Source organism: Adiantum capillus-veneris, chromosome 6, assembly GCF_014529385.1.
Source record: "Adiantum capillus-veneris isolate H3 chromosome 6, ASM1452938v2, whole genome shotgun sequence".
Classification (NCBI taxonomy): domain Eukaryota; kingdom Viridiplantae; phylum Streptophyta; class Polypodiopsida; order Polypodiales; family Pteridaceae; genus Adiantum; species Adiantum capillus-veneris.
The window spans coordinates 52,271,010-52,392,905 of NC_140936.1; the positions used below are offsets into that span (position 1 = coordinate 52,271,010).

Genomic DNA, 121,896 nt, shown 5'->3' on the forward strand with positions numbered 1-121,896 from the left:
CCAACCTGACAACCCAAGTACCGAACTGCAGTCCCTGGAGGAATCCACCTGAAACCCTCTCCTGGCATCCAATCTGGCACAAGAGCACTGCCAACCGAGAAAGCCACTATCTTTCTCCAGTTGATCAGTGCGCCCATTGCACAGCAGAAGGTCTCCAAAGCCTGCTCACATCTGTGTAGATTGGCCTCCTGGCCCTCTAAGTACAAGGCTGAGTCGTCGGCAAACTCAGCGTCCAGAAGCTCATCTCCCCGTATAGGGAGTGCTAAGCCCCTCATACCAACCTGCTGTGACACCAAAAATCTGCTCATCGCCTCCGCATAGAACAGAAAGAGAAAGGGGGCAAGAGGACAACCCTGGCTGACAGATCGTGTGAGCATGAAGCGCTCACCTCTACCTCCTACCAAAAGCACCTGACTGTGAGCCTATCTGTACAAAGCTGACACCCCTCTGATCCAAGCATCTGAGAAACCCATCCTGCGTAGAGTGCCCTCTAGAAAGTCCCAGTCAACTCTGTCATATGCCTTCTCAAAATCGAGAAGAAGAATCACAAGGTCCTCCCCACGGAGCCGTGCCAGGGCAGAAGCCTCCCAGAAAGTGAAGATGTTGTCAAGGATACTGTGTTCCTTGACAAACCTGTCTAAGTCCCATGTATAAGGCTCTCCAAAAGTGGCTGAATCCTCAAACTTAGAGCCTTGGCAAGAATTTTGTAGGCTGAGTTGAGGATGATGATGGGGCGCCACTGTCGAATCTCATCCAAGGAGCCACCCTCCTTTGGAATGAGGTAAATCAAGACCTCACTCATGCTATCCGGCATCACTCCTGTGTGCAAAATGTACTGGAAGGCACTACAAAGATCTGGGCCAAGCAGGTCCCAGTACTCCAAGAAGAAACTGGGAGTCGGCCCATCCTCACCTGGATAGCTACCACGAGGTAGGGCCCTAAGAGCCGTGTGCAGCTCCTCAAGCTGAAGAGACATCTCTAGTCTCTGGCGCATCTCCTCAGTCAGCATCTGTGCCCAAACCTGCTCTCTGCATGCATCCTGTCGCTCTGCTGGGGCTCAGCTGACAGTAACTCACGGTAAAAGTCAGTAGCAACTGCACGCATATCCTCTGGCTCACAAACAACTGACCCATCGGGTCTCCTCAACCGATTGACCTTGGCATGCGAGTGCCGAGGTCCCACTGTCTCAAAAAAAGCACCTGTCACTCTGTCACCCACCTGAGTCCACTGAGATGCCTGTCGGTGAAAGGCGAACTCATGACGCCTCTCCTCTGTGCAAGCAAGCTCCTGTCGAGCCTGCTGTAACTGCTCCTCCAACCATGGACTGTCTGGATGCTGCTCCTGCATCTTCTGTAGTGAAGCAATGCATCGTCTGAAACGCTGCTCCTCGTCTCTCGCTGCAGCCCGTCGAGCCAGAGACTCCTGGAGAAAAAAGTGGCTAAGCTGAGCTAGGCCTAAGGCCACTCTGTCTGCAGGTAGAGCCTGGCTGTCCATGCCCTCTGTCCAAAGAGCCTCTACCCTCTCTCTGAGTGCTGAGTCCAACAAGACACGCTCTTGGATGCGAAGCATCGTGCTCCCACTCCTCTGCATGTCTGCCACTGTGAGGATCACTGGTGCATGGTCCGAGAAGGATGTACCTGCCAGGATGCCCACTGATCCCCCCAAGTCACTGAAGTGTTCACTAGTGTAGAAGCGATCTATCCGCGATAGATTTACTCCACCCACTCTGCGGTCCGACCTAGAGAAGGCAAGACTCTCTGGAGGCCTCACAAAGCCAGAGAGCTGCCATGTATCCGAGACCCTCAAAGTCATACACAACCTCTCCCAAGCTGCTAACTCGACTCCATGCACAGTAGCATGGTTGCCTCCAATCCTGTTAGAAGGGTCCTCCAACATGTTAAAGTCCCCCCCTACACACCAATGGTCAGCCTATGGCAAAGACTCAACAATCTGTGACCAAACTCTGCACGAGCACTCTCCACATTGGGCGCATAGATGTTCAGGAAGCCCACAAGGCCACGTTGAACCTGCATAGTAATCCATTGAGCCCTACCTGGCACAATAATCCCTCTGCCCACAATGGCCTGCTGCAATGAGTCCGCAATAGTCATACATACCTCACCCTGGCTGCCTCCATGTCCAAAAGCAGCTGACCAAAAGGTATCATATCGTCCACGCAAAATCTGACCACATCGTCGAATGCGGCTCTCAGACAGATGGTGCTCCTGTAGCATAAGGATATCAATCTCTCCTCCCACAAGGCAACGCTGAAGCTCCTGACACAATCGGCCCCGCTGTCGCTGAAACTGCCCCACCTAGTCCCTGAATGTTCCACGAGACGATCCTCATGGGAAGCGAGAGAGAACAGATGCTGTCGCAGCAGCAAGACGGGCTATCTTCGAGGCTGGCTTGGATGGGGAGTAATCCGCATCCGAGCGTCCTCTAGATAGGCGAGACTGTAGTGAGTGCCTAGTCCAAGCCCAAGCAGAGCAAGCCGTGCGTAAAGCAACCTCCTCTGTCCAGGAGTCGTCATGAATGTATACATAGCAAGGCAAACACTGCGTATCAACAAAAAATTACACCACAATGTGCCTACATCCTGCTGAGTCTGGGGGTGTCACCGCAAACTTGGCCAGTGGCCACAACATCTGCAGTAAATCTGTAACTCCAAGTTCTCGCATGTGGTGAGAGAACTCGATAACCTATGTATGCAACCTTTCCACCACTGAGTCGAGGGACCACTCTGTCTCGGTCCTACCACAGAGGGGGAAGGAGAAACCAACTGCTGAGTCCAAGGCCTCTGTCCCCCTAGCGGCGAGGAACAAAGCATGGACCCTGAAGCAGGCTGCCTCGTGGTCTGTTGCGGAATCGTCGATAAAATGAGTGAACCCGTAGTCGAAGAAATCCAAGCGACGTCGGAGGTCAATGCTCGTCAGACCACGAGGGATAGTTGTAAGGGAAGATGTATGAATCTGCAGAGGGGGCCGCAAGAAGGGCTGACCCTCTCTTGCTAGGCGACTCGTGGCAAAGGCGCTGCCAAGAGATCTCCTAGCCGCCGGCGAGGGACCAGTCTCCTTAGTCGACTGTGGAACTGGAGCAGGAGGGGGGGGTAGGAAGCTGGAGGGGGCGGGGGGGAGGAAAAGCGGGGTGGGGCGAAAGAGGAAGAGGGGCGAGGTGGGGAGTGGACGGGAGCAGAGGGCGGGGGGGGGGATGAGGAGGAGGAGGGGAACTCTGAAGGGGGGCGGCTGGCGAGGGTGAAGCGGAGGTGGAGGATGGCGTAGGGGGCTCCTCCTGCTCAAGAGGACCAAAGCGGTTCCCCATGGGAACCCACTGCTGCTGAGTAGGCACCTGAAGGCCACTCTAAGTGTCAGGCTGTCGCTGTGGCCCCTAGCGTCGACGACCACGGGCCTGCTGCCACCCCTCCTCCGCTGGAGCCCCAGGCTCGGAGGGTGACTCTGAATCTGTGCGCTATGCCGCTGGCTGTGGCTGCGGCCCACCAGCCTTGGCAAGCTGGGGCTGAGGCTGAGGTGCAGGTCGTGGCCTCCTCCGTGGACAAGCCTTCGCTAGGTGGCCCATCTGTCTGCAAATGAAGCACTGGTTCGGAAGACCCGAGTATTCCACACTCTGTCTAAACCAACCCCCACTCACGCGAGGCAGAAGGATGACCTTCGGGAGCGTGTGGGTATCTCTGACCAAAACTCGAACTGAGGGGATGCCAGCCGCCTTGGCAGCTACTGATGATGCCATACGAGGTGTCTCCAGGACAGTCCCGATGGCGGAGCCAATCCTGGAGAGAAGTGGTAGGTACTCCCTCCGTAAACCTGGAAAGCAGACTGGGATGGGGATGTCTGCCTCCTCTACTAGCACATCCGAAGTCGGGTCAAAACCATGTCGCCACTGTCAAAAGTGGGCGCGTGATGCTCGGATGGCGAGTGGACTCATAGCTATGACCTTGGAAGCCATCTCGGAGGTCTCGAACTCGATCTGGTAGTACCCCCGTCCGAGAATCTAGACATCCAAGATCTTGCCCACCTCTGCGAGAAGGCAAGCCTGGAGAAGGTCACGCAGCTCTCCTCTGTTGGGTCGCGTGCCGAGAACCTTGCAAATGACCGAGGTCACCTACAGACACTCTACCTCTGCGGCTAGGCTCGCTTGCTCTGCCGGTGAAAGAGCAAGTCGAATGGTGGACTCAGCGCTGTCGGGCGAGGGGGCTTCGGAGGAGTCCCTCTGGGGTGGAGCATGAGCCTCCATTAGTGTCTGTTTCTCTGAAGGAGAAGGGCGGACGAGACGGCTAACGCTTGAGAGCTCGGCAAGGAGAAACCAACTGAGAATCCACTGCAAGGAAATTCAAACGAGGCCTTCGGAGAGGGGGGGGGGGGGGGGGGGGGTGAGGATAAGGGGCTGGAGCGGCGAGGGCAGCGGGCAGCGAACAAGAGGGGGGGCAGCGGGCGGGGCTGCACTCTGGCTAGGTTGCATGCAGGCTGGGTGTAAGCTCAGCAGCGCGCGCGGACAGACAGCGCGCACGTAGGGGGCAGGGCGCAACAGGGGTAGCGCGAGGGCGAGGGCGAAGGGGGGGCTATGGCGCGGGGGAGCAGGAGTAGGAGGGGGACGCACAGGAGCAGCAACGAGCAAGCACCGCCAAAGAAAAAAAAGGAAATGGAAGCTTTTTGGAGAAGTTTGAAGTTTTTTTGAAGTTAAGGAGGGGTGTGTCTTGCCATAAAACCCACATGCACATTGAGGGCCAAAGATAGCAATGTGTATATATAGAAGTGTGACACTCACATTGTGTACCAAAAGGGAGAGACAAGGCCTTGGCTATGGTGTTCCCCCGCTCTCATGTCTGGCAATGTGTGAGTGGCCCTCCCCCACACACCACACACACACACACTAGCGCTACCGCTAGTACTTAAGGGAAGGGATGATATCCCTTCCCTTAAGGGGGGAGAGAGAGAGAGAGAGAGAGAGAGAGAGAGAGAGAGAGAGAGATAAGGAAAAACTTGCTACCTCCAAGAGTTTCTATGCACATGCAAGTTACCAAAAAAAAGGGTTGGACAAGTGGTTGATTAAGAAGAGGAACGCTAAAAATAGAAAATATATATATAAATAGCCTTGAGGTTGCCATTATGAGGGCTTTTTTGTGTGCTTGTGAAAGAAGGAGTAGTTTCTTTTGGACAAAGAATGTTGTACAAAGGTATTTTGAGCAAGAGCAAGCTTGGTTTGCCAATTCTCAAGTGTTGCTTCCCCTTTTCCATCTTCTTTTGTACATCTCTATTGCTCTACGATGCCGGTAGGGCGAGTGTGTGTGCCCCCTAAGCTGTTTGTGTCATGCAAAGAGAGAGAGAGAGAGAGAGAGAGAGAGAGAGAGAGAGAGAGATGTTGTGAGTAGTGGAAGTGCTAGAATAGATTGTGTTGTGTTTGTTCATGTATGATCTTGCAAAGGGTGTGTGCATTGGTTTGTGTGCAAGTAGAGGTTTTCTAGTGAAAAATACACTTTTGAAGGTGTTTATGAGAGGATAGGGGTGCTATGGATATTCAACACTATATAGGGGAATTTTTGTGTGTCCTAGGTGTGTTCCCCATTCCCCCTATCCATCTTTTGGTGCCTCTACTAAGGAGCACGCTAATTGCTCTTTGGATGAAGTGAAAGAGCTATTCTGGACAAGGAAAATCGTAGCACAAAGCTATGGGCCAATCTTTACTAGCGAGGAGAATCCAAAGGAGTGGATTGTAGATTTTGAACTGTATATGCTATCACTACATATGCCAAAAAAGGATAGCAAGATGTTTTGTTGGTGATGCATGGCAAGGCTATAGTATGGTTTGATGCATTGCCGGCCCTACGGGCTCGTTTCCTAGAGGAATTTTGCAAATAGGTGTCTTGTCAACATGGATGCAAAAATTAAAGCTCTAAACTAGGACATACATGAATATGGTGTTTTCCTTGATTATTTTGAAGAATGTTGGGTAGAGATGCGACATCAATGCAATTGGCCAATGGTGAATACTTCAAGTTGGACAAGTTCATGGCACGAAGGTGCACGAGAAAGTAGATTTTGAGATCCCAAAGAATTATAATAATATTGTGGCCATTGCATGGGCAAAGAGTAGAAAAATCAAGAAGAAGATAGAGCAAGGTGCATTGGGCTACGAAAAAGGGTGTCTCCTATTTAAATGAGAGTCTAAGGGATGAAGTTCATTAAAGAATTGGGCAAATCAAGGTGTGGCAACCATTTCAAAGCATTGAGTACATATTGTTTAAGATTTGTCAGATCAAATGCAAGAGCTTCATTAAGTGTGATGGATAGAGGGAAATCAAGGGCAAGAGGAAGGACATTATGCTCCAAACTCTCCAGTTCCACCCAAGGAAAGAAGAGGTATGTTTCCATTGTTTGGTAGAGGTAGCGGGCAGGGGCCACTCAATGGTCAAAGGGAGTGACTGGTTGATAATCCTACACTATTTGTCTTTCCAGTTATGAGGAAGTTCATAGAGCTAACAATATTGGATTGAATAAATAGGATGTAGATGTTTTGGCCAACAAGAGGGCACGTGGAAAAAGGTAGATGGAGACAAAACAAGAAACTAGAGTCCGCAAAAATAAAGAGAAGGTAGATGAAGATAGAGAGCAAGCAAATACTAGCAAGAGGAGAAGCATTATAGAATCAAGCAGACGGACTTCCAACTTGGGTGAGGTTATCGTGAATATGATATTGTGAGCGATGTGGTTAGAAGGATAACATTACATTTGGGAAAATTTTGGCATTAAGTCTACGGTTAAGGAGGCAATGGTCTACTAGTATTAGTACTAGGCTTCCATATGGGTCAAAGGAGATGTGCATGTTGTGAAAAATTTGTCCTTTAGGGTAAGAAATCTAGTGGATGTGCTTCCTTACATTGATACCCTTATCAAAAAGAAGATGTAGATACATGCATATATTGATGGTGAAGCCCAAGTATGTGCTATGATAGAAGCTACTATGAGGGATGCAAGAGTTAAAATAGTGGCCAAAAGAAATGTGCAGATGAGGATGGCCAATCATGCCAAGGTGAGGGGTTTAAGCATAGCTCATGATGTGAAGGTAAAGGTGATGGGTATTGAGTGCCTCCTTGACTTTTTTGTGATGAAAGCAGGTGATTGCCTATCCTATTATTTTGGGGAGTCCATGGTTGCTTGCAATAAGAGCCAAGCTAGATTGGGAAAGGGAGGTATTCACATTGCTAGAAAATGAGAATGACAGGGGATATGAACACTAGGGAAATCCATTTCCATTCTATGATAGGAAGTGATGGAAAGCCATTTCCATCCTATGATAAGAAGTGATGGGGGTGATTCAACAACAAGCCATGAGAAAATAGGTTTTATGGCAAGAGATCAACAAGGTACTTGAAGCAGATATTATCTACCCTATGTAAGAGTCTAAGTGGTTTTCTCTAGTTGTCATTACACCAAAAAAATAAAGGAAAGTAGAGATTGTGCATCAATTTTAAACCATTGGATGCTGCTACAACAAAGAATCACTACCCTTTACTATTCCAAGATAAAATTTGGAACGAGGGAGTAGGTCCTGAAAGGTATCTGATCATAGATAGTTTCGCTGGATATTTCCAAACTAGTATTTCCCTTGAAGACTAGATAAAAACCACCTTTTTTTCTCCATGGGGATGCTTTTCTCATGGTAGGATGCCTTTTCTTTTAGTGAATGCTTATGCGACTTTTCAAGATTGGATGAACAAGGTGTTTGGGCCATATTATCAGGGTGTTTATGGATGATATAGATTTCTATAGTTCTAGAGCTAATCATTTCTCAAAGTTGAAGCTGTGTTTTCAAAGAACAGATGAGGAAGGTGGACAATTACATCCAAAGACATGTAAGTTGGCTCAACCACTAGCTCATTTGTTGGATCATGTGGTCTTGAAAAATGGTATAGAGGCTAATTTTGAGAAGGTGAAGGCTCTAGTGTTGATGAAACCTCCAACAAATGCTACATGTTTGGCTTCATTTGTGTGCAAGTTGAAGTATCTGTCCAAGTTCTTGTGAATTCTTTCTAAGTATGTGTATCCTCTTCAATGAAGTGGTACTTCATCTAAATCTAGGGAGGTATATCATGAAGTGGGTAATGAAGTTGTAGGAGTTTGAGTTTGAGTTTGAGTTTGACCACACTCGCAGGTCTTGTCTGTAAGATATACTGATTAACATGGGTGCTAATTTGTCAATGTATCCAAGGGTGGTTTGAGAAGAGGCTAGTGAAGAGACTGATTTGAAAGGGGCTTTTGGGAGAGGGTTTGATAGAGCATACAGGAGAGTGGTGTAGAAAGCAAGAGGAGGAGTGGTGATATGGGATCCATAAGGTAAGGTTATCTTTTCCAAAGACTATGATCTTGAAGATGTTCACACAAACAATGAGGCCACATGCGTGGCTCCATCAGGGTCTGGAGTAGTGTGTGGAGTTTGTCATTTTGAAGCTCATAACACCATATTAAAGAGTTTGAGACTTTGGAGCCAATTTGGGAATCACCAATGTCTTGAAGATTTGTCCATATGGACAAATCTCAAAAGTGTTTTTTAAGACCAAATCCTTCCACAAGATAGTACTTCAAAAGATCTTTCGAGCCATGTTCTCAAAATTTTGGCTAAAATTTGACCATGTGGTTAAACCTTAAGCTCATTCTGAAAGTGGGAATTGGAAAAAAATCCCAAATTTTCTACTATGGTGTTTCATAGTGAAAGGTGATGCACTCTTGGTCATCCAGAAACTCCTGGCATAGTGGCAAGTGAAGAGGTACTTTCTTGAGAATTGGGTTTTCTCCATTCAAAAGCTATTGAAGTTTTTTGAAGCAGTGCAATTTAAGAAAGAGGAAGAAAAATTCAATGGCATACCAATTGTCTAGTAGTCATTTGCTAGTGCATGGTGGGTGAAGATCTGATGGCATGTGGTATTGAGAAGAGTCCTCTATAAAGAGGAGATTGGTATGGTTCTAGAGAAATGTCATGACAAAAGTGGACATCAAGGCAAAGACAAGGTACTTTTTCGTGTTCTCAAATCCAATTTTTGGTGGCTTGCTATAGTACGAGATGTTCACTATTGGTGCAAGACCTACCATGAGTGTCAAACCATGGGAGAGAAAAGGTTGATAATGGAATTACAAGGGGATATCATAGCTTAGAATGCATTTGAAAATTGGGGTTTAAATGCAATAGGTCCACTTCTATTAGCACTTTGCCACAACGGATGTCCATAGCATAACTTTTTGGCACTAATATACTCTTGTCAATACTCAAGGAAGTGACACGGATGGGGCATGGAGACTCTTCAAGGGTGTCAACCTCATGAAGTGAACCCAACAAGTGAAGACGTTGGAAAGGGGTAAGAGGATACACACTTGGAACACCAAACAAAATTCTCTCTATATCCCAAGATAGACACAACACCCCTAACCACTAGATTTCACCTTCAAAAATGACACAAAATCACCTACAAACACATGTCTTGGTACACCAACACACACATACCCTTCTCAAAAAGCTTCAACACATTCCACCCACACAAATCCTCTAATTCCACACTAGAAACACACACCAATATTCCCTCTCTCTCACTTTGCACACCAAGACCTCGGTTTGGGGTTGCACACAACAGCATCAACACCGGCAATACAAAGCAAAGCACAAGAGCAAAAGGAAAGGGGGAGCGGGGAACCACACTTTGTGGGGGCAATGGCGAGATTTTCATTCAACGAAAACAGTTACAAGACTTCCATGTACTATGCAAAGAAATCCTCCCTTTGCTCTCCTTCCCCATGTTCAAAACCAAAATGGCAAAAAGCCCCTTACAATTTTCAAAAACTCCCCTTATATGGAGTTACCCCCTGCAAAAAAAAAGGGGGGGGGGGGGGTTTCTTGGCTTGTGCAACCCTGTATGAGCTCTTTTTTGCATTTTCTATGCACTTCACACACTCGGCACCCTATGTTTAGCATATTTGGTATGGTGTTGACACCTCAGCCAATTTCCATTTTCAACTACATGGGAACCACCTTGTCCAACCTTTGGCACCACCCCACCCAGTTGGACCCATATGAACTGCCCACGATCCCTAGAGGGGTGTCACAGCACCGTGACAACTTCTTGGGTTCACTCTCTCTTCAATAAAATATTGGTTGCTTAGAGGCCCCGCGAGAACCCCCACCGTAGTTGTTGCCATGTTATCACTTCTTGCGGCACCAGCGTGCTACCGAACACCACCTATGCAAAGAGCTCACCCAAGCAAGACGACCCACGCCATAGCCAGGGACCAAGAGAGCTCCCCTCTCTCCATCTCTTTGCTCAATGGGGGCATCAACTGTAGCTATTATACCTTGAGGTCCCAGTTTAGAAATTCTTATATGGGATAAACATGCTACCATGTGGCACTCGCTAGGATGCCTCCTAGGCTTCAAAATTCTTCAAAAAAACTCTCAAAAGACCCTTTTTCTCCTCAAGTTTTGGGGCCTACCATTTCCTGCTTGATGATCCAATCCTTGAGCTGACAAAACCCACCAAAATCCCCCATTACCAAATTTAATATTTGCACACCTTGCCACATTATAAGACTCCGAAGCTTGAGAACCAAGGCCCCAAAGACGGTAAAAAAAACATCTGACACTCTCCTTTGGGCATCTGCAACTAGCTTCTCCTTGCCATATCTTGCTATCCGGGAATCGGATTGATGAGCCGTCAACTCTAGCTAGCTTCACATGCTATATTCTACCTTCTAGAACCTAGTCAAGGCAAAAAATCTACCCGATGGCATGCCTCTCAATGCAATCCAATTGGCCCATAACTTGCCTCCGACAAACTTTCAATTGACCATATCTTGCACATTTGGGATCCGATTCTCAATCCAAAAGGACCGGCATGCTACACAACTCAAGCAATTTACATTTATATGCCAAAACCTGCTATGGCCACCTAACCCATCTACCCTATCCATCGAGAATTTGCAATGCACTCCATTTTTTGACAGCCATAACAAATCGTGGCTTTGTTTAAGGAGCTGCCTAAACCAACTTCTAGAGCACTTCGAATACTACATTTTGGTGCATTCATTCAACACCTTAAACATCTACACCCCATACCCCAATTGGCCCTTTTTGGAGCTCTTTTGGCCCATGAAATCTCATTAGACATACACAGCCACTACCACCTGCTTGCCCAGGACCTTGGTACATGTTCTAACACTCCCATCTGCAGCTGCCAACATCCATAGCACTGCACATCTCATCTTCTAGCATTGACCAACTTTGGTGGTACCATCATTTTCTACCCCCTTGTTGAACATTCATGTCCAATCAAAAACATGCTTATTGAACCTGAAAACTAAAGCACGCTACTAACACTCAAGGAAACTGACAAAAAAGATAACCATATGTACAATATATATACAAATCTACAACTCCACCCTATGTCCTTCTTAAGAGGGTAGCCTAACCCCCCTACATCACAACACGGTTCTCAAATACCTTGCATTGAACACACGCATTCACATGTTGCACCTCCACATTGTGTCGTACCCACGCACACAACCATTCCCACATGTAAAAGGTCCAAGTCCATCGTGCATCACTCCATGCATTGCCTTGCATCCCACTAGCTTGAAACCAAGCTCCAAAATTGTAACATCCTGCACCAAACACTCCTCCATTAGAGGCACCTTGGTCACCATCAGTTCCATACCTATTTTTGTATGTATAACACCTTAAAGTCCACCATCTTCAAGTCTTTCCACATCATTCATCTCATGGAGGTCTACCACCACCTCTTGCTAATCAACCACATTTGCTTGCTCTTCAAGATTCTCCTCATTTGATGGTAGACAAAGCACAAGGCTACCTATAACCTCTATTCTAGCTAAAGCTTTCTCAACAAGTACCTGTGATCCCTCCTTCATGTCAACCATCGGGTCATCACACCCCCAATCAACCTCGTCATCTAGACATACCTGACTAATGGAACCAATATCCCTGGCATCCTTCCTGTAATCCATAGGCATATGGTATGCACCTTTGTCTTACACTTCATCTTCATTCACTTGCACATACTCACTGGTAGGCCTGGATTTCTCCCCTTGGATTTTATCCATCATACATGCTTGCCCTTTGATCTTCTCTTCACACACATCCACTACATCTCCACTCACATGCATAAGGTCAAACTCCTCATACCTCGAGTAGGAAAAATCTATCTCCCAACTCATATCTCTATCCAAAGAGTTGATCTAGCTTGACTCATGCTCTCCCTCTGTCTCAAGATTTGGAATCTTGTCCACCTCTACCACTTGAATCTCATTAGCAAATCTCACCTATTGGCCATGAATTCAACCTTCCACCACTGAATTTGCCAACATATCTCCTTGGTCAACAATTGGAACTTTTTTGCCTAGCATTTTGGGCATATGAACAACCTCGTCTTTTTGTAGCCAGAGCACCCTCGGCTCTTCTTACACATACAGACCCTCTAGCATCAAATGTGTCTTTATTTTCTCCACTTCAAATGTCTTTAACACCATCATGCTTGATCATCCTTGTCTCGCCTGCCGATTCTTCAAGAGCTTTTCTGTAAGAGATTTTTTGTGCGACCTCTTGTAAAGGCCACCGCATCCGCATACAACACATGCCCATCTACTTCCACTTTATCACGAACATCCTCATGCAAGCACTCCATAAACTTGCATAACTTCAAAAAATCAACATTATCGGTTGCCGTTACCTTTATGAGTTGTCCTTAAAGAGCCTTGAACTCCCACTCAAACGTTTGAAAATCCCCATCGAAACTCTGCCTCAAACCATCCATCTTTCGCTTCACCTCATCCAGCTGTGTATTTGGCACAAACCTGCATCGAAAAGCCGTTTCCAAAGCTTCCCAACTTGTCTTTTATTCATCATACAATTCGTCGTACCATAGCTTTTCTCTTCCTCGAACTAGGAGTGGGAAAGCTTGGGCCACTCTCTCTTCTCTCGACAAGCTTCTTTCCAATAGCAACAAACTATAATCCTGTAGCCATACTTCCGCGTCTTCAACCTTAGTGAAAATTGGAAATCCCGACCATGCCATCCTTTGCAGCACCTACATCTTAAAAATTTTCATTGCCACTATTGCCAAGACATTGTCTTCACCTTCAAATAGGAGCATCAGTGCACTCCTCAATGGGGGCACTAGAAGATGAAAAGGGGGAAAGAGATACACACCCAAAACACGTAACAAAAGCCTCTTTATAGCCATGATATACACAACACCACTAACCACTCGATTTCACCTTCAAAAGTGAATCAAAATAACTTGCACACACCCATCTTGGTACACCAACACACACACACTTCAACACATACCACCCACACAAAACCTTTGATTCCACACCGCAAACACACACCAACCTTCCCTCTCTCTCACTTTGCACATCAAGACCTTGGTTCGGGGTTGCACAAAGCCGCACCAACAACGGAAACACCAAGAAAAGCACAAGAGAAAAAAGGAAAGAGGGAGTGGGGAACCACACGCTATGGGAGAAATGGCGAGCTTTTCATTTGAAGAAAACAGTACAAGACCTCCATGTATTGTGCACAGCAATCCTCCCTTTGCTCGCCTCTTCACCACATTCAAAACCAAAATGGTACCTTACAATTTTCAAAATTCCCCCTTATATGGAGGTACCCCCTCCAAAAAAACAAAAAAATGGGGTTTTCTTGGCTCATGCATCCCTCTATGAGCTCTTTTTGGAACTTTTTATGCACTTCACACACTTGGCACCCTATGTTTAGCATATTTGGTATGGTGTTGACAACTCAACCAATTTCTATTTTCAACTACCTAGGAACCACCCTTGGCTAGCCTTCAGCACCACCCCACCCAATTGGACCCATATGAACTGCCTTTGATCCCTAGGGGGGTGTCATGGTGCCATGACAACACCTTGGGTTCCCTCTCTCTTCAATAAAAAGAAAGGCCTTGTGGGAACCCCCACCGTAGTTGCTACCACGTCCTCACTTCCTACGGCAGTAGCGTGTCGCCTATTGCCAAGCACAACCACCAACACCATCAAACACTGCCTACACACAGCACTCACTGCGAGCAAGACTACCCACAACATAGCTAGGGACCAAGAGAGCTCCCCTCTCTCCACCTCTTTGCTCAATGGGGGCATCAACTATAGTTGTCATACCTTGAGGCCCCAACTCAAAAACTTGTATATGGGATAAACATGATGTTAAGTGGCACTTGCTACCATGTCCTCACTTCCTACGGCACCAGTGCAGAGCCTATTTCCAAGCACAACCACTAGCACCATTGAACACTGCCTACGTGTAGCACTCACGTGAGCAAGACTACCCACGCCATAGCTAGGGACCAAGAGAGCTCCCCTCTCTCCACCTCTTTGCTCAACGGGGGCATCAATTGTAGCTATTATACCTTGAGGCCCCATCTCAAAAACTTGTATATGGGATAAACATGATGTCACCTGGCACTCGGTGGGTTGCCATGCCCTCCTAGGTTTCATAATTCTTCAAAAAAACTCTCTAATGTTTTCCCCAAGTTTCTAGTCCTATCATTTCGTGCCTGATGATCCAATCCTCAAGCTGACAAAACCCACCAAAAGCTCCCTTTACCAACTTCAATCTTTGCAGATCTTGCCAAATTTTGAGGCTCCGAAGTCCGCGAACCAAGCCCATAAAAAAGGGAAAAAATATATCTGACACTGTCCTTTGGGCATCTGCAACCAACTTCTCCTCGCCATATCTTGCTATCCGCGAATTGGATTGATGAGCCATCAACTCCATTCAACTCCACATGCTATATTCTACATTCTAGAACCTATTCAAGGCAAAAAATCTACCCAATGGCACACCATCCAATGCAATCTAGTTGGCCCATAACTGGCCCCCGATAAATTTTAATTGACCATATCTTGCACATTTGGGAACCAATTCTCAATTCAAAAGAACCACCATGCTCCGCAACAAGAGGATTTCACATTTACATGTTGAAACCTACTCTGGCCAACTATCCCCATCTGCCCAATCCATCAGGAATCTGCAATGCACTCCATTTATAGACAGCCATAACTTGCAAATTGTGGCTCCGCTTGAGAAGCCATCTGTACCAGCTTCTAAAGCACTTCAAATGCTACATTTGGGAGCATCAATCCAGCACTGTGAACACTTGCACCTTCTACCCCAATTGGCCCTTTTTGGAACTCTTTTGGCCTATGAAATCTCATCAGAGATACAAAGTCGCTACCACTTGCCTACTTAGGACCTTGGTACCTGCTCTAGCACTCCCATTTGCACTTGTCAGCATCCATAGCATTATGCATCACATCTTTCAGCATCGACCAGGTTCGGTACCAACGTCGGATTCTTTAAGAAACTCAAAAAATATGCATGTGTCCTTTCTCATCGCTCTCGATCATCACACCATTTCAATGACTAAACGAACTTGGATAGCCATGAAACTTTAAGGGAATCTTATAGATCTAAGGAGACAAGTCTACAAAGTTTGACAAGGTACAAAAATCATGATCCAACATTTTCCAAGTCATAAAACTTGCAATAGAACCGTTCAATCATGTCGCTCTAAGGTCTAATAACACTCTGTTATAGCCAAAATGTCATGAAACAATGATGTAGGCATTCAAAACTCAAGACAATGCTTGCAAATTCTTTGTTGAGCACTTAGTTCATTTTCTCCAAATGTCACCACATACATGTGTCCTTCTTCCTCATCTTGCCCAATTGCCCATCCAATTCCTATAGGGCTGGTTTCTTCTGCCACGACTATTGGCCTTTACACTCATAGTCTATCTTTCTCAAGGTTGGTGCTGACTGAAGCAACTCCTTTAGCTTTCTCATGGCTTTTACATGTGCATCTCTCCATTTAAACTTTTGATTCTTTCTAAGCAATTGATAAAGAGGATCAGCTACATGTGCATAATGTGGAATCCAAATAACATAAAAGACACATAATCCTAGAAATCTTCTAGTCTCAGTGATGCTATTGCATGTTTCTTTCATTCTTTGGATGGCATCTACCTTTGTCAAACAAGATTTCCTACCATATGGCCCGCACATGTGCCCCACAATGAGCACTTTATTGACACCAAACATAGACTTTTCCCTAACAAAGTAAGCTTCACTTCCTCCAACCTAGACAAAATTTTATCACAATCACTTATGTGATTTGTCACAAACCTGCTACACCCCCTGAGATCCAAAGCTTCATCTTTGTCACCTTCTTCACATCCTTTGATAGGAAAATCATCAATGAAAAGCACTATGATTTGAGGAATAAAGACACATATGACCTTCTTTATCACATTAATCATATGTGCAACCAAGTTGGTTGCCCCCAGCAAGGTACACATTCTTACCAAACCTAAAGGCGTCATCATGGTGTCAATTCCCTGCTTTCAATTGCAAGCTAAAATTGATCATACCCTGAGTAGAGGTCCCCCATTGAGTAGATTTCCCTCCTTGCAAATGCCTTTGCAAACTCATCCACAATTGGACCTGTACGTACATTCCTAATTGTCTTCTTGTTCACTAGCTACATATCTTGGATGAAGCGTAGAGCACCATTCTTCTTTGGAACTGTGAATCACCTATTTGAGTATGGAGCACAAGAAGGCTCCAAAATCCCCATTTTGATATTTTCATTCAATAGCTCTACTAGCTTTGGCAAATGAGCCTTTGGAATAGGAATAGGTCGTAGATTCCAAGGTACATGAGGTATTGTAAAAATTACCATAAGAGCTACAATAGAAGGAAAAAGCCTTACCATGCTTTGGAAGCATTTTGTCTCCTCCTATGTTACAAACTCCTCGCAGCCAATCTGAAACTCCCGAAAAGACTCCTATGTGAAGGTTTGTCCAATCCTATTAGGATTCCTCAAACTTGGTTGCAAAGAAGCTTGCTCAATCTTTTCCTTGTTGTCGGGTGGTAAGGGTGAAGCTACTATTTTCACCTTCTTTGCTACACTCTTGTATTTAGTTTCAACATGGACCTCTAGGACAAGTGTTTGCTTGAAACATTGGTTTTCTTTAAAGGCTTCTATGACTTGATACATTTCGACAGAGCATACTTCCCCAACTTCATTCTCAAGATAGACTCTAGTATAGCATCAAGCTCACCTATAGTATCTACAAAACAATCCAATCTCTTTCATGGCTATTTGTACATTATGTACATATTGCTTCTCACATCTCTTTAAATCTTCAAGTTTTGTAAAATATACTAATCTCCTTGTTACCAAGGAGCCTGTAGAAAAAGTTTCACCCATTTTTGGATCAAGCGAGAACCTTTTTTGTTATGTACCACAGTAATCCCGCTTTACAATGGTACTTGACCAAAACCCATCATTTCCCTACGATCATCAAACTCCTTACTCACCTTTGATAGAGGATGATCTCTGAGGTTTACACAAACTATGAGAAATTGAGCAGCACGTTTACCATCTTTACTCGTATCTTGGCATAAGTTGAGCCATCATCCATTACCTCTGCTTCCATTCAAACTCCATAATGTAGAGTCTCCCAAGGATAAGATGATAGGAATATGTGTCCTGTATACAGAAATGTTGTTCAACCTTTACATCATCTATTGTCACCTTTACACTTGGACATGCTACATACAATTCACCTGATGAATTGTTTGCCACTTTGACCATCCAACCATATTTTGTGTCCACGAGACATTGACATTTGTTGTAGATACTTTTTAACATCATATTTATTTCAGAACCATGGTGAATTAAGGCAAAAAATGGTTCTTCAAGATCACTTACCTTGACCAATGTCTCTGTAGTAGCTCACACCCTATGGATTCTAAACTAGTGGCTCCTAGGAATGCCTTGATCTTCTTCCCGATCATCAGTAAATTTCACTTGTCCTACCTTCCAAGAAGATTGGTAGCATCCTACCATAGCTTTTTCACCTTCTTTATCTTGCACGTGTACTCCTTTTGTCTTTACAGCATTGCCTTCGGCTTGTGGGCAAATAGCCTCTCCAAGTGTTTTCCTCTTTCTCTTGATGATGTGGATAATCTCTTCGATGGAATTCACGCTTGGCTATGCCAAGAACCTCCCCCAAAGTATACTCAACCTTGCTATCCAAAATCCTCTCCTCTAGCACTTCTTCAAGTTTGCACAAGATCAATGTCAGATTGTAGAGCTAGTCCTTTTGGCTTACATTTTGTTGGCTCCTTCTTCTTCCATGTTGTAGATTCCTCCATGGTCACTTTTGGTGAAGGTGTCTCTTGTGTTGGCAGTGCTCATGGAGGTGTTGCATCATTTCTTCCTCCACTTCTTGCATCTCTTTTTGAAGGACCTTCATCACCATTTTCACGCCTTCGCTTTTCCTCTACAATGGCTTCATGGTTTTGACAGTCTGTAATGTTTGCATGCATGGACATTGAGTCCACTGGATCACTCCATCTTGTTTCTAGACGTATGAAATCACTTGCTTCATGAAGAATCTCTTTTGTAAGCTTTCCTTTTTTTAGCTAATTCCATGACATTTGGCTAAATTCTACCATAGTGATCACTCATCTCTTCATCACTAAGATGCTCAATTTTTACTCCATAAGTAGCTACCTCAATTGAAGAGATGGCATGATTAGTTGCCATATCTTCAACTAAGGCTTGCATTCCCCCCTTCCCAAAGTGAGTTCTCAAGGGTAGACCTGTCTCTCTTAAGTGGATTTTACCATCCTTCAAAAATACAACATCTTATGTCAAAGCATCACTAAAACTATCACAATCCCTTCTTACGTGGTTTATACTATCACACCAAATACATCTATGGACAAACCCTTGTTTGGGTAGTTGTCATTGCCTAGGAAGTGGTCGTGATGGTTGGCCTTTTTCTTCAAGATTTGCAAGATTTACCTTCAAGTCGCACATTCCCTTCACAAGCTCATCTAGCATGGACTCATCAAACTTAGGAGCTACAAAAGTAGGCTTTATCATTTTGTCAAAAGTTAAGGAGGAAGGAGTTGTAGTGTTTACTACCATCTTGTCCCTTCTTCTTTGTGGCTTGACAACTTGCAAGGATTTAATATTTACGTAATTAGCACAATTTTTGTGTGATCACAAGGTCTTATTGACACATTTACATAATCACACTTAACATGATCACAAAGAAGCCGCTTAAGAGCAACCTGGAAACCCACAAAAAGGTCGCCAAGAATTTAAGTTTTCCTTGCCGGCCCGCCGGGCTTTTAAGTTTTCCCTGCAGGCCCATTGGGAAAACCAAGAAGCCCGGCAGGGCCACAAAATAATATATATTGGGTCCCGATTGGGCCCCCTGGGTGTTATTCCTTGAGCCATCTTTTGTGGGAGAGAGAGAGAGAGAGAGAGAGAGAGAGAGAGAGAGAGATTGACAATTGACTTCACAGGTACGTTAAGAGGAGAGAGGAAGAGAGGGGGTCGTGTGGGAGCCTGCTCTACGTCGCAGTGCGCGGCAGTATGGCAGAGTACTTGACCATACGACCCGGGTATGTGTTGTATGTGTGTATGCATTGTGTGGTAGCGTGCCTTTTGTCATATTGCATGACAGTCATAAGGTACCTTACCACACAATGGGAGTGTGTGTGTGTGTGTAAGATGTTCTACGGAACAGTGCTTACCACGGGGGCATCACCTCGGTGACGCGCGGAATATGGTGTCCTTGTGGTAAGTATTGGCTCACTGCCTAGGTACTATGTTGGTAAAGCGGCGATTCTAGTATCCTTAAGGTGAGTCAACTTCCCTTCCCCTTTCCAAAAAAAATTTATGAGCATCGGTTGGTAATGCGGCTATATGATGCTCGTATGCAAGCCATTATTTCTCCTTAGATTTGGGCGGCACTCGATCGGGAACACGGCTAACTGAGTGTCGTTTGTTAGAAGCATCTGTTTTTGCATAAATGTGGTGTTCGGGTCATTAACCCAACTGTACGAATGCCATATAATTTGTATGTGCATATGCAATTCATTTTTTTAAGTATTAAGTATATGAAATACTTGGTCGATAACGTGGCCGTGAAGAGTATTTCATATACAAATGTTTGAATTGTTTGATATTGTTGTTTTTAAGTGCTCTTATAGAAATATATACTAGCTAATCATATTCAAAAGAATGCTTTATTCATCAATCATCATTGCTATTTTAAATGCTACATTTACATAAATTCTATGTAAAAAAGTATATGCACACAATTTGCATGTTAAATATCCATTTTTATCTTTTTAAAGAGTAAGGCATTCTTTGCAATTTCCTGGCCCAGTTTGTATTCTTTCAATGTTCTAAATGAGCTAAAATAAAATTGACAATATGTACATCACGATGCATGTATCTTCCAAGAGGCTTTATTTTTCAAGCGCATCGTGATAACGTGCAAAATATAAACTCATATATTTGTTATATCGAAAAAAAATTAATTGTTTTGGGTTTTTAACATATTCTGTTAGATCTGGACAATTTTATTCGGAGTGACTTATTTTTATCGCATTTTACAGGAGTAAACATACCATTTTAAAGTCAAAATGATTATCAACCTAATAAATATTATCTTGCACAATTTTTTGAAGTCCTTAAGTCACTGTATGCTTTGTTTGAACTAGTGTGAGAGTACACGATGAAAAATATAAGTCAAAAATTCACAGTATGCTGAAATGTTTCAACTTTTTACCATGTACTGTTTGATCTGGATGAAGTTCTTATAAACTACTTATTTGCTCTCCATTTTACACGAGTAAACATTGCATTTTAAAGTGAAAATTGTTTCCAATGTTTATTAATATATTCGTGCACATTTCTTAAAGTCTTCAAGTCATGGTTATGGTTTGTCTAAACTAGTGTGAGAGTGTTAGTGCAGTGTGCAGCCATGAATTTGTATTTGATATGTTGTTTTTAATTGTCCAATGCCAGATCAAAAGAAAATTATTATGTGTGCCATTCGAAAAGAATGTATTTTGGAAATATCATCATGTGCAGATGGTTGCATATAGCAGATTAGTGAAAGCAACATTTTCATTAAAGACCTCACTAACGCTATATGGGAGAACACAAAGCATAGGCTGCAAGGTAAAGGCCAATATGAGTTGCTGATTCCAGCAGGGATTCAAGAATTTGACCCCCGCCACAAGGTTAGGACAGTGTTGGGCAATATGAAAGTCTATTGCAATGACTTAAAGGAAGATATCTCTCCCTGCGATATGACAAAATTAGAGCTCTGGGACAAATTATGGGAGGAACAGAAGGTCAAGATGAAGCGGGTGAAAGCTCAGGACCAAGCTTCCTTACACAAGAGATTGAAGATGGCATCAGATTTAAATTCCAATACTCCGGATCAAGCATGTAAGCCACACTATGGAGTGGACTATGAGCGATCTTCTATCTTGCATGAAAATACTTGACCAAAATTCTTCGCTGTTTGCCAGTGAATGGTAGTCACCACTCCTTCTTTGCTACAGACTTTTTCAACTCCTCGAGATTTTCAAGACTCTGTTGGACTAACCACCATGTTATCCACACTTTGCCCATATTTGGCACCTTTTGATCAAGGTTGCGAATCGCGAACATAACGAGCATCATTACATGGTATGCATCCATTACACTCCTCCACCAAGCAGCCTTGTTTATGTTGCCACCACGTAAACATGTAAGGCTTCTACCATCAGGTAATATGACCTCGGAGGGGAATGCTCTGAAGAGTTAGGGGGGTGCAGTGAATGGAGTATTCACATGCACATTCTCTAAGGGCATAGGATCTATGTTGGTCATGAATGGTGAATTTACTTCCCCGCCCCCCTCATTTACATCGTTAGCTCCATGTTCGGAGCGAGTGGCTCTACTAACAGTTTCCTTCAAGCGGCTAAGCACGCTCAGCCCGGACCGTGGGCCCACGGCATGTATGTCTTGGCTTGAGCTATTGGGATTAGGCACTGGGAAACCCTCCATGATGTCGTAGTCAGAGGAAGAGTCACTAGCCGCTATGTTTGGGTCTTGGTTTGTACTACCTTGGGTCCCCGCCGAGGGCCCGGAACCTAAGGTAGGTGGATATTGAGAATTCATGTAAGTCGAAATGCTCTCTAGTTGCTTGGCCTCTAGCACACGATCAGAGCGCAGATGCATGTGCCTTTGGCACCCTACAAGCGTCGGAGAATTAACCTCGAAGGTTAACTGCTTACTTTTTTAGGCGTCCGTTTTCACTCGTTTTTTTTATGTTTTTTAATGATCGTTTCTTTTTTTTTTTGCTCAAGCTGCCATTTATCGAAGGCCGTGCAATTAAAAGTCTCATAGCATACTTATTACGGAGAAGTGATTCCAATGTATAAATGTGTGCAAAATCGAGTTTTAGCAAGAGGTTTCAACATCACTGACATGCACGTTCTGTACAAATCGAGCAGTCTTTGTCGTTTCAAGATAAATTTCACAACTTGATGCATTGTGTCAATTATTTTGGCAAACTATGTGGTTTCTTCACTAGTGTACCAATCCTTCAGCACCAAGTTTAAAATGTGCGTATTACAATCATTGGCAAAAATGTGTGGAAAGCACTTATTTATTAATTTACTAGCATTTTTATAATTCTTTGCGTTGTCCATGACTACTTGAACAACATGTTCACCACCAATTTTTTTAATTACATTAATTAAGACCTTAAAAACATATTTTTCACTTTTAATTGCACCAAAACTATCAATCGCCTTTATGAACGTTTCTCCCCTTGGACAAACCAGCATTTCATTGATCAGTGGTCTTATTTGAACATTTGACCAACTATCACTCACAATTGTACATCCTGAAAGCAAAATATTTCCAAGTTTTATTTTGTCAACATGCTCTTTGGCTTCGATGTAACATTTGTCCAAGAGAACATTTTGTATTGTGTGATAAGAAGGAGCTGAAAATCATGGGCCACACTCACCGATTTTCTTTCAAGCGGTCTTCCAATGATTACTTTCTACCATGACCAGAGCACTTCTAGTGAAAAATATTGATTTGGGAGTTCAGTTTGTGCTTCTTCTAGAGACTACATCCAAAATCTTTGATGCAATGATTTTTGACGCATTTGACCAAGTCCACCTTCATTGTGACGCTTAAAAGGAATGCTGCTTGACATTTCCTCTCCCTGCGCAGGTTGTTCTTCAAGGTTAGTTGGTGTCACCACAGGATCAGCAGAGTTAATATTTGGCTCTGATTGCTCTTGACTTCAATGTGTCTTTAGTTCTTGAGACAAAAGAACTAGAACTGCAATGTGTTATCAAATCTGCAAGATAAGAGATTTACAATGCACACTAGTCCATCCACATATCGATCACCTATGTTGTGAGCAAAGATACACATTGCAATGCACTCTCTGCACGACATAATAAATACAACAATGCTATGAATTTCTCAATGCAATTATTATTATGATGATTATTCTTACGTCCTCTTTGATTTACAAACAATAAGATACATCTCATTTCAAATGCTACAAAGAATAATCAACTTCTACACTGAACGATGTCAATTATTTGCAAATTACACATGAAAGCAATAATATCTATGATTGGTCATGTCATGTACTAATAGTATTTCATAATACATAATGCACTCTTTGTATAAACCAATGCATGAAATAACGCAAAGAAATCTTCAATATAATCACACAATTGAGAACTACTTGTACCCAATCAAGGATTTTAGCCCCCTTATGCAACGAATTCAATAATTAAAAGCTATTTTCACCCAATTAAGGATTATAGCTCTTATATTGTGCAGTGAAAATGTATATCAACTCAAATCTATGATGGTGAAAAATGCAAGACTTCAAGGATATTCATATACCCAATACAATAGTATAGTGACATGCAACCCTTGACTATTGACTTGTCATTTACATATGCTCATCTTCTAAAACCAATTATAGCTCCCATTTGGACCAATAGCTTCATCGCAATGAGCATGACTCTCCAAATTTTCACTTTTTTTGGTTTTGTACCTTTATGTTCAGTAAAGGAATTAAATATTTTTAGAAGTTGTTACCGAATTAAGAATCACGTTTGGTCAAAAAAAACGACCTATGACTCTGTAACCTTAGGTCAATTCACAAGGAGATGACTGTACCTGGCCCTTGGATACACTCCTGAGGGATTTTCTTAGTCAAAGCACTAGGATAAGCACGAGGTTTACTTTACATAACTACGCCCATTGGGGTTCTTTATTTTCTCGACGGGCCCGTCGGGCAATTCATTATGCCCGGTGGGCCCACCGGGAAATAAAGGACCCCGGCAGGCCCCTCAAGGAATATGCTTTTACTTGGCAGGCTAAATGGCTCTATGGGGTTTTTCAAGTCATCATCAAAGTCATGTTCACAATTAACGTGATCACGTGTTTTTCTTGTGTAATTACTAGAGTTATTAACGTAATCACACGATCATGATCACGTCAATGAAATCCCTGTTGACAAGTAGTGAGACAGCATCTTCAACCTCATTCCAATCGGTCTTTAGTCCTTGCTCAGCATCTTTATCTTCAAGAAGAAGATCCAAATACTCTTGAAACTCTTTACCTGCAGCTTGTAAGAAAAGATATATCTTCGTTGCATCTAGTGTGGCCTTTTATGTCCTCGTGAGTTGTGAATAGCGCCGCTCAAATTCTCTAAGTAACTCTGTTATTGAAAGTCTCTCCTTTGGCTTGGCTACCCATTTTAAGAAAGTGCTCTCTCAAAGTCCTCCATGAAATATTCCTCCTTTAAAGCTACCTTGAGTTCTTCCCAATTTCTCCCGTACCCATCTTTGATTTCCCTTACAAGTTCCCTAATTTTTGGAGCAATAACTAGCTCAAAACTTTGAATCATCTCACCTTATGACACGTGATGCAACTCCATCTCCTTCACATACTCACGCAGGTACTTGGTTACATATTTGCCATTGAATTGATCCATTCTGCTGACAACTCCTTGTATGGCTTTGGTTGCTTAAATCGCCCTTCTTTCAGTGGCATGTTGTTGCTGCATGAACATTGCAAATGCTTGAAATATTTGCATTGTTGTTGGGTCAAATTTCATACCATGTTGCTCTTCATGATCACCCATGGCTACCCACAAACTCTCACCCTGGGAGCTTCATGTCGGGTTTACCAAATTATGTCAAGAAGTTTGTGGTTGAATGCATCGGGCCTCTTGCTGTGAGAATTTGTGAGGTAACTTTATAAACTATATGAAGGAGTTATGCCATAGATGCCATGAAGTCTAGAGTTCGGTAGGGAGTGCAATTAAAGAATCCCCACTCTCTCTCTTTCACTCACACACACACAAAGAACGAACATAAAAGAGAAAATCAAAACAACACAAAGATGAAAACATCAAGGTTTTGGTCATATCTTATCATGGGTAAGATGAAAGGGTTAATAGATGAGTTAATGACGTTGAACCTTTGCCGATCAAACAAGCTACCAATTGTTCTTTGGAAATGTAATTTTGTGCTCACTATGATATATATGTTTTGTCTTGCGAATGTGATTGTGTATACAAATCCTCTTGGTTCATAGCAAAATAACTACACTTATATAAAAAAAAAAAGTCTAGAAGGGGTAGTATGATGGGATTCGGTGAAACAAGTATTTCATTAAGCCTTTCTAAGCCAAAGAGGAACACTATACGTTGTTGGAGTGTATTTTACGACTAATCCATACGTTAATTGTAATAGAACGCACGGGGTGGAAGCAAAGACATTCTCATCATGTGAATTATTCATCTAGGATATTTCTAGAATGTACAAAAGATGGATATGAGAGAGGCAAAAAGAAGAAAATTTTCTCTCCCAAGCCCTATTCTTGCCCATATGCAATAAGGATACTACGGGGAGAGATATACCTATAGCAAGGAGAGCCTAGAGTTCGTAGAGAGAATGAGCTTCTAAGAGTGAAAGATATTTGTGAGAGTGTGAAGATATGGCTACACCTTGTGCATTTAGTATAGCTCCCCAAGAATGTTGATCATAGATTTGACAAAGTCTTGTTGCTTGAATGTCTCCTTGAGCACTTATTGCACCGCATTCCAAAACCTGCATGAAGCTCAAAACTCCCAGATGGCACACTGATCGAGGCTATCACCTCGGCACGGAACCGGTCCCCCAGTGAAACTTCATCTACTAATAACTTAACAACCGAAACTTTGATTGACGATCTGAAAAGATCGACACGTTCCACAAAGTGTTTACTTCATCCCCATGCATTCATATCAACTTTCACACTTCATCAATAGCTGCCCAATCCGATATGGCGGATCTACAAACCATCTCGACTTCAAACTACCATAACTTCCTTACCGTAGCTCTAATTGACGAGCCGTAAAGATAGACATGGAGAGCGCATCAAAAACTATAAATTCGTCTTATAAAATCACATTTTACCAGCATCACTTAAAACTCGACTTGCAGGCAGAAACTCCAATTCTAGGCACCGAAACCCACATTTACCATACATCTTCGTCCTCTTGCTGACATAACAGCTGCTAACATTGTTCATAAGTTTGACAAAACCTCAAATATGTATGGAGATTTGAATGTTTCACCGCGTGTCCACAGAGCGACACGAAGTGTGACGTGCGGCAGGGAGCACACGACAAGCTTGAGCTCGGTGCATGCAAGGAATGCAAGGAACTTTGTACGTGCTGAGGGAGGAGGCGGGGTGTTGAGAGCTCTATGTATGTGAGGCGAGTAGAAATTTGATCCTCTCAAGCTGCCACCTTGGCATCCAATGCAGCCACCTTCTTAGCTCAACTCATTTGTGGCCATTCCTCAATAGCTGCCAACTGACAGGGCCACTATGACGAAGAGCTTGCACCAGCTTGGGGGGCTCATACTACTGCTCTCGCTGACAAGCAATGGCTATGTGAAGTGAGCGTTGAGAGTTGGGGCAGGTGCATACTAGACGAGAGAGGCGTGGAGCGGCTGCTATCGCGAAAGGGATGGAGGGGGCCAAAATGGGGACAAAGTCGAAGGCAAGGGGAACATATTTTGCATTTTTTAACCTTGGGAATTTTCATTCAATGAATCTCGTGGATGGGTTTCTTGTGTTGAGAAGGCAATGCCATGGAAACTGACGATGCTTTTGTGTGGGAGCGCACTAAGGCAAGGGAAACAGCGGGAGGACTGCAGAAAGGTGGCAAGGCGGACGAAGCGCCCAAGGACTTTTCCTTTGAGATGGCTTGCAAGGCAAGGCAGCAGAGAGTCATACAGTAAGGACAACTACAACACAGAAGGTCTTGGTTCACAATGGCAATGTGGGTTGTTGGTCGATGCTCCCAAGGGAATTATGTGCAATTGAAGGCGTACAAAGAAGGCAGACGGAAAAGAGCTCTAGAGAGGGTGGGAGACAGGAGGGGATGCCATGAGAGAGACACAAACATGATGTGTGAGTGGTTGCTCCTTTCCCAGGGATCCCATGTCTAGACGAAGGTGCCTAACATAGAGATAGAGATAGAGATGGTGGCCTTTGTATGTAGGTGATTCATAAGAAGTTTTGGACAAATTCCTACATTATGACTTACCTCAACATCGTGAGCTTCGATGAGGGAGGCACTGCATACCTAGCTAGGTATGATTGGGGCCAGGGGACCGTCGGCCCGGTGGGGGGACCGACGGTCCCCTACCCTCAATCGTTCCTAGCTAGGTATGCAGTGCCTCTCGAGCAGAAGCTCATGATGTTGTGCATTGTATGAAAAGATTGTAAAAGACTCCCTTTTCCTACATGAAAAAATTTCTAAATCTTCTCGTGATTGGGGGGGGGGGGGGGGGGGCACGCATGGGTGATATTGACAGCTATTCTCTTTTTTTCCCTTTGCATTTAGACCATTCTGAAAGTAGACCCAGTAGCCAAAATGTGTGCCTCGTGGGCTTTTCTAAGTGCCCAAAAATTTCCCCTTGCGTCAAACCTTTGTGGCTGAATTTGGAAGAGGAAGAGCTCACCTTGATCTCCAAGCCAAAAACAACCCCTTAATGTGCTTCAATTGGAAGGGAGATAATCTGTGGATGTATTTTGTGAGCCATTGGATCCCTCAAGCAAACAGTAGACTTTGCATAATAAACTTTCTTGATCTTACATTATTTGTTGCTACAACATGGACTCCATATTTTCTTTGCTAAAGAGAGAAGATCATATCTGTGATTAGCTCCATATTTTTTGAGTGTGTGTGTGTGTGTGTGTGTGTGTGTGTGTGTGTGTGTGTGTGTGTGTGAGAGAGAGAGAGAGAGAGAGAGAGAGAGAGAGAGAACCAGGTCCTTAGTTCTTTAATTACAAGGTGCCACAACTGTTTTTTTAAGCTTATATTATGTATATAAAATAAGACTTCTATTCTTTGAATTACAAGGTGCCAAAACTTTGCTTTCAAGCTTATAATATATATATATATATATATATATATATATATATATATCACGATGAAGATGCACGAAGGACCTGCTAAGTTAAGGGGGAATGAGATTTATGGAAAGTAAGTTTAAACAAGTGCCTACCACATGAAATTTTTGTTGTGTTTTAATGTAAAATTATAGTATCCATTATACATACATAATCTCAAATGGTTTATATATTAAGAAAGGCCCCAATTAAATAATAAGGTGAAAGATGCACATTGCACATTATCATTTGAAAACAAAATAAATTGAAAGAGAATTAAAATAAAAATATGCATTATATTATTCATTGTACATACACGAGCTAGATTCATAGCCAGCGGCAAAAACCTTGCACTCTTTCTTTCACCTCTCCCTTTATTCACAAGGGACGAAGGCAGCTCTATAAAGTTTGTTATGCAAGATTTTGATGTCTAATGAGCTATAGTGTAGTGATAGTTTTTGAGCACATAGCCATTGAATTCAATTCAATCACGTCGATCCAGGATTTGTGCTGAAAAGTGGATGGTAGAACTACTTTTGGGGGAGGGGGGGTTCTCGCTAATTTTTTGTGGGTCCATAAAAGTGCAATTTTCTTAAATTATACCAATGATCGGTCTCCATGGTGGAGGTACGCTCCTTTTTTAATGTTTTTCGTCGGCTCTTGTGAACTCGACCATAATCACGAATGGTTTATACACATTATCATTAAAAAATAAAATAAAAAGATACATTAAAAAACTAAAACAAAAGAATATATTGATGCCTTCATAAACAAGGTAAGGAGGCTAAATAAAGGGGAGATGTGGGAGAGTAAGTTTAAATACGTGCATACAATCATGGAATTTTTATTGTGTTTTAATATATAATTGTATCATCTATTATACATGTATAATCACAAATGGTTTGTATATTATGAAGGGCTCCACTTAAGCAATGTGAAATGTGCACATTGCACATTAACATTTTGAAACAAAATAAAGTAAGAAAGAAGTAAAACAAAAACAATAAAAGTTAGAAAATATATTTTTGTATTTTTTCATAAGAAAGGAGCTTTAATAAACATGAGAAATAATTTTTAAAAATAGTGAAATAAATCTTTATGAAATCCTTAAATCAAAGGACTCTTTATCAATATTTTACATCATGGGATCAAACTCCTATGAATACACTTTTTGATCCAAAAAGGTAAATGCAACTTCAAAAAATAGCATTTAAACAAGGTAAAGTATTTACGGTGGCCTCAAGAAGGAAATATTTTTTGTTGTAATAAATTGTGTGTATGTGTATGTGTCAGTGTCCAAAAAAAACATGTTTTTGAAAGCATACATAATTTCCTTTGGAGTAGATTCAAAGAGGAAATTTTACAAAATAACCGGAAATTTTTGCAATTTTACTCTATTTGTATAAATTTTCCAAGTGGATTTTCTCCTTCTCCCCCTCCCTTCAAGCGGACATACAAAATTTCCTTTGGAGTAGATTCAAAGAGGAAATTTTACAAAATAATCGGCACTTTTTGCAATTTTACTGGGGTGTGTGTGTGTGTGATTGTGTGTGTGTGTGTGTGTGTGTGTGTGTGTGTGTGTGTGTGTGTGAGAGAGAGAGAGAGAGAGAGAGGGAGGTACTGTTAAAAAAAATCGGGGTCCAATGTATTTTAACAGACTAAAATTGTATAATCCCGGTTAGATTTTGAGTTGACCTTTAAGAAAACCAAGAAATTTACACAAGTTTTAGTGTTATTGCCGGCAAAAGCTTCAAATTTTGACCTCAAAATCAGATGAATTTCAAGTTTACCCTTATTTTCACAGGCTAGGGAGAATCTATTTTTCTAGCCGTGGAGGGAGGGAGAGGGAGAGGATCTTCTTTATACATTTTTAATGCCTCACATCAGCATCAATATAAAGACACCTTTTAAAAACACTCAAATGAAGAAAAAATCATATTGTATCTGATCAGATGGCGATAAAAAAACTAAAGTGCAAAGAAAAGTTATATTACATTTAATGTGATATTGAAACTTTTGATGGTGAGAGATTTGCACGTGTTCTCCACCACTCCTCTATGGCCTTCTGAGACCAAAAACCATGTTTTTTTTTCATTCACAAGACTTTTAAGCCTCCTTGAGACACTTGTCAAGGAATGAAAATTGAACGACCTTCACCCATAGTGCCCTAAAGCCTTTAGCATGGCAATAAGTCTTTTATTTATGATGTCCATTTTATGCATGTAATACATAAAGGCTTTGCTTCAAAGTCCCTCCTTCCTCTATGAATCAAAGGGCAAATTTACCGATGGGAAAACAAAAAATGCTCTCTCCAATTTGCCGTTTTGAAGCTTCTTATTTAAAATCTTTCTTTGTCTTATTTTGCTTTGATTTTTTGCTATTTGCTCTTTAATTACTTCATGTGCTTAACGGCGGTACGTCAAGCTTTTCCCATGGCTACAAACATGAAGCTTTAAACAAATCTTATAATTAATGCATAATAGAGTCTCCAATTTAGTTATTTAATCGAGGATCTTGCAACCCATGCTCTGATGGCACTATTAAAGTAGCCACAAGTTAGATAGATAGATAGAGAGAGAGAGAGAGAGAGAGAGAGACTTAATTGACCAGTAATCACACTTGATTAAACTCAAAACGTCATTATTGGCTAGGCCCTTGATTTGATTTCTTTATTAATTTTGTATGAAATGGCAGCTATGTACAAGATTTTTGAAAAATTTATAGACAACTCTTTTCCCATCTATTTAAGATACTTTATGTATCTAGATTTTATTTAGAAGCTATTTACATGGGGTGTTCTCGCACACGAGGCCTTTTTCTCAAAGCACACAAGTCCCATGCTAGAATCCTACCAAAAGTTATAGACAACTCTTTTCCCATCTTTACAAGATACTTTATATATCTAGATTTTATTTAGAAGCTATTTACAAGGGGTGTTCTCGCACACAATGCCTTTTTAACAAAGCACACAAGTCCCATGCTAGAATCGTACCAAAATTATATGTTTGAGCTCTTCTCGCCTATACAAAATCAATGTAAGTAACAAGAACACATCATAATTACTAACCTAGCTTGAATGTAAGTACTCATCCTATCAAGCCCTCGCTCACACACCAAGTGATTACCATACTAGATACCATATAAAATACAAGTCCTCAAGTAAACAAACTCAAACAAATCCATAGTGCATGCATCCTTCATGGAGGATCATATGACACGCGCACAAATAACTAGTTGCTCCACCACAATGTTGGTAAAAAGAAGGGGGCGGGGAGAAGCGGGGGGTGTAGGCAACAAAGAAATGTATGCCGCCAACAAAACGGAGATAGATGCTTTGGAAACAATAGAGCACCATATAAAAATGGCACAACATCAGTATATTTGTGTAGTGTCAAAAAGAAACATGGAGTAAAATATGTGTTGGAGGAGCTGGAGAATGTTATAAGATACAGTGAAGGCCAAGATGTACCCCTGAACACCATCTATGCAATGTCTTCACCTATGAGGAAATATCATACATGTGATTTATGCTCAAGTCTAGCGTTGTTATTATGCCAATCCCCATCTCTAGCTTTCTCCATAGCTAGAGATAGGCAAAAGAAGGTTGATGGTGATGGATATAACTTGGAAAGGGGCTACAAAGTTCTTCTTAATATTTTCATTATCCGTGGCTAAACATGGTCTCTGATACTCAATCTATGCCATAGACTATTAGCTCATTCACCTTACATAAGAGGCAAAAGTTCTTTGCTTCACATCTTTGCCAAAGGCTATTTATCAGCTTAAATAAATTTCGATCAGTTGGGATTTTGGAGTTTGCATACTCTACATTGATGTAGCCCTACTTATTTTCTACAACTCTATAGAATACACAAGAAACCTAGTGAGTAGGGGTTTGAAGTGAGTTTTTTGGCATGCCCCAAAGGGGTGAGGCCTTAGTGATGCCTCCCCTTTTTGCTAATGAAAAAGGCATTGTTTTTTTTTTGTAAAATTTAAGAAATTAAAGAAAATGAAATCACATGCTCTTATGTTCAGGACTAGTGGCAAGATAAGAGACAGCTCATAGTGCATCGTATGTTGCATTTTTATTGGGTGTGGGATTTCTCTTGATGGTGAGCTAGGGCTATGAGGCACTTATGATCAAGTGCTCATTGCATATTTACTCCTTTGAGATCTAGGGAGCGGCTATCGTGCAGGGCTCATCCTGCTTGCCCATGGAAGCTCAAGTTGAGCTCATGCCCCTAAGACCTTTGCTTTCATCGCTGCAAAGTGCTCCTCCTCCAAGAAATTGTAGATCTTCCTCTGCTTGTAGATCTTTCTCTTTTTGTAGGTCTGCGTGCAAACTTTCAACCTTCCTCTGCTTGTAAACCTACGTGCAAACTCGTTTTTTGAGAAACTGTAGATTTTTTCTTTGCGTTAAGTTTGCAGACCCGTTTTTAGTTTATTGACTCGTCATTTATCCTCTGTTCATTGTAGATGGCGGGAATGAACCTTAGCAGGCGGCTAGACTAGAAGCTTCCAGAGACATTAACTACAGACAATTACCATAATAAATGATACAATGCACAAGCAGTTAGAACCCATCAAAAGCCTATAAATATGGGCCACTACATCATTTTGAGGGAGTTCTTGGTAGACTTTTGGTCTTGGGTTGAGTTCATTCCTGGTATCTTACTTCTTGGAGGTACATGCTCTTGTAATCCAAATACACACTGAGCTTATGTCTCAACACTGTACGTGTTCTTATTTGAATATACAATCCTATTTTTAGTTTCTAGTTCTAGTGTCCATTTCCATTTCTAGTTCCACTGTTCAATGTCATTTTCAGTTTCAGTCTTGTCTTTCAGTTTGTCTTGTCTGATCTAAAGTCTTGACTAATCTGAACTGACTGTAACTACCAACCTAGAATAGCTGACTGAAAGTGTCCAGTTCATTCCATTTTGGCGATCACGGTGGCTTGAGCTAAATTGCTCTTAACAATTGAACTATCTCCCAATCGGTGTTAGAGTCATCACACAGACGACCAGCTACAAGGCTTAGGGAGAATTTGGATCACGTTGGCCCAATTCCAGAAGAGTCAGAGCGAGGCTTTGATACGGAGAGAGAACCTGGGAATGAGACATATGTTCCTCCAGTACCAAGAATAGGTGATGAATCGACGGATTTCAACACTCATCTCATTTAAGGCAAAGAAAGGCAGAGAGAGCAAAACGACACAACCAATCGCATGGATCTCATCGTAGCCAGAAAGGTGTTGAAGAAAGCAAGGGCAACAAGAGAAAAAATTATTCAATGGGAGACAAGCCAGCAAAGAAGAAAAATGAAGACATAGTGACTGAAACCAAAATTGACACTGACTGGGAAGCAGATACGGACCATTACAGTAAACAAAAATCAAAAGATAAGAAGCCAGTTTCTAGAACCAGAGCCAACAATCACGAGCATTCCACTAATCTAAAAATATATTTTCCAATATCCAAACGGGGGGAAATGATGATCTTGATGTTCAAATCCAAGCATTTGAGCAGTACACTGAGCTTAAGAATATTGATGAGGATGAATGGGGGGAGTACTTCCCCCAAACACTCAAGGAGGCAGCAAGGAAATGGTACTACCATTACCCAGCCTGCCAGCTCATGCCATACAATAAGCTCATCAAGGCTTTCAGACTGGAATATTCAGATAATAGGGGGATGAAGACATCCTCTATGAACTAGACAAGATCAAACAAAGCAAGTTGTCAATTAGGAGTTATGTAGAGAAAAATAGGGAACTAAGTAGACAACTACAAGGGCCTCCCTTAGAGAAAATAATGAGAGCCTAGTTTTTGAATGGGTTCATAAGTAAAAATCATAGGGAATAGGAGGTCGCAGCACCAACCAAAAGGTTTAATGATCTGGTGCAGAGGGCACTGAAACTAGAGCAACAAGCCAAGAAGGAGAAAGGGCATAAGAAGAAACATTCCAGTGACAGTGAATTGTCCACTGAAGAATCAAAATCCAGTCCCAGTTACAATTCATCTGAAAGTGAGTTAGATGACAAAAGCAAAGGTAAGAAAAAAGGATTGTGGACTAGGAAACTGGAAGAAATGTCAAAACAAACTGCTGAAATTGCCAAGACGAGACCATTAGTAAAGAAGATGGAGATTTGGTGCTCCAAGTGCAGGTCAAGAGATCATAGGTCTGTTGATGAATGTTCACAGTGTACTTACTATAAAGCCTACGGTCATGTATGGAACAATTGTGGCATCAAAATCCACCATTTTAAGATGGGAAAAGTTCTTTCAATGGTTGCACTGACAAATCCGAAAGCAATCAAGGCAGATGGGGCCAGTGGGTCCAAGGATAATGAAGCTAGTATAAGTATTGGAGGTACTGGTACTGGTAGGGGCAAGTACCGATCAGGGGGCACTGGTAGGATTAGAGGTGGAGGAGATTTTACAAAGCGAAGCCTGAACTGCTAGAACTTTTGCTTTCATAGTGGACTGATTGTGAATGAATCCAAAATAAAGGTTATGCGTGTGAGAATCAACCAAAAGGAGAAACCATGCATTGTGTACAGCAATGAGATACTTGAATTTTTTTAGAGCTTTAAGTACCTTGGCCTTGAGATTTCGGTCAATCACAAGTGGCATGAATGTGCTATACATCATTTGGAAGCTAGAAAGAGAGCATACTGTGCATTTGAGAACATGTGTAATGCGGGAAACATCAAGTGTTGGGTTCTCAAGAAGTACCTTTTTGACACATGGGTGACATCGGTTCTTCTTTATGAAGTTGAAGTGTGGGGCAAGAGCACCTCAAAGTCTACTTAGAAAGAGTTTAAGAATGTCCAAAATCATTTTCTTACAAACTTTCTCCAAGTTAAGACACGAATACCATAAATGCTCCTACTTCTTGAATCAGGATCTCTTCCAATTGAGGTTATGGACATGGAAAGGGTTGTGGAGTACATGATAAAGATGCATCAAAACCCCTCAGATCAACTTCCTACAATTCTCCTACAATTGCATAGCAAGCAAGCAAAAAAATTCAAAGACACATAAAATAATATCTTGAGCATGGGATGGATGCAAGACATAAAGAATTGGTTTGGTAGATGAGATGCATTACCCACTTGCTACATGATGCCTCAATAGACTCCCAAGTGAATGAAGCTTTTCTACAATGCCAATGTATTACGGCTTGGGAGGAATCCGGTGGGTCACGCTTCATACATTACACCATCCATATTGCCCCCAACTACAAAACCATGTTCTTCGTTGAAAGAGGAAAATGTACTCACCCTTACATGCTTGAGCCTATCCCCTTGTCAGTGATACGCATTATCATAGCCATTTGGCTTAGCTCCCACTCCCTTCGATGCAAGACAGGGCGTTGGGGCAATGGAGAAGAGTCAAAACAATTGTGCACATTCTTCTCACTGCAAGTTTGAGAGTTTGAGTCTGAATACTATATCTTGAATGCACTTTTAAAGCATTATCTGCAAATGTCATTGGTGAGAACTTTGTTGTCGAAAGTGGAGAATTTATCATTCATTCCCACAAAAAACTTGGTGGAGACAAAGTGGGCCAGCTAGTTGGCAGGGGAGGGCAATAAAGAGATGTTGAGCTTATATGATGCAGGCGTGTTCAATCTATCCAATTCATTACTTCTAAGATGCTTGCTTTTGTGGAGATGAGGTATCATGGGGCTAGGCCATTTGGAGAAAAGGTGGCTTGTTGTGTCGAGCAAGGATGAGCTCCCACATAAGAAACAATTGCAAGAGAGGTTGAGCAACACGTCGGGGACTCCTCTCTATCAGCAATTAGTTGTTGAAGGCGACAATGTTACAGTATCCAAGAAGCAAAAACAAATGGCTAATGTCCATCGAGAGGAAGAAAATGCATCACACCGGCCTAAGTACCGGAAGCAAAATGTTTCTAGAAATTGCAAAGGTACACGTGTAGCAAGTGTGTTGCCACCCAACAAGGCAACAAATAATTAGAGGATGTAGGATGCACAATAAAGAAGAGTGCAATGAAAGAACCAAATAACGTGCATTATCAACCAAGCATCTCAATTCAGCCTCAAAGAGAATAGACTCAAAATTTTCAATGGAGGCTCAAATTGTGGGGCAAACAATTGTTAAGGTAATTGAACAATTCATGGTTGGTACATCTAATTCTCAGGTTTGAAGCGAGGTGTATGAAGTTCACACTGCAAATAATCCAATGTGTACATGTGGGGACTTTACAAATTACACAACACAAGGCAAACCATACCTGGCTTGCAAACACATTTACTTTCTCTTCCTTCGATACTTTGGATTAGGTATGAATCATAACATGTTTATCCATGAAAGCAAGCTCACAACTAAAGATCTACTGCAAGTTTTCAACTATCGCCATACTATGTAATCGATGTAGTGAATCATGTTATAAGTAGTGGAACATAAGAACTACCGCTCTAACAAATTATAACGTGTAATGCGGCTTTGGATATTTGTAACATTTTGCAATATTTAATTTTGTTAACGTTTTTGCCTTTTGGATGTGTATATAATTTCAAAATGTACGGCATCACCCTCAACATATGTAACATTTAGTAGAGAGAGAGAGAGAGAGAGAGAGAGAGAGAGAGAGAGAGAGAGAGAGAGAGAGAGAGAGCTAGATGAGCGATCTATCCGAGCGAACCTTTTTTTTTTTAATGAGCAAAAAAAAAGGCCCGCTCTAATAGATCACAATGAGAGCTCTTGAAGCGAGATTTCTTGTTGGTTTTACGTGCATGAAATAAATCAATCTAACATGTCTAATGTTTCCTTGCAGATGAAGATGTCACATAGATGGTCTTTCAAGACTACATCTTGGCCTTCAATGTATCTTATAGCATTCTCCTAGTCCTCCAACATTATTTTTCCTTCATGTTGAATTTTGACACTTAGTCTACACAAATATACTTAAGGTAAAACCCCCAATATATGAACACCCCCCAAAACAAGGACAAATATTAAGTACATTGAGCTCCCTACATCAGTACACAATTTGGCTATTGTTAAGAAGGTTAGGTTGAAGTGTTGCAATTCCATTGGTAGAGACAGATGTTCAAATCTGGCATGCGGGCATCCTTTTCTAACCCTAGGGTTATGTCCTCCTACAAGGATGTCATTTTTTTAAACAGCCTGTTGCATTTTCTCAGTCAAGCATCGCACACCGTCAAGCCAATATTGGTTGCGAGCACAGATCATACACTCTTTATTGTGCATGCTTCCACCTCAAATGATGGAGTACATTTGTGAAGGCAATCTAATTTGATCTCAGTGTCCTTAACAGAGGGGGGGAGGGGGGCGAGCATTTTTTGATGAGTGCTTTTTTAGAACACGATGAGCAGATTCCAAAGTATTCTTCTCTCTCTCAACCCTTGATAGTTGAGGATCCGCTCTTTTCTCTCTCTCCCCCCTCTCTCTCTCTCATAAATTTATTTCCTTGGCAAGCACACATACACAAGGAACAAAACACACCCGAATCATTAAACACATACACACTCTTTCAAATATATAACACAACTCGATCAAACATTGTCATCCCTTGAGCAATAAAGCTCTCTCTCCCTCCCTCTGTCTCTTGCAAAGATTCCTTTTTTGAACTCTCTCTCTCTCTCTCTCTCTCTCTCTCTCTCTCTCTCTCTCTCTCTCTCTCTCTCTCTCTCTCTCTCTCTCACACACACACACACACACACACACACACACATACACACACACACACACAAGGATAAGTATACACCCAAGTCATTTAACACCAAAATTAATGTTCACAAATTAATATAAGGATTTTAAAACCAAAATAATCCAAAACAACTTTTTCAGTGGTCCAATACCACTTCTCTCTCCCTCTGTCTCTTGCAAAGCTTCCTTTTTTGAATTCTCTCTCTCTCTCTCTGCTTGTCACACACACACACATACACACATGCACACAAGGACAAGTATACACCCAAATCATTTAACACCAAGATTAATGTTCACAACATGAGAAATTTAAGAATTTTTTAATCTTAATAATCCAAAACAACTTTGCCAGTGGCTCAATACCAAAATAATCCACCAACTTCGTAGTGAAAAAAGGAGTCACAAAATTATCCAATCATTGGGCTTTACTCTAAGTTTGGATATGTATGTTCACAGGTAAGAGCATTGTAGACATCTACCTTACTTAGCACAGGCTGATGTATGAACATGTTTTCATTTTAGCTCAATCCAAGCACTCTCAAGAAAATAAAGTACAAGTGATTGCAAGCCAAATAAGATTTTTTCTTGGCCTCTATGTTGGTGAAATCGAGGCATGTGCAGTAGGGCTCATCCTTGATGTGCACCTCATACACCCCCACATATTTGTTTCCTGTGTGAGAATCCACCTTGAAGACCATGTACATTGTCTAAGATGGATTTGTCTTTAATCACCCTAGCATTTAAACCAAGACCCAAACCAATTTTCTTTGCTTCCTCCTCTAAAATGGAAGTACGAAATTTGACTCTTTTGTCATTTCTTTGTATTGAACCACTACTACCTATTTTTGTTGAAGCGGAAGAGGAATCATCTCCACCTCTAGGAGGAGTTTACATTGTAGTTGCACCCATTTGTTCTTTTCCGAGTATCTCCACTTGAAATCCTCCTTCAAGCAATATCTCAACTTCTGCATCTATAAGATTTGTTCCTAGATCGATCAACCAAGTTGTCGGTGGAGGAGCTGGCCTTGGATCTATGTTATGATCCACCACACAATAATGAATAATATGGTTGGGACAAAACCAAAACCATTGCCTAAGTAGCCCATTTGGATGTTTTCTATACCCCTCAAATGATGGTGCAAGAGCCCCTTTGTTACAAGCCACTATATTTTTTCCACATCTTTTTCCACCATTGGGGGTGCCACTACATGTTAAACAGCGTGATCGAAAGGAGTTCTTTTAATTGCCCACATAGCTTCATTGACCTTGCATTCCAAAACACAAACCTTTGCCTTGTCTTTAGAATTCACACTCCCAAATCTGGCCCTTGAATCCTCCATAGAATGGATCTTCTTGGGCCTTCCACAAGATGCACAATCACATGTTTTTGAATTGTACTATGGTCTATGCATGGAGTCATCCTCAACATCAATCAAAATCAATGGACCTCGCTTCTGGTTTCTTTGCCTCCTTGAAGAGGTGTGTGAGCTTTACATGGATATTTTAGATGTATCCTTATTTACTACTCTTATCACTTGCGATGGACTAGAGGAAACTCTCTCCTTGAGTCTCTCTAATGAAGATTCCTTTCCAATATGTTTACCTTGAGAGTAAGAAATTGCCTTTGTGCTTTGTAGTGTTTCCTTAGTCGTATCTGAAGTACATGCATCATATAATAAGATTTTTGTTTTTGAATTTCTTGCCAGCAAGCCAACTCCCATGCTTATTCTCAGCAAAGTTTGTTCTTGGGGTATTTGCTCCATCACTACTATCATGATGTGCAATATGCACCTCCCACTAGCTCAACCATGAGTCCATTGCGGGGATGTTCTTATCCATGCAATGTCCATTGCGCCAAAGGAGACAAGCCTCTGATGTTGTTGTCTCTCTAGAGGGGGCTAAACGCCACTTTTTGCATACTTCTTTTGAGTTTATGACATTAAGAAACAATGTACTTTGCTGTGTGTGCCACCATGCTTTGTTTTCAATGAAAAAGGCAAGATCGCTCTTGATCTTGTAGAACATTGTCTTTCCTACCATTGAACATAGTGTGAATTGCATTTTCAATTGGCTTGAGCTTCATCGGCCATGAATCCATGGAAGTTTGCTTTCTTGCATCCATGCCCCTCCAAAACTTCATTTATGTACTCCCAAAAAAGGATTTGTGCTTCCATGTTCTCCTCTTTTATCTCACAAGTTGAGATAGTGAGGAGGTCTTGCATGCTATGACGTAAGACATTCATATTAGTATAGATATTAATATTCGTTTCTTAGGATATGTGAAACTTGAAAAATATGTTGCTAAAAAATCAAACCTTGGATCGTATACATGGCATGCCATGTTCACCCAGTCTGCCACTCGCTGAGTGTGATCAAATTGCACCCAAGCGTGTTTAAGGTCTCCAATTCCACTACGTCTCATCCAATTGATCAAATTTAATCCAAAGGTGGGGCCAATCGTAGACATTTTGAGCACAAAGCACCGCTCTGCTCCGCTCCTTGCTCATGAAATTTGCTTCTCTAAAAAAAAATCATACGCCAAAGCTCTCTTTTGTTGGATAATTTCTTGTTGCTGCCACGGACCTACGAAACTTGTATTATAGAATTTAGTTACTTTGAAATAATATGCACAAACAAGAGCAACAAGTAATCATGCTCAGCAATTATCCTCCACTAAGGGGTCCATTGCTTCAGTAACATTTATAAATTATTCCTTACCAAGTACATAGCAAGAGTCTTCTTGCCACACACATTTGTACCTTTCATGCACCTACATGTTATCTACACCTATGACTCGTACAACCATTTCTTTGGTTTCATTAGTGAGTCTTTTGGATGTACCATCCCTCACCTCATGTTGGTGATTCCCTTGATGTAATATCATTCTACTCCCTTGGCATGACATAATATACGAAGCAATCACATGTGCCCAAACAAACGTGCTGTTTTCCACAATAGTGACAAGTAAGCTTGTCTCCATGTCCATCACATAACTCGTCCATACAAGGTAATTTGAGCATACTACCATTGAAATGTGCAGTGTTGGACTCCCAAATCGACTTATGTAGGCGGACCTATCAGCACATTGCAAACTTAGCGTTGGCATTGGTGGCATCTCCCCATGGAATGGATTCTATGTGAAGGTCATTGCCATTGTGTTCACTCTAGCTACAGAGTTCTTATTGTCGGATGTGGCAGTTGCGGTGACATGTCAAGCAGACCACTTGGCACTCATCACCGAGGAGGGTCGCGTGTACGATTTTTTCCCTCTTTGTACCATCTTCATTCGGATGTTTTCATGCGCATATACTATTACAGATGATTTCACTGATTCAATAAGTTCTTAACCATTACTCTACAAGTTTTATGATAGATATTTGTGTGTTTCTGTTTTAAACATAAACCATGTTGCAGGTTGCAACCTTGGTGCTAGCCATGTTCACGTGTAGATTTGATGGGCTTCTAGTTGTTCCATTGTATGATCATCAAGCCGGGGATGTGGCAGCCGACAATGATGGTTTTGATGTTGATAGTGATGATTCAAGAACCATCCGAGAGGCTCCATGGATGCAAGAGGACATTGGAGCACCCTTTCAGCCCAATGTGGAGAAAAGCGAGTTCTTTGCTTCGTAAGTTGAGGAGTGGTCGAAGTCCCTATATATAGTTGTCATTGCATTTTCCATTGATATATGTGTTCTTCAACAGGTGGTTATTCGGCACATGAAAGGTTGGTGACATAGTTTTGGACTATCTTGTTAGATGTTGTGGCTTGCCGATGGAGTGTGAGCATCTATAACGACATTGCATTAGCAATAAGCGAGACCACCTATTGTTTTTGGTTTGTATTTTACCACAGCAACAACGGCTTCCTAGTGGGCTAGGGTCGACTCTTTGTTTGGGTGATGTTTCACGTTCAACACAATCTAGCCACCCACATTGCCTTTACCATGTCCTAAGGAGTCCATGGTGATGTCTTCTCCACCGTTGAGCAAATCACCACTTGTAGTACCAGGTTGGCCATACCACGAATTGCTCTATAGGCCACTATTTCCCTTGTTATCCATGGGGTCCCCACCTGCATGCGCTCCACCAGAACTGCAACCAATAGGAATTTAAAACCCATGTTGTATTGTTTATCTTTTATGTACTCATTTTCTATGTAATGCAGCCTTCAGACTTGATATTTGTTCTTCTCATTATATTTAAATTTTGCAAGGGACCATTCTCTATTTTTTGATTAGTAAGGTTAGTGTTGGTTTGTATGTAATTTAATCGAAGGTGTTTAATCTTGAAGTGAGATTTTAGTGAATGTTTTATATTATTTGAAAAGTAGACGGAGGACATGGTGCAAATGGTCTTGGAAGTAAAGTCACTTAGGGTTCTCTATAAAAAGACAAAAATTCACTAGTATCATTCATTCGCAAGTTTCTCTGTGTCCTCTTTCACGAGCTTCTCTTTCTTGTGTTCACACATTTACCATGCCGAGGGGAAACCGTGGACAATGCAATCAACGTTGGCAAGTCACTCAACATGGGCATGGGCTCTCAGCCTGGTCCACCACTCCATCATGTTGACCCCAACAACAATGTGCACGCTAATCACATTCTTAGCAATGTGTATGCAATGAATAATTTGTGTGCAGCACGAAGTGCACGCAACAACACGGAGCTTTTTTGTGCAGTCGATGATGTCACAAAGTACCTATTCAATGCCATGTATGAGTTTGAATGAAAATGCATAACCAACCAAAGAGGATGTTGAGCAAGTTATCGTTTTTTCCCACAACGTAATAATGCTTTGGGTGGAACATGGATATCGCACTACATAGGAGTGTGCAGCCTTCGAGAGACATGTGGATGCTTGGGTAGAAGTGTGGATGAAATACATTGCTTCGCAAGGACAAGTCAATGGAGCCAACAATGAGCACAATGAAAATGACAATGACAATGACACTAGCGACGATGATAACTAGATGTTCTCATTGTAAGCTAGTGTTAGAACAATAAGCCCATGAATCCATATGAAAATATTGTAACATTTTGTTTCACTCCATATCTATCTTTTTGCAGTTCTTTTTTTTTTTGGCAAAACTCACAGAAGTGAGTGATGTTATATTAAACATAACAAAAAATTACAAGACTAGCTATGCTCACAATCCAAGCCAGGGCATCAACGGGACCTGGTAGATATAATTCAAGCTAACTCTAACTCATCATAACAACATTGATGGCCCAATACCATTCATTGTGGTTCATTCATTTGGTAAATGAACAATCAGTCCTTTGCTTTCTTGCACGATCTCCAAAAAGTAGGCACAAGATAGACACTTCTCAAAGACCCGGTAGTTCTTGGCCTTCCATATATACTTGAAGTAGTAGAATCTAACAATCTACATGCAAACCAATAACACTTGGCTTTTCATCCGCATCCCTCCAAGGATCAGGTCGTTCTTGTAGAGCCCAATCTTCCAAGTCTTTTGAACTTTGCAGGTCATCTTGTCAGCCCACTTATAGCTGGGCACTCCTTAAATAGATACACAAGGTCCTCTCTAGCCACTTTTCATCTTGAACACCTATCTGATCTGATCCCTCCTGTAGAGATCTTCACTCTTGTTAGCATGGGCCCCCAAAGAACTTTCCAAAGAAAGATCTTCATCATCAGAGGCCAATGTGTCTTCCAAATGTTATTGGTTACCACCCTCCATCTTGTTCTGGCCATTGCTTTCCCCATAGCATGTTAAGGGTAAGGAACCAATCTAGCAAGGCCAAGAGCCCCTAGTAGATGTCTTTGGTCTTAGGTTTGAAGAAATGTCTATCCTTGGGCCAACGTTGTCGTGTTGTGACACGTACATAGTGGGAACACATGTTACAAGATCTATCTTGTAACTTTTTAGATACATAATTATATTTTCTATAATGTACATATGCATATGTAAGTATAACAATAAGCTTTCTATCTCATCCTATTATTTTTCTCAAGGGTAACCTATTCTTACTTTACCATCAAAAAATACTATGGGAAAAGCATCAATAACTCCGCCTCTTTAACTTGGGGCAAAAAGCATCGATTCTTTATTTCTACTATCTCATTATCATCTCACACCCTAGTTAGATCCTATATCTAGGGTAAACTATATATATTCTATGTATTTTTCTTATATTTATTTTTAAATAGCTACTAGGAGGGAATCAAATCCTAGTGGGACACTAGGTGGCATGATTTCAAAGATACCCTTATTTTAATGCATTATTGCAAGTATGATTACAAAACTTTGTCAAGGAGCAATGTCATGCTTTCATATGGCATGAGGTGTCCTTTGGAATCAAATGAAAGTCTAGGCTAAAGGGACCATAGGAAGACTTTTGCTGCCAGAAATGGACCCTATTTTGATGATTTTTTTACATAAGGTTCCAATCTGAATTGGGAAACGATTTTAAAATAAAAATCGTAGCTAATGAGCTGAATTTTCTGCCCATATTTTTACTTTTTTATTTGGAGCCACGGTTAAGGAGATATGATCAAAATATTGGACCCCAGTTTCCCCACATCATGTAGGGACAGCTCATTTCCAACTTTTCCAATTTCTGTTCACACTGGCTCCTCTCTTCTTGTGTAAACCCTTGGGGGTTCCCTTCACCTATAAAAGGAGACCTCTTCTTCCTTGAAAAGAACGCAAGTATTCAAGCCATTGATGAGAGGAATTCATGAGGGAGTGAGTAGTAATGCCAAATTGTACTTAGCCATTAACATAAGCCTAAGCCTACACTTTCTCCTAGAGGAAGACTATCCATTCTTGCACGCTATCCTTGGAAGATCAACTCTAATCAAAGAAGGTCGTGGACTTGGCGTATCAATCAAAGTTGAATTCTCCCCTCTTCTTCTCTCTCCATCAATAATGGTGCCGAAGGGTTTGTCAAGTAAGATGTGTTCTACATTGATGTTTTCTTGATTTCTTGTTGTTTTCTTTTTCATCTCTAATTCAATATATATATATATATAATCTCATCTCCTTAACCAAACCTATCTCTCTCACTCTTAGTAATTCATCCTCTCTACAAATTTTAGGTTCTCCTTGCCAACAGGTACATCTCTCCCCGTAGTATCCTTATTGCCTACGGGCAAGAATAGGGCTTGGGATGGAAACTCGCTTCTCTTCTCTTCCCTTAACTTCTCTCATATCTACATTTTACACATACTAGAGTTATCCTAGATGAATAATCCACATGATGATAATTTCTATCGCTTTCACTCTGTATGATCTATTAGAATTAACGTATGGATTAACCGTAAAATACACTTTCAACAACGTATAGTATTTCTCTTTGGCCCAGAAAGGCTCAATCAAAATTCTTCTATCACCGGATCCCATTATAATACCTCTCATAGACTATAACTTTTCTTTTGACGTGAGCGTAGTTATCTTGCTATGAACCAAGAGGATTTATACACACAATTAATCCCAATCACTAGACAAAATATATATATTATGGTAAGCACAAAACTACAATTCCAAAGAACAATTCGTAGCCTATTTGGTCAGCCAAGATTGAATGCCATTAACTCATCTATTAACCCTTTCTTATTACCCATGATACGATATGACCATAGCCTTGATGTTTTCATCTTTGTGTTGTTTTGACACTCTCTTTTGTGTTCTTTCTTTGTGTGTGTAAGTGCAAGAGAGAAAGAGTGGGGCTTCTTTGATTGCACTTCTTTCCAAACCCTAGTCTTCATGGCATCTATGGATTAACTCCTTCATATAGTTTTGGAGTTCTCTCACAAACTCTCACAGCCAAAAGCCCGGTGCTTTCCTGGCAAGACCGCAAATTTCTCGACATATTTTTGGTGAACACGACGTGAAACTGCCAGGGTGAGAGTTTGTGGGTAACCATGGGTGATCATGTTGAGCAACAGGATATGCATTTTGACCCAACAACAATGCAATGTTTCAAGCATTTGCAATGTTCATGCAACAACAACATGCCACTGAAAGAAGGGAGATTTCAGCAACGAAGGCCATACAAGCGGTCATCAACAGAATGGATCAATTCAATGGCAAAGATGTAACCAAGTACTTACACGAGTATGTGAAGGAGATGGAGCTGCAACGCATGTCAGAAGGTGAGATGATTCAAAGCTTTGAGCTAGTTGCTGCTCCAGAAATTAGGGAGCATGTTAGGGCAATTAAAGACGGGCATGGGAGAAATTGGGAAGAACTCAAAGTAGCTTTAAAGAAGGAATATTTCATGGAGGACTCGGAGAGAGTGACTAAAAGGACATTCTTAGAATGGGTAGTCAAGCCAAAGAAAGGACTATCAATAACAGAGCTACTTAGGGAATTTGAGCAGCGCTGTGCACAACTCACCATGACAGAAAGGGCCACACTAGATGCAGAGAAGACAGATCTTTTCTTACAAGCCGCAAGTAAAGAGTTTCAAGAAAATTTGGAGCTTCTTCTTGAAGATAAAGATGCTGAGCAAGGACTAAAGACCGCCGATTGGAATGAGGTTGAAGGTGCTGTCTCACTGCTTGCCAAACGACAAAGAAGAAGGGACAAGATGGTAGTAAACACTACAAGTCCTTCCACCTCAACTCCTGACAAAATGGTAAAGCCTACTTTTATCGCTCCGAAGTTTGATGAGTCCATGCTAGATGAGCTTGTGAAGGGAATGCGTGACTTGAAGGTGAAGCTTGCAAAGCTTGAAGAAAAAGACCAACCGTCAGGGCCACTTTCTAGGCAAAGACAACAGCCCAAAGAAGGGTTTGTTAATAGATGTATTTGGTGTGATAGTACAGACCATGTAAGAAGGGATTGTGATGATTTTAGTGATGCTTTGTCAAAAGATGTTGTCTTTTTTAAGGATGGTAAAATCCACTTAAAAGAGACAGGTCTACCCTTGAGAACTAACTTTGGGAAGGGGGGAATGCAAACCTTAGTTGAAGATATGGCAACTAAGCATGCCACCTCTTTAGTTGAGGCAGCTACTTATGGAGTAAAAATTGATCATTTTTGTGATGAAGAGGTGAGTGACCATCATGGTCAAATTTGGTCAAATGTCATGCAATTAGCTAAAAAGGGAAAGCTTACATACATCTAGAAACAGGATGGAATGATCCAGTGGACTCATTGTCAGTGCATGTCTACATTACAAAATGCCAACAAAATGAGGCAATTGTAGAAGAGAAGTGCAGACGTGAGAATGCTGATGAAGGACCATCAGAAAGAGCTTCTAGAAGTGGGGGAAGAAGCGACTCAAAGCCTTCTCAAACACCCTCAACACAAGGAGCATCTCCACCTGAAGTACTCATGGAGGAGTCTACAACAGGAAAGAAGAAAGAGCCAACAAAAGGTAAGACAAAAGGCCCAACTTATAAACTACAATCTGATATTGAGGTTGCTACAGATTTAAAGAAAGTCTTGGAGGAAAGAATCTTGAATAGCAAGATTGAGTTTACTTTGGGAGAAGTTCTTGGCATTGCAAAGCGTGAATTCCACGAGGAGATCATTGACATCATCAAGAGAAAGAGGCAAACTCTTGCTGAGGTTGATCGTCCACAGGTTGACGGAGAAACCTTGAAGACACAAGGGATGCAGTTGCAAAATAAGGAGGATGATGGAGCTGTGGTAGGATGCTACCAATCTAGTGGGAGAGTGAAGCAAGTGCATTTCTCAAATGATGATGAAGAAGTTGAAGCTATTCCTAGGAGTTACAATTCACGAAGTCACTGGGCAAGGGCTACTACAGAAACTTTGGTCAAGGTAGGTGATCTTGAAGAGCCATTTGTTGCCTTGATTGACCATGGTTCAGAAATAAACATAATGTCAAAGAGTCTCTACAACAAGTGCAAATGGCCGATGGACACAGATCATGGCTGGATGGTAAAAGTGGCAAACAATTCATCCGGTGAATTGTATGCAGCATGTCCAGGTGTGAAGGTGACAATAGGTGATGTAAAGATTGACCAAAACTTCTTTGTACAGGATACATCTTCATATCATCTCATCCTTGGACAACCCTACATTGTGGGAGTTCGAATGGAAACAAAGGTAATGGATGATGGTTCAGCATATGCTAGGATACGTAGCAAAGATGGTAAATGAGCGGTCCAATTTCTCACAGTTTGTGTAAACCATGAAAGAAATCGTGACAACCTCAGAGAACATCCTCTACCAAAGGTAAGCAAAGAGTTTCATGATCATAGAGAAATGATGGGTTTTGGCCAAGTACCATTGTAAAGCGGGATTGCAGTGGTACAGAAAGAAAAAGGGTCTCGCCTGATCCAAAAATAGGTGAAACTTTCTCAACGAGCTCCTTGGTAACAAGGAATGGATCAGTATGTTTTACAAAACTTGAAGATTTGAAGAGATGTGAGAGACAATATGTGCATAATGTACAAATAGGCATGAAAAAGAGTGGGTTGCTAGAACCTACTGAAAATGTTTTGGGTTTGTGTGACAAGTTTCTTTTGTAGATACTATGGGTGAGCTTGATGCTATAATGGGGTCTAGTTTGCATCTTGAAAATGAAGTTGTGGAAGTTTGCTCTATGGAAATGTATCAAGTAATAGAAGCCTTTAAAGAAAGCCAAACAGTTGGCCCAGAAGTCCATGTTGAAACTAAATACAAGAGTGTAGCAAAAAAGGTGAAACCAGTAGCTTCACCCTTACCACCCAACAACAGGGAAAAGATTGAGTAGGCTTCTTTACAACCAAGTTTGAGGAATCCTAAAAATATTGGGCATACCTTCACAAAGGAGTCTTTCCAAGAGTTGCAGATTGGTCGCGAGGAGTTTCTAACACAGGAGGAGACAAAGTGCTTCAAAGAAATGCTTTCAAAGCATGGTAAGGCTTTTGCATTTGAGCCATATGAGATAGGATGTGTTGATCCTTCTATTGTAGCTCCTATGGTAATTTTCACAATACCTCATGTGCGTTGGAATCTCCGGCCTATTCCGGTTCCAAAGGTTCATTTGCCAAAGTTAGTAGAGCTACTGAATGAGAAGATCAAAATGGGAATTTTGGAGCCTCCTTATGCTCCATACTCAAACAGGTGGTTCACGGTTCCAAAGAAGAATGGTTCTCTACGCTTCATCCAAGATATGCAACCAGTGAACAAGGTGACAATTAGAAATGTAGGCACAGGTCTAATTGTCGATGCGTTTGTAGAGGGATTTGCAGGGAGGGCAATCTACTCAATTGGAGATCTCTACTAAGGGTATGATCAATTTCAGCTTGCAATCAAAAGCAGAGACTTGACAACCATAAGGACACCTTTGGGTTTGGTAAGGATGTGTACCTTGCCACAGGGAGCAACCAACTCGGTTGCACATATGATGAATGGGATGAATAAGGTCTTACGTGACTTTATTCCTCAAATCACAATGCCTTTCATTGATGATTTTCCTATCAAAGGATGTGAAGAAAGTGACAAAGATGAAGCTTTGGATCTCAAGGGATGTCGTAGGTTTGTGGTAGATCACATAAATGATTGTGATAAAATTTTGTCTAGGTTGGAAGAAGTCAATCTTACATTGTCAGGGAAAAAGTCTATGTTTGGTGTCAATGAAATGCTCATTGTGGGGCACATGTGCGGGCCATATGGTAGGAAACCTTGTCCAACAAAGGTAGATGCCATCCAAAGAATGAAATAAACGTGCACTAACATCACTGAGGTTAGAAGGTTTCTGGGAGGATGTGTCTTCTATGTTATTTGGATTCCACATTATGCACATGTAGCTGATCCTCTTTATCGATTGCTTAGAAAGAATCAAAAGTTTAAATGGACAGAAGCACATGTAAAATTCATGAAAAAGCTAAAGGAGTTGCTCCAGTCAGTAACGACTTAGAGAAAGGTAGACTATGAGTGTCAAAGGCCAGTAATTGTGACAGTAGACACCAGTCCTACAAGGATTGGATGGGCAACAGGGCAAGATGACAAAGAAGGACACAGGTATGTGGTAAGATTTGGAGCAAAGGTACTAAGTGCTAGCCAAAGAAACTATCCACAAATAAAAAGAGAGCTATGGGGTATGGTTACAACCTTGAAAAGTGGGAAAGAGTACCTAATTGGTGCATGTGTGGTTGTAGAAACAGATTTTCTACCACTTCTTGGGATCATTACAAGCTGCTCAACGCCAGACATTGCTATGTTGCAGTGGATTGCCTACATTAAGTTCTTAAATCCTGAGTTTAAACACATTGCAGAAAAAGACAATACAGTGGCATATATGCTATCAAGGGCAAGGTATGAAGATGAGTCACAAATGATTGACGAAGGAGATGATGTAGGCACAAAGTTCTATTCTATCTCTCATGTCAAAGGTAACAATGTTTGCATGACTAATCTACTTGAATCATTCTTGAAAGATGTTTATGAAGGTGATTGGCTTTCTATTGGAAGCTACTTGAGTACTCTAACAAAACAAGATGATTGGTCTGAACAAGAATTCAAGAGGATACGCAGGAAAGCATATGGGTACTTTTTAAGGGATGGTTACTTGTGGAAACATCCTAAACAAAAGGGTGCCACAACGGGTTATATGTATAAAAGAGACTCAAGTAAAGCTCATGCGAGAGTTTCATGAGAGTCTATGGACTGGACACAGGGGTGTGTGGGCAACCTTCTCCAAGTTGAAAGAAAAATACTGGTGGAAGGGTATGTATAAAGATGTATCTCAGTTTGTAGAGTCATGTGTAACTTGTCAAATGTATTCAAATGTTCGACATCGTGATGGATTGCACCCTACATATCCACTAGCCATGCACTATAAATGGGTTGTGGATCTAGTTACAATGCCTTTAGGACTCTGGAAGATGAGATACTTGGTTCTTGCACGAGAGGACCTAACTAATCAGGTTGAAGGAAGAGCATTAAGAGCTAAAACCACAGAAGCTGTGTGCAAATTCCTTCTTGATGAGGTGATTTGCCATTATGGTTGTGTGGGAAAGATCACTGCAGATAGAGGTGAGCTGGATGCTGAGGAAGCAAGGGAGTTCTTTACCAGATTAGGAATCAAGCTTTCTCTTACCACAGCTTACAACCCTGAAGGCAATGGAAAGAGTGAAAGAGGGCATCCTCCTATCATCAAAGCTTTGGCCAAGGCTTGCGAAGGAAGAGTTGGTGAGTGACCAAAATTGTTACCATATGCTTTATGGGCTGATCGTACAACACATAGCTCAGTAACTGGCTACATGCCTGCGGAGCTAATGTATGGTCAAAAGCCAGTGATGCCGATTGAAGATACAATTCCCACATGGAATGTACTACCTTGGCAAGAGGGGCTTAGCAGGGAAGATCTCCTTGCACTACGTATAAGGCAGCTAGAGAGAAGACCTAGAGACATTGAAGCTGCAAAAGAACGACTCAAAAATGCAAGGTTGGAAAACAAGGGCTACTTTGATAAGCGACATCGACTCAGGAGCAAAGCAATTGACAAAGGTGACTGGGTTTTAGTGTATGATAGTAGCCTTGATAACCAACACATAGTCATGCGTAAGTTCTCAAAAAGATGGTTTGGACCGTATGTTGTAAAGCATGTGCATGAAAATGCTACTTACAGCTTGTCTGAATTAGATGGTACAGAAGTAAAGATTCCCATTGCAGGAAAAAGGATCAAAATGTTTAAGAGAAGAGGTGACAATGATTCAAAAAATGTTGACGAGGAGGAAGAGCAAAACACATGTGAAGATGAATCTTTGGAATCATCCACTAAAGAAGAAAGCAAGGAAGATGTACAAGAGGACTGATCTTACAACAAAGAGAAAATGTGGCACATACCGGAGGATGTGCAGGTTTAGAGGGGGTGGATGTCGTGCTGTGACACGTACATAGTGGGAACACATGCTACAAGTTCTATCTTGTAACTTTTTAGATACATAATTATATTTCCTATAATGTACATATGCATATGTAAGTATAAAAATAAGCTTTCTATCTCATCCTATTATTTTTCTCAAGGGTAACCTATTCTTACTTTACCATCAGAAAATACTATGGGAAAAGCATCAATAGCTCCGCCTCTTTAACTTGGGGCAAAAAGCATTAATTCTTTATTTCTACAATCTCATTATCATCTCACACCCTAGCTAGATCTTATATCTAGGATAAACTCCAATATATATATATATATTCTATGTATTTTTCTTATATTTATTTTTAAATAGCTACTAGGAGGGAATCAAATCCTAGTGGGACACTAGGTGGCATGATTTCAAAGATACCCTTATTTAATGCATTATTGCAAGCATGATTACAAAACTTTGTCAAGGAGCAATGTCATGCTTTCATATGGCATGAGGTGTCCTTTGGAATCAAATGAAAGTCTAGGCTAAAGGGACCATAGGAAGACTTTTGCTGCCAGAAATGGACCCTATTTTGATGATTTTTTTACATAAGGTTCCAATCTGAATGGGGAAACGTTTTTAAAATAAAAATCGTAGCTAATGAGCTGAATTTTCTGCCCATATTTTTACTTTTTTATTTGGAGCCACGGTTAAGGAGATATGATCAAAATATTGGACCCCAGTTTGCCCACATCATGCAAGGACAGCTCATTTCCAACTTTTCCAATTTCTGTTCACACTGGCTCCTCTCTTCTTGTGTAAACCCTTGGGGATTCTCTTCACCTATAAAAGGGGACCTCTTCTTCCTTGAAAAGAACTCAAGCATTCAAGCCATTGATGAGAGGAATTCATGAGGGAGTGAGTAGTAATGCCAAATTGTACTTAGCCATTAACATAAGCCTAAGCCTACACTTTCTCCTAGAGGAAGACTAGCCATTCTTGCATGCTATCCTTGGAAGATCAACTCTAATCAAAGAAGGTCGTGGATTTGGCGTATCAATCAAAGTTGAATTCTCCCCTCTTCTTCTCTCTCCATCAATAATGGTGCCGAAGGGTTTGTCAAGTAAGATGTGTTCTACATTGATGTTTTCTTGATTTCTTGTTGTTTTTTTTTTCATCTCTAATCCAATATATATATATATATATAAAATCTCATCTCCTTAACCAAACCTATCTCTCTCACTCTTAGTAATTCATCCTCTCTACAAATTTTAGGTTCTCCTTGCTAACAGGTACATCTCTCCCCGTAGTATCCTTATTGCCTACAGGCAAGAATAGGGCTTGGGAGGGAAACTCTCTTCTCTTCTCTTCCATTAACTTCTCTCATATCTACATTTTACACATACTAGAGTTATCCTAGATGAATAATCCACATGATGATAATTTCTATCGCTTTCACTCTGTATGATCTATTAGAATTAACGTATGGATTAGCCGTAAAATACACTTTCAACAACGTATAGTGTTTCTCTTTGGCCCAGAAAGGCTCAATGAAATACTTCTATCACCGGATCCCATTATATTACCTCTCATAGACTATAACTTTTCTTTTGACGTAAGCATAGTTATCTTGCTATGAACCAAGAGGATTTATACACACAATTAATCCCAATCACTAAACAAAATATATATATTATGGTAAGCACAAAACTACAATTCCAAAGAACAATTCGTAGCCTATTTGATCAGCCAAGATTGAATGCCATTAACTCATCTATTAACCCTTTCTTATTACCCATGATACGATATGACCATAGCCTTAATGTTTTCATCTTTGTGTTGTTTTGACACTCTCTTTTGTGTTCTTTCTTTGTGTGTGTGAGTGCAAGAGAAAAAGAGTGGGGCTTCTTTGATTGCACTTCTTTCCAAACCCTAGTCTTCATGGCATCTATGGATTAACTCCTTTATATAGTTTTGGAGTTCTCTCACAAACTCTCACAGCCAAAAGCCCGGTGCTTTCCTGGCAAGATCACAAATTTCTCGACAACGTCATGCCTTCCACTCGAGCGTAGAATTGCACACTAGCATACAGTAATAGTCTGCTGACCCTCCAAAATTCTGTTGACCAAAAGTCTTTTGGTCTCGTTCAGGAGAAATTGGGCAACCAGGAGGTCAACGCCTTTCCAACTCCTTTTCATGTTGTCCCAAAGATGGCCTAGATGACTCAGCCCTTTATTGTTGATATTTCTAGCTATCTCTTTCCATAAAGGGTTAAGTTGCAGGCTTCCAACCTTTGAAAGCCAAGGGGACCAATGAGAGGTGGAGTTACGAAAGTAACTTTTCACCTCTGCCCATTCCAAGGTCTCCAAGGCCCTATTACACTTTCATATGATCTTGCTTGTTGTGCCTCCTAGTCTTAAGATGGACCACCGGGGGCCGAGCAACTTGTCATGTATCTCAAATTTTTTCCACTCGCCCCCCTTAGAGGTCAATTTTTCCCTATCAATCAAGTCCTTTGCCATAACTGCCCATACTTGGTCCTACATTGTGATTGACGTCAAGAACTTAGCACAATTGGCCTCAGTATGAACAACAGGGTTGAGAATCTCGATTCCTCCTTACTCCATCAGCCTTGCGACAGTCTCCGAGCTTGCCCACTGCCAAGGCACCGTGTCTTTGGTGCTATTTTCCCATAGGAATATTTTCACCGGGTTGAAGAACTCCTTTAAGGAGCGGGTTGGTGAAGGCAATGTACGGGATCATAAAAGAGTTAATCACTTTAACCGTGCTTGGGAAAGGGAGCAACACATATTCCCATCTTCTCATCTTGCTTCTAATCTTGCACATGACCCTTTAGAATCTTTGCTTATGGGTCACATCGACCCCCATTGGTGCACCAAGGTGACGGAAGACCTTCCCTTTAGACACTATCTCTCCAATCCACATAGATGATCAAAAGAGTCGCTTTCAGATAGCAAGATCAATCTAGATTTTTCAATATTGCATTTGACGCAGAGGCTAGGGCAACATTTGTAGAATTTACAAAGCCCTTTGAATAGTAAGCGGACAGGCTTTGAGAAAGAGTAGGGAATCATTCACAAAGAGCTGGTTCTTTTTTGTCAAGGACAACCCTTGGATCTCCCCTCTCATGGCACTAGCTTCCAACTTGATAACCAACGGATGCAAGCCAATGATAGATAGCAACAACGCAAGTGGGAACCCTTGCTTGATAGATCTTTTGACTTCAAAGGCACCCACAATCTTGAGTCGAGGGTTCCATTACTCAATGCGTGGTTGGCCATTTTTGTAATGGGGGATTTGAGACCGCCCCAAAATTCTATGAAAATCTATGTAAACCCATCCCACCCACCTAGGGGACTTCTCTTTACCTAGAGCCTTCAACGCCTTGAAGCATTCCTCCTCAGTAAAGTCCTTCTCTAGGAGATCGGCTTCGAATTGCAACATTGTTACATTGGCGCTCCTCAGAAGATTAATCCTGGCTTCCTCCACTTCAATAGAACGGACCTCAAGTTGACCTATGATTTGGCATAGGTAATCAAGCATCAACTTAGCCATTTCATCTTGGTCCTTCACTTCATTCCCCTCCCCATCAATAAGAGAGTGAATATGTCTTTGGCCTCTCTCTCTTGACTTTGAAGGATCCAAAAATGCGCTTTTGATTGGTTGCCTCGGGCTGCCTCGGGCTGAGAGTAGGTTTCTCTAGACAATAACTTGGCCTTTTTTATTTCTTCCATCTGAAGGTCGCCCAGGTCGGTTTTAGCTTCAAGCCACCTTATGTGCTCAGCTTTAGACGCAGTCCCTTCACGTTTTTTAGCTGTCAGTTGCTCTACTTCATCTCCCAGCTGCCTCAAGCGCTCCTCGACAAGTCTGCTTCAATCTTGGGCATGTGGTTTTAATCGCTTTTTGTATGCTTTGGGTGAATGAGTCCCAATTTGAAGGGTTATTTAAGAAGGCACCTTTATCGAGCTTGACCATAGCTTTCTTGGTCATGCGCTTGAAAAGGGGGTCTTTGAAAAGATGCACTCTAGAAGGTAGCAACTTCTTAGGCCCTCTAGGATGTTGATCTTCACCTTCGGCTTTTCTCAAATTGATGTACCCTCTCAATCGGAGCAACTGTTTGAGGTTTTTAGCCTTCCACAACACTTAGCGGCCACAACTCCAAATTTACACCGACCTTTCCTCCTTGTTGATGAAGATTGGTTAATTGTGGTTTCAGTAATCTGTTCGACTTTTGTGTGAAGTCAAGCAGGCTTGGAGATTTGGGTGTCAGTGTTTTGGTGACTCCCTTCGTTCTTCATGTTGGCTTGCCCTTCCTGCCTCTGTTTTTGGAGATGGATTTGCCCACCATCTCCTTGAACGAGCCATCTTGCAACAAGTTTGCCTTTAGTGGCCCAGTTTGATATAGGGATTTGTTGCTTCCATGCTGTTGGTCAGTCTGCGGTTGTTGTCTTCATCGTGTGGGTGAGTGAAGCTTGTTCCTTGTTTTTTAAAGTAAGTTTCAGCCTTGCTTTTAAGCATGTGCGGGAGTGTGAGCGCCCTTGCATTCTAAGGGACTTTTATGGTAATAAAAGTCAACTATTGTGTGTGTGTGTGTGTGTGTGTGAGAGAGAGAGAGAGAGAGAGAGAGAGAGAGAGAGAGAGAGAGAGAGAGAGAGAGAGAGAGAGAGGACTTTTAGGGGAGAGAAAGAAAAAGAGAAAAGTAAACCACCTTTAAACACACACCACGTAGGCCTGGTAGAGGTTGGGATTCAAATCTTAGTTGTGAGAGGGTGGGGCATTCTGATTCCCAAGATTCGGGCACATCGCAAGATTGGTTTTCCGCATTCAACTACCATATTGAAGCGACATGCCTTCGCATTGAGGCCATTGATCCCATGACCACATGGCAAATAAAGAGCAGAGTAGCCAAAATGGAAGAGTGAACTTAGGGTGGGTTCAGAGGAGGGCTGCGACAACTCATTAGCTTTCCATTTCCTCTGCTCTTGCTGTTCACAAGGAAGGCGAAAAGGTTCATAGCCAAACCCCCATGCTGAAAGCTCATTGGCACTGATTGCTGTGGGCCATGCTTAGGGCAATTGCTCTCTCCCTCGCGCCCAAAAGTAGGTGGAAGGCCTTTAGCTTTTGGCGGGAGGGAGGGGGGGGGGGGGGTATATCACCCATTTCAATGGTGGGTCTGCAGAGCTTCCATTTCTTCACCTCAATCAATGAATGCCACAAGTTTTGCAAGCCCCTTCCATGCACTCTTTCTTCACCTCGTACGAAACGAGCCTTAGAAGTGACACTACAAGTTTTAGAACTTCTCATCGCTATGAAAAATGAAATTTACACTCGACGAGTGAGAATATAGCTTTTCGCACCTCGTGATGTGATTGTTCCACATTTGAGAAAAAAGAAATCTCATGCGAAAATCATTTTTATCGCCCAACGCCGTGACTGTTCCAAAAAAGGGTGGAAAAGCCAAACTTTTTCATGGAAAAAGGCGCGTTTTTTGTGTGCGAAAAAAAGGCAACATGTTCCGATTTTTCTACTCGAGGGTGTGAAAAAGAGTGGAAAAAGTAGGGTCCGTGCAAATAATAATAGGCCAGCAAAAACGGAAAGAGAAATGTTGGCAGGCCGAAGTCTTTCAGAAAATACTCTTAGTATTTATCTCTTGGACAGAAACTGGAGCAATGGCGATGGCTGCCTCGTCTTTCTGTGGGTATCCAGCATTGAAGGGTTTTAGCGGCGCTCGAGCTTCTGCACCTGCGCGCCCCATCTCGTGTACAATGGCCCCCCCTAACCTTAACTCTACCTCTTCTTCCCCTTCCGTGGCAGTCCACATACAGGATCTCCAGCGACCAGATTCCTTTGGCCGCTTCGGACGCTTTGGTGGAAAGTATGTGCCAGAGACCCTTATGACAGCCCTCCGTGAATTGGAACAAGCCTTCTCCGTGTTGGCTGCAGATGCGGCCTTTCAGGTATAATGGCGTTTGCTCCTGCATTTTATTGGGTGCTTTGCACACCTTCTAGGCAGAATTCTACGTTTGCATTGTGCATCTGCATTTCCATTGGGTGCTTTGTGTGTGTGCGCGCATGCCCGCACACGGGTGCGTGCACGCACAGGGGCATACAAATGGAGAAAATCTGTAGTACTTCTGGATGGAAATCTTTTTGACTCTCTGATGTATCAAACTTTCGCATGCAGGAAGAACTTGCTGGGATCCTTAAAGACTATGTCGGACGAGAGTCTCCGCTATATTTTGCAGAGCGATTAACAGAGCATTATAAGCAAGGTGATGAAGGTGGCCCTCTCATCTATTTGAAAAGAGAGGACCTTAATCATACAGGTGCTCACAAAATCAATAATGCTGTCGGACAAGCTTTGTTGGCAAAGCGCATAGGGAAAAAACGTATCATTGCTGAGACTGGTGCGGGGCAACATGGTGTTGCAACAGCCACAGTTTGTGCTCGATTTGGTCTTCAATGTGTTGTGTATATGGGGGCTCAAGACATGGAAAGGCAAGCACTCAACGTATTTCGAATGAGGTTGCTCGGAGCTGAGGTGATTTTAATTTTCACTTGTATAACATTGGTTGGAAGATACTTTACTCATTGCACTATTTCGAATGAGGTTGCTTGGAGCCGAGGTGATTTTAATTTTCACTTGTATAACATTGGTTGGAACATCCTTTACTCATTGCACTATTTCGAATGAGGTTGCTTGGAGCTGAGGTCATTTTAATTTTCACTTGTATAACATTGGTTGGAAGATTCTTTACTCATTGCACGTCGATGGAGTATTGAGGATTATGTTTGATGTATGTGAAAATGCTTCTGCATAACATGTCATAATGCTCTCTCCTGTTGTTTTACATACTAATACATGTTCATGCACACACGGCTTTGATGCATCGATCCCACTTTGGCTTTTCCCACTTCTCGTGAGAAGTGTAGAAAGCTAGATATAGCCATAGCATGTAACATGGACGTAAGCTGTGTCATGTGTAGTAGGTATAGCTGATGATGGGTCAAGAAGCCTAAGCTCATTATATATCGTGCCTTTGTACTTGATGTTGCATCATGTCTGAAATGTACAATAGTATGAATATATTGGTGGCGTAGCTAGCAATGAAAATTGTGCTATTGTAAAAGATAAAAAAGCATGGTCTGTCCCGATGGGAAAATCATAAAAAAAACCGAGTACCTAGCGTTTTCAAGCATCAGCAACTAGCGTTTTCAGCACATCAGCATTTTTCCACCTACGAACCTCAGATCCATCAACATCCCCTCAGATTATGTTGCTAAATCCATCAACATCCCCTCGGATCATGTTGCTAAATGGACTATTTTCTTATTTCTATGAGTAATTTCTTTTTATTGAAATTAGGATATTCAATTGTGTGCACTTGAACTGTAAGGTTAAGTACTGTAGATCTATTGGAATCATTAAAAGCCATTAGGATCAGGAAAGGACAACTCTGTGTTATATGATGGGTGACATTAAGCCTCACGAAGGGGCTGTATCGTTAGTTCGGTAGGAGAGACTGGAAAACGGATATACCTGATGCGTCACGTGATGGGTGATGGGAGCATCTAAAAGGAAATATTCCTTTGGTCTGTCAAGAAATCCGAACTTGAAAAAAGGAATATGCGTAAAGACGCAAGCACAATAATAAAGATGGGTTTTGAGAAGCTTTTTTCTAAAAAGTGAAATATTTTTAATTGTCTTTTGGGAAAAGCAGATCCTTTATTGCGAGGAATCTGTTTTTGCATTTCATATGTGTCTGAGAACTGCATTCGGGGATGTGTGGAATGTGACTGTATAGCATCAATTTTCAGCTCACTCAATTTTATTGGGTTTTATCTAGGTTCACAATACTGAGCTAGGGGATTTCGGATCCGATGAAACTGTCGCACTTCTCCCCACCCAGGAATCCGATCGACGCGGGGAATGGCTCATTGGATTCCTCTAACCTAGAACTACATGTACGTCATGCCAGATGTCCACCGTAGTGTAATAACATTTGTCGAAACACATATATAATAACATTTATCGAAACACATATACAAACCATTTATGTAAGAGGGAGCCACGTGGCACACAGATCCATGCGCACGTGACATCCCCTCCTCCTCAAGGTGAGGTATGAGTACTGATTTGCATGCCCTCCTTGTATGAGGCTAGCAAATCTGGGTAATCGGTGAAGAACTCCTTATCCATCCATGTGGCTTCATGTGTCCCTCGATCCTTGAACTACAGGAAGTATTGTCTTGTTTGCTTCTTTGTTCTGTGCTTGAATCGGCGCAAAAGGATTTGCTTCGGCTTCATAACTTCGATTTCATCAATTATCTTTGGTTGCTTCTCTTCTGGGACGCTTCTTGGAGGTTCACCTTGAAACAATTTAAGCTAGGAAAGATGGAAAACATTATGCATTGTCCAAGAAGGCGGCAAATGTAATTGCATGGAAATATCATTTATCTTTTTGACGATCGGAAACAACCATACATACGAAAAGAGAGTTTATGACACCTCTTACCATTTGCTTGAAACGTTGCTTCATGATGCTCAAAAACACCCAGGTACCCTCCTTGAATGAGACATCTTGCCGATGCTTATTATCATGCCTAGAATAGGACTCTTGAGCCTTGCTAAGCCGAAGCTTAACACTCTCGAGTATCTCCGCATAGGTTTGACTAACACAATTAGCATCATTAACTTTGGAAATTGACCTAGTCAACAAAGATTGAAAAGGTCGGCCAAATGCCTACGACCAATTACACTAGAAAACGAATCATTGAGGACAACCCGAACTAATGGCAAATATTGCTCCTACTTAAATTGCTTATCATGCACATACGATTTGAGAACATCAAATGCCAATTGGTTGTAAATTTCAGTTTGTCCATCAGGATGTGGATGAAATGCAAAAGAAAAGTTTAACTTAGTGCCAAATTTTTTAAACAAAGCACGCCAAAAATGGGATGTGAACTTAGTATCACGATCTGACACAATAGACTTGGGTAGACCACACAATGCATACCGATGCTTGATGAACAACCGTGCAACATCTTGTGCAGTCACATTGGCCTTGCAAAGAATTAGCATGCAAAATTTGCTAAACCTATAAACGATGGTTAGACATTGCGTGTTCTGTGCAGACGTGGAAGGAGGTAAATTAGTTACAAAATCCATACTTATGTGCTCAAATGGTGCGTCAGGGATAGGCAACGACATGAGTAGCCCTTGTTGCCTACCATGAGGGACTTTAACCTTTTGACACACAACACACTTCGCAACATAATTGTACACATCTTTACGTATCTTTGGCCAATAGAAAAACCGTTCAACTTTTTCCAATGTAGCATTAATATCCCTATGACCACCTATCAAAGCATCATGTGCGTCATGCAAAATGGTTGCTCTGTGAGAAGATATCACACACAAACGGTTCTAGAGAAAAGCCAATCATCACGAAGGACATATTTGCACGGACCTTGTGCATTTAGTGCTTGTAACCAATGCTTTTCAAATTCAGAACCGATGTATTTGTCATCTGAGATCATCAAAACTAACATCTTGAATAGAGAGAAAAGAATGAGATTCTAGAGAGAGAATTTAACCTTTCCTACTCAATGCATCTCTGCACAACAGGGTTAGCTTTGCCAGGGACATACTCAATCATGCCACCAAATTGTTCAAAAAATTGAGACCATCGTGCTTTCCTATCACTCCAATGTGCACTAGGCATAGATTGAAGCCATTTAAGTGCTTGGTGATCTGTGCAAACAACAAACTCATGTCCATAAATGAAATGCTTCTAATGCTTTAATGCATGAAGACAGATAATTTCCTTATCATAGACATAATATTTTTTCTCAACACTATTTACTTACGAGAGAGAAATGCCACTGGATGGTTGTTTTGTTGTAACACTGCGCCCATGGCAATATTACTAGCGTCAGTTCACACCTCAAAAGGCTCATCCCAAGAGGCGAGGGCGAGGCATGACACCTCAGTTTGACTGCTACCTTGAGCGCTTCAAAAGCACTCTTAGCGGCATTGGCCATGACAATGCGCTGACGGTGAGTCTTGACACCCTTTAATTGTCAGAGTGAGCAGCAAAAGGTGGAGAGAGAGAGAGAGAGAGAGAGAGAGAGAGAGAGAGAGGCGATGAACACACAATAGACGGATGGAAAAGGTTGGCAAGCCCCAAAAACTCCAGATGGCAAAAAAAACTGATGTGTACAAGATGGCAAGATATACGAATGGGAGAGTGTATCCCCCCCCTCCTATATATAGGAGAATAGGGAGTAGGTAGGGCAGACCAGAAGCCCCAACGACCATGCATAAAAAACCCATAAATGAGAAAAAAATGGAAAAGGACCAGAATAGGTTCAGCCGGGCAAAGTGCTGAGCAAAACCCTAAATGTGCCGGAAGATCCCTGTCCAGCAAGTGTACGGGTGGTCAACCCACAGCCAAGGGCCAGTGCACGTGATGTGTGTGAAGCTTGTAGGTAGGGTGCGAAGCATCTGGAGATGAAGAATCTAACACCCCCCCCTCAACGACAGATGCGGAGATGCTGAGGAAGAAAATGCAACACGCCTGGCAAATTTGGAGTGTGAAAAGAAGCTCCAGCCAAACAAAAAACGACGAACCATTTAACACTAATGTGATGATGATCGAAGCTAGGTTAGGCTGATCAAGTCGAACAAGGAAGCTGATGGAGAGGCTAACAACATAAAGTCGTTGAAGAGGATATATATGAGGGAAAGATGGAAGACGAGTAGGGAGCTCATCCGTGGAGGTCAGCAGAAGAGAGATAGACGGAAGAGAGAGAACCCCCCTTGAAGCAGAGCACTCTGACACAAAAGGATAGAAGGCCAAGGTGGTAAACCAAGGAAACTCCAAGGACCAAGCCAAAAAGTGATCTCGATCGTAAGAGGGAAGAAGGAGGTGGATGAAACTAGAGAGTGAAGCCATCGGCCTGTGAAGGGCTAGAGATGGTGGTGGCAGACGTTTGTTGAGAAGCCGTCCCATCCTCAAGATCTGAATCCTTCTTGCGGTCCCGCCGTCGTTTATAACATTTTGCTGCAAAATGACCTTTCTTTCCACAATAGGTACAAGTAATGTCAGGGCGAGAAGGTGTACAACCAGGTCCATACTGTCCGGGAGCACTACCACCCCTACTGGATGTAGAGACCAATGCAGTAGAACCCGCAAAGGCGTCTGAGGTTGCTTTGTCCTGAATGCACGAAGCTAGCTGTTGCACAGCGGGTAAGAGCTCCTCCCAAGTGATAGGAGTAGGGCATGTGGAGGTAGTAAGTGACTGGAACAAGGAATCATAAGTGTCGGGAAGCTTGAGCAGCAACCGAGTTGCCATGCCCTCGGAAGAGATCTGGTGTCCACAAGGTGCTAGCTCATCACGGAGCAGAAGCATGCGGGATATGAAGTCCCAGATAGTCGAAAATGACAAGATCTGTAAGTCCATCAAAGTCTTCTCCAGAGCAAGGATCCTTCCAGGTGTGTTCGCCTCGTACATGTTGCAAAGGAAACCCCATACCTCATGTACAATGATGTGAGAGCGTAAAGACATCAACACACTGTCCGCACAGTTGATGAGTAAGAAAGAGTAAACTCTGCGATGGTTCAGATTCCACTGATTCACCATAGCTTGTGTAACCACAGTACTTGATCTGCCAGAAGCAGTACCATGAGAAGAAGTAGATGAGGAGCTAGCACGTGTAGCTACTGAAGAAGTGGTAGCGGTAGCTGATGATGTCGATGTAGGAGCACTAGATGCAGGAGCAAGGCCGGGACACACGGCATTGTGGCATGATCGGTAAGCGAGTCCCAAAGGTCAAACTGCATAAGCATCACCATGATCTTCATCTTCCAGATGACAAAGTTGGAGCCGTCAAGCTTTTCGCCTGGAGGTTAGATGGGCATGGCTGGGAGTGTTGCCATAGATAGACAAAGATCAGCAGAGAAGTCTCGTGTGTAAAATCAGAAGCAAAGGTGAGGATAGGATTGGAAAATCACGCCGGATAGAATGCCAGAAGACCGCGTGTAGGGGGTACGTGACGGGAGAGGCAAGGGAAACCGGAAGGGACGCCGATGAAGCAAAGTCGAGGTGCTGTCCAAACCTGAAATTGCAGTAAAAGGGAGCTCGAAACACTGCGAGAACGCAGGGGTTTGAGCAAAAACGCCAGGTGATGAACACCGGATGCCGAGGTTGGTAGGTGAGGGATGTAAATGCACCAAAACAGGCTGAAAATCTGCAGTGAAGTGATCGGCAAATCGCCGGCAATAGTCACAACTGTTCAGCTTCCAAGTAGGAAGACCAAAGGGCAAGGAGCGGGGCTCCGGCTGTCCAAGATCTGCAAGAAGAAAACGTTGATGTGAAGGTTAAAAAATGTTGGTCTAGTGGTGTCTTGACTGCCACACAAAACGCTAGAAATGTTGGCTGCTGTCCTGCCCAAAAACGCTAGGGATTAGGGCTGAAAAACGCAGATCAGTGGGCTGCCTTCCTGCAAAAACGCTAGATCCACAGGCTGGCTGAAAAACGCAGATGCGAGGTAGTATCTTCTGCAAAAAACACTAGGCCAAGGATGGGGCAAAAAAACACAAGGCAGAGGGAGGAGGGCGCTAGCAAAGGGATGCAGAAGAAGATGGCTGTCCACAAAACGCTAGGGCTGAAGCAAAAAACGCTGGTCCCAAAACAAACGATGATGGAGATGAAGCACTTCTTTGCGATGAAAATCTCCGCAGAGTCCTCCCATGTGTAGGCGATGGTAGATCTAGGCATAGAGCTCTGATACCATGTCAGAGAGAGAGAGAGAGAGAGAGAGAGAGAGAGAGAGAGAGAGAGAGAGGCGATGGACACACAAGAGTTAGATGGAAAAGATGGACACACAAGAGATAGATGGAAAAGGCCGGCAACCCCAATAACTCCAGATGGCAACAAGATGGCTAGATATATGAATGGGAGAGTGCATCCCCCCCCTCCTATATATAGGAGAATAGGGAGTAGGTAGGGCAGACCAAAAGCCCCAAAAACCATGCACAAAAAACCCATAAATGAGAAAAAAATGGAAAAGGACCAAAATACGGCCGGGCAAAGTGCTGAGAAAAACCCTAAATGTGCCTGAAGATCCCTGTCCAACAAGTCTACGGGTGGCCAACCCACAACCAAGGGCCAATGCACGTGATGTGTGTGAAGCCTGTAGGCAGGGTGCGAAGCATCTGGAGATGAAGAATCCAACATTAACAAGTCAGACAATGGTGCGGCAATATGTGCAAAGTGCTTGATGTGAGAACTGTATGCTTGACGCAAATCCAAAAATGAGCGAACATCATATGTTGTTTGAAACCGGCCCGTAGGGCGGTAGGCTTTGGCTTTCCGCCGAAATTCTTTACTTTAGACACACACAGAGAGCACTTTAGAAAGGTAACCTGCGACGGGAATTAACACTTAAGCACACACACGGCTCGTAAGCTAGAATGCTCCGAGTGTACGCCGACAACTTGTAGGCCCCAAAATTGGCGCCCCTTTCAGTATTTCTTTATTCTTTAGGAGGGTAAATTACAAAGAAGAGTCCTGGGAATCCTTTAGTTGTATCCCGCTAGATACCACCTGTTCTGCCAAAATTTCGGGAGCATAACAGCCCCAAAACTTGACCATAACCAATTCCCCTGTTGGAACTCGCCTCTATTGGCAGAAACCCTCTGATTCCTGCCCAAAAACAATAAATTCAGCACGCTGTATTTACTGGTTTTTCATCTGTTTTCAGCCCTAAACAGCCCACGAACTGCCGTCTAACAGTGGGGCACGGTTCCCAATGCTTCGGGCGTCATTGCGGCTGCAAAACAGTCCAAAAACAGCGCGCACACAGCGCTGAAAACGCACCTGTTTGGTGAGGTTATGACCCTCACCGGTGCGTGCTTTGGAGTAGCAATTAGCTACTCCTGTTCCTGCTCAAGGAGGCTCTTGCCTCGGCACAAAAGCATGAAACCACACAGCTGTACATCAGTCAAATGAAGAGCCCTCTTGTGGGCATGTCATAATTGCACATAGGGGGGAGAGAGCAGTGTGTAGTGTGCAGGTCATCACTCCTAGCACCACACTGTACATAGAGAGGAAAGCATGCACTCCATAGCACTTAACCTGTGATAGAAGACTGCAAATGAGCCTCTCAGCTATAAAAATCAGCGCCTATTTGTTTGCAAGAGGAAAGTATTTTGTGCCACGTGGCGCGATTACAAGCATTTTCCTGCTTCGGGGTTGCCGCTTAAAAATCTCCCGACTGGTTGCCCACTTGACTTCCCGGCAAAGTTCTAAAATGTTCCGCTTGTCACTGCGAAGGTAATGACGCAAACACATTTCATGGCCCAAAATAGCAGTTCCCTAATTTTTAGGAGATGCTGCCGTTGGGCTTCCACTAGTCTTCTGAACATCTATCCCCACTGGGACCGCATCCAAAAATGCAATGTGGCCCAACTGCCGGGTATTTTCTTTTGGTGATCCCACCTTGGCTTTATGCCTTTATTGAGTTCACTTCCTAGTATCCACCAACTTGCTAAGTGCGACGGGGGGACCTACATGATCTTGAATTGAGCCTAGACACCCTCTTACTATACGAATTCCAGTGGCGACCCACTTCCCGTCTGCGGGTGAAACTACCGTTTACATTGGCCATACAATGTCCGACCATTTGCAACTTCATAAAGAGGTCTCAAAAATAAAACAAAAATCATTGGAAAGAAACCAACAACTAAGGTTAGCAGTTGCCACGTCCTTGTGACATAGTTAACAGTTGCCACGTCCTTGTGACACACCCCTCTCTTGAAATCGCAAACGTCCTCGTTGCATACCATAAAATACACGCCACTGATGATCTTGTGCTATTAGCACTCTTTTATCATCGCATGTATTCGCAAGAAAGGTCGTAAAAGATAGATACAAATGAGTTAATGAGACCTTCATACTTTTGTCATTTCCATCTATTACATTGAATTCATATGTACATTTGATGTGCTAGCCCTATCCTTACCCCTCCTTTGCACACGTTGGGTTGGGGCATAAGTAGGTTGTAACCCAAAGGCTTCAAGGTAAAGCTGCAATACATTTGGTGACTCTGACAGTTCATGCTCTTCCATCCACTTTGCATCCATAGGCGGATAGTTCTTGAACTTCACCAAATAGCGTCTTGCAATCTGTCCTTTAAGTTTTCTGTCCTTATGTGCCAAAACTTGCTCAGGTACCAAGATCTCCAACTTCTGGTTGATCCTCATCTGGCATACTTTCTGGCACATCACCCAAGAAGGGTCTTAGAAGACTCACGTGAAACGCATTATGAATCTTCCACGCATTAGGCAATTTCAGCCTGTAAGCCACATCGCTAATCTTGTCAAGCACTTGAAAAGGCCCATAGTAACGCATGTTGACCTTAGGAAACAGCCGTTCCTTGCCCTTTATCTTCTTTAACCTTGCCTTTTCGAACCTTAACAGAACCCAATCACCAGGTGATAACAACAAGTCACGATCAACAGCCTTTTTTTGTTTTGCCTGAGTCTTCTCCAAGGCAACTTTAATTTTCTTATACATTTCATCCATGTTCTCAACATATCGATCTGCCTCAAAGATCTTGTCCATTGTATGCAAAATGGGAGGAACTTTTTTGCCGCCTGCAACAATCTCAAAAGGTGCCTTGCCAGTCGACGAATGCACGGTCTTGTTGTACGCATACTCAAGCATGGGCAAATACTGTTCCCACTTGCCCTTATTATCTGACACATAGCATTTCAGCAGAGTCAGGACAATAGAATTAGCTTCTTCTGACTGTCCATTAGTTTGTGGATGAAACGAAGACGAGAACTTGAGCGTAGTGCCCATGTTCTCAAACAATCCTCTCCAAAACAAACTTGTCATGCGAGGATGACGATCATTGACAATCGATTGTGGCATACCATGGTACTTCAACACATTGTACATGAACAAGCTTGCCATCTGATCAGATTTTATCTTCTTCTTGATAGGGATAAAATGGGCCTGCTTATTGAACCTGCAAATAATGGTCCATATACCATCATTCCTTGTTGGCGTTCTTGGAAGATCAAAGATAAAGTCCACAACAATGCTTTCCCATGGCTTATCCGGAACCGGCAGTGGTTGTAACAACCATAGTTACATGGGACGGCGGGTCGGGGTCGGGAACGGGGTCGGGACGGCAAAAGTCAGGAAACGGGGACGGGGGTCGGAACGGCAAAAAAAAAAGAGAGTTTTTTTGGCATTTTTTGACCTACACACATGCCACACACATAGAGCATCACTTTGACCATAAATTTACACTAAATAGACCAAAGAACACGAGTCATATAGGCTGAAATGTGCTAATAAAATATCGATGATCGATGGATACAAAATGAGAAGTGCATGCCACAAGGGCTCAAGAGTCAAAAAGCCTAAAGGACTTAGGACAAGCCTGAGGCCTCAAGGATAACAAAAAGTACAAAGGGCTATGTAGTAGGTAGAGTCGTAGACTCAAGAGTCTAGACTCGAGAGTCGAGTGATCAATGATCATCAAACTCAAGAAGTGCTCGCCTGCTGAATCTCCACATCGTCGTCGTAGTCGAGGTCGTCAGCAACGTATGAGGGCTCCGGCTCCGGAGGCTCGCATTGAGGCTCGAAATCCTCCTCTAGCTCCTCCAAAAGAGTATCGGCCATAGATGGATTCTCTTGTGCCATCTTCCACTCAATGAAAGGATCTGCCTTGTGTGTGACGCTCTTGGCAAGCATGCGCAAGTTAGCGCTCACAAACACCAAATCATTGGCCCTCTGAACGCCAAGGCGATTCCTCTTCTTAGAGGCAATGTGGCTGTACACACTCCATAGTTGCTCCAAGCAACTAGTGGTACATGCTTGGCTAAGGACACGAACAGCCAAGCGCTGCAAATGTGGGCCATCTCCTCCATAGTCCTCCCACCACAAAACCGAGCCAATCTTGTTGCGATCAAGCTGTGAATCTACACATCCATAGGAGCCCTTCTTTTGCCTGTAGTTGAGTAGCTCGTCTCTAATCTTGCGCCTAATGTCACTGCTAGGCTCAAGGCGCTCCAATGCAAGCCGCCATCCTTTGCTCACCTCCTTGTCGGTCTCTTGACGCCTTCCTTGAAACTCAGGGTCAAGCACATAAGCTGCTGCATGAAGTGGAGAGTAGTATCCATTCCACCTCGACTCACACAAGCCATGAATCTCCCCATACTGAACAGGGTCAGGCACAAGCTTCTCAAGTGCCTCTATCATCCGATCCATGGCTTCGTAGACTTTGCCAATGCATGGCTGCAAGCCATCCACCACTCGTAGTAGGTGTAGAATAGGCTTGACCATGGCGTCAAGAGTCTTCACCTCCTCCCACCAAGCGGCGTCGTCGGCCCATTCTCGGCATTTCAATCCTACTGCTGATGTAGACTCCGGCATGGCGTGGAACTCATCACTGAGAAAGAGGCCCCTTAAGGCTCCGCCACATGTAGACAAGCGGCCTAGCATAAGCCAATTGAATGCAAATCTTGTCTCTGAATATTTGAGCAAAGACAAGTGGCTCCTCTTTGAGAATTCATGGCGCACTTTTTGATGGTTGAGCACAAAGGAGACAATTCGAGAGGCGTCACCAATGGTGGGTGAAATCCATGACAAGTTCCCTATGTCCTTGAGGAGGTTATTGAGGCAATGCGCCATGCAAAATGTGACATGGATACTGGGATACATGCCCTCAATGATAGCTCCGGCTGCCCTATTTGACGCCTCTCCATCTGCAACCATACAAAGGACATTCTCCGGTCCGGTGATCTCTATGGTGCTTGTCCACTCCGCAGCAAGCATCTCGGCGGCCTTGCCACTATCGGATGCATCATGTGACTCCACAAAGTACATCTCCTCCCGAGAGTAGTCCACCACCCCGTGGATGGACCGCTTGCAGGTGTCGTTCCATCCATCTACAAGAAGAGAGACGCCATTGGTCTCCCACAAATCCTTTGTTGCTTGGGCCGCTTGCTCCACGGCAAGCTTCTCTTTGTCAAGGAGGGTGGTGCGAAGCCTCTATGATGAAGGTGGCACATAAGAGGAGCCATATTCCCCTATTTTCGTAACCATGGTTCGAAAGTATGGAGACCTATCCACACAAAATAGAGCATGTTGCGTTAGTATGGAGAGTCGAGAAATTATAACCCATTATGAATACAAAATGGAAGATTGCAATGTGCATATGCCAAGGGAAACTCACCGCGAAGCATGGAAGGCAATGTGGTCGTGGAAGAAGAATCGGGCAACCGACCTATCCACCTCTTCCTTCAATTTAGGATTCCAATTTTCGTTGAGAGTGGTTTGGCGATGCGGAAGGGAAGAGGACGGTGTAGATCCATGGCTCTTGAAGGTTCGAGAGATGTCGTCAAGGTTGGCTTCCCTTTGCTCTCGCGGTGTCGCTGTGGCGGAGGGATCAACGGCAACAAAACGGCCCCTCTTGGCCGCTTCCGCAACCTCACACACCGTGAGTTTCTCAAGAAGATCCAACCTCTTCTCGGGAGCTACATGAGGGCAAAACTTCACCTCGTGACCGGGTTCATAAAGAAGATGGGCTCGCACTTTGTTTGAACCACCCGATCTCTTGTATGGACATAGCTTGCACGTCCATGGTCTTGCACCGCCACCTTTGCCACGCGAGCTAAAGTCGACTTCATCCCACCACGACCACGTTTGCACGGCGGGCCTCCTTCGAGAAGAAGCGGCTTGAGAAGTGGAGTTGGCTTGAGATGACATGATGGTGGAGAGACTCGAGAGAGTAGAGCTTAGAAGTTAGAAGGGTTAGAGGAGAGCTTGTGTGGAGAGAGAGTGAAGGAGAGCTTCAAAGTGGGTAGAAGAGGGAGAGGAGAGCTTCAAAGTTCAAACTTGAGCCTTGAGCTTGAGGGAAATGGAATGAGCTTGAGCCTTGAGCTTGAGGGAAATGGAATGAGCATTGAGCATTGAGACTATGAGTATTAAGAGGCCCAAGGGAGCCTTTTATAGCCTCCCAAGGGCCAAGGCTTAAAAAATATGGCAGTTGGGGCTGCACAAAGCCGTTGCAAACGGTCAAAAACGGCCATTTTTTTGAATCCGACCCCGGCCGACCCTTGCCGTCCCCGTCCCCGTCCGGTCCGTCCGACCCCGGTCCGGCCCCGGCTGTCCCCGGTCCGTCCCCCCTGCGACCCGCCCGTTTTCCGTCCGTCCCTCGGTGTTCCCAGTCGTTCCCGGCCCGGTTACAGCCGTCCCCCGGCCCTAGGGCCCGTCCCCCCCGTCCCTTGTAACTATGGTAACAACCCTTGTGCCTTTTGCTTGTCAAACTTGACCTTTTGGCAAATCACGTATGCTCGCACAAAGGCATCCATATCACTCCTTAAGCTAGGCCAATGGAAAAACGTCTCTACCGCTTTAACTGTCACATCAATACCACGATGCCCTGCATACGGTGGGACATGACTCTCTTCCATGGCCGTATGTCGCAATTGCCTATTGACACGACGTCTGCCATGTATCATCATAAATCTATCTCTGAGGAGGTAGTGCTCATGATGTTGCCCCACTTGCAACTGTTCAAAGATCCTTGCAAAATCTTCATCAGTAGCATATTGTTCCTTCATGTCATCTAACTCATGGTGATAAGGAATTGACACTGCTGAAATTTGTGGCTTCCTTGATAGCACATCAGCCACAACATTCTTCTTGCCTTCCACATGCATAATTTGGAAGTGGAACATAGAAAGAATGTTTGCCCATCGCATGTGCTTTTCGGATAACTTTGACTGTGTCAAGAAGTATCGCAGTGTCTGATGGTCTGTTTGGACAAGAAAATCAGTACTTAACATGTAGTGCTTCCAGCTAGAAAGCGCATGAATCACGGCCAAGAGCTCTTTCTCATAGACTTGCATAGTCCTATCTGGCCCTTGCAAAATTCGGCTTTCATAAGCTACTACCTGTCCATCTTGCATTAGCACTGCTCCGATGCTACTGCCACACGTGTCACACTGGACCACAAATGACTTCTCTGATTTGGCAAAACAATAACTGGATCTAAAGTCAACTTTTTTTTTAAGAGACTAAAAGATGAAATCTCTTTTTGGGTCCATCTGTAGTTGACCTCTTTCTTTTGCAAAGCGTGGAGAGGTGATGCTATCTTTGCAAAATTCCTGATAAACCTTCTATAGTAGGAACATAATCTCAAGAAGCTTATGACATCGTGCACAGTCTTCAAGTCTGGCCATGTCTTAATAGGTTCGACCTTTGCGGGAATCATTCTGACACTATTCTTTGAGACTATGTGGCCAAGAAAGTGGATCTCTTCTAGGAAGAATTCACTTTTCTTAGGATTGACAAGGGTACTGCGTAGCTCTTTGAACACAATGGTCAAGTGACGCCTATGCTCCTCTTCATTCTTCGAATAGACTATCATGTCATCGAAGAACTTCCCAACAAACTGTTGATGCGAGTGGAAAATCCAGTCCATCATTCTGTTGAACGTGGTAGGAGCATTTGTTAGCCCAAACGGCATCACTAGAAACTCATAAAGACCAAATGTCGTTCTAAACGCAGTTTTGTGCACATCCTCTGGACTTATATGAATCCAATGGTACCTACTCTTAAGGTCTATCCTGCGGAAAATTGCAGCATCCTCTAAACGATCGAGAATATCATCAATTCTAGGAATAGGAAACCTATTCTTGATGGTATTCTTATTCAACGCACGGTAATCAGTACACATGCGCCATGAGCCATCCTTTTTTTGCACTAGGAGCACTGGGGAGCAAAAGGGTGAAGAACTAGGCTGAATCAGCCCCTTCTCGAATAACTCCTTAACCTGGCCCAGAATCTCTTTCTGCTGCACCGTGGTAACCCTGTAGGGAGGTCTATTTGGTGGGCTACACCCTGGCACCAAATCTATCCAATGATCCTGAGGTCTCTCTGGCGGCAATTGTGACGGTAATGAATCAGAAAAACAGTCACTAAACTCTTGCAAAAATGCTGACCTTTCTTTATCTAACATAGATAAATTTGATCGACAATTATTTGAGACATCACGTGTGCAAAAATCAAGCACATAGAAAGATGATTCTTTATTATAGAAGTGATAGCCGAAGCAGATACAATAGGAACAGACTCCCCTGTGAGCTTTACATCCAAAACATGAGTTTTGCCCCTATGTTGAAGGGTGATCGTCTTGCCGAAGGCATCCAACACGCCGTGTACACTGAACATCCACGGAATTCCAAGTAGCGCATTGCACCCTTCCAATGGCATGATATAAAATTCTTCTATGTCTACATATGAGTGAATATGCAAACGCAGCTTTCCAATAATGGGAGTAACACACTCTGAGTGGCCTGGACATGCCAACCCTGCCTCTGCTGTGTACCCCATCTCTTTAGCTCTGATGCCCAGCTTCATAGCTAACTCTAGTGAGATAAAGTTTGCTTTGGCACCTGGATCAAAGAAGATGAGTGCCGTGTGATCTCTAACTTTACCCCATGCTTTGCATAACTCACTGGCATCTGTACTAGGCCTGTCACCCACCATATCTGGCACCAAACTTGCCGTGGGTTTACGCTTCTTGCCTTTCTGGTCTTCTTTGTCATCTGAGTCAGCTAGTCTTTTCCTTTGTGGACAATTGGTAACAAAGTGACCAGGCTGCTCGCATATAAAGCATTTATTTTCAGCCATTAGGACCTTCTTCTCCTCCAGCGACTTGCGCACAGAAGGCTTCCTTTTCTGTTTCTTTGCCTGTCTCCAGAAGTCTTGGCTGAATCCTTGTCTTTGGTGGGCCTTTCTGACCCCTGTGACGCTCAGGAGCCGTTTTCACAAAGGGCTTCTTCGTTGAATTTTTCTTTTGCTGCCCTCCTTTCTCGTTGCTCGGAAACCCAGTGTCCTCTCCTTTCAACAAGGCAAGACCAGCGTTAGCGACTTCCATGAGCTGGGTGAGGGTAGCCATTCTGTTCTTGGTACAGTCATCGCGAAGCCCTTTAGGCAACCCACAACAATACTTCAATACTTCTCTATCTGCTCTGTTAATGGCACAAATCTGTAGGAGGTCATTGAGAGTAACGCTTTACAAAACCTCCGATTGTACTCCAACAAGCTCTTGCATGTAGCCGAAGTAAGCTCATGCCAACCTGTCATGACGTCGGCTTCAAATTCATTTGACAGCCAAGCAGATGCAAACATATGCTTGAAGTAAACCCAAGTGGCGGGTGCCTGTCCTTGCATTAACAATGTCGTCCACCATGTAAGCGCATTGTCCTTTAAGAAAGTGGCAGCTTTCCTGACCTTCGAGGCCTCTATAAAATTCCCTCCTGCATAAGCTCTATCAAATTGCTGAAGGAAAGTGAGAGCCTTTGCTTTATCCTCGAAGCCACTGAGAGTGCTGAACTTTACAGTTGCACCTCCTTCTTTGTAAGCTTTCGGCTTCTCCAGTGCCCCCAAATTGTCATAAGGAATAGTCTGCAACATGGGCACTATAGTAGGCATCATTGGCACATCTTGGCCATTAACATTTTGCGTTAGAGGTGCGATATATGGCTGCCGTCCAAAAAAACCAGCCATGCCAAAATGACCCTGTGGCACCCCAAACTGGCCCTGGTTGCATTGAAAACCTTGTTGCATGCTGATGCTACCATACATGGGGTTTGGCATCATGCCTTGCATACACCCAAACACTATTCCTGGCATGTACGGCTGACTTCCAGGCGCATAACCAGCCATACTTTGGAACACAGATCCACCCTTGAAATACCCAGGATGTACCGTGGGTGGTGGGAAAACTGGATGCATTGCCTGGTAACCAGTTCCCTGTCCATTCAAGACAGCATGCGGGCTCTGAAAGGGCTGAACTGGCATAGCCTATGGAATAGGCGTTCTAACCACCTGTTCAAGGACGGGAGGAACCTATTTTGGAGCCCTTGACTCAACAACATGCGAGTGTTCCCTATCGTGCTGAGATGCATGAAGTACGTGGGCTTGAGCTTCAACATGCTCTGTATGCGGTGTAGGTTGCCTATTTTGCTATGGCACTGGTGGCGCTTGCAAGAACTCCATAAACCTTGGGTTCTGCACCAATTGCGAAAACACATTCACCGCGGCAACTAACTGAGTCCTGAACGCATCATCCTCGAGTTGCCCAGTCATAAAGCCCTATACTACTGGAGGGACATTCACATTAACAGGAGGTAGAGACTGACGTGGCCGTGAGCTCTCACCAATCTCAAACACCATAGGGGTTTCTTGTCTGTCCTTCGAAGAGGAACCCTCTTCCATAATGCCCTTCCCTTTGTCGGCCATATTGTAATCCCGCGTTCCTGTACTCTGTGTCTTTACCCAAAACAACTGAGGCTCACTTGTTGAGGAAAAAGTGATTGATGTCCCGGCAACGGAACCTTGAAACCGGCCCGTAGGGCGGTAGGCTTTGGCTTTCACTCGAAATTCTTTACTTTAGACACACACAGAGAGCACTTTAGAAAGGTAACCTGCGATGGGAATTAACACTTAAGCACACACACGGCTCGGAAACTAGAATGCTCCGAGCGTACGCCAACAACCCCCCAAAATTGGTGCCCCTTTCGGTATTTCTTTATTCTTTAGGAGGGTAAATTACAAAGTAGAGTCCTGGGAATCCTTTAGTTGTATCCTGCTAGATACCACCTCTTCTCGCAAAATTTCAGGAGCATAACAGCCCCAAAACTTGCCCGAAACCAATTCCCATGTTGGAACTCGCTTCTACTGGCATAAACCCTCTGATTCCTGCCCAAGAACAGGGAATTCAGCATGGTGTATTTACTGGTTTTTCCATCCGTTTTCAGCCCTAAACAGCCCCCGAATTGTCGTCTAACAGTGGGGCACGGTTCTCAATGCTTCTGGCGTCATTGCAGCTGCAAAACAGTTAAAAAACAGCGCGTACAGAGCGCTGAAAATGCACCTATTTGGTGAGGTTATGACCCTCACCGGTGCCTGCTTTGGAGTAGCAATTAGCTACTCCTGTTCCTGCTTAAGGAGACTCTTGCCTCGGCACAAAAGCGTGAAACCACACAGCTGTACATCAGTCAAATGAAGAGCCCTCTTTTGGGGCATGACATAACTGCACGTAGGGGAGAGAGAGGAGAGCAATGTGTAGTGTGCAGGTCATCACTCCTAGCACCACACTGTACATAGAGAGGAAAGCATGCACTCCATAGCACTTAACCTATGACAGAAGACTGCAAATGAGCCTCTCAACTATAAAAATCAGCGCCCATTTTTCTGCAAGAGGAAAATGCATCATTTTGTGCCACTTGGTGCGATTACAAGCATTTTCCTGTTTTGGGGTTGCCGCCTAAAAATCTCCCGACTGGTTGCCCAGTTGACTTCGCGGCAGAGTTCTAAAATGTTCCCCTTGTCATTCCGAAGGTAATGACGCGAACACATTTCATGGCCCAAAATAGCAGTTCCCTAATTTTTAGGAGATGCTTCCGTTCCCACTGGTCTTCTGACCATCTATTCCCATTGGGACCGCATCCAAAAATGCAATGTGGCCCAACTGTCGGGTATTTTCTTTTGGTGATCTCACCTTAGCTTTATGTCTTTATTGAGTTCACTTCCTAGTATCCACCAACTTGCTAAGTGTGACGGGGGGACCTACATAATCTTGAATTGAGCCTAGACACCCTCTTACTATACGAATTTCAGTGTTGACCCACTTCCCGTCTGCGGGTGGAACTACCGTTCACATTGGCCATACAATGTCCGACCATTTGCAACTTCAAAAAGAGGGTCTCAAAAATAAAACAAAAATCATTGGAAAGAAACCAACAACTAAGGTTAGCAGTTGCCACGTCCTTGTGACATAGTTAACAATTGCCACGTCCTTGTACACTATCTCAAGCATAGGTCACTCTCTTAACTCCAACTCTCTTACCTTCGCGGGATCAAGTCGAATGCCCTCGGGGGAGATGATGTAGCCCAAATAGCACATAGTAGTGAGAAAAAATTCCGACTTCTTAGCTGCAATGTAAAGACGATTAGCATCAAATCGAGTCAAAAGTTTCTCCAGATCAATGGCATGTTGCTCCCAAGAGAGGAGAAAATGAGAATGTTATCCAAAAAAATAAACACTCACTTACCGATTAAGTCAATGAAGATAAGCATCATCATAAGATTACACGTACCCGGCGCATTTGTTATACCAAACGGCATAACAATGAACTTGTAGTGTCCGCGTTTGGTCCTTAAGGCGGTCTTGTAGATGTCTCGCTTTGCGATTCTTACCTAGTGGTAGCCACTCTTCAAATTGACTTTTGAAAAGACAATCGCCCCGTTGAGATGCTCCAAAATGTACTCGATGCGAGGCATAGGAAACTTGTTCTTGATCATCATCTTGTTGAGGGCCCTGTAATCCACATATAACCGCAATGAGCCATCTTTCTTATGAACAAAAAGAATTGGAGCAGCGAAAGGACTTACATTGGGACGTATAAAATCCCTATCCAACAACTCACCTAGATGGCGCTCTAGCTCCTCTTCATTAGCCTTGTGCAAACGATATGAAAACTTACTTACAGGTTGTGTGCCGTCGACAAGGTGGATGACATGATCCGCAGGTCGCTTAGGGGGGAGATCATCCTGGTCAAACTTTTCAAACAACCTTTCGACCATTCACATGTCCATAACATTTTATGACTTCATCCTCTTTGAAAATCCCCTCGTGCTTAACTTCTTGCTCTACCCTACTCACAATATTCACTTGAGGGGTAGAGTCAGAAGTTGACGCAGTAGAAGCTTTCTTTTTAGATTCTTTCTTAGGACCAATCTTTTTCATGTGACCTACGACTGGACAATGGAAACACCTATGTTCCTTTGCATGTCTTCTCTACTTAATCGACCACCTAAAACTCCTTGAGCAATCTTTTCATCGGAGGCGAGTTGAGGTTTATCAGATTTTCCTTTACCCTTAAGGATCCTTAGATTTATCGCTCTTAGATTGCGATTGAGATGGAGAATTAGATTGAGAAGATGAACTGAGAGAGTTCTTTTTATGGTTACCATTCCCATTAGAATTCTTGTCCTTAGATGAGTCATGAGAGGAAGAGTTACCATTAACCGAGGCCGTCTTGAGCTTACCCTTGTTGTGCTTCATCTCTTGGAGTTGAGCCAAGGGTATACCATCTTACAATGTCTTTGGATCGCTGGCTTCCATATCAAACTTGATTGAGTAGTCCAATCTAAAGAGAAAGACCTCTAACCTTTCCTCATCCGATTTTCGCAATTGTCCACCTAGTTGCTACACATGGTTAGCATACGACATCACAGGTTTACCTTGTTGAGACAAAGCCCAAAAGTCCTCTTTCAATTGCTTCTGGTATTGTGGAGGTAAGAAGCGAGTCCTTAGATCCTCCTCGAACTCCTCCCAACTAAGCGCGAGAGGGGAACGAGGAGGGACTTGGAATGGGTAGCCATGTGGGCTTCTTGCTTCTTCTCCATCCACCCATCCTTCCAAGTGATGGCATCACCCGTGAGATGCATGGAAGCCAAGAGAACCTTGTTATTATTAGACTTTTTTACAACCGCAAAATAGGATGTATCCATCTTACTGTCATACTTACTAAACGTGATCTTCTCGGGAATTGGTTCATTGGTCTTCCGTGTAGCAATGGTCGCCTCCGCGATGGTCTTGGCAAGCTTGTCATAATCAGCTCTGAAAAAGAGGTATCGGATCGTACCGCCAAAGTGGTGATGAGATCACGCATGGTTTGCCTTTCTTGCCGACGTGCCTGGACTTCAGCCTCATGCTCCCGTCTACGAGCCTCGGCTTCGATCGCCAATCGACGTTCCTCTCGCTTCGCCGCTTCCACAAGCTCTTATCGACGCAACTCCTCTTACTGCATCATCATCTCCATCATCATCCACATCATAGAATCCATGGGATAGGGTGGCAAAGAGGGAGGGGTAGGAGAGGATCCGTAGGTGGAACTTGCTCACCTTCTTGATTGGTGGAGGACTCCATAGCGCTTCGAGTCTTGATTATGCTAGGATTTCTCCTCTTGGTTCGGTTGCAGACTAATCTTCGGGAGACTATCTACCCCCTTGTTGGCCCACCCCGCACGCAACATCCGGTATACAATTGGTTGCTATTTTTCGACGCTCAAGGCGCATGGCTCAACATGCAATGACAGGCCTGCTGTTCCAAGAGTCGGAGGAGTATACACCGAAGGGATGCCAACACAACCAAAAACACAAGAGAGAAAAAAAACTTTTTGGGCACTAGCGGATTAGTGCAAAATCTTCAAAGCTTTGATACCAATGTCAGGTGCATCGGAATTGAAATGGTGAAGATCTAGTTTTACACTTCCATAGAATCTTATTCTTCCTGTTTGGACAAACAGCGAAGTTGAGATCACATATTGTCAAGTTTGGTTCTTTGTTCTTCGTAGGTTTGTAGTAGTATTCATTTTTCGATTTCGTATTTAGCTTATCTGAGGACTTAAGAATGTGTTCCGTTAGAAGTTGTTGTGTGAAGTTTGATTTCTAGGATTAAGTTTTTAAGATGTCTTATCCTTTTTTTGCTTAAAGTTGAGTACTCGTTTTAAGCCAAGTAAGTGCGTCAACTTATTTTACACATGCCTTTTCTAAAAACATTTTTAAGTTAATAATGTTTTGTTTTATTTAGTTTTGTTTCGTAGCAAACAATGTGATTTAGTTTGTTTGTTTGTTTGTTTTTGTTTTGTTTTCTTTTCTTGTGTCCCTTGCTTTTTTAGTTTTATGAGTGCTTTATTCCCTCTAATTCGTGAGTTAAGACTATTCTGAACTTATGAAGGTATATTTTTTAGTCATCTAGCGGACATGCAAATCCTTTTGATTTTCCTCCGAGTGGTGACCAGTTGTTGAGCTTCATGAAGATATATTGGGAGGGTGTGCATATCTTAACAACTACCGATCTTATACTCATGTATCGATGTGATTTTATGTGTGTATTACTTTTATTCCTTGTTTTAAATAAACTTTTTTTATAAGTAATGGGTCTTTTTTGTAATTTTGGTTGTATCTTGATTTATTGTGTAGAGCTTCTTTTCGTCTTGATTTTGGTTTGTTTGAGTGTTATGTCTTTTATTTTTTAATTTGTCTTGATTTATCTATTTGTTGTTTTTTGCTTTTGATTGTGTGTGTGTGTGTGTGTGTGTTTGGTTGTTGTTGTGAGAAAGTTATAAATCTAACTTTGTAGATTGCATGTTTTAATAAATAATGTTTTTCTCTTAAAACTCTTAAAAAATAAAAATAACATCTTAATTTGGGTCCCTTGGATCAAGGGTTTCTTGTGCGGTTTCATGAAATATCTCTTGTGAGAGGAGAGGTTGAGTAGTGATTCTAGCAAGGAATCACGGGCACTCGATTGCACGCTATTGTCGATGATCTTTTGAGTGTAGCAAGCAGCCTTATTTAAGGACCTCACTGCTTGGTAGCAACCCTGCTATACAAATGAGGGGTGTGGCTAGCACCAATCTAGCCTTAGGATCTTTAGCCTTGAGGCGGACGTTGATCTGAAACACCGATCTTACTACAAAAATGAAAAACACTTTTGCTTCTTCTTCAGCTTCAACCAACAATGTTGATGACTCTCAGGTACGTCTTTTCGACCCTTCTTTCTTTTCAGTAGCTAGAAGTAGTCATAATCTGTATCAAGAAAGATTTAAGTTTTTAGTTAAGTCTAATTTGAAGAATTTGCATGTTTTTGGTGATGGTCCTATTCGTTGGGCTTCTTTTAAGAATGTCTTAGTTAGTACTCATAACACAAGTTCTTTTATAAAAGCCCTCAATCGTTTGAGGCGTTTAAGGAAAAAACATCTTGTGGTAGATCGTCCTCTTAGTCCGGTTCATACCTCTCAAGTTATTTATGTTATTTATAATATTCACGATAGTTCTATGATGTATGTTGGCAAAACCTTTCGAACAACTTTTGTCCGTTTTCAGGAACATGTAAGAGAAGTGAGAAAAGTTCAAAGTAAGAGCACCATACATGAAAGTGTGAAACCCTTGTATGCGGCAATAGCAAAACATGGCTTTGAGTCTTTCTGTTGTTTTCCCATTGAGCACATAGAGGGTGATTTTAGAAACTCTAAAGAGTTCTATAAATCAGCGTGGCCTCGAGAGTTGTTTTGGATGAGAACTTTGCATACTTTTTCCCTAAAGGTTTCAACTTGGAAGGAAAATCTTCTTTACGTAAAAATAAGACAATTTACCATAAGAAACCTGCTTTGACGAAGACATCCCAAACCCGAGTTAGTTCTCCCTTCAAGTCAGTTTAAAAGAACTTGGATTCCTAAAGGTTCTCGTTTAGATCCGCCTTCTATCCCTGAAATCAATCCAGTTGCCTTACACAACACTATTTCTAGTAGAGTACAAGGTCTCCCTAGGGCTTCAATCTCTAGAATTGAGAGTGATGACCCTTCTAACCATAGAATTTTTGCTTATAGAGATTTCAAACGGAGATTGATTTACCTATCTAGAGCCATGGAATTGGGTTCTTTTTCTTATAAATTATTTGAAAGGTATAATATAAGGATCCTATTTAAGCTCTTGTATATCCTTGAGAACTACTCTTATGAAGATTTGGATCTAAGAGAGTCTTATAGTACTCAACTTCGAGTACTGTTAGACAAATTTCTGAAGTCCAAATGTCCTAGTCTGAAAAATCCCTTGGTTGGAAAGAAAGATTTGTTGATAACTATCTTTACCTCCCTTGACTTATACAAGATTGGATTAAGCTCTATTTTGAGATCTCAAGAAGCTTTGGATGCTCTCCCTCCTTGTGTGACAAAGGTATGGAACCATCCTGTCGTAGCTTTCAAATATGTGAAAACTTTAGGACAAAAAGCTTTCAACTATAGTCACATAGGACGTAATGTTAAAAAGCAAGAAAGGCTAGCAATCTCAAGTATTGATTGCCCTTGTAGTAAAAGTGTCTTTTCTCTTACGTAAATGGAGCTTTGGGTCATGTAGTTACTGCCGATTGTTCTATCCTTCCTTCGGATTCCTTGAAAGATCTTTTCTCAAGAGGTACTATATATAGGCTCCCTTCCTCAAACGACTCTTGCCTTCTCAAAGCCATAGAAAAAGGAATTTCTAGTTTCGTAGTAAAGTTTGAGGAGTCTTTAGGAGTTGCAAGGTATTTTTACCCATTGAAAGTGTGTAGTCCTCAAGAAAGCTTCTTTGAAATTAGCATCTTTCTCTCGGAACGTTTCTTCATGAAGGAATAGCTTATCTTCTTCTGATCGTGATGTTCTTAGGAAATTTCATCGTGATTTTGTAATCTCTTATGTAGATAAGTGCTCTAATAATTTTGTTGTTACGTGCAAAAAGTTCTATTTAGAATGCTTGTTAGGTGAAGTAAACTCTTAGACTTACAATGATTGTGATCTTTCAATTTAGAATGCTTGTTAGGTGAAGTAAACTCTTAGACTTACAATGATTGTGATCTTTCAATGCAAGAGTTTATCTTGAAACATCAAGATTTTTGGAAGTCTTTTGGTTTCAAGTGCCAGCCTAAATTACCTTTTTTATATACCGTTTGGAAGTTCCACAAGAACCCTATAAAGCCTAGATTTATAGCTGCTTCTTGTAACACCTCTTTGACCGAGGTTTCCAAATGGCTTAGTTATTGTTTCAAAGCCATTTTACCTAGCGTAAATGAATTGTGGAAAAATATGCTAAAGGAAGCAGACGTACCTACCGATTCAAGTTGGATTTTAAATGATTCAGTAGGTGTGATTCCTCTTTTAAAGTTTTGGAACTCTTCAAGAAGCCTTAAGGAGAAATCTTCTCCTTTACCTCTCCAAACTTTTGACTTTACAACGCTATACACGAAGCTAAATTTGGAGGACCTTAAATTTAGAGTCAAGTCTCTTATTTCAAAAGTTTTTGCGTACAAGCTTGAGAAGGATAGGTACAAGGCATTGCTAGTAGAAAAGTCAGCCTTGAACTTTGACTTCATATGGTTGAAAAATAAGAATGTAGATGTAGACAAAGAAAGAAAGAGATTCACCAGGATTGTAGATGACATTGACATCATATCTTGGTTAGATTTTCTTTTGGACAATTTATAAATAACCATTGGCGACTCTCTTTTCAAGCAAACAATTGGTATCCCTATGGACACCAATTGTGCTGTTTTTCTTGCTATTTTCTATCTTTTTACTTATGAGTTTGATTTTATGGAGCGTCTTGTTCTTGCTAACACTTGCCCAATATTTTTGTAGAAGTTATGCAATGTAAGACGCTTTGTAGATGATCTTTTTGTCCTTGACGTTCCTTCTTTTCAAGGTTCTATGTACTTGAATTCGAGTTCTGTAGGTGGAGGAATTTATCCCAAGGAGTTTTGTGAACTTGACTGTACCACAAGTAGTGATTGTTGTGCCTTTTTAGACCTTAAGATTTTTCAGACTCCCTTGGGATTAGAAGTAGATATTTATGATAAGCATAGTTACAGGGGACGGGGGGGACGGGCCCTAGGGCCGGGGGATGGCCGTAACCGGGCCGAGAACAGAAGGGGACGCTGTGGGACGGATGGATTTCGGACCGGACGGACGGGTCGCAGGGGGGACGGACCGGGAACGGCCGGAACGGTAGGGGTCGGCCGGGAACGACTGCAGTCAGGCCGAAAAGTGACCGTTTTTAACGGCTCTGTGCAGCCCCAACTGCCACATTTTGGGGGGCCTTGGCCCTTGGGAGGCTATAAAAGGCTCCCTTGGGCCTCTTAATACTCATAGTCTCATTCCAATTTGCAATTTCCCTCGAGCTCAAGCTACTCAATGCTTTCCTCTCTACTCAATGCTCATTGCTCAAGCCTCATAGCCTCATTTAGTCATTGCTCAAGCCTCAAGGCTCAAGCTTAAAGCATGACCATTGACTACTCTACACTCTAGTCTCCACTCTCAAGTCTCTCCCTCTTCTATCCACTTTGAAGTTTGAACTTTGAAGCTCTCCTTTCCCTCTTCTACCCACTTTGAAGCTCTCCTCTACTCTCTTTCCACACAAGCTCTCCTCTAACTCCTCTAACTTCTAAGCTCTACTCTCTCGAGTCTCTCCACCATCATGTCATCTCAAGCAAACTCCACTTCTCAAGCCGGTTCTTCTCCAAGGAGGCCCGCAGTGCAAACGTGGTCGTGGTGGGATGAAGTCGACTTTAGCTCGCGTTGGCAAAGGTGGCGGTGCAAGACCATGGATGTGCAAGCTATGCCCGTACAAGAGAACGGGTGGTTCAAACAAAGTGCGAGCCCATCTTCTTCATGAACCCGGTCACGAGGTGAAGTTTTGCCCTCATGTAGCTCTCGAGAAGAGGTTGGATCTTCTTGAGAAGCTCACGGTGTATGAGGTTGCGGAAGCGGCCAAGAGGGGCCGTTTTGTTGCCGTTGATCCCTCCGCCACGGCGACACCGCGAGAGCAAAGGGAAGCCAACCTTGACGACATCTCTCGAAGCTTCAAGAGCCATGCTTCTATACCGTCCTCTTCCGTTCTGTATCGCCAAACCACTCTCAACGAAAATTGGAATCCTAAATTGAAGGAAGAGGTGGATAGGTCGGTTGCCCGATTCTTCTTCCACGACCACATTGCCTTCCATGCTTCGCGGTGAGTTTCCCTTGGCATATGCACATTGCAATCTTCCATTTTGTATTCATAATGGGTTATAATTTCTCGACTCTCCATACTAACGCAACATGCTCTATTTTGTGTGGATAGGTCTCCATACTTTCGAACCATGGTTACGAAAATAGGGGAATATGGCTCCTCTTATATGTCACCTTCATCGGAGAGGCTTCGCACCACCCTCCTTGACAAAGAGAAGCTTGCCGTGGAGCAAGCGGCCCAAGCAACAAAGGATTTGTGGGAGACCAATGGCGTCTCTCTCCTTGTAGATGGATGGAGCAACACCCGCAAGCGGTCCATCCACGGGGTGGTGGCCTACTCTCGGGAGGAGATGTACTTTGTGGAGTCATATGATGCATCTGATAGTGGCAAGGCCGCCGAGATGCTTGCTGCGGAGTGGACAAGCACCATAGAGATCACCGGGCTCGGAGAATGTCCTTTGTATGGTTGCAGATGGAGAGGCGTCAAATAGGGCAGCCGGAGCTATCATTGAGGGCATGTATCCCAGCATCCATGTCACATTTTGCATGGCGCATTGCCTCAATAACCTCCTCAAGGACATAGGGAACTTGTCATGGATTTCACCCACCATTGGTGACGCCTCTCGAATTGTCTCCTTTGTGCTCAACCATCAAAAAGTTCGCCATGAATTCTCAAAGAGGAGCCACTTGTCTTTGCTCAAATATTCAGAGACAAGATTTGCATTCAATTGGCTTATGCTAGGCTGCTTGTCTACATGTGGCGGAGCCTTAAGGGGCCTCTTTCTCAGTGATGAGTTCCACGCCATGCCGGAGTCTACATCAGTAGTAGGATTGAAATGCCGAGAATGGGCCGACGACGCCGCTTGGTGGGAGGAGGTGAAGACTCTTGATGCCATGGTCAAGCCTATTCTACACCTACTTCGAGTGGTGGATGGCTTGCAGCCATGCATTGGCAAAGTCTACGAAGCCATGGATCGGATGATAGAGGCACTTGAGAAGCTTGTGCCTGACCCTGTTCAGTATGCGGAGATTCATGGCTTGTGTGAGTCGAGGTGGAATGGATACTACTCTCCACTTCATGCGGCAGCTTATGTGCTTGACCCTGAGTTTCAAGGAAGGCGTCAAGAGATCGACAAGGAGGTGAGCAAAGGATGGCGGCTTGCATTGGAGCGCCTTGAGCCTAGCAGTGACATTAGGCGCAAGATTAGAGACGAGCTACTCAACTACAGGCAAAAGAAGGGCTCCTATGGATGTGTAGATGCACAGCTTGATCGCAACAAGATTGGCTCGGTTTTGTTGTGGGAGGACTATGGAGGAGATGGCCCACATTTGCAGCGCTTGGCTGTTCGTGTCCTTAGCCAAGCATGTACCACTAGTTGCTTGGAGCAACTATGGAGTGTGTACAGCCACATTGCCTCTAAGAAGAGGAATCGCCTTGGGGTTCAGAGGGCCAGATTTTGTGTTTGTGAGCGCTAACTTGCGCATGCTTGCCAAGAGCGTCACACAGAAGGCAGATCCTTTCACTGAGTGGGAGATGGCACGAGAGAATCCATCTATGGCCGATACTCTTTTGGAGGAGCTAGAGGAGGACTTCGAGCCTCAATGTGAGCCTCCCGAGCCCTCATACGTCGATGACGACCTCGACTACAACGACGATATGGAGATTCAGTAGGCGAGCACTTCTTGAGTTTGATGATCATTGATCACTCGACTCTCGAGTCTAGACTCTTGAGTCTACGACTCTACCTACTACATAGCCCTTTGTACTTTTTGTTATCCTTGAGGCCTCAGGCTTGTCCCAAGTCCTTTAGGCTTTTTGACTCTTGAGCCCTTGTGGCATGCACTTCTCATTTTGTATCCATCGATCATCGATATTTATTAGCACATTTCAGCCTATATGACTCGTGTTCTTTGGTCTATTTAGTGTAAATTTATGGTCAAAGTGATGCTCTATGTGTGTGGCATGTGTGTAGGTCAAAAAATGCCAAAAAAACTCTTTTTTTTTTTGCCGTTCCGACCCCGTCCTCGTTTCTTGACTTTTGCCGTCCCGACCCCGTTCCCGACCCCGACCCGCCGTCCCATGTAACTATGATGATAAGCGCCTTGAACCAGAATATGCCAATCTAAAAATCATCCATATACCTCACATTTCTTCGAACATTTCTCTTTTAGCTAAGTACGGTGTCATTTGCTCTCAACTATTTAGATTTTCTCGTCTTTGTTCTAATAAATCTACTTTTGTTGTTCAATCTTGCCATCTTATTTCTTTACTAGTTGAAAAAGGATACTCATTCAAAAGAATCATGAAAAATGTTCGTTCATTTTTGCATCGTAGTAAGTTTATTTGTAATGTTTCTTCCTTTGGAATGTTCAAGATAATCAATAGTAAATTCAATAGAAGTGGGGAGCTAAAAAGCCCACTTATTGTTTGACTTAATAACACCTTATTGATCTTTAGCGCTTCTAGTATTTTTACTATAGCTTGACAAATGCTAGCCTTTATCATGGTTGAGTATGCCCATCACCTCCGGAGGGTGATAGAAACTCAGTTCGTTGGTTTTGTAGAGTACGTTCAAAGCATGAATGACCTCTATATAAACCTGCACCTACTCTTGGGCACTGACGACGTGTGTAGGGATGTCATAGCTGTTGTCCAAGCTATGCATGATAAAGGTGATAATCTTATTCTTCCTATTTGGACAAGCAGCGAAGTTGAGATCACATATTGTTAAGTTTGGTTCTTAAGAATGTGTTCCGTTTAAGTTGTTGTGTGAAGTTTGATTTCTAGGATTAAGTTTTTAAGATGTCTTATCCTTTTTTTGCTTAAAGTTGAGTACTTGTTTTAAGCCAAGTAAGTTGCGTCAACTTATTTTACACATGCCTTTTCTAAAAACATTTTTAAGTTAATAATGTTTTGTTTTATTTAGTTTTGTTTCGTAGCAAACAAAGTGATTTAATTAGTCTGTTTGTTTGTTTTTGTTTTTCTTTTCTTTTCTTGTGTCCCTTGCTTTTATAGTTTTATGAGTGCTTTATTCCCTCTTATAATTCGTGAGTTCAGACTATTCTGAACTTTCTTTCTTTCCTTGCGTTAGTGATTGCTTTGTGCTTGAGTGATGGTTCCTTTCACTTTCCCCTGAAGAGAGAGAGAATGCAATAGAGATATGTAGAGGGAGAGAGAAAGAGAGAGGAGAAGAGGGACACCCGATGGGGTCCCAACCAACCCTCTCAAGCCCCCCCCGCCCCCCAAAACACCGTTGCCGATGTGGTATTTGCTTTTGAAAGCGTAAGTGGAATGTACACACAATGTAATACTTCAATGCAGACTCTACTGACACAAATGATGACAATCGCCGCAGTAACTTCTTAGCAAGAGGCACTCTAGGGCTGATTTGATGCCCACCTTGGATCCTTCTCGACGTGGGATTGCGGATGGCGACCAAGGGGCTGATTTGCGTTCCCGATGTGAGAGGAACGAAGGGCTGAAAACGCAGATCTCTATGATGCCAATGATCGATAGCAATGGAGCACTCGATGCTGGCCAGGGAACGGGCGAGGGGAGGCTCGATGGGCTGCCAGGGTACCGGATTGCAACGGGACGACCGCGAAGTGCAAGATCTTGCGACGAAAGGGGTTGAAACCTGGGGAAACTGGCTCTGGAAGTCGATGAAGCATGTCCACATGGCACACAAAGCCATATGCACGAGAGAGAGAGAGAGAGAGAGAGAGAGAGAGAGAGAGAGAGAGAGAGAGAGAGAGAGAGAGAGAGAGAGAGAGAGAGAGAGAGAGACAATGAATGAAATGAAATTTTATATTAACGTCTTCAAGAGGCCAAAGTTGTAACAGACTTGGACACTCCAAGTTAAGAATCAATCACGACAGCACCAAATAACCACTTCAAAACAGTTCACAGTTCACAATAGATTTGCACAAGCTCTATAGAGAGCTTGTGAGAGAAATAGAAAGGTTGCTTTATTTTTAAGCTTTTGGGGCTTTGCTTTTGGCAACCCTTGTAAACAATAAATAAGCGGTTTGGGCACACACTGTGCAGAGCATTTGGACGGAGAGTCAGAGAGTGAAACCCTAACCGCTCTCTTGTACTTTGAACATTGATTAATACATAAAGAAATACTGAAAGGGACGCCAATCTTTGGGGCCAATATCTCTAGGCACGGAACTCCGCCGGGCCAGTGCAAATCTATTGTGAACTGTGAACTGTTTTGAAGTGGTTATTTGGTGCCATCGTGATTGATTCTTGACTTGGAGTGTCCAAGTTTGTTACAAAAGTGACCCAGGAGACCAAAAGTTACAATTGGTGAATCTGATACAATGTTTGAGTACAAGAAGTACAAAGAACTCAAAAACTGAGAGAGAGAGAGAGAGAGAGAGAGAGAGAGAGAGAGAGAGAGAGTAACGTCCTGTCGAGGCCAAAGCGTTGACCTATAGGACAAATCAGAATACATCCTTGGTTACAATGTCTTCCATCATAGCAAAATGAAAATAAATTAAAACTACCTCAGTAGCTCATAGCTCCATGGTCATGAGCTTACCATTACAACATGTATTACCCATGCTTTCTACATATAAAGAAAAGAAAGATGTGCAATCAGGTTTCTTTAGTTTCCTATGCTTGAGGTGATTTGTTGACAAAGTCTCTAATAATGGCTCTTCCTCCTTAAGCGGGAATGTGACACAGAGAGGAGAGAACCCCTCTCCTCTTCTGTCACATTCTCGCTTAAGGAGGTGTTGCCTATCATCCATCAACATGAAGCCCGTCAAGACCGTTGTCTTTGCCTGGAGAAGGTTGCTTGCGCGACCTGCTTCCCACACTAGCCATCCTCCTCCTGGTGCTCCAAACTCATTGGTAGTTGTTCGGGCGTTTCTTCCTCTGTTGGTCCAGCTCCTTCGTCGGTGCCGTGCTTGTTTCGGGTTTGTTTTCTTTTTCCTTCTTTTTTGTTTGTTTCTTTTCTCTTCTTTCCTTGTTTCTTGGTTATTCTTTATTGTATCTTGTAGAGTGTGTGCGCGCGTACGTGCGAGTGTGTTTCGTTGCTCTCCGAAGACTTGCTTTCTCGTGTGTATGAGTGCGCGCGTGTGTGTGTCACGAGGACGTGGCAATTGCTAACCTTAGTTGTTGGTTTCTTTCCAATGATTTTTGTTTTATTTTTGAGACCCCTTTTTGAAGTTGCAAATGGTCGGACATTGTATGGCCAATGTGAACAGTAGTTCCACCCGCAGACGGGAAGTGGGTCGGCATTGGAATTCGTATAGTAGGAGGATGTCTAGGCCTAGTACAAGATCATGTAGGTCCCCCCGTCGCACTTAGCAAGTTGGTGGATACTAGGAAGTGAACTCAATAAAGGTATAAAGTCAAGGTGGGATCACCAACAAAAAGTATCCGACAGTTGGGCCACATTGCACTTTTGGATGTGGGTCCCAATGAGGATAGATGGTCAAATGACCATGGGAGTCCAACGGAAGCATCTCCTAAAAATTAGGGAACTGCTAATTTGGGCCGTGAAATGTGTTTGCGTCATTACCTTCGGAATGACAAGGGGAACATTTTACAACTCTGCCGTGAAGTCAACTGGGCAACCGGTCGGGAGATTTTTAGGCGGCAACCCCGAAACGGGAAAATGCGTGTAATCGTGCCAAGTGGCGCATTGTAGTGTACTTTCCTCTTGCAAGAGAAGGTAGTGCTGAAACATAAGTTGGGAGGCTCATTTTGAAAGTTCTTGTCATAGGTTAGAGCTATGGAGTGCTTTCTTTCCACTCTATGTACAGTGTGGTGCTAGGAGTGATGCCCTGCACACTACACACTGCTCTCTCTCTCTCCCCTAGTGCAGTTATGTGATGCCCCACAAGAGGGATCCTCATTTGACTAATGTATAGATGTGTGGGTTCATGTGTGATTGCTGAGGCAAGAGCCTCTTGCACATGTAGTGGATTAGCTAGTTGCTAATCCCCCGCAGGTACAGGTGAATTCGGAGAGGTTTCACGTGAGAAATCTCGTCCGATTCAAAGGGCAAGTAGCCCTACAGGTGCGGGAGCTCGAGGACTTGCTATGGATGCAACCGGCTTGCGAAACAGAGCCCAAAGCAGGGAATTACAGCCTGCTGTGTATTTTTGCAGGTTTAGGGTTTCGGCCCTAAACGGTCCCTTATACCCCCAGGAGGTCCGGGGACGCGAGGGGAACGCTGTAGAGGTGATTTGGCGCATTTTCGGGGCAGGAAACAGAGAATTCAGCGTGCTGCAGATTCTCGCCAGGTTTTGCAAAGTGTCGGTATGCGTCGGAAAAGTCATCTATTGCGTGGGGATACTGTCTGTGAAGCGTCCTAGTATAGTTATGCCGCTGAAATTGGGCCAGAACAGGTGGATTTCAGCCCGGATTATGCGGGATAGCTCTTAGGAAATCACAGGTTTTATTCCCTTTGTTAAAGTATAAAGAAATATCGAAAGGGGCGCCAATTTTGGGACCTACAGGTTGTCGGCGTCTGCTCGGAGCATTCTAGCTTCTTAGCCGTGTGTGTGCTTAAGTGTTAATTCCCGTCGTAGGTTCCTTTTGCAAAGTACTCTCTCCCTCTCTGTGTGTGTCTAAAGTAAAGAATTTCGGGTGAAAGCCAAAGCCTACCGCCCCACGAGCCGTTTCAAGGTTCCATTGGTGGGATATCAATCACTTTTTCCTCAAAGAGTGAGCCTCGATTGTTTTGGCTAAAGACACAGAGTATAGGAACGCGGGATTACACTATGGCCGACAAAGGGAAAGGCATTATGGAAGAGGGTTCCTCTTCGAAGGATAGATAGGAAACTCCTATGGTCTTCGAGATTGGCGAGAGCTCACGGCCACGTCAGACTGTACCTCTTGTTAATGTGAATGTCCCTCAAGTAGTACAGGGCTTCATGATTGGGCAACTTGAGGATGATGCGTTCAGGACTCAGTTAGTTGCCGCGGTGAATGTCTTTTCGCAACTGGTGCAAAATCCAATGTTTCTGGAGTTCTTGCAAGCGCCACCAGTGCAACAGCAAAATAGGCAACCTACACCGCGTATAGAGCTTGTTGAGGCTCAAGCCCAAGTACTTCATGCGACATAGCAGGATAGGGAACACTCGCATGTTGCCGAGTCAGGGGCTCCAAAACAGGTTCCTCCCGTGCTTAAACAGGTGGCTAGAACGGCCTATTCCACAGGTTATGCCATTTCAGCCCGCCACCTTTCAGAGCCCGCATGTTGTCTTGAATGGACAGGGAACTAGATACCAGGCAATGCATCCAGTTTTCCCACCACCCACGGTACATCCTGGGTATTTCATGGGTGGATCTGTGTTCCAAAGTATGGCTGGTTATGCGCCTGGAAGTCAGCCGTACATGCCAGGAATAGTGTTTGGGGGTATGCAAGGCATGATGCCAAACCCCATGTATGGTAGCATCGACATGCAACAAGGTTTTCAGTGCAAATAAGGCCAGTTTGGGGTGCCACAGGGTCATTTTGGCACGGCTGGTTTTTTTGGGCAGTAGCTATATATCGCACCTCTGACGCAAAATGTTAATGGCCAAGATGTGCCGATGATGCCTACTATAGTGCCCATGTTGCAGACTATTCCTTATGACAATTTGGGGGCACTTGAGAAGCCGAAAGCTTACAAAGAAGGTGGTGCAACTGTAAAGTTCAGCACTTTCAGTGGCTTCGAGGATAAAGCAAAGGCTCTCACTTTCCTTCAGTAGTTTGATACAGCTTATGCAGGAGGGAATTTTACAGAGGCCTCTAAGGTCAGGAAAGCTGCCACTTTCTTAAAGGAAAATCCGCCTACATGGTGGACGACATTGTTAATGCAAGGACAGGCACCTGCCCTTGGGTTTACTTCAAGCAAATGTTTGTATCTGCTTGGCTGTCAAATGAATTTGAAGCCGACGCCATAACAGATTGGCACCAGCTTACTTCGGCTATGCAAGAGCTTGCTGGAGTACAATTGGAGGTTTTGTAAAGTGTTACTCTCAGTGACTTCCTACAGATTTGTGCCATTGATAGAGCAGATAGAGAAGTACTGTTGTGGGTTGCCTAAAGGGCTTCGGGACTACTGTACAAAGAACAGAGTGGCTACCCTCACTCAGCTTATGGAAGTTGCTAACACTGGTCTTGCCTTGTTGAAAGGAGAGGACAGTGGGTTTCCGAGCAACGAAAAAGGAGGGCAGCACAAGAAAAATTCCGCGAAGAATCCTTTTGTGAAAACGGCTCCTGAAGCGTCATCGGGGCTAGAAAAGGCCACCAAAGACAAGGATTCAGCCGGGACTTCTGGAGCGCAGACAAAGAAGCAGAAAAGGAAGTCTTTTGTGTGCAAGTTGCTCGAGGAAAAGAAGGTCCTAATGGCTGAAAATAAATGCTTTATATGCGAGCAGCCTGGTCACTTTGCTAACAACTGTCCACAAAGGAAAGGACCAACCGACTCAAATAATAAAGAAGACCAGAAAGGCAAGAAGCCTAAACCCACGGCATGTTTGGTGCCAGATATGGTGGGTGACAGGCATGGGGTAAAGTTAGGGATCAAACGGCACTCATCTTCTTTGATCCAGGTGCCAAAGCAAACTTTATCTCACTAGAGTTAGCTATGAAGCTGGGCATCAGAGCTGAAGAGATGGGGTACACAGCACATGCAGGGTTGGCATGTCCTGGCCACTCAGAATCTGTTACTCCCATTATTGGAAAGCTGCGTCTGCATATTCAACTATATGTAGACACAGAAGAATTTTATATCATGCCATTGGAAGGGTACGATGTGCTACTTGGAATTCCGTGGATGTTCAGACATGGTGTGCTGGATGCCTTCGGCAAGACGATCACCCTTCAGCATAGGTGCAAAACTCATGTTTTGGATGTAAAGCTCAAAGGGGAGTCTGTCTCTATTGTATCTGCTTCTGCTATCACTTCTGTAATAAAGAATCATCTTTCTGTGTACTTGATTTTTGCTCGTGATGTCTCAAATAATTGCCAATCAAATTTATTTGTGCTAGATAAAGAAAGGTCAGCATTTTTGCAGAAGTTTAGTGACTGTTTTTCTGATTCATTACCGTCGCAATTGCCGCCAAAGAGACGTGAGGACCATCGGATAGATTTGGTGGCAGGGTGTAGCCCACCAAATAGACCTCCCTACAGAGTCAGTGCGGCGCAGCAGAAAGAGATTATGGGCCAAGTTGAGGAGTTATTAGAGAAGGGGCTGATTCAGCTTAGTTCTTCACCTTTTTGCTCCCGAGTGCTCCTAGTGCAGAAAAAGGATGGCTCATGGTGCATGTGTATTAATTACGGTGCGTTGAATAAGAATACCATAAAGAACAGGTTTCCTATTCCTAGAATTGATGATATTCTCGATCGTTTAAAGGGTGGTGCAATTTTCAGCAGGATAGACCTTAAGAGTGGGTACCATCAGATTCGTACAAGGACAGAGGATGTGCACAAGACTACGTTCAAAACGACATTTGGTCTTTATGAGTTTTTACTGATGCCGTTTGGGCTAACAAATGCTCCTTCCACGTTCATTAGAATGATGGACCGGATTTTCCGCTCGCATCAACAGTTTGTTGAGACATTCTTCGATGCCATGATAGTCTATTCGAAGAATGAAGAGGAGCATAGGCGTCACTTGACCATTATGTTCGAAGAGATGCACAATCATAGGCTATTGTCAATCCTAAGAAAAGTGAATTCTTCTTGGAAGAGATCCACTTTCTTGGCCACATAGTCTCAAAGGATGGTGTCAGAATGGATCCCGCAAAGGTCGAAGCTATTAAGACATGGCCAGATTTGAAGACTATGCTCCATGTCAAAAGCTTCTTGGGATTGTGTTCTTACTATAGAAGGTTTATCAGGAATTTTGCAGAGATAGCATCACCTCTTCACGCATTGCAAAAGAAAGAGGTCACTTTCAGATGGACCCAAAAAGGGATTTCAGCTTTTAGTCTGGGCTTCAGATCCAGTAATTGCTTTGCCAGATCTCAGGAAGTCATTTGTGGTCCAGTGTGACGCGTGTGGCAGTAGCATCGGAGTAGTGCTAATGCAAGATGGACGGGTAGTAGCTTATGAAAGCCGAATTTTGCAAGGGCCAGATAGGACTATGCAAGTCTATGAGAAAGAGCTCTTGGCCGTGATTCATGCGCTTTCTAGCTGGAAGCACTACCTGTTAAGTACTAATTTTGTTGTCCAAACAGACCATCAGACATTGCGATACTTCTTGACAGAGTCAAAGTTATCCGAAAAGCATATGCGATGGGCAAACATTCTTTCTATGTTCCACTTCCAGATTATGCATTTGGAAGGCAAGAAGAATGTTGTGGCTGATGCGTTATCAAGGAAGCCACAAATTTCAGCTGTGTCAATTACTTATCACCATGAGTTAGATGACATGAAGGTACAATATGCTACTGATGAAGATTTTGCAAGGATCTTTGAACAGTTGCAAGAGGGGCAACATCATGAGCACTACCTCCTCAGAGATGGTTTTATGATGATACATTGTAGACGTCGTGCTCATTCATGAGTGAATCGTGCTCAACGTACAATATGGCATGTCTATGAAAAGGGATCACATAAAGACGCTGACTAAAATACAGGAAACGATCACGAATAAAACACTCGATCAATGCGTGCTGACTAATCATGCGAACACATAATACTTCCTGTGGGGGTTCTTTGGACCTAGGCTCGAGGGCCAAGATGGGTTCTTTCTGATGGGTTCTTTGGACCTTGACTCGAGAGCCAAGATCGGTTCTTCGTGATTGATCGAATCTGCAATGAGGTTAGCTTCACTAGAAACAGTATCAACTAACCCATCATCCTTGTGAACAATCACATCGTGGTCATGCAAATCATCATGCTCGTGAGAAATCACATCTTGATTATGCAAATCATCATGCTTGTCCTTATCATGCAAATCATCATCATTCAAACCATCATGCTTATCATCATCATTCAAATCATCATGCTTATCATCATGCAAATCCTGCGTGTCTTGCTTTGGAGATGAAGAGACTAAGAGACTCTTCTTTTCCCAAATCTCTTGCATTTGTGCCTGAACTTGAGAAAAGAGTTGCAACATTTCTTGCATTCTTGCTTTGTTCTCGCGATCAAATTTTGCTTCTCTTTCTTCGCGCTCATGCGCTATGGTTGCCATTGTGTCTTCATATTTGCGCTCTATGGCGGCCATTATTTCGTCGCTTTCTAACTTCCTGTCCATCATCATCTTGTCGAAAGCCTCCATAGGAGTTAGTACAATCCTTTGCGTAGATGGGGAAAGGGGAGGGTCGGAAAAACCTCCTGGTGGGGAAAATTCTTCTTCGTCTCTCTTATGCTCATCACCTCCAAGCGAAGTATCCATCCGCTTCGAGTGATGACCATCCACTGAAGTCGTGGGTTCTTGTGGTCTTGGGTTCTTAAGTTCACGAGGAACTTGGGTTCTTGGGGGTCTTGGTTCTTGGGGTTCTTGAGGTTCTTGCTGGTCTTGAGGTTCTTGAGGTTCTTGGGTTCTTCTTTTGCTTGCAATCTGTGTTAGAGAAGGATCTTCTCTTCACTTGAGTTCTGCTCTTTTCCGCGCACGCACCCCTTGGTGGTCTTGCGCTCACACCAAGGTTGCTTTTTCGCACCTCACATCGATTGGACGGTCGCTAAGTGCACGGTCCGCTCTCAATGAGTGAAAAGAGGCACAAGTGGAGGCTGGACAAGCCCTTCTTTCTTGGGTTTCTTGTCACTCTTCAAAAACACGATTAGGAATCGAGACGCCCAAATGGACTTGGGTTACGTGCGACCGCAACAAGCAAAAAAAATTCTGTGGTTCTTTCCTTGAGTGATACAGAACACTGCCAAAGCTCTGATACCAATGTAAGGTGCAGCGGAAGTGAATGTTGAACTTTGCTCAAGATGAGTGCTCTGAACTGTGCTCAAGTGTTTCTTTTACTTACGGAAGGGAGAGCCTTCCGTTCCTTTAGTGAGAGAGTGCAATGGACACAAACAAAGTGGTGAACACTGTGAATGAAGGTGCTGAGACTGAGAGATAGAGAGAGAAGAATACGACACTAGAAAGTTGTCAAACCCTCCTCCAAGGGCCCCACTCTCTATGGCGAAAGCGGTCTACTTATGATTGCACAAATCTCTACAATGCTTTGGACTTGCCGACGATGTCGACGACGATGAGGACGGCAACGAGACGGGCTGAAATCTAAAAACGCTAATGGCTGAAATCTGCAAATCTTTATTTGCTTAATTCTGACTCTATGTCGATGGCGATGATGACGCGCTGAAACCGCAGATGCTGAAATCTGCGTTTTCCGGGCTGAATCTGCAAAGTACGCTGGATCTGACCGTGCGGCGAGGATCTGATGCGGAAAGGTGAGATTTGCGAGGTTCGGGACTTGTTCTGTGGAGTCTATGTGCTGAAAACTGAAAACGCTGGTCCTAGGGCTGAATCTGTCGCGATGGAAATGCAAAACGCTGAGGATGATGTGCAAACCAAAAACACTAGGTTGAATTCTGCTTCCTGCGGTGGAAATTTGCTAAACGCTGGGATCTGCTGTCTTCTGGGGAATCTGCTGACGCTAGGGCTGATCTGCTGTCTACCTTTGTCGGGAATTTGCAAGTGCAAAAACGCTGGCTGATCTGGTGCAAAAACGCTAGGCCGTCTGATGAGTGAAAATGCTAGAGTTGTTGCGCGGGGGGGGGGGGAGAGTCTTGCTGAGAAGTTGCCTGATGGACACCGGGTTCTTGCTGCCTCTTCTCTAGAAAGTGCTAGCGCTATGTTTCTATACATACAAACTTAGTAAATTTGCCCTACCTAGTTCCCAACAAAAGTCACTTAAAAATAAAAGTGAAAAATGTCAAAAATAGGGAAAATAGGTGTATGCACTGTAAAAGTGCTCCTGATGGGTTCTGATGGAAATCTGATGATCATGTTGTGTGCAACCAGAGGTATGCATCTAATCTAAGTGTCTGGACATGCACGGTCTGCGAACATACTCACAAAAGTGCCAGATCACTTCCTATTCTAGACTGACTTGACTAAACTGAACCCTGGTCATGCTGTAGATTGTCCACGGACACACAGGGTTTGATGTGTCACGTGACACGCCAGGTTTTGCAAAGTGTCCATATGCGTCGGGAAAGTCATCTATTGCGTGGGGATACTGTCGGTGAAGCGTCCTAATATAGTTATGCTGTCGAAATCAGGCCAGAACAAGTGGATTTCAGCCCGGATTATGCGGGACAACTAGTAGGAAATCATAGGTTTTATTCCCTTTGTTAAAGTATAAAGAAATACCGAAAGGGGCGCGAATTTTGGGGCCTACAGGTTGTCGGCGTCTGCGCGGAGCATTCTAGCTTCCGAGCTGTGTGTGAGCTTAAGTGTTAATTCCTTTCGCATGTTTTTTTTGCAAAGTACTCTCTCCCTCTCTGTGTGTGTCTAAAGTAAAGAATTTCGGGTGAAAGCCAAAGCCTATCGCCCCACGGGCCGGTTTCAATGTGTGTGGATGCATGTCCTTCGAGTTTACTGTTCTCGTTTTTTCCTTTCTGTTGCTTTTGTTTTTTGTTTTTGTTTGTTTTTTTTCTCTCTCCTCGCTTTCTCACGACTCTTCGAACGATTTTCAGTTGGTCGCAATTTTCAGAGCCTCTTGCACTGTCTCCCTAGAGTTCCCTCTTTAGTTATGATCTTCAGGAGCCACCTTCAGCCATAGTTACCCGGAATGGGAAATTGGAATGGGGAACGACAACCAGTATACAATGCCATTCCTTGTTTCGGACACTCACGTTTGAAACACGGAATGGTGTTTCGGAACGGTAAGCTAGATTGGGAATGGGGAACGGCGACTTGAAAAAGGCCATTCCTCGTAACTACGCCCTCAGCAAGTGGACTGCTTGCTCTTCTGGATGAAAACTCCTTGTCCTCTTCGATGTTGTGCTTTGTTGCCACCTTGTGCCATCCTGCTAAAGTCTCTTGGTGATGTCAATTGCCTCTTCACCCTCACCTTCGTCCCCAACTGCTCTCTCCCTTCTGCTCCTCCATTGCCTTTTGCTGTCAGATTTTACCAATTGGTGGGCTTTGCCCAACACCGAGCTGCTGCTCACTGTCATCTTCACCACTGGTGGCTTTTGCTGGCTCTGGTTCTTGATTTACAGTTGCTGAATGGGCTTTTGGTCGAAGTGCCTATCTTTCAGAGGCTACTGCCATTTAGCTTGCCAGGACGCTTTTTACTCTTTTTGAGAGAGTTTTTACCCTCGGCCTTCAATCTTTTCCATTTGGCCATGTGCCTAGTTGTATTTGTTTTACATTTTTCCGTTTGATGCCTATGGGCCTACTATGTAAACAGTGAGGTACTTGCTCTCAGAATAGGCACCCGTCATGTGACACATCCAATCCTATGTGTCCGTGGACAAGCTACAGCATGACCAGGGTGCAGTTCAATCAAGTCACTCTAGAATAGGAAGTGATCTGGCATTTTTGTGAGTTTGTTCGCAGACCGTGCATGTCCAGACACTTAGATTAGATGCATATCCTCTGGTTGCACACAACACGACCATCAATTTCCAGTCAGATCCCATCACTAGCATTTTTACAGTGCATAGACCTATTTTCCCTATTTTTGACATTTTTCACTTATTATTTTTAAGTGACTTTTGTTGGAAAGTAGGTAGGGCAATTTTGCTAAGTTGATATATAAGCAAACCTAGCGCTAGCACTTTCTGGCAGAAGAGGCAGTAGGAGCACCTTGCTCAACATACAACTTCTCAGCAAGACTGACCTGGTGACAACTCTAGCGTTTTCAGCATTGCAAAAGGCCTAGCATTTTTGCATTAGATCAGCCAGCGTTTTTGCACTTGCAGATTCACGGCGACCGTAGACAACAGATCAGCCCTAGCGTTAGCAGATTACCACCGCAGAACCCCAAATCAGCCTAGCGTATTTGAATCAGCCAGAGACCTAGCGTTTTTGCAGATATTTGCGACAGAAGCAGCAATAGCACCAGGGTTTTCAGTTTTCAGCAGTCAGACTCCGCAGTAGAACCCCAAACCTCCCAAATCTCACCTCCCCGTAGTAGATCCTCTCCGCACGGTCAGATCCAGCGAAGTTTGCAGATTCAGCCCGGAAAATGCAGATTTCAGCATCTGCGTTTTCAGCGCGTCGTCGTTGCATTGTCGTCATCGCCGTCGTCACCGACATAGAGTCAGAATTCAGCAGAGAAAGCTTTGCAGATTTCAGCCATAGCATTTCCAGATTTCAGCCCGTCTCGTCGTCGTCCTCATCATCGTTGACATCGTCGGCAAGTCCAAGCATTGTAGAGATTTGTGCAATCATAAGTAGACCACTCTCGCCATAGAGAGTGGGGCCTTCGGAGGAGGGTTTTACAACATCTCTCGTGTCATATTCTCTTCTCTATCTCTTAGTCTCATGCACCTTTACGCACAGTGTCCATTCACTTTGTTCACTCTCTCATTAAGAACGGAAGGCTCTCCCTTCCATAAGAACAAAAGGAACCTTGAGCACAGTTCGGACCACTCATCTTGAGCAAAGTTCAACATTCACATTCCGCTGCACCTTACATTGGTATTAGAGCTTTGGCAGTGTTCTGTATCACTCAAGGAAAGAACCACATAATTTTTTTTTTGTTTTGCTTGTTGCGGTCGCACATAACCCAAGACCTCTTGGGCGTGTCCATTCCTAATAGTGTTTTTTAAGAGTGACAAGAAACCCAAGAAGAAGGGCTTGTCCAGCCTCCCCTTGTGCCTCTTTTCACTCATAGAGAGTGGACCGTGCACTTAGTGGCCGGCCAATCGACGTGAGGTGGGAGAAAGCAACCTTGGTGTGAGCGCAAGGCCGCCAAGGGGTGCGCCGACAGGAAAGAGAAGAACTCGGGTGAAGAGAAGATCCTTCTCTAACACAGATTGCAAGCGAAAGAAGAACCTCAAGAACCCAAGACCCTCAAGAAACCAAGACCCGTAAGAACCCAAGTTCCTCGTGAACTTAAGAACCCAAGACCACAAGAACCCACGACTTCAGTGGATGGTCATCACACGAAGCGGAATGGATACTTCGCTTGGAGGTGATGAGCATGAGCGAGGCAGAGAAGAATTTTCCCCACCAGGAGGTTTTTCCGACCCTTCCCCATCTATGCAAAAGATTGCACCAGTTCCTATGGAGCTTTTCGACAAGATGGTGATGGACATGAAGAAGCAAGCGTTGCAGACCTTTATGAAGTTCAAGTATCGCATGACCCACGCATCAGAGTGGACCGGCGAAGAGTCCCTTCCAGGATTCCAGACCCTGTTGGCGATCTCCCTCGACGCCATACAGTTCGGTACCAGTACCTCACTTTGAAAAGGAGGGGATATCACGTGACACATCCAACCCTATGTGTCTGTGGACAAGCTACAGCATGACCAGGGTTCAGTTCAGTCAAGTCAGTCTAGAATAGGAAGTGATCTGGTACTTTTGTGAGTTTGTTCGCAGACCGTTCATGTCTAGACACTTAAGAGTAGATGCATATCCTTTGGTTGCACACATCATGACCATCAGATTCCAGTTGGATGCCATCAGTAGCATTTTTACAGTGCATAGACCTATTTTCCGTATTTTTGACATTTTTCACTTATTATTTTTAAGTGACTTTTGTTGGAAAGTAGGTAGGGCAATTTTGCTAAGTTTGTATATAAGGAAACCTAGCGCTAGCACTTTTTGGCAGAAGAGGCAGTAGGAGCACCTTGCTCAACAGGCAACTTCTCAGCAAGATCGAAACGGCGACAACTCTAGCGTTTTCAGCATTGCAGAAGGCTTAGCGTTTTTGCATCAGATCAGCTAGCGTTTTTGCACTTGCAGATTCACTGCGACAATAGACAACATGAGCCCTAGCGTTAGCAGATTCCCCCACAACAGCAGATCGGCCCTAGCGTTAGTAGATTTCCACCGCAGAATCCGAAATCAGCCTAGCGTTTTTGGATCAGCCAGAGACCTAGCGTTTTTGCAGATCTTCGCGACAGAAGCAGCAGTAGCACCAGCGTTTTCAGTTTTCAGCAATCAGACTCCGCAGTAGAACCCCCAAACCTCTCAAATCTCACCTCCCCGCAGCAGATCCTCGTCGCACGGTCAAATCCCGCGAAGTTTGGAGATTCAGCCCGGAAAACGCAGATTTCAGCATCTGCGTTTTCAGCGCGTCGTGGTTGGATCGTCGTCATCGCCGTCGTCGCCGACATAGAGTCAGAATTCAGCAGATAAAGATTTGCAGATTTCAGCCATAGCATTTTCAGATTTCAGCGTCGTCGTCCTCATCGTCGTCGACATCGTCGGCAAGTCCAAGCATTGTAGAGATTTGTACAATCATAAGTAGACCGCTCTCGCCATAGAGGGTGGGGCCTTCGGAGGAGGGTTTTACAACGTCTCTGGTGTCGTATTCTCTTCTCTATCTCTCAGTCTCATGCAGCTTCACGCACAGTGTCTATTCACTTTGTTTCTGTCCATTGCACTCTCTCATTAAGAACGAAAGGCTCTCCCTTCCATAAGAACAAAAGGAACCTTGAGCACAGTTCGGAGCACTCATCTTGAGCAAAGTTTAACATTCGCATTCCGCTGCACCTCACATTGGCATCAGAGCTTTGGCAATGTTCAATATCACTCAAGGAAAGAACCACATAATTTTTTTTTTTTGCTTGGTGCCGTCGGATGTAACCCAAGACCTCTTGGGCGTGTCGATTCCTAATCGTGTTTTTGAAGAGTGACAGGAAACCCAAGAAAGAAGGGCTTGTCCAGCCTCCCCTTGTGCCTCTTTTCACTCATAGAGAGCGGACCGTGCACTTAGCGGCCGGCCAATCGGCGTGAGGTGGGAAAAAGCAACCTTGGTGTGAGCGAAAGGCCGCCAGGTGGTGCGCCTACAGGAAAGAGAAGAACTCGGGTGAAGAGAAGATCCTTCTCTAACACAGATTGCAAACGAAAGAAGATCCTCAAGAACCCAAGACCCTCAAGAACCCAAGACCCGCAAGAACTCAAGTTCCTCGTGAACTTAGGAACCCAAGACCACAAGAACCCACAAGAACGCATGACTTCAGTGGATGGTCATCACTCGAAGCGGAATGGATACTTCGCTTGGAGGTGATGAGCATGAGAGAGGCGAAGAAGAATTTTCCCCACCAGGAATTTTTTCCGATCCTTCCCCATCTACGTTAAAGATTGCACCAGATCCTATGAAGCTTTTCGACAAGATGGTGATGGACATGAAGTTAGAACGCGAAGCACTAAAAGCAGAAAGAACGGCAGAACACCAAGAAAGAATGGCAGCCATAGAGCGTGAGCACGAGCAAGCACGCTTGGAATCCGAAGAAAGAAAAGCAGAATTTGATCGCGAGAACAAAGCAAGAAAAGCCATGAACGACCGACACATGAAAGAGTTGTTGCGACTCTTTTCTCAAGAGCAGGCACGGATGCAAAAGATTCGGGAAAAGGAGACTCTCTCAGTCTCTTCGTCTCCAAAGCATGACACACACGATAAGCATGATGAATTGAATGATAATGATAAGCATGAGGATCAAGATGTGTTTATCATAAGTATGATGATTTGTATGATCAAGACGTGATTGTTCACAAGGATGATGTATTAGTTGATACTTTTTCTAGTGAAGGTAACCTCATTGCAGATTCGATCAATCACGAAGAACCGATCTTGGCTCTCGAGTCGAGGTCTAAAGAACCCCCTCAGGAAGAACCGATCTTGGCTATCGAGCCTAGGTCCAAAGAACCCTTATAGGAAGTACTATGTGTTCGAATGATTTGTCAGCAAGCAGTGATCGAGTGTTCCATTCGTGATCATTTCCTGTATTTTAGTCAACGTCTTTATGTGATCCCTTTTCCTAGGCATGACATACTGTACGTTGAGCATGATTCACTTATGAATGAGCATGGATGTATGCGGATGATTCATAAAAACATCAAATGTTTGCATTCAAGGAATTTACATTCCGTGTCTCTTTCTTGGTATGAAACAGTCGTAGAAAGAGCACAAGACGAATTGAGCATCAAACATAGACATTTCCGTTGTGAATTGCCACAATTGATTGCTTTTGATCGGCAAGACAAGATTCGATCTCATTGTTTGTGTGTGTGTGTGATGAACAGTTTGGCACTCCGTTCATTTGTTTATCTGCATTGCATGCACAATCTTTAGAGAAGACGAGATTTTTTCCCATCACTTTACATGGAATAGGTATGATCATGTTTTTGTGTTGGAAGTGGTTTCAGGAATTTTCAGCCTCGGAGATTCTTGAAGAAGGTAGACGCATGACTCTAGACGAAGATGAAGCATTGAAGGAGCCACAGAAGACTTTGTGTCGCTTTCGGCGCGGCCCAAAGAAGCAAGCGTTGCAGACCTTTATGAAGTTCATGTATCGCACGACCCACGCATCAGAGTGGACCGGCGAAAAGTCCCTTCCAAGATTCTGACCCTGTTGGCGATCTCCCTCGACGGCATACAGTTCGGTACTGGTATCTCACTTTGAAAAGGAGGGGATATCACGTGACACATCCAAAACTATGTGTCCGTGGACAAGCTACAACATGACCAGGGTTGAGTTCAATCAAGTCAGTCTAGATTAGGAAATGATCTGGCACTTTTGTGAGTCTATTCGCATGCCGTGCATGTCCAAACACTTAGAGTAGATGCATATCCTCTGGTTGCACACAACATGACCATCAGATTCCAGTTAGATGCCATCAGTAGCATTTTTACAGTGCATAGACCTATTTTCCCTATTTTTGACATTTTTCACTTATTATTGTTAAGTGACTTTTGTTGGAAAGTAGATAGGGCAATTTTGCTAAGTTTGTATATAAGCAAACCTAGCGCTAGCACTTTTTGGCAGAAGATGCAGCAAGAGCACCTTGCTCAACAGGCAACTTCTCAGCAAGACCGACTCGGCTGCGTTTTCAGCATTGCAGAAGGCCTAGCGTTTTTGCATCAGATCAGCCAGCATTTTTGCACTTGCAGATTCACGGGGACAGTAGACAACATCAGCCCTAGCGTTGGCAGATTCCCCCACAATAGCAGATCAGCCCTAGCGTTAGAAGATTTCCACCGCAACACCCCAAATCAGCCTAGCGTTTTTGGATCAGCCAGAGACGTAGCGTTTTTGCAAATCTTCGCGATAGAAGCAGCAGTAGCACCAGCGTTTTCAGTTTTCAGTAGTTAGACTCCACAGTAGAACCCCCAAACCTCTCAAATCTCACCTCCCCGCAGCAGCTCCTCGACGCACAGTCAGATCCTGCGAAGTTTGGAGATTCAGCCCGGAAAACGCAGTTTTCAGCATCTGCGTTTTCAGCGCGTCGTTGTTGCATCGTCGTCATCGCCGTCGTCACCGACATAGAGTCAAAATTCAGCAGATAAAGATTTGCAGATTTCAGCCATAGCATTTCCAGATTTCAGCGTCGTCATCCTCATCGACGTCGACATCGTCGGCAAGTCCAAGCATTGTAGAGATTTGTGCAATCATAAGTAGACCATTCTCGCCATAGAGAGTGGGGCGTTCGGAGGAGGGTTTTACAACGTCTCTGGTGTTGTATTCTTTTCTCTATCTCTCAGTCTCATGCACCTTCACGCACAGTGTCCATTCACTTTGTTTGTGTCCATTGTACTCTCTCATTAAGAACGGAAAGCTCTCCCTTCCATAAGAACAAAAGGAACCTTGAGCACAGTTCGGAGCACTCATCTTGAGCAAAGTTCAACATTGACATTCCGCTGCACCTTACATTGGTATTGGAGCTTTGTCAGTGTTCTGTATCACTCAAGGAAAGAACCATAGAATTTATTTATTGTTTGCTTGTTGTTGTCGCACGTAACCCAAGACCTCTTAGGCGTATCGATTCCTAATCGTGTTTTTGAAGAGTGACAGGAAACCCAAGAAAGAAGGGCTTGTCGAGCCTCCCCTTGTGCCTCTTTTCACTCTTACAGAGCGGACCGTGCACTTAGCAGCAAGCCAATCGATGTGAGGTGGGAAAAAGCAACCTTGGTGTGAGCGCAAGGCCGCCAAGGGGTGCGCCGGTAGGAAAGAGAAGAACTCGGGTGAAGAGAAGATCCTTCTCTAACACAGATTGCAAGCGAAAGAAGAACCTCAAGAACCCTAAAGACCCTCAAGAACCCAAGACCTTGAAGAACCCAAGACCCGCAAGAACCCAAGATCCGCAAGAACCCAAGTTCCTCGTGAATTTAAGAACCCAAGACCACAAGAACCCACAAGAACCCACAACTTCAGTGGATGGTCATCACTCGAAGCGGAATGGATATTTCGCTTGGAGGTGATGAGCATGAGAGAGGCGAAGAAGAATTTTCCCTACCCAGAGGTTTTTCCGATCCTTCCCCATCTACGCCAAAGATTGCACCAGATCCTATGAAGCTTTTCGACAAGATGGTGATGGACATGAAGTTAGAACGCGAAGCACGAAAAGCAGAAAGAAAGGAACTCCGAGAAAGAATGGCAGCCATAGAGCGTGAGCACGAGCAAGCACGCTTGGAATCCGAAGAAAGAAAAGCAGAATTTGATCGCGAGAACAAAGCAAGAAAAGCCATGAACAATCGGCACATGAAAGAGTTGTTGCGACTCTTTTCTCAAGAGCAGGCACGGATGCAAGAGATTCGGGAAAAGGAGACTCTCTCAGTCTCTTCGTCTCCAAAGCATGACACACAGGATAAGCATGATGAATTGAATGATAATGATAAGCATGATGATTTGCATGACGATCAAGATGTGTTTTCTCACAAGCATGATGATTTGTATGATCAAGACGTGATTGTTCACAAGGATGATGTGTTAGTTGATACTTTTCCCAGTGAAGGTAACCTCATTGCAGATTCGATCAATCACGAAGAACCGATCTTGGCTCTTGAGTCGAGGTCTAAAGAACCCCCTCAGGAAGAACCGATCTTGGCTATCGAGCCTAGGTCCATGAACCCTTACAGGAAGTACTATGTGTTCGAATGATTTGTCAGCAGGCAGTGATCGAGTGTTCTATTCGTGATCATTTCCTGTATTTTAGTCAACGTCTTTATGTGCTCCCTTTTCCTATGCATGATATATTGTATGTTGAGCATGATTCACTCATGAACAAGGTGGAATCTGTAAGTACGTACCTTACCATTCTGTACCGTACAGCCGTACGGTACGGTACAGTATGTACCGTACGGCATGATTTTTTTTTTTTTTGAGGTGTTTTCTCCACGGACGAGGTGCACTAGGGGGCGCTTTCAAATAGGGTTAATAGTGTGAAGGGGAGAGAGCCTTAGGCTATTTTAATCGACCACGAAACCAAAAGACTCTCTGGTGTGTTATAGAGAAGTGCACAGATACCTGCAGAGAAGTGCACAGAGACTTGCAGAGTCGAGCTACGCGCGTGAAAAGGTACTACTTCTGCCACCATGCACTCTGTACTCTTCTCGCACTCCGTTCTCCTCATGTGTGTGCACTCTTTTGCATTTGCAATGTGCAGAATCCATTATGCCGCGTAAAACCAACCCCAACTGGTCGCTCCACACCAATGTGTTGAGCATCATCACGACCACTTCTCTGCAAGGTTCTGGCACACACTTATGGCAATGCAAGTATTGTGGGGACTAGTACACCAGCACTATTACGCGAGTCAAAAAGCACTTGACGGGCATCGGGTTGGTGCATGTGAGAAAATACCACCACCTTTGAGGGAGCAGCTTATTGAAGAGTATTTTCTTGTTGGTGCTCCTGGTTTGAGAGGTGCTCCCAGCACACAGGATGCTTTACATGATGCTTTTGTTGGAGAGCTGGAGACTTTAGGTGCAGAGATAGAGGTTGGAGGAGGTTTGGCCTCCATGCAACCCCCTACTTCCAAGTAGAGAGCACGTGTTGGCGGTGAAGATGAGGATTCCTTGCCACGTGAAAAAGGTACATCTGAAACACCAACGCAGATCACTTTGCCTAGTCGCATCTCTTCTCAGGCTTGGGTCAAAGAGCGTCAGAGGGTGGCAGAGATGGAGATATGTCGCACTCTTATTGAGTGCAACATATCTTTCAATATTTTGCGCACAGATCAGTGGAAAAGAATGGTAAAAGCCATTGCACAGGTAGGGCCTACTGAGACATGGACAGGTCTTGATTACACCAAGATGCGCACCACTATGTTAGATGAACGGAAGTCCTTAATTGACAAGGCACTTACGCCTGTGAAAGCTGGATGGAAGGAGTTTGGATGCACCATTATCTCAGATGGTTGGACAGACATACGCAGACGACACATAATCAATATCCTTGTGTCTTCTCCTTTGGGCACCTATTTCTTGCGTGCTGTGGATGCAGGAAAAGCAGGGGAAAAGATCACGGCTGAGTTTATATTTGGTCACATCGAAACAGCCATAGAGGAGGTTGGCAAGGAGAATGTTGTGCAGGTGGTGCAGGTGCACGAGCTCTTAGCCTTCCTCTACGCACGGTGGGAGGAGATCGAGACTCTGTAAGACGAGAGAGTATTTGCAGGGGGAAGCTTCCTATTCGCTCCAATCTCTAGCGAGCGAATGTAGCTGTCCAGCTCATCCATGCAGAGATTGTTGATATGCCTGAGGAGGCTTGTGGTGCAGAGGTGCTTGTACCAGAGTTGACATATGCTGAGCTTGACCTTGAGTTTGATGAGGAGGGCAATGTCCATGATGATGGGGGCTTGCTCTCTATCGTTTATTCATCTTCCGCATCTGACACAGACTTTTGAGGCTGCACGTCTTAGTGCACACTGGTGACTGCATGCTTTGGAGGATAGGCTGCAACAGATTTTTATTGTTATTATGGCATTGTAGTATTTCATAGTACTTTGTTTTGGATCTTGATTCAGTTTGTATGGTATATGCCGACTTCTGGCTGATGCCATGGACATGATGTTTGTAGTTGTTATTTGGTTTAATGATTTATGGTCATATTGAGTATTGAGTCTTGAGTCTTGAGTCATTAAGTTTTATGATCAATATGTTCATTTTAAGCATTGCATTGTTAATTTGTTAATGAGGTTGAATTTTGAAAGGTCTGTGAACTTAAATTTAGTGTAATTTTCTTTTTTTTACAAATGGTACGTACCTATCACGTACCTAAAGGTTGGTTCAGTACGGAAGTACGTACCTAAACCGTACCGTACACTATGTACCTTTCCACTTTGCTCATGAATGAGACGGATGTATGCGAATGATTCATAAAAACATCAAATGTTTGTATTCAAGGAATTTACATTTCATGTCTCTTCCTTGGCATGACACAGTCGTAGAAAGAGCACAAGACGAATTGAGCATCAAGCATAGGCATTTCCGTTGTGAATTGCCACAATTGATTGCTTTAGATCGGCAAGACAAGATTCGATCTCATTGTTTGTATGTGTGTGGTGAACGGTTTGGCACTCCGTTTATTTGTTCATCTACATTGCATGCACAGTCCTTCGAGAAGACGAGATTTTTTCCAATCACTTTACATGGAATAGATATGTTCATGTCTTTGTGTTGTCGTTGCATCGTCGTCATCGCCGTCGTCACCGACATAGAGTCAGAATTCAGCATATAAAGATTTGCAGATTTCAGCCGTAGCATTTTCAGATTTCAGCATCGTCGTCGACATCGTCGGCAAGTCCAAGCATTGTAGAGATTTGTACAATCATAAGTAGACCGCTCTCGCCATAGAGAGTGGGGCCTTTGGAGGAGGGTTTTACAACGTCTCTGGTGTTGTATTCTCTCAGTCTCATGCAACTTCACGCACAGTGTCTATTCACTTTGTTTCTGTCCATTGCACTCTCTCATTAAGAATGAAAGGCTCTTCCTTCCATAAGAACAGAAGGAACCTTGAGCCAAGTTCGGAGCACTCATGTTGAGCAAAGTTCAACATTCACATTCCTCTGCACCTTACAACACCATATTGGGCGGTTTGGGAGATTCTCAAGTAATAGAATCAGTCTCTTTTTCTTTGGAGAGAGAGAGAGAGAGAGAGAGAGAGAGAGAGAGAGAGAGAGAGAGAGAGAGAGAGAATTTACATGAAAGTGCACTGGCCCCAAAACCTTGGCACCCCTTTCGGTATTTCTTTATATTGCTTCAACAGGTTACAATTGCTCGGGATCCTCTTCTTTGCAATTTGGAATGCGAGAAGGAGACCCCACAAGTTCATATTTGAAGGCCCTTGACTCCCAAAATCACTGAAAACCAAAAGCTAGCACCCATTGGGTTGTCAGCGCAAAACGCAGGTTGTCCGTATAGTGCTTCCACGTCTGTTGCTTTGTTTTTGTTTCCTTTCCTTCTCTTCTTTCTTGTTGGGGTATTTCAGGCTTGCGTTGTTTTGGTTTTGATGGTTTGCTGTGGCTCCTTGGTTGCTGTTTTGGTTGGTTGTGCTCTCGCTTCTCCTTTGCTCTCTGCTCGTTCTACCGAGATTCTACAACCGGTTTTCACCCGGTCGTCATCTTCAAAGCCTTCTAGACTGTTTGGTTGGAGTTCCCTCCCCAGCTTTGGTCTCCAGGAGCCACCTTCAGCAAGTGGACTGCTCTCTATCATGGCTGAAAGCTCCTTGTCCGCTCCAATGCAGTGCTTTGCTGCCCAAGTCGTGACATCCTCCTTCAGTTTCTTGGTGATGTCAGCTGTCTCTTCACCCTCATCTTCGTCACCAACCACTCTCTCTCCTCTGTTTATCCATTGCCACCGTTGTCAAATCTTCCAGTTGGTGGGCTTATGCCCAACGCCGAGTCCTTGTAGTTATTCATTGTCACTTTTCACCGCTGGTGGCTTTTGGTGGTTAAAGTTCTTGATCTATGGTTGCTGATTGGGCTTTTGGTGGAGGTGCCTTTCCTTCAGAGATTGTTGTCCTCCTCTCTCCACTTAGCTTGTCAGGGCACTTTTTACTCTCTTTAGGAGAGGTTTTAAACCTGGCATTCAGTTTTTACGGATTGGCCCTGTGCCTCGTTGGATCTAGATTTTATAGTTTTTTATTTGATGCCTTCGGGCGTGCTATGTAAGCAATGATGTACTTGCCCCATTTGGGCATCCTCGAGGGATTTTCAAGTAAAATAATCAGCCTCTTTTTCTTGAAAGAGAGAGAGAAGCAGAAGAAGAAGAGAATTTTAACGTTGTAGGAAACTATCCCAAGAGACCTTAAAGATCTATCCGATGAGGAGAGTTGAACTCAAGACCTGTTATTCAAGAGGGAAATGGCATAACCAATCTACCACACTTGGGTGATAGAAAGGTTATACCATTTTCCTCTTCTTATCAGCCGCTTTTGTGAGAGAGAGAGAGAGAGAGAGAGAGAGAGAGAGAGAGAGAGAGAGAGAGAGAGAGAGAGAGAGAGAGATTTTTAACCTCCATAGGTCCATAGGAGGCCGAAATCGGCCTATGAGACAAATCAAAGTACATGGGGTGGGTGTCCTCTGGATATCCTGTGAAGGATGAAAAGGTACAAAGCAAAAATAGCTATCTTGTGTAAGGACTGAGGGAGGAGGGAGGTGGTACAGGGGTGGGGGGTGGGGTTCTAAAAACAGGGGAGAGATGCAATCCTATATGTGAAAGAAATGCTATCATATCTCTAGCTCCATCCAGTCCCGTAATCAGGGTTAAGACATGATGCATGGGTGGGTGAGGTGTGAACAATCCCCGTAGGATGGCGGCTGGATCTGCAAAAGCCCGGATGCGTCTCTCCTCTACAGATCTGTAGTAGCGCTCTTGGATCTCTCTCTGGTGAAGTCAGGGTGCCCTACGCCCATGGGGACGTGGATGTCTGCGAGCTCGGACCTCCTCAGCCTGCTGTAGAGTCACTCCTCTCTGAGTAGTCTGGGATGGTGGTACTACTGTGCCCCTCTGGAAGAAATCTGTAAGCTGTGTCTGGCGCTCGTCTCTCACGACTGATGATGTCTGAAGGAGATAGTCCCGGTGCTGCTGTGCGTCTATGAGGAAGCGGCCAAAAAGTCGCTGGTCTCCGGACTGAAGAATCTGGCGTAAGGTGGGCTGATCTGCAAACAAAGTCGGATATCTGCCTCTGATCCCCTCATATGCTCTACATCTGCACACAAAATGCTCCTCACTCTCAATGTCTGCTGTGCAAAGTCTGCATATCCTCTCTACCCTGGGGACATGTGCAGCTCTCCCTGCCTCAATCTCTAGCTGGTGTGATGATACTCTGAGCTGTCCAATGGCGACCCGTGCTCTATGTGGCATGTGGACATCCATGTATCTCGGTCTCTGGATGAAACCATCTGCTAGGATGGTCAGGAAGTGGTCTCTGTAGTATTGCCTCTTCGTAGGAAGAGGCTCTCTGGGTGTGATCCATGTCTCTCGGATGTATAGCTGCCAGAGATCCTGTCTGAGAACTCGATTCCTCTCATGGTGTGAGAGGCGTATGTATGGGGAGTCGGGATTATACTGAAAAGGGGGCAAGTTTGTGATGTCCAAGCCATGGGATGTGAACCACTTTGTGACCTGTGAGTACCATGCTCTGATGTCCCCCTCTTGATGTAGCTGTATCGATGTCTCGAAAGCTCTGCATGTGAGTCTGTCTGGTGGAAGCTCTTGCATGCGCTAGATGAAGCAAACTGTCTGGAAGAGGGCGTCTACTAGCATCGGGGGTGCCGCTAGCTTTGCTCTGATGATGTCCTGTGGTACTGATAGTTTGCTATGGAGCAAACGAGAGATCATAATGATCTGGGGGGGCGCTCTATCTGTGTCCAGAGAGATGCTGAGAGTCCTGGTGCCCATACTGCGGCAGCGTACACATGGCAGGTGTAACTAAAGTGTCAAAAAGCCACCCCTTCGTGCGGGGCTCTTGGAAGTGGGCTTGGTGGCATCTGCGCTCTAAGGTGGCCAGTGCTGCATATCCTCGTGTAAGCCGGTCTTTGGCTGCCTGGGTCATGGAAAATCTGCCCGTGGTGCCAGTGAATCAACTACCTTAACCTGTCCACCTGCTACCATGAGCATTGCTCTACTCCGGACTGTCCTGGAAGTGTGGAAGATCATGACCTTGGTCTTGCCAAGGTTCACTGTGAGCCCTCGATGTGTGCCTAAATCATCAAGGCGTGTAGGTGGCTCTGTAGTCCCTCCTGTGTCTCAGAAACTAGAATAATATCATCTGTATAGAGCATAATATGGACTGGTGTACCTGCCAAGTCGGAGCCCGCCCCGCCTCCTCGTAGGATGTAATCTGCTATCTCGTCGATGTAGAGGCCAAATAGGGTCGGGGAGAGGGGGCATCCTTGCTTCGCACCAATGGTGCTAGCAATGGGGTCCGATACTCCACCTGGGCACCGCACTCTACCTATGACCTGTGCATACAAAGAATGAATGGCCCATATCATCTCAGATGGTATCTGTAGCTCCTAGAGACGTTGAAAGAGTCTCTCTCTAGGGATGGTGTCAAAAGCCTTGCGGAAATCCACAAAGCAGCAGTAGAGTCGTCTCTTCCGTGCTTTCGCTCCGTCGATCAGGCAGCGAAGCACGACTATGTGATCGATGGTCGAGAAAGTGCGTCGAAACCTTGCTTGTCCTGGTGCCCTGATGCCTCTGCTCATGTGCTGAGCTCTGCCTCAAGAACTGCCCCATATAGTTTGGCCAATGTGTGGCCAATCATGATAGTCCTGTAGTTCCCTGGGTCCAAGGTGTCGCCAGATTTGTGGATCGGCACAATGGTGTGCATGGTCCACTCCTTTGGTAGTCCCTCAACCAAAGCGCAGTTGAAGAGACGTGCTATCAAGGGGGAGAGGGTGTCTGCTGCATAGATGAGGTGCTCACTCTGTAGTCTAGTGTGGTCTGCTGAGCGGCCATGCTGGAGGCGTCGAATAGCCCTCTTCACCATACTAGATGTGAAGAAAGTCGAGGTGGTAGGTCGGGGGTCGGGTGGCTCCGGGATCAGTGGTTGCCCAGGTATCTGGTATATGCGCTCGGCGTAATCATGCTAGATCTGAGGATCCTCCAAGGCAGTGGTAGGACGTGGCTCTTTGAGAATCCTCCATGCGGTGGCGCAGTCTGTACTCATGAGAAGGTGGTATAGCTCAAGCTCATGTGCCTCTTCGAAGGCCCGCCGTTTACGGCGTGTGATGGCCTTCATCTGTCGCCGGACCTTGCTCTCAGTGATCTCCTCCAAGGCTCGTCGAGCCCGTAGCTGCCTATATAGATCCCTACACTCCTCGTCGTACCACCGGTTCCGGGGCATCGTCCCAGAGGGTGGAGGTCTACCTGTGTGGGTAGTATGTGGAAAGCAGCTGAGGGCTGAGGTGTGTAGAACTGCGGAAAGCTGGCTAGTGAGTGTAGAGAGTAGTGTATCTGGGTCGAGAGTTTAGATCCCCTCGTAGACATGTGATGAGTAAACTCTGGCTAGCTCATGTGTGAAATGTATGGTGGTGTGTGGTGTGAGTGTAGGTGGTGTGTGTGAGATGGGTGAGCTAGTGAAAGAGAGGGCAAGATATGCATGGTCAGCCCCAATAGGTAGTGGTGGGATGGTGAAGGATGTGAGCAGGTGAGCTGCCTCTCTCAAGCCGATGATGTAGTCCACTGTACTGCCGCCGCCAGGTACTGCTGGTGGTATGCAAGTCAGGCCTCCAGATGATGGCCATTGCGCCATCCCGTTGTAGATAACGAGACGGTGTTGTGATCCCAAGCGAAGTAGATGTCGCCCGTACGGTGTCAGCGTGGTGGTGTCTCTGGAAAACCTCTCTGCCTCTGTGTTCTCCATGGTGGAGAGTAGCTCTCGATCGTCAAAGTCGTAGATGTCACATTGTCTACTCTGTGTCTTTGCGTTGAAGTCTCCCGTGAGGAAAACTTTCCAAGCTTGGAGTATTCCATGATCTCCTCCCTGAGACATGCATATGGTGAAAGTGTATCATCCTCCTCCTCTCCGCCCTGTGTATGAGCCTCATCTGTCTCTCCTCCGCCTGTCTGTGCAAATCTAGAACCACTGGGTGCGAAGTAGCAAATGGCAATGTAGAGAATGTGTTCATCAGAGAGCTCAATCCGCACCCACATGTAGCGCGCTCCTGGGTTGCGGGCTACTATCCGTATCCTGCTATGGAGTGAGCGGCGGTAGAGGACTGCTACTCCGCCAGATCCTCTAGTGGTGTTGTGCCGTGTGCACTTCTTGTGTGTAGACTCCCACTGATAATCCTATACTCGGGGTAGACCTCTCTCTGAGCTCTCATGTGTCTCTGTGAGTAGAATGATGTCTCTATCATGCATCACCTCCTCCAATCTCCCTGGGTGTGTCCACAGAGAGCCGTTGCAGTTCCAAACTGCCATGTGTATCTCCTCATATAGTGTCCCATAGGCCGCGAGTCCCTATGCTACGCCCTTGCCATCGATGATGACCCGGCCGCTGCGATATGAGGCTCGTTTTCCTTCATTGCGCGCTTGTTGGATCTGGGGCATGCATGCTCTTCTATGCTTCACTTGCATTTTTGTGAGGTCGTCATCTAGGTAGATGGGGGGGCCCGTGAGACCTCGTAGGATTACCCTCTTTCGTATGAAAAGGGTGCGTGCTTCTTCTGATGGGAATTGGAGTATAAGAGGCCTCTTCTTGGTGATGTCTTTGCCGGCTCGCCAAGCTTTGGTGAAGGGGGTTGGGTCTTCTACTTTGTAACCAAGTGTGTTGCATAAGGTTTTACCATCTTTCTCGGGGGTGGATTCCTTCGCTTCTTCAATGCTGGTGACTCGTATATTGAGGCGACGGGCATTCCGCATCTTCTCCTCTTCAAGGGTGGTGTGTACAAGGAGAGCTGCTTCCTTGTGGGCGTCCTCTTTCGCTTCTTTCTTGAGGGTCTTCTTGACCACTTCTACCCATCTCTCCTTTGTGGCTTCGAGCTTGTCTTCCAGGCTCTCGGTAAGGGCTTTAGTGAGTTCTTCTTTGATGTCCTCCTTTGTGTCCTTGTTGATTTCCCCTTCCTCGTTGTTAAGGGATGCGATTGAGGCCTTGAGGATGGCCATTTGCTCATGCATCTCTTCCTTCTCTTTCTTCCGTCCCTCAAGCTCCTCCTTTTAGTCTTCCTTCTCCCTTGCCCATTCTTCTTTCTCTTTGTTCAAGACTTCTACTTCTTTCTCAAGTTTGGAGAGGCGGTTGATGATAGCGGTGATGGCGGAGTCCGTCAATTTCTTGTTTTCTTTGATCGTGGCGTGTAGCTTGTCCTCCATCTTGGCCATTTCATCCTTTGTGGCCCCTTTTGCCATAGCCGTTCAGGGCGGTTCAAGGGGAGTGACTCAATGGGTGAGGTCCCTTTGTATTGAAGGTTGAAAAAGATGAGCCATGGGAGCAGGCGGGTATGCTGGGTGGGGGGTATCTCTTAATTGCTGGCGGATTTGTTTGTGGGCAGACCTGACGGGTTCAGGTGGGCAGACGGGTTGGGTGTCCTGCTGTTGATGGGCAGAAAACCTGACGGGCAGGGGCAGTGGGAATAGACTCCAGCGCGCGCAGGCAGGCCCAAAACGGATGCTAAAAAGGCTGTGCACAAGTATTTAGGCGCGCAAAACAGGCTGCGCGCAGGCAGTGCCCAGGTGACGTGCAGTCAGCAGGGCATGGCGAGGATGCAGCAGGTCATGGCGAGGGCGCAGCAGGGCATGGCGTGCAGTCAGCAGAGAGAGAGAGAGAGAGAGAGAGAGAGAGAGAGAGAGAGAGAGAGAGAGAGAGAGAGAGAGAGAGAGAGAGAGAGAGAGAGAAGAGAGTTTTAACGTCGTAGGAAACTATCCCAAGAGACCTTAAAGATCTAGCCGACGAGGAGTTGAACTCAAGACCTGTTATGAGAGAGAGAGAGAGAGAGAGAGAGAGAGAGAGAGAGAGAGAGAGAGAGAGAGAGAGAGAGAGAGAGAGAGAGAGAGAGAGAGAGAGAGATTTAAAACTTGTCAATATGGGAATGGAGGACTATATGTACTATAGAACTTAGCCTTGTTTCTGCTCATCGTCCTCTGTTTTGGTGCAGGTACGACCCGTGCATTCTGGCACAGCAACTCTTAAAGATGCGACATCAGAAGCTATCCGGGATTGGGTAACCAATGTTGAGACAACACACTACATCTTGGGTTCAGTTGCTGGGCCTCACCCTTACCCTATGTTAGTGAGAGATTTTCATGCTATCATTGGCAAAGAGACCCGGCGGCAAGCTCTTGAAAAATGGGGAGGCAAACCTGACGTTCTTGTTGCATGTGTTGGAGGCGGCTCAAATGCAATGGGACTTTTTCATGAGTTTGTGAATGATGATGATGTGAGACTAATTGGTGTTGAGGCTGCTGGTTTTGGGTTAGATAGTGGCAAGCATGCGGCCACTTTGACAAAAGGTGAAGTAGGAGTATTGCATGGAGCTTTGAGCTACTTGCTTCAAGATGAAGATGGGCAAATTATTGAGCCTCATTCGATAAGTGCAGGGTATGGAAATTTGTGTGCGGGGTGTTTTCTCTCTGCTTACATTTTATGATTTTTTTCTTGTAAATGAATTGCTTGTTAATTGCAACAGGTTGGACTATCCTGGTGTTGGACCAGAGCATAGCTTTTTAAAAGACTTGGGTCGGGCTGAGTACTACAGCATCACTGACGAGGAAGCCTTGAGAGGTGAGATACCTTCTTTGCTTCTATGTATTCAAGTCCGTCTTTATTTGGACAAGAGTAATTGTACTAAAGCATTTGTGTCTATAAGTCCCAAATCACCATCTAAATCCTAGTTCTATCATCCTCTATTAATAGAGGGAGAACCAATTTTCCCATGAAGAGTGAACAAAAAAATTGTCTTTGGAGATATTTGTGAGATTAACAAACGGTATTTTGGGAACTTTGGGAAAATTCAAGGGGTGTTTTGGCAAGTTTTGTGAGGGGCATTTTGGGAAATTTTGAAATTTAAGGGGTACTTGGGGAATATCCACAAATTTTAGGGGTATATTGGATTTTTTTTTTTTTTTTTGGGGTTTTGGGGGGGGGGGGGGGGGAGATGTGGTTGGTCATGAAGGGAATGCGCTCTTTGGATTTAGAGTTAAACCACGGTCTTCCACATGGATTATAGTGTAGCGATTTCTGTTAAGAGTTGATATGACATGCGTGCTGTTGATTCTTTGCTGAGTTTGTTGTGGATAACAATCTCATGTGCGTAATTTTGCATCAGCATTTGAAAGGTTGTCAAAACTTGAAGGAATCATACCAGCCTTGGAGACATCTCATGCGCTGGCTTTTTTGGAGAAGCTATGCCCCACCCTGAAGCCAGGAACAAGAGTTGTTTTGAATTGCAGTGGTCGTGGTGATAAAGATGTCCACACAGCTATCAAGCATTTGAAGGTTTGAATGTCATTTAAAACAAAGAACTCCTCCAGATGATGTCTCTGCTGGTCCATTACAGAGGTTGTTGCCAAAATGCTGAATATGGGTACTAAAGACATTCCATCAAAGAGACAATTTTGTGGCTCTCGGCAAATAAGGAACTTTGTATATGTAGAGATAGTTGGCGACAAGTGAAATATGTCGTGCACTCTTGTAATTTCTTCTGCTTTTTGTACAAGACGTATTTTGTTCCTAACTAAATGCTCAAGTTGTGCTGATGGTTGAATGAAGTAGAAGCATTTTGTGCATAGAGATTGCGTCCCACGTCGAAACAAAATATTTCACCTCGTTTCAAGTCCTCATCCTCATGGTTTGAGAAGGAAATTACTTTTGCGACCGGGTTTCAAATCCTTCTTGTTGTGATTTGAGAAGGAAATTGCCACCTTTGGGGATGTAATATCAATATACATATCGAATCAATGCAACTATATTTTATAGAATTTGACATGGATTTTGTTCCTTATCGTCCAATTTTGAGAGAGTAATTTCTTTGGGTTGAACAGGCTTTGGCTAAAGCGAACCTTTTTCCCAAGCTTGGACAATGAAGTTCTGTGCTACATCTAGACAAGAAGTTGGATAAATTTTCTGCACAAGAAGTTAGATAGGTGTTCTGAACTCATTTGTTTTGCTAGAATCTGGATGGGGTTGAGGTTGTGGCCGCCCCGTATTGAATATTGCCCATTTCTCTCGAGTATTGCACCATGCCCAATTGGCCAAAGGAGGCGATTTTGATCAAAGATGCTATATGCATTCATAATTACATGTTAGTAAGTTTTGATGTCAAAAAGTTAAAAAATGTGTGACATAGTTTGAAAATGATATTAAAGGGACAAATTTCATTGTGATGATGTTTTGACACAAGTGGTGTGATGATTGACATTATGTTGTGAAATTAGATAAAAAATGTAATCCCCTTTGCTTACACTAGATGTGTTGGACCCACATGTAGATAGGATTTTTAGGGTTCATTATTTTCTACTTAAGATTTGTATTGCTTATTTATGAAAAAATCACCTATATTTTCTAACACATCATGGCAAGCTCAAAAGTATAATGAGACAACCTTTAGTCACAGCATCTAATTCAAAATGAGTCTAGAAGACATTGAAGTATATTATTTGATACCAAACAAGTGCTTGTGTTGAGATATCAAACTCAACACATAGTACATTTGGATGAATTTTCACCTGCATAGCATTTGGAGGAGGTGGCGCATTATCATCACCAATGGTATCACAAGTTGACTTCACCAAATTGGTCTACCTACCAAGAGTTATGCCCTTATATTGCCAGCTCACACTACAGGTTTCACATTGACAATTGTACACAATCTCTTATTGTAATTTGTTTTTCACATACGTTTTGTAGACTTGATCATTAGTTTGAATAGCAAAGAAGAAGCATCTCTCAACCTCTATCTCCATTGTCTGCTCTTTTGATTGTGTGTGTGTGTTCATGCACATGCTTGCACGCAAAGCTTAAGGTCTTCCTTCTCTAGCTCTATACATGATGGTATTAGAGCTTGTTTGTGGTTCAATAGCTATGACCGACAAACTAGAGTAGTAGAAGAGCGCTTGAAGGGTAGGGTTTCTCCATTCTCTTCCCTGTCGTGTTTGTACTAATCCACCATTGGAATTTTTGAAAGGCGTCGACAACGATTCAATTTTAGTGATTTCTCTTGGAGATTGTGCCTATGTAGTCCAAAATTCCAATTTGGGTGCATTTTAACCTTCATTTTTGAGTTATAGTGCATTCGTGGAGGCAATGCTAATGTCTCAAGGTTATGCAAACCTCCCATTTTGTTGCTACAAGAAGCTTGGTTGGTGCTGCAACTTTCATGGATACTGTATAGTATATCTCCTCTCAATGGCTTCCAAAAATTAAATTCAACATGCAAGTGCAATGAGACTCAAAGGAGAAGAAAAGCCAAGTAAAGAAGTTTGCATACTTGACAACCTCTTTATACAGAGAATAAGAAGTCTCTTTACTTTCTAAAGTCATGGGGTTTTTCATTTCCTACACCATCACCCTTCACTTTTGCATTATAAATGTTTTGAAAGGTTTTCTAGTTTTTTGAAATTATAGAGACCCACCAATGGGAGACATTTTATTTGGTGTATGTACATATATTATGGTGACAACTTGTGAGACACATGCTACTTTGGTACACTGCAAGTGTAGTTTGTTTCTACTTGATGGTTCATGCATATCTCAACTGAGTACGAAGAAACCTATAATGGCCACTTCTAATTCTGAAGCTGAGTTTGGGGAAACTTTCATAGCTACAATTAATTGTGTTTTGCTTAGATGCCTCTTGGTCGACTTGGGGGATGGAGTGCAATCTACCACCACCATCTTTACTAATAGTTAGAGTTTTCTGGTAGTGTGAGGAATCTACTATTCCATGCTCGTGCTGTGAAGGCACAAGGTGGAAAAGTCCCTAGTACAAGGCCCTGCCACATGTTGTGCATGCAATTTAGGGGCCTATAGGCCAAGCGCTATATGGAGAGAGGTTGGCACGTGAAGAACATGCTGGTACCTAGCGGAGGCTTTATATTGGTATCAGAGCTATGGTAGAGAAAGGAGGAGAAGATTTCTATTTGTACTCTGAAGATCCTCTCATGATTCTAAATCAATAATTTTTAATTTTTCAAATATCTATGTACAATACTTGATTTTGAATATTCTGTTTGCGTGCCTTATTGGAATCATCATGGTCTCCAATTTTCTCCAATCATCATGGTCTCCATTTGCAAAAGAAAGTTTCTCCAATTTTGCCCCAATTATGAATTGTTTTGCATACGTTGTCAGGTGGTCAAAGAACATAGTTTTGGGCTTTTAGAATTTTGGCATTGCCATTGTGCATGCAAAGCCGTCATGTCTAGATTCACAATCTCACATTATTGTCCTCCCAACAATAAACTCCTACTTTCGGGTTATCAGTGAATAAACGCTTTAGAGGTTTGATGTCGATTGGATCATAACCTTCTAATTCTAACACAAGTGATCCCTCCTTGGTGGTCATGTCTAGAATCATTATATTGACTTCCAATCCCCATTTGTCTGCCATGTCTGGATTCACAATCTTTAGATAGTGTACTCTGTTTTAATCCATGTAGGAGGTTTCTTGCTTGTTGGCTTGTTTCCTACTTGTTGGATTGTTTCATGCTTGTTTCCTACTACAAGTATGTACAATGACTCTTGGTCAAAATTTTTATTCCCAATTTTTCAAACATAGCCAAAGGGCCAATCCACAACCTTCAATTTTTAAAAACTCAGTTTCTAACAACAAAGCAATGTCCAAGTGACTCCAAATTTTTCAAGATATCTATGTGATACCTTGGTAGCCCAAAAATTTCAAAAAATGACCTCTCTGTTTGATAGAAAATAATAAGCGTAACTATTATCTATTGGCATACAAAATCATCATTTTGTACTTTTGATGATCCTGACTGGTTAAGGGTGTTTTCAAAGAGCTTTGAATGAGATTTGGATAAGTTTTGCATAGTTTCTCAGTAATTTTAGTGTTTGGCATATTTGTGCAACTCATATGGCTAATTCAATCAAAAAGTTTCCAAATCACTTGAAATCTAACATTCATTTACTACCATATACCAAATCCTCTTCAAGAAAAATTTCAAAAGTTAAATTGTTAGGATTTTGTCTACTTTTTTGACCTACACTCGACATGCACATTATACACAAGTCACTTGATAATTTTCATGAAGTTTGTATCAGTTTTCAAGTTTGTAGAACAATTTTTGTGTCTACTAGAGGACTTCACTGAAAACTAGGTCCAATTGGCACTTTACAACTCCAAATGACTTCAAACTTGAATCAATGGATCAATGCACTATGTGAAGTCATGCACAGAGGAGAAGCTTGAAGTCATGCATAGAGGAGAATGTAGACAGCTGGATAGTCACTATGTGGGAACGTCTTCTTAGAAGATGGGCAGCGAATTACTTAGTAATTACTACAGTAAACCCGAAGTGTATAAATAGGGCCTATTACATTGTTATCGGGTTGGAAATTGTTATCACTTGGGTTA

At 43.5% G+C, this 121,896-nt stretch overlaps 2 protein-coding genes across 2 annotated transcripts; one reads left to right on the forward strand and one right to left on the reverse strand.

Moving 5' to 3' along the window:
* The first annotated feature begins 57,515 nt into the window (after positions 1–57,515).
* Positions 57,516–118,063, forward strand: LOC147455504 (tryptophan synthase beta chain 1). Its single transcript, XM_086514265.1, has 5 exons — positions 57,516–57,855; positions 58,083–58,439; positions 116,464–116,906; positions 116,995–117,089; positions 117,634–118,063. Exons 1-5 carry the CDS (start codon positions 57,568–57,570, stop codon positions 117,807–117,809), a joined length of 1,359 nt encoding a protein of 452 aa, XP_086370391.1. The 5' UTR covers positions 57,516–57,567; the 3' UTR covers positions 117,810–118,063.
* On the reverse strand, positions 61,086–67,043 carry LOC147455505 (uncharacterized). Its single transcript, XM_086514266.1, has one exon. The coding sequence runs from the start codon at positions 63,545–63,547 to the stop codon at positions 62,843–62,845; it is 705 nt and encodes a 234-aa protein (XP_086370392.1). The 5' UTR covers positions 63,548–67,043; the 3' UTR covers positions 61,086–62,842.
* Positions 118,064–121,896: the final 3,833 nt, after the last annotated feature.

Bases quoted from the DNA above. Each gene is read 5' to 3' on its own strand.
- LOC147455505 (XM_086514266.1), bottom strand. From the start codon at position 63,547: ATGGTGAATCAGTGGAATCTGAACCATCGCAGAGTTTACTCTTTCTTA.
- LOC147455504 (XM_086514265.1), top strand. From the start codon at position 57,568: ATGGCGATGGCTGCCTCGTCTTTCTGTGGGTATCCAGCATTGAAGGGT. The intron at 58,440-116,463 runs GTGATTTTAATT...GTTTTGGTGCAG, and splicing joins TGAGGTTGCTCGGAGCTGAG to GTACGACCCGTGCATTCTGG. The intron at 117,090-117,633 runs GTGAGATACCTT...ATTTTGCATCAG, and splicing joins TGACGAGGAAGCCTTGAGAG to CATTTGAAAGGTTGTCAAAA.